A 107129-nucleotide genomic window follows, 5' to 3' on the forward strand; every position below is an offset into this window, starting at 1 on the left:
TAAACAAGGTACAGGCAGCAGGGGGTGAGCAGGGCATGGCCCAGACTGTGGGACCCCCTGTGGCTACCGGCTCCACCGTATAGGATGGGCCGGTCCTGGTAAAACACATCTTTTCCCTCAATCATTAGGTCTTCATGATGTGTAATCTGATTTGTATTTTTTTTTTTAAAGCATTTCCCCCTCAATCATTAGGTCTTCATGACACATAATCTGATTTGGATTTGAAAAAAAAAAATGCTTTAAACTGTCACTCCAATTTCCTTAGGAACATAAGCCAAACATTTGAGGTTCCTATAAAAAAAATATTTTTTTTGCAAATAAAGAATTCTTTCGTGCAAGCAATCTAGTTGGTTTGATTTGAATCTCTACCACATCCTGATTCTAAAAATAAATAATAAAGTTGAAGACATCGTAGCAGAAACAAGTTTTGGAGAGAAAGAAGTATGCTAACAAGCAGCTGCCTGTCCAAATTCACTGCTTAGCATAAAAATTAAAAAAAAAAAAAAGGATGGAGGGGAGCGCGCCGGGGGGAGACAGCTGAGATTCACGCGACTCCGGGAGCTGACACCCCCCGCCTCGCTTCTGTTCCTCCCTCCGGCCTCTCCTCCCCCGCCCTGTGCCTGAGGGGAGATTAGTGAGGGCAGCGGCTTCAGCGCGGGCAGTGCGCATGCGCACACTCCTCCCCCTGTCAAAGGGAGCGAAGTTCGGCGCCGGGCCGCCTTCTCCTGGCTCGCTGCTGCTGTGAGACGTGGCAGTTCGGGAGCGCCCCCCTCCCTCCCCCCCGTCGCGCGCCGCTGCAGTTGCTGCTGCCGCGGAGCTGTGCCCCGGCGCGAGCCGCAGGGGGCTGCGCGCGCCGTTCAGGTACCGCCGGCGCGAGCCTCTGCGGCCGTTCAGAGCCGCTCGGGGGGGATGGGGCTGCCTGAGGGGCGTGCGGTGCCACGGGGGGTGGGGGGAGGAGGGCTGGGGTGCAGCGCCGTGCGAGTGGTGCACGGGGGGAGGACAGCAGTGGCAATGCATCCTCCAGGCAGGCAGAGCACTGGGGTGGAGTCCAGCTGCCAAGGAGGCTCTGGCACCCAGATGTGGGGGTCACACAGTAGGGGTGATGCGCCCAGCTAGTGCAGGGGAGGGGTGCATTCTGGGTAGAGGGGTGCCCCCCCCCACGTGGTGAGGGCATGTTATACTGAAGGCTTTGGGTGGGGGGAGGGAGATCAAAGGAGTTTTAGTCCCTAAAGGAGGATGCTATGAACAGGCCTTCAATTTCACTGTGACTTTGGAGGGGTGGGGGCGGTCTGCAAAAAAATTTTCAACCGGTTCATTGATTAACAAGTCCACCTCTATGAAGGAGCAATCCAGAGGACCCCCCCCCATTATGATTTTCAAGTCTTTTAGGGGCTCTTGTCTCTTATCTCTTCCCGACTCCCCCTTAATTTGCACCCTGCCATTGAATGAGTATAGTGACAGCAAGGTTATAAGGGGGGGGGGTGCTCACAACTAGGGAGAAGCTGGGGGCCTTGAACCTAGATGTGGGAAGCAGGATGGTACATTCAGCACATAGTATAGTCATGGGCTCAAGGGGACATGCATTGGTTACATGCCTCAGAAGTTGTCCCTAACTGAAACAAGCATCTGGGATGATCTAGTTGGGGATGGTTTTGCCTTGAGCAGGGGTTTGGACTAGATAGCCCCCTGAGTTCCCTTCCAGCCCTCATCTTCTATGATGCCAACTGGGTGCATTTTTCCTGATATATTAGGGAGACTTTATGCTTCTACAGCTTCCCACGCAAAGCATCTGCTGAGATCTTTTTGACAGGGTGTGGAAATGCTTTGTTGTAGTGTGGACAGCATTACCTTGTGACCCATGCATTGTTGGTTGCATGCTGATTGTAAGATGCTTGGGGCAGAGATGCCAAGCATGCTGGTGTTTCTTAACAGCCCTTTTGCCTTTGGGGGAGAGCATGGGTTTCTGTTCAGAATGAAACCCTGTACAGGTGGACCCCTGCGGACCTATGTTAATTCAGCATATGCTGATGCACATTTCCAGCACTGGCAGTGCATCCTCCGTGCAGAGGATTGGGGTGCTGGGAGACCTCATTGGGGTCAAAGCACTATGGCAGCAACAGGAGTGGAGTACATCTGACAAGCCCATTTTGTTTTGTTTAAGATGCATAGCCTGGATTACAAGAGAGATCATCTGAATTTAAGTGAAATGGGGTGGTTTAGGTTTGGTTTTGGAGGATGCAAGTTAATATTACAAAAGCAGAGGAAGACAAACTTTTTTTTTTTTAACTGTATGGAGAGTAAAGTTGTTCTTTGTAAGACCCCAGCCCGAGTGACCACCTTAAAATTTCCTCTGTAATCTTCCAGCCTAGTTTTGAACATGTCTCGTTAGAGTCCAGCCTTCCCTATGGGATCAGTTTTATTGACGTTTTGGGTGATGTCTCAAAGCAGTGTTTGTTTTGCGTGTGTGAAATAGGATTATATATGATAAATACAAAGCACAAGTTAAGATGGGGTCAGGTCAGTAAACTGGCTTTATTTTGGTTATGTTTGAGAGTCTTTTTTGTTCTTAGAAGCTCTCTGTTTTAATGTGTGGGGGAAGTTTGACGTGGCAAGATTTTTTTTTTTCCTCCAGTGAGTGAGCTGGGGAGGAAGTAGTTTCCTCAGGATGCTGTCACCGCTACCACAGGTGTCAGCTGCTGAAAATGCCTCGGAGTTGGTGTCTTTTTCTTCCTGTATTCCAACAGTTAAGCTGTATTGCAGGTATTTTAGTCCTGATTGTTAGGCAGTCATTGTAGTGTGGCAAAGCTCATGCTGCCACGTCTTTCTCTCAAGCTGCTGGGGTGGGGGGGTGGGGGGGGTGGACAATGCTCGTAATAACGAAGCACCCTCTAGGCTGCTGCTACTATTTTCTCTTTTATTTCTCAGTCCTATCTCATTGATTAAGAAGCGAAAGCTGAGTCTGTCATCTCACCTGTTTGGAACTGCATAACATATAACCAGAAATGTCTTAAAGAGCTGGGAATTGTGCACAGTGCAGTTCATTTAAGTACATCATCTCAGACTGAAAAAAGACTGAGTTTACCCAGAATATGCACTTACCCAAACTCAGTGTAAACAATGCTCATTAACTGCAGAAGCAGCCAATGTTGTTTCTCAGCTCAGAGCTGCTTTAGAAGCTTTCAAATTGAGGTCTCACCAATTACAGGTACACAGAGCACAGTTGTCTTGGGGAACATATGGGAGACTCACCATTCCTATGCACTGAAGCAGTTTAGACACTTAAGCAATGTTTGTTACACTGCAAGTAATAGCTAATAAATCAGAATTGTGTTATGAAGTTGAGCAAATTGTGCTTAATAATCCAATATGGACATAAGAATACCCTGTATTAAATCATTGTAGCCTGGCATCGTAGGGCAGAACGTAAGGTGTTCTGGGTCATCACTCTGATTTTTTTTTTTTCCCTATCTGAACTAGAGATCAGACTCAAGGTTTTAGACACACTTGCATAATGAGGAGTGCCTCAACTATTGATATCATATTCCCAACCTGAGTTATTTGAAGTCTGACTATTCAGAGGTGCTGAGCAGTCAGCTCTTTCTGACCTCAGTTAAGAATTATGCACACTCAGCACCACTGAAAATCAGTCTCAAGTTGAACACCTAAAACTAGCTTTTTATTATTATAGATAAGGTCAATTTTTAGCCTTCACCCCTCTCGTTCTTCTTTTCTCTTTCAGTCGGGAATAAAGGTCACAGGTTTGTGCAGCACAACTTCAATAGCTGGCCAGTGTTTTCAGGTCTCTTAATGAGAGGTGCTAGGTAAATGCAAATTAGTGTTATGAAATCTAGTGATTTAGCTAAATATTGCACCATATTTGATTTTATAATATTAATATGAAATTATCAGTGGTCATAAAGCATTTTAAGCATAATAACAAAGAAAAGACTTAGCTACAAGGCATTCCTTAATCTTTAGAAGACTGTTAAAAGATTTATTGCAGTGAGATCCAGCACTGAGACATAGTTTCATAGTTTCTAGGGTTGGAAGGGTCCAGAGTAGATCATCTGGTCCGACCCCCCGCCATGGCAGGAAATAATACTGGAGTCAAACGACCCCAGCAAGATGTTCATCCAACCTCCTCTTAAAAACCCCCAGGGTAGGAGCCAGCACCACTTCTCTTGGAAGATGGTTCCAGATCCTAGCCACCCTGACCATGAAGTAGCGCTTCCTGATATCTAGCCTAAACCTACCCTCTGCCAGCTTGTGACCATTATTCCTGGTCACTCCTGGCAGTGGATGGGGGAATAGTGACTCCCCCAATGCCTGCTGATCCCCTCTGACTAGTTTATAACAGGCCACTAGATCCCCCCTCAGCCTTCTCTTTTGGAGGCTGAACAGGTTCAGGTCCCGTAGCCTCTCCTCATAGGGCCTGCCCTGCTGTCCCCGATCATGCGAGTGGCTCTCCTCTGGACCCTCTCGATGCTGTCCGCATCCCTTTTGAAGTGCGGCGCCCAGAACTGGACGCAGTACTCCAGCTGCGGCCTGACCAGTGCTGCATAGAGGGGGAGGATCAGCTCTTTGGACCTGCTTGAGATGCATCTGTGGATGCATGACAAGGTACGGTTGGCCTTCCTGACTGCCTCCCCACACTGCTGGCCCATGTTCATCTTGGAGTCAATTATATAATAAACCTCTATAAAGTAAAAGGGGTAGGAGTGGGAAATACAGACCTATTCACTTGACTTTAGTGCTATTTCAAGTCTTCCAGCAGATATTTGAAGGAAAGAATAATCAATAATATGGAGGTAAACAAAGTATGACAAACTACAATAAGATTTTTATCCAAGGAAGATCATATCTGAGCAATTTGATATCCTTTAGTGACAGGTCAACTGACATCTACAAAAAGGCAATGCAGTGAAGCCAACAGTTTGATACTGTGCCTTATGTAGAAATTATTAGCTGAACTGGAAAGATGGGGGGACTAATTCTATAATAATTAGATGGCTAAGGAGATGGCTAAATGAGAGACTACCAGGGGTGACGATGAAAGGAGAGTTATCAGACTGGAGACAGGTTAGTAATGGAGAGTTCTGATTTTGGGAGTGAGGCCTGTTTTGTTTAACATTTTCATTAGTGACATTGGTATAAGGTAAATTTTACAAAATCTGAAAATGACTCTAAGCTGGGAGGTATTGCTAGTCCAGAGTAGCACTGGGTATTCTACAGGAAGAAATAGATAACCTTTCAGAGTGGACCAATAGAAATAACATGAAGTTTTTAATAGTATGAAATGCTGAGCTGTCCACTTAAGGAGTATTACCAAGAACTGCTCTAAAATGGGGGTCATAAACTGGAGGCATTGAAGGAAGAGAGGGACCTAAGTATACTGCTTAATTTGTAATCTGCTAATCACCAGTGTGATGTGGCCGTGAAAAAGACTTGTTTGAGGGGACATGACAGCAGTCTTCAAATACTTGAGGGGCTGCTATAACCAGAAGGGAAAGCACTTTTCTCTCTTGCTGCAGAGAGGAGGACATGAACCAGTGGCTTGAAATTGCAGCTAAGTAAGTTTAGATTGGATATCCAGAAACACTTCTTTATTGTGAGAATAGTGAGGCAGTGGAATAGACTGCCTAAGGAAGTTGTGGACTTTCCATCGCTGGAGGTATGTTCAAGAAGAGTTTGGACAGCCACTGGTTGGGGTTGATTGTCACATGCCAGCTGGGCACTGTGAGTGTATCAGTTCTATCACAGGCCAGCTGGGCTGTTTGGTTCAGTTTCGGATCGAGGAGGCAAAGTTGGGAGTGAAGGAATGGCAAATTTATTATAGCTTACACGCACACAACAGTTAACAGTAAGATAAATGTGATAAGCAGCTAATGCAGTATTAAGGAGCTAATAGTAAATAATAAAAACAGATAATAACAGATAGATAGATCAATTCTGTCTCAGGCCAGCTGGGCACTGCAAGGTTATCAGCCACTGAGCTGTCCAAAACAACAGATAGACAGACATGGGTTGGCAACTTATTGATGCCTAGGTACGTGTCAAGTGATTCCAGCAAAGTCAGGCATTCCCGATCAACATTGTTAGAGGGATTACTGGGGAAGGTCCCTTGATCAGGATCCGATCCTCACTCACACCAGGAGTCCAGGGTCCGGGCATGGAACAGCAATGACCGTACTGTTCCCTCCTTCCTGCTGTTCACCTGATGCACGCACTTTTTATACCCAGTCTTATGCTAATCTGTTGGCTTTAGAGCCACTCACAATCTTGCCTTATAGCAGTTACCCTGTGGGATTGAAAAGTGTTAAAAATTATCATAAAAGGTTACTACCTAGACTCGGGTTTAATCAATAAGCAAATTACAATGCAGCACCTTTAGGTTTTAAACTGACATTGCTCCGCCTAAGCCCCAACCCCTTTTAGGTTTCATTTGAATATGCTTTCTTGGAATGTGCTCTCCTGACATGTGTTGGGTGTGCCAGGCAGTTGGATCCAGTTTTTTATCGTCAAGGCGGAACCCTCAGCAGAAACCGTTAGGTCAGCTAATCTCGCAGCTACAACTTTGCCTGTGGGGCCCAGTCAGTTCCACAAACAGTTAATTTTATCATTTTGGTTAAACTTATGACAGACAAGTTACATTTGAGGGTTATGAACTTACAAGCTTTATATTAACTAATGTTACCTATTTAGGCAAAATACCAAATACCTCCAAGAAGCACATATTTATTGCATATCAATCCCTCTGGTTCTGGCTGTTGCAGATGATCTAGGCCTATGTTGTGCATAGGTATTTCCCATATGTCTGGGTTTTGCTGGTTGTCTAGGTTTTGCTGCCCCCTCCTCCCCTGGCCCACAGAAACACAGGGCATGTCTACACAAGATGCTACGATGATGTAGTATTGGCAGGCACAAACCATGAGGCCAACACCATATTGCCGTAGCAACAAGCTATGTCACCATATCTTGTCACTATGGTGACGGAGTGTCTAAAAATAACCATGTACCACTGGGACTGAGCGGTACCAAATGGTCAGTGAGGAGCATGTGTAGATGCCCCCCCCCCCCCCCATGCACACACACTTTTTCTGTTAGACGTATCAGGGTGTTTTTAAGTGTTCCCAGAGGCGTTGGGTGTTGGCTACAGTCAAGGCTGGGGACTTAGGGTGTGCTGATTCTCCTGCTGAGAGCAAAGCCAGAGGTTGCTGCCCCTCTGCTTAAGGTCAGACTGATTGCCTTATTTGGGGTCAGGAAGGAATTTTACCTCATGATCAGATTGGTATAGACTCTGGGGGTTTTTTTGTCTTCTCTGTAGTAGGGGGTTGTGGCCCTCTACCTGGGACCTTCTAAGCATATATAGTCAGACCCCAAGTTACTCGGCGGATACATTCCTGAAAAACACCATGTAAGTTGAAACTATGTAACTTGAAGCGTCAATGGAAAACAGGGGGGATAGGGACCTGGGACCAAGATTTGATAACATTATTTCATAGTAAAAGGATATTTAAACACAAAATAATGGAGTGTTTCCTAGCAATTACTGTTGAAGTTTTAGAAGGCTCTTTCCAGAAAAAAAGAAAAGTTAGTCTGAACTTCTTGGTAGGTTGATAGCAGAGTTAGCTTAATAGGGTACAGGGGATCTTGGAGCAATAATGGGCATGGATAATGTAGATGTAGATTCAGGCATTTCATATTCTCAAAGTGGGAAAAATCATTCTTCATATGGGAGGTGGTCAAGTAATCCCATGTTCGGTTGAAACAATTTTTTTAAATGTCTCATGACTATGAAAGAAAGGGATTGACTTCTGCTTCTACTTAAACCTGCCATTTAAAAGGGGACAAAACTGAAATGTCAGGCTAGCACTGTTTTCTCAGCTCCCAATTCTCTTGCTGCATTCAGGAGTTCATCCTGCCTTCCATATGGTAAGAAAAACACAAATCTTGCAAGGTGCTAATGGAGTAAAAGCTGATATCTTTCTTTTGCAGACCCCTAATAAGGACTTTTATTTGGAATGAGAAAACTGTCAATATGAGTCAACCAGGTTATGTTGCGACACCTCCTTATTCCCAATCCCAGCCAGGAATGGGAGGCTTTTCTACAGGACTTGGCCCTCCTACTTCTTCACCTCATTATGGGCATTATGGTGGCCCTAATTCCTTATACTCAGCACCTCAGTCAGGTAAGACAAGATAAGTATTAGATGCATTCAGGGCCTGAATAACGTTTCCACATCACAACTGCATCACATGTTGCGATTGGCACTGATACAGGCTGCTCTATTCAGACTTGATACTGGTTTGCCCCAATGCTTGCAGGTGTAAATAGTGACAAAATATGTGCAAGGCTATAGAAAATCAGGCTTTTTGGGTACTTTCCCATTGCATGTGAATTTAGCTTTGCAGTAAGCAGCACCTGTACTTTGATGCCACATTGAAGAGAGATCCCTAACAGGAAAGGACACAGAAAACATTTCAGTATCTTTTCTGGAAATGGAGTAAGGTATTTCTGAACAAACCATGGAGGGGAGGGTTGTGTTCTCTGCAATGAAACTAGTACTTGATCAAAAAATCTTAAGCAAGATCTAGATATTCGTACACAATTAGTATCTTACTAATTAGGCTTATTGGCTACTAGGGCTGGTTGAGTGGGAGATATAGCCAGTTATCTGGCCCAATAAAAGTCAGTTGCCTCCAATCAGAACGGTAACCTATCTGGCTTTTTACAGGAATGGCAGCAGGATGCTCATTATAACCCAGTGTAATGTACAGGGATCCTGGTTTACTTCTACTTAAACTAAAAATTGGGGATTTTTAAAAAAGTAACCTGCTATGGGACAGAGAGATCCGGGTGATGGGGATCCCCTACCCTCCATAAATGCTGACCTCGTGAAGGAACACCTTGAGAAGCTGGATACCTTCAAGTCAGCTGGCCCTGACAATCTGCACCCCAGGGTACTCAAGGAGCTGGCAAGCGTCATAGCCCAGCCCCTGGCACGGATCTTTGAAAACTCCTGGCGCTCTGGTGTAGTGCCCGAAGACTGGAAGAAGGCCAACGTGGTGCCGATCTTCAAGAAAGGGAGGAGAGTGGATCCGGCGAACTACAGGCCCATTAGCCTGACTTCTATCCTGGGGAAGATCTTAGAAAAGTTTATTAAGGAGGCCATCCTTGATGGACTGGCCCAGGCTAACATTCTAAGGGATAGCCAGCATCGGTTTGTTGCGGGTAGGTCTTGTTTGACCAATCTCATTTCCTTCTATGACCAGGTGACCTATCACCTGGACAAGGGAGAAAAGATTGATGTCATATATCTTGACTTCAAAAAAGCCTTTGATCTGGTATCCCATGATCACCTCTTGGCCAAACTGACCAGTTGTGGCCTTGGCTCCACCACGATCCGCTGGCTGGGAAACTGGCTCCATGGTCGGACCCAGAGGGTTGTAATTGATGGCAGTCACTCATCGTGGTGCACTGTGACCAGTGGGGTCCCTCAAGGCTCTGTCTTGGGACCCATCCTGTTCAACATCTTCATTAATGATGTGGACATTGGAGTCAGGAGTGGACTGGCCAAGTTCGCCAATGACACCAAACTTTGGGGCAAAGCATCCACGCCAGAAGATAGACGGGTGATCCAGGCTGACCTGGACAAGCTCAGCAAATGGGCGGACGAGAACCTGATGGTGTTTAACACCGAAAAATGCAAGGTTCTCCACCTTGGGAGGAAAAACCTGCAGCATCCTTATAGGCTCGGCAGTGCTACGTTGGATAGCACTACAGAAGAAAGAGACTTGGGGGTCGTCATTGACCACAAGATGAACATGAGCCTGCAATGCGATGCTGCAGCTAGTAAAGCGACCAAAACGCTGGCTTGGATCCATAGATGCTTCTCCAGCAAATCCCGGGACATCATTCTCCCCTTTTACTCGGCCTTGGTGAGGCCGCAGCTGGAGTACTGCGTGCAGTTTTGGGCTCCACAATTCAAAAAGGATGTGGAGAAGCTTTAGAGAGTCCAGAGGAGAGCCACGCGCATAATCAGGGGTCAGGAAAACAGATCTTACGATGACAGGCTGAGAGCCATGGGACTCTTTAGCCTGGAAAAGCGCAGGCTCAGGGGTGATCTGATGGCCACCTACCAGTTTATCAGGGGTGACCACCAGGATCTGGGGGAACGTTTGTTCACCAGAGCGCCCCAAGGGATGACGAGGTCGAATGGTCACAAACTCCTGCAAGACCGTTTCAGGCTGGACATAAGGAAGAATTTCTTTACTGTCCAAGCCCCCAAGGTCTGGAACAGTCTGCCAGCGGAGGTGGTTCAAGCACCTACATTGAACACCTTCAGGAGTAAATTGGATGCTTATCTTGCTGGGATCCTATGACCCCAGCTGACTTCCTGCCCTTTGGGCAGGGGGCTGGACTCGATGATCTCCCGAGGTCCCTTCCAGCCCTAATGTCTGTGAAATCTATGAAATCCACATTTTTCCATGATTAAAATGAAACACCACTAATATGTATTAGTCATGTTTCATTTTAATCACTGAAAAACGTGGATTTTAGATTACTTTTTCTAAACCAAAAATTGGGGATTTTTTTTTAAGTCAGAGAAAACCAGGATCCCTGGTAATATACCTACTGAGCAAACTGTAGCTGATGCTCTTCAGCTAAAGCAGAGCAATGATTTGCTTTGGTGACTATACTGACATTTTAAATGTCAAAAATGCAAAATTGAAAAGAGATTGCTGACCTCCTGTTTCAGATTTCTTTAGAAGAGATGTATATGATGGCTGCTGCAAGGAAGTGGCCAAAGATTTATAAAAACAAAAGTAAATAGTCTGAGCCTTTATTCATATCAGAGTAATATCAGCAATGTCAACAGAATATAGACAAAAGTATTGGGGCAATAGACTAATAAAACAGTAAGACTTAGAAAGGGAGGAAGAAAACTAAACATGATGCCACAGAAATCAGTTGAATGAACATTAAGATCATAGGAAAGTAGGGCTGGAAGGGACCATATAGAGTTATCTGGCCCAGCTGCCTGCTCAAGGTAGGATCAGCCTGGTTAAACCATCCCAACCAAGTGTGTGTGGTCTCCTACAGCCATTCAGTTTCTCCTGGGAGATTCACTGCTCTTCCAGAAACCACGAGTTACAGATGTTCAGACTTTTTCTCTCACAGTAAAAATCGCTACTCTGGGAGAAAAATTACGCTGGGAACGACCAAGATTAAATCACTCCTGGAAGAGTTTCTTCTGGGAGAGTGAATGTCTGCTCTGATGCGCTCTTGAAAACTTTCAATGATGGAGATTATACCATTTTTCTAGATAGCCTGTTCCACAATGCTTGACCACCCTCACAGTCAGAGTTCCTCCTAATTTCTAACCTAAATTTACCTTTTTGCAGCTTGAGACCATTGCTCCTAGTCCTGTACTCTAGGGCCACAGGGAAAAGCCTATTTCCATCCTCTCTGTAATTGCCCTTTAGGTATTTGAAGACTTCTATCAAATCTACCCCTCTCCCAGTTTTTTCTTCTCCTGACTAGCCCTAGCTAGTCCTAAATAGTGCTAAAGGGTGCTTCTCCTAAATAGCCCTAGCTCTTTCAGTTTTTCCTCGCAACTTGCTTCCCAGGCCCCTAATCATTTTTGCTTCTCAGTGCTAGACTCTTTCTAAACTTTCTTTCCAAATTTCCTGTGCTGCCTACATCCTTCTTGAAGTGGGGCCCAAAATTGGACACAGGTGAGGTCTCACCAGTGCTAAATGGAGTGGAAGATTAATTTCCCTTGATTTGCAAGTGACACGCCTCTTAATAGAGCTCAGTATGCTGTTGGTCTTTTTGCAACAAGAGAACACTTTTGGCTCATTCAACTTATAATCTGTTTCAGTGGTGCCCTTTGGCCAGATCTGGCTCACAGTACTGTCTCACTTGGTCCATGGGGTTCCCCATAGGTCTAGAAATTTAGTGGTTGGGGAGCGGTGGCAATTGCTCCATTACTGCCACAAGCTCTGGACCTGTGGGGAGCCCTGGGCCCTGTGTGGTGGATTCAGCCTTCAACCCAGCATGTAGGGCTGGGCAGGGGTGGTGCCAGGCCTGCAGGGCTCAACCATGGTCTGGGGAGCTGGGAGAGGTGTGGTGCCAGGCCTCTGGGACCCAATCCTGGAAGGAGGGGGTGGTGCCAGGTCCCTAGAGCCCAATCCTTGTGTGCAGAGCTGGGAGAGGTGGTTCCAGGCCCCAGGCCCAGTCCAGCCTGCAGGTAGGTCCTGTGGTACTCATCTGGCCGGTGGGCCAAAAGTTTGAGCATTGCTAGTCTACTGTAATCCCCAGTAGACCAGCACTTTTCTCCAGTACTTCAGCCTAGCCACTCATTTCCCAGTCTCTATTTGCGCATGCAGTTTTTCTGTCCCAAGTACAGGACTTTGCATTTGTTCTTGTTGAATCTCATTTGATTGATTGCAGACCATTTCTCCAGTGTATTCAAATCATTCTGGATCTTGTAAAGGTAAAGAGATAGTAAAGGTGTCAGAACTGTACAAATCAGAGCAAGTAGATTATTAATAAATACTTTTGCAGGTAAAGAGGTTTACAAGATTACAAAATCCTGTTAGTCTTTACATTTTCTCAGATATTGGACAGGAATAAATCCATAGAAACTAAATACAAAGTCATTTTCTTTTCCATTTTTTTTTTCTTTTTATAATCTGTGTGCATTTTCAGTTGCCATGAAATGAGTGGAAGGAACCAATTTGGTGTATTGTTAGGAGACCAGGCTTTCTATAAAATCTTACATCAGGGCTGAGTTAACCTGATTTACTGGCTTTAAGCTAGAAATGTGTGCAGTTTTTTGGTCAGAATATTCAGAAATGATAGTACTAGATTTGGTAGATGTATATATTTTTCACATTAAAAAAGCTAAGTTAAAGGCAAAGATAAATAAGTTGAGAAACACACATTTGAAAGCTATTTGTATTGTTCATTTTAACTTAAGTTGTAGTATCTTTCTACAAATCAGTCAGCTTTCTGAGTTTCTCTGTATTTAGGAATCCCCTATTTTGGATTTTCATAATGAGGAGGTATTTTCATAATGAGCCTGTTGCAAGTTTTCAAACGCTTTTGAGATGCAACACTCTGAGGGGGAAAAAAAAGAATATTTTCTTAAAAGAAGAATGCTTGTCATTAAAATGCCTAATGGGAAGGCTTGAAATTACCAATCATGCTTTTGGTTTAAAAAAAAAATCAAAGGGTTTTCTCTACACTAGGTTGAAAGCTCTCTTTCTGAACTCATGCATTTTCCCTTTCTAGCTTCTTTTCCCCTTCATTTTTCCTCTTCTCCTTCCCACTGTCATTTCTTTTCCTCCCTGTATTGTCTATCTTGCTTTTGCTTCCTCCTCCCCTTTTCATATTCCCCTTTCTTCCACCTTTTTGTTCCTAATCAATGTTCTAGGTAGTTGTTGCATCTACACGAGACACTTACTGCACAGTTGACTAACTGCACAGTAAACATCTCAGCCTCTACATATGCGCTCCCATTGGGGTGCACAAAACTAATAAACTCCCCAGCAGGATAGAACTTTTAAATAAAAGTAGTACCCTGCTGCCGAGTTTATTTTCATGCTCAGCAGTACATGTGTAAACGCCAACTGGGCTGGCTGGGGCACAAACGTGTGGGGGCTGCCTGCCAGTTAGCCCTGCACTGAAGCACCCTTGTGCCCTGACTAGCTCCTCCACAGCACATTGAGCCTAGTCAGAGCAGCACTGGGCTGATAGGCTGGCCTCTGTGGTCCCCTGCCAGCCAGGGTTGCTGGCTTAATATGCTACGGTCTGAACTCATGTGTACACTATGTGCCTGGTAGCAGTAAACTGGAGGGCAATATGCTCTATAACTTATTGCTGCACATTAATGGCACGTGTAGACATGCCCAGTAAATACAAACTGGGATCCCTGCAAGCTGAGGCAGATGTAGGAAAAAATGGGAGGATGAGAAGGCACAAGTAGCAGCTCAGCACCATTAAATGTTTTGGGTGACTTCCTATTGCTCTCTCTGAATTCATCCAGTCTTAGCTACTACTGTGGAAAACTTAATGCTAGTGCTCAACGAATTCCCATTTAAAGTAGGGTTTTGTGGTAATATGTAATGGTTCTGTGGTAATGTAATAGATATAATGTATTTGTGTGCTATTTATTTTGTAGGTATGTTGAAATCAACTGTGCCTTCTGGATCTTCTGCTCCTGTTGGATCCCCACCTCCTGGCATCCACCTGTATAATCAGACCAATCTCCAGAATGGGCCCAGTACACCAGGGCATCAGCAACACAGGTGACTTTACATATGAACCACGTTAATTATTTAATTCTTTCACTTGCCTTTTTCATAGTGGATGCATATCTTCCAATTATTCTAATCCAGCCAGTTTGGAAACTGTTTAGGTCACGGCTATCCAATTGCGCCATGGCATATGCCCCTGTCATGGGCCTGCTGTTGCACCATGCCAGTGCCCTCCTGCCATACTGCAGTCCAATGCATGGGTTCCCCAGGTCTCCTGAGCCCCCTGGTCTCAAGCTTCCTGAGCCCTGTAGGTTGGTTAAGAAGCAGGGAGCCCAGAGAGTGTGGCAGCAGCAGCAAGGGACCAGTGAAAGGAGTGGTGCTTGGCCTGGGAGCTCAGAGGCAGGTTAACCCCTCAAATGCAGACTCCAGGTCACTAGTTGGCCAGCCCTGGTTTTAATGATAAGTGGAGCTGATTTGAAAATGGAGCTGATTTGGGAATGTTTGGGCTGTGATTTTTATTGGAAAATGCCTGCTCATTGAAGCAGAAATATTTCAGCAAAAAGTATCAGTATTTCCCCTTCCTTCTTGTTGGAAAGGTTTCTTAGGTCCAGAATTGATTTCTGATCAAAATGTAAGGGAAAAGGAGACAAACCTCTCTCCCTGTTACACCCCACTGCACCCCACGCCAACCTGCCTGACTAGCTAAAAGCTTAGTGGCTGGGGATTTCATTGTCCTTTTCCTGTTAGATGCAGAGCAGGGACTTGCATCTTTGTTGGTCATGTCAACTAGATGACTGCTTTAACCACTAGAGTGTTAAGTCAGTTTCATATTCTCTGGCACAATTAATACTTTTATTTCTTCAAGTGTAAGAGCTTCCACAGGATAGAACAAGGGAGATTGACTGACTGAATTACCTGGCAATTGGGGCATTCCTTTGAGGTATAAGAGACCACATTGTGAATCTATTCTTTGAATCAGGTAGAACTGAGGGTTGTCAATCAGATGAAAATACATCTAGAAGAACAAGTATAGCTGTATCATAATAAAAATAAATCATTCAATATGCACTTTAGGGTCACCTCCAGGTGAGCGCAGATATGTGGGTAGTGCCACCAGAGCTGACCTGAGCAGGGTGCAGGCTCTGGGACAAATCAGCCCCTGTGGGGCCCTGCCCCTGCCCTGGACCTGAAGAAGCTGCCTCTGCCATCAGCAGCAGCATTGGCGTTGGGGAGGGGTAGCTCTGCGCCACCGCTGCTCCTCCCCCCAAGGATGGTCCTGGGTGCCACAGACCTGTCTGTGGTGCCACATACCACACACACAGGCATTCCCTGCACTGCTACTTTGCAGCATGGGGGAGCGGGTTTGACCCTGGGAGATCTTGGGTTCAAAAAACCCCATGCCTTAAAGTGGGGTGGTGCATGTGGCAGCAGTGCATGCCACCCAAAACTGGAGCCTACCCTGCTGGAGCGATGCTCCGGCTGTCGACCATGCTTCCAGCTTCAGGAGTGATGCAGCTGCAGCTCCCTGAGGACCCCAGGTAATGCTTTGCTGGGCCCAGCCTCCCCTACCCCACCCAAGGTAACCTGCCTCACACCAGATGGCATGTGGCACAGGCATTCCCCAGGGACAAGTGCTCAGGGAAACAGACATCTGCGCTTGTGTGGACACAGCCTAGGAGGCAGTTAGTGCTGTGAAACTTGTATGTTTCTTGGATGACTGAAGACAGTTGGCTTTTGTCCTTTTTCTCACTATACCTACGAAGTGGGTACAACAGCCTGTTCATTGTATCCTGCAAGTCCCCCTGCACTTAAGTCACTTGTCATGACTTAAAGCTTCTCAGAAAACCAAGTCAAAGAAGGAAGTAAACCAGTAGGGGAAAAGACATAAGCATGAAGGAGACCTTCAGTCCTGAAGTACTCTCTTGTGGGGTTTTTTTTTCTGGTAACCATGTCCTAGAATCCCTTTCATAAGTGTATCAAACTGCATCTAATGACAACATAATGTTGTGATATTTACTTTGGCTGAACCTACATAGCAGTTCAGTGTTGTAAATAAGGTTTCCAGTGGTGATTAAGTTCCACTGCACTAATGAGAGTGAGTCTGTAGTCTAAACACACAAGTAGTTGGATGGTAATGGGAAAAAAGTGAGATGAAGTGACTTAGATGCCTGCCAGATATGCAGGTAAAGGTGCAGTGGGCTCTCTTGCACGATCCACACCATTGCATTTCCTGCCATGCCACATGTGTGTGATCGTGGCATTAAACATCAGATCCTATCATGCCTTATTGCTGATGTAAGGGGAGCTTGGGAGCACAATCCCAGACTCCCCCTGCATTGGCAAGTAGCAGGCTCCTGTAGTTGGGAGTCCCATCAGCCGGCAGGGCTCCCAGCTGAGGAGGCACACCATTAGCTGATGGTGCACCCCTGCAGCTGGGAACCCCATCAGCAGTGGGCTCCTAGTCATGAGGGTGCATCTGGCCACATGTTCAATTAGTGGTGTGATAGGAACCAGCTACAAAGTCACTTCACATTTTTTGTGGAATAACTTATTCCTTTTTTTATGATACCATTAATTACTTTAATGTGTGGCTGGGTTACAGCTCAGAGTGTGATTAACTGGTTAATCACATTGTAAGTATAATGTGTGGCAGGGGTCCTAGTGGCACCTAATAAGTCAGTGGCAATACTGGAGACTTTTATTCTTTGACTTTCAGTTCATTACCTTGCTATCATATGCTGTCTTTATCTCATATACTGCTTATGTTCAGGTTAGAAAGAACTGGTATTCAAAGTTAGGAAGTGCCTAGAACAAAATTGTAAAGAAAATTAATGGCAATTTACATGCAGGAAAAGAAAAGTTGCTTTATGTTCAGAGATGGAACATAGGTACAGCACCATAGAAGACCTCCTGCAAGCAGTGGTCAAAAAGACAGTTATTCAGAAAGAAAACCAAGCGAATTAAGGGGTGTTGGTCAGGTTGGATGTATCCTCTCTTCCCCTCTTCTGTGTCATCCACTTGTGCTTTATCTCTGCCCAACTTCAAAGCCTCCTCACTTCCAGATTATTTGAACTCTGACACACATGCAAAATACCACCTATTGCATTCCCCATATAGGCTCTTCCTCCTCCTCCTACATGCAGGGAAGGTTGGACAGCCTCTCCTCATTATTTCCCCCTTCCCACAGGAATTCCTCTGTTAACCGGAAAGGAGTATTTTTCATTCATTCCCAGCTGAGTGGGGAATGGATTCCACTCCCAAGAGTGGAAAAGACATGAGAACTCTGGACTGGTCCGATCATAAGAGTTTTTTCTAAACTGCATGAGCAAAAGCTTAAAGGTAAAGCCCTAACAGTTTTTTGCTTCAGCTGAGTAACTGTGTGAGCAAATGAACATTTGCCATTTCCACATGCCCCCAGTTTTCTTTCTTAATGATCTGGATCTTCTTTTAACATAGAAGATATCATCTTTGATCAAAATCTGAGGAGATTCCTTTGGCAGTTTGGCTTCTTATTGATGGTTTAAATGGCATGTGAATTATGGTTGTCTGAAATGGTTTCTTAAGCAATATAAATGTGATTTTTCTCCTCAGGTTTCAAGGTCCTTCACCTGGCAGCAGTGTACCACCTTCCTATCCTCCCTACAGTCATCAGTCACAGCCACCATATGCAAATACTGCATCCCCTTCATCCACAGCCCAACTGGCTAATCAGCTTGGCACCATGCAGATAAATAGCTATGGTACTTGTCCATGTTTGTCTGTTAGCATGTTGAGTCAGCAATTTTGATTTTCTTTTTGTTTCACTTTACTAATAATAACCTCTGCCTTGAGCACTATTCAGATTCTTAAACTCCAGTCTCACCCCACTGTTGAAGTTGTTTACAGATAAAATTATTTTATACCACTCAGGAGAGGAAGTTTTCAAAGTGCTGAAGAAAATGGTAAAACTCCCACTGACTGTAGTGGAAGCAGAGTTAGACTAGTCTGAACAGGTTTGATTCTTGAAAGTACAGTTTGCTAAACATTTCTTGTGTTGGATGCATGCAGTGGCTGTATCCAGATGAGTGTGGCCGGGTACTATGTGGCACCACATACTGCACATTCAGCTGTTCTCTGCGCTGCAAGGGAAGAAGGGGGGTGGGGAGGGCTTTGACCAGGGATCAAGGGATATGCAAGGGTAAAAAAAAAAAAACGTGCACAAAAAACGTGGAGTGCCACATGCCAGCCAGGCTCCGAGTGGCAGGATTGCTGCTGCTGTTGCAGCCCCAGGAGATGCACAGGACTCCAGGTAAGGGTGCTGGGGCCAGCCCTGTTTGGGCCTCAGCCTCCCCTACCCCACCTGAGGTAACCTGATGCTCACCAGAGGGTGCATAGCCAGACATTCCCCAGGGATAACTAGAAGTGGCACAAGGTGTCTCACTGCTAGTTGTCCCTGGGGAACCAACTGTCCACACTCTTGTGGCTATGGCTAATATTGTATTGTATATTAAATTTAAAAAGTATGATTAGTATGAAATTTTTATTTTTTCCAGTGAATGTTGAAATTTTTTTTAAGACTGCTTCCTAAAAACAGTATTTCATCTTGAAAATAACACTAAAAAGAGGTGCTCCCTGGGTGTTTTTAATGTTATATCTGCTTATATTAGAGTGTATTATGTCTTTATTCTCATTAACACTGCAGAATGAATGCAGCTGAGAAGAGTAAGCTGAATTTTGTACTTGCTTGCATATTCTCATAAGAATACCATTTTCAGGGCTAAATTGTGCCCTCAGTTACAGCTGTGCAACCACAGAAAAGACTATGAAGTTATACAAATGTTACAAGAATCATATGGAAGAAGATTGCCCAATTATAATAAAGAATGGTATTTAGTCTGCAATACATTTTGCCACTAATAGTGATTTGAGAATAAAATAGTTCAGGTTGATTTCAATCCCAGGGAGTTTGTAATGCTGGTGACTAGTGAGGAAAAAACATTTTATTTAACAAGGAAAGCTACCCAAACTCAAACTGAAGTTATTGGGACTTTTGGCCTTTTTTTGCAGATATTTTTTAGAATTGATCCTAAATCTTCTTTGATGTATTATGGATTAATAATGGGCTTGTACAATGGAGTAGTATATCAGTAGGGAAAACTTAGCTTCCTGTGGTGAAATTGAGCTATATCTTTCTTTAAAAAACCTGAAACTGAGAATAAGTAGTGTAGACTTGAATTTTATGGTGCAGACAAAGTAATCAGAGGCTAAAATGTCTATGCTATCTAGAGGATAGACAACAGTATCTAGAGGATATACTTTATAGACAACCTCCTAGAGTCAGAGTGTCAAGTTCAGGGCTGTCTTCCAAATTCCAGTATCTCCCTTCTGCTTGTGCTGGGGCAGAAGGGAGACATTATGCCTGAAGAAGGGTGATTGTGCCTGAAAGCTTGCAAATAACATCAGAGCAATCTTAGTTTTCAAAAATGCTTTTGGGCATCCCAATCCAGACAGCTTTAAGGGCTTATTTTGTTTTGGAGCCTGTGGGCACTCAACATTATTGTAAAAATCAGGCCTCAGGGTATAACCTTGGGCATGTAAAATCAGTTTTGATTAAAGCTTAATTTCTTATGTTTTTTTAACCTGTAAGATGTCATTTGTAGTGTAGCTAAGTATTTTTTTAAATGTTTTTTTTTTCAAGGCAAAACTGTCACATTTCATTACAATGTTCTAATACAAGCTGCAACTGTATTAGAAGACAGTGATATTAAATAATGTTAGTAAGCCATCATTGATGTGTAATGTAATACCTTTGCACAGGTCCTGGTGCTTCTCCAAGCTCTCGCATGCCCTCTGGACCTCCAGCATCTTTTCAAGGTCCACCACTGCCACCAACACAGCCAAAAATGGCCATACCACCAGGGGCTCAGATTCCTCCAACACCAGCAAATAATCTGAATGGAATTTGTACTCCGCCTTCATTGCCTCCACTGGCCATGCAAGATGGGATCCCTGGATCTGGCCCTCCAAATGCCAATTTACAGCAACTTCCAGGACAACCCCCAGGGCCTGGGTATCACCCTCAGCATGGTAAGTATGGAAGTTTGGTGTATTATTTATTTTTAAAAGGAAGCATTCCTTCCTTCCACCATACCCAGCCAAACACCCATTAGAATTGCTGCAATGAATTGGGTTTTACTGATTTGAAACTAAGTGTCATTATTTTCTTTTGGCATACAAGGCTTGATCTAACTTCTGTTGATGCCAGAGGAAAGCCTTCCATAGATTTCCTAGACAATTAGAGTGTGACTCTTGGCATGGGAAGGGAGAGGGGTGGAGAGGCAGAGATTCTGTCTAATACACTGTGAAGAAAGGAGAAGCTAAATCCTTTGGGATACTTAAGTCATGAACGAAATGAGTTGATAGGAAGGGGATGAAGAAGGGGATGGCATTCTACAGACTGCTTCTTACTAATGCTCCAGAAAGAAACAGAGTGTTCCCTCTCCCTGCACTGACTGCCGGCAGCAGCTTTTGCAAATTGTCTTTTGTGGTGTTGAAAATTATGAATAAGTGCTAATGCAATCCTCTGTTCTGCCAGGTGCAGGTAGGTTCATCTCTGCCTTTTTTCTGGCTCTTTAGTTTTCAAGCCAACTAGGACCTGTGTTCCTTAACAGCAAGACCTTGTGTACTAACAAGTCCATCTAGGTCATGGAAGACCCTACGGACCAGACCATAGTGTATAGTGGCCCATGCATTTTGTTGTCTCTGGGTGTACCATGCCTACCTTGAAGCTTATCTTTGAAGTAATAAACAGTAGGCACAGAAATTCAGGTACATTTATCTGCACTTACAAAATTGTATCCATAAAAATAGAAGCCCAGATTAGGGCCCAGTGCAAAATCAGACAAATCATATTAAACAACTAAGAAACCCATGCCGCATGCTTTCTTTTAAAAATATAAAATAAAATAAAAGGGCCAAAATCTATTGATTTCACTGGGACTTTGATGGAAAAGGCAGATGTCAGACATCTGATAGAACCCTGAAAACTTTGTGTTGCATTGATGAAAATTTGTCAATGACTTTTTTTGTAATGCTGCAGTGAACTATGGCCCTCAGATGGCAGGATCTCAGCTCTCTTATCCTGGTGCTTTTCCTGGTGGTCCAGGCCAACTTGCAGGTCCACAGCAGAAGAAGCTTGATCCTGATTCCATTCCAAGCCCAGTAAGTAATATGGGACTTCTAGCAGTGAACTGCTTTTCATAAAAACATTTTGTGCTGGCAAAAATTGTAAAAGTTAACGTTTCTTCTTTTATTTCACTGTCACTTGTTGATCATTTTTCTTTTTGTTTAAAAATGATTTATAGGATATATTTATAATCATGTGGAATTCTCTATCTGGAGGAAAATCTTGTCTGTAGGGTATAATGTAACAGCAGTGTGCAGCCTTAGTACTATTTTTTTCAGCATATCATTCAGTCTTTCTTAATGTGATAATATTACACAATGTGTTTCCCTTTGGGAAATACCTGATCAATACCTAGGGCTTCATCCACATTATTTCTACTTGAAAAGCCAACAAATAACCATCTCTTGTTTCTCCAGAAAGATCTACTTTAGGTCTCTAATAGGGCTGTGCGAAACAGCTACGTTTCGTTTCGGTTTCAGAGGACAGTGATTCGTTTCACTGTTTCGGATCACTGTTCTGTTTCGATTTGGCTGAATCTGTTTGGAGTTTCAATGCTGTGTTGGCGCTGATTTGCATTGGCCAGGGAGAGACTGGCACAGCTGGCGGCTGCAAGTTCTTCCATGGCTCCTCCGGCTGTGCCTGCCTCTTCCTAGGTGGGGGGAGCCGTGGGAGAAGCCCCCATGGCTGCCCTGCCTGGCCCCATCTTGCACCCGGTCCCAGCTTCCTGATACTTTAAAAAAAAAAAAAAAAAAAAGGCCCACAATGACTGGCTGCAGCAGTGGCCATCAGGGCCTCTGAGGGCTTGTAGCAGAGTCCCCTTGCGCAGCGTGGAACAGTTGGGGGCAGTGGGGATCACCCCCCCCACCTGGCACCCACATGGTAGCTGCCCCATGGTGCAGATGCAGTGTGGCTCAGCAGGGTGCTGAACACTGTCTGGGATCTGGGGCCACTGGAACTGAGCAGTGCAGGGCTCCTGCTGAGAGGTGGAGCCTCCCCAGCTCCCAGACAGCACTCGACGCCCTGCCAAGCAGCACTGCACCCATGCGATGGGACAGCTGTGGTATGGGTGCCAAGCGGGGAGGAGTGATCCCCGTGCTGTGCAGGGCGGCTCTGCCATGTGCCCTCAGAGGCCCCAATGCCGCTGCTGCAGCCGGTGAATGCGGGGTTTTTTTGTTTTGTTGGTTTTTTTTTTAAAGTGCTGAGAGGCTGAGGCTGGGCAGGGCAGCCATGGGATGGCTTCTCCCGTGGCTCCCCCAGCTGTGCCTGCCTCTGGCCCAGATGTGGGAAGCTGCGCGAGAAGCCCCCATGGCTGCCCTTCCTGGCCCCATCCCCTGCCTGGCCCCAGCCTCCCAACTTTTTAAAAGGAGGGCTGCGGGGCTGTGCCGGACTCTTCCCAGAGGGTGCCTCCGAAACATATGAAACCTTTCTGAAACATTTTGGATGGTTTTGGAGCCTCCCGTTCCATTTCAGTTTCAGTGTTTCGTGGTGAAACGCCTCCGAAATGAAACAGCTGCTGAAATTTCGCACAGCCCTAGTATCTAACCCTTTATTGAATCTGGTTCTGTTTTTATGATGTTATTTTTAGAATTTATGCAATATTTAGATGCCTAAATAAAAAAATAGTCCTGGAAACTTTTGTTCAGCTGCTGCTGAATCCTGGAGGCTTCTGATTCTTAGTTCACATTCTTCTTTGACTTTAAAGTTCCTGAGGCTCTTACTGTTGCATTTGTGTGCCTGCCCCAGATTGCCTTAGTCTTGATGGGGCTGAGCAGCCTAGTGCTTCACTCAGGCCTAAGCCCATAATGGTTCCAGAAACTAGGCTGTGACTATGCTTACCTGTCTCTGCTGCCAGAATATGTGCACAAGATACTCTCAAGGTTCTATAGACTTCCACTCAGCAGCTGGGCTGGCAGAGTATGGTGTGCACCCTGGGAAAGCACCGACTGCTAAAGGCACTGACATACTTGAATGATTTAATTTAGCTGCTGCATGGTGGCAAAAACCATACCCTGCTTGGCAGAGGTTGGTTAAATCATTGGTGTAGAGTTGCAGGTCTGGCCATTACAGAGGTGCTTTGCCTGCAGAACTTCAAGCTTACACTTAGTAAAGCAGGCCAAAGCCAAAATATGTGTCTACTTTAATCTTCTGAGGGGCTCTCTCTGGTGGGATGTACTTAACACGCAGCTGGGGGAGGGTGATGGGGAGAATGTGGTGGTGGTGATACATCCCCTTCTATGTAATAGTCTAGCAGTTAGAACATTTGCTTAGGAAGTGGGCAGCCAACACTTCCACTGCTTCCTAAAAACTTCCCTAATCACCAGGTTGATGACTTCTGTAGGAGTGAGCATTATATGCACTTCCTCTTGATGCTGAACTACTAAGGAGAGAAGAACTCAAGGTTCATTAGGCAGAGAGAGTATGACTAGCCTAGTGGTGAGGGCACTTGCTTAAGTGTCATTCCCTGTTCCCACAACTAATTATGTATTTTATCCAATGGCTGTTTAATACTAAATACAGAAATAATGCTGGAAAAATGTTCTCTATTTTCTATAAAAACCCAATTTCCCTTCATTTGAGGTGATGTTCAGGCTAAGTAACTGAAGTAGCTGAAATGCATGCTTAGAAATACATTTGCTCATATAACTCGCAAATGTAGGTATTGCCTTAATGGATTATTTTTAAGCATCTCACCATTTGATACTATATTTTCATGAAGGAAGATAAAATATTCAGTCACATTAACAAAAATAAAAAATCCCTGGTATAAAAGCATGTTCTGATGTCTTGTTTCAATTACCATAGTAGAATAAACAGCGTCGACTTAGAAAGTACTGTTCAAAGAGGTTAAAGGGTTTATTTTAGCAGCACAGTTAGGATCAGAATGACATGTTTAAAAGAGACATTGACCCAGATCATTCCTGTAAAGGGCAAAAGAGCTCATTCAAAATGAGAAGTATCACCATGTGCATGTTTTCTTGTGTTTTATGTGATCAAGTTGAATAGGTTTTGCCAGTTAAATTTTACTTTTTCTGCACAGCCAGTGTTGATTATATTTTCTTCCAAATGTTAACGGTTGGTCTGTGCTCTAACAACATCTCTGGAAAGCAACATCTGTGCTTTGTCAAAAACTAGTTCCAAGAATAATGATATGCATAGGTCAGTTAACTGTTGAGCACCATCTGAATGTATTTTCCACATAGCCTAGTCTGTAAATAGCTCACAATCATCTCTTTTTTACAGTAAATAATTTTTTCCTTGGTGCAAAGAGCTAGCAGTAGGTATGTAAGCCAAGACGGAGGAGAAATCTCCAAGGAACCCCACTGCATACCAAAAGGCAATACATAAAAATTACATGAAGAGCAGATATGACATTTAAGTGTAACATTTCTGTTTTAATTAGTCTAGGAAAGGGTTCAAATGCTACTTGCCCAAGATGGTTATTATTTTTTTTCTCAGTATTACAATATTTTTTGGATAGCAATTAATAGGTTCCTTACTAACTTTGTTTTTTGGGTTTTTTGTCTCTGTGGCTTCTGGCTGACAGTCTTTGTAAATCCTTCATCTATTAGTAAATGATAGGTGCAGTCTTAGCTGCTGTAAACCAGGTTTAAACATGTGTACAGCTGTCCACAGAGAGTTTCCCCTATGTAATGAAATCTGTTCAGTGCTTTGCATTTAATTTTAAACTAGTGGAGCTTTGTGTTTTAGATAGGGCTTAAGAAGCAAATGGTTGCTTACCTTTGCTGCCTTCTTAGGAATTAACTTAACGCAGCCTGACAAGCTGACTCTGAAGAATGATAGTGCTGAATGCCACAGGGCTGCTTTCAAAAGTTCTACACCATTGTACCTGACTGGTAACACTGAAAGGTAGCACAGCCAGGAAGAGAATATTAACTGATGGATTATTCATACACTTGGTTATGAGGTGTACTGGCTGGCAACATTGTTTTGCAGATGCAAAGATAACCCTGAGTCCCAGTTGTCACCCCTAGGTTGATCTGGAGGGGCTGAGATGATCAGATCCAGAATTGGGAGTTTGTTTGTATGCAACTGTAGATTTTAAACCTGTGTACTTTGTTCATAAGTATTGCACTTGTGCAACTGGCTAACCTGTCTCCTAACACTGTCTTCCAAGCCATTAGCTTCTGGTGTTTTGAGATTTATACAGATTGGTCCTACAGTGAGTCCTGCATATAGAGTGCTTACAAGCAACCACGCTTATAGAACAGTAGTTTACATGTTCAGATATGTGCGCAGATTTCTGAGTGTGGATGTCTTGGAAACCTGTGTGTTGTATCTACATATTAGAAAGACTGTTTCTGTGCATATCTGTGTAGATCGTGTTAATTGGTTGTGCATACTACTAAACTTTTTATGAAAATATAGCTTTCCCTTTCTCATGTTGTTCTTTGCTGCTTGTTCCTCAGATTCAGGTAATTGAAAATGACAAGGCTTCTAGAGGAGGTCAAACTTATGCTACAAATATCAGAGGTCAAGTTCCTCCTCTCGTCACCACGGATTGTGTGGTGCAAGATCAAGGTAACTCTGTGTGCCATTACTTGGTCTTTTTACTAGATGAAAATGTATCTTTTCATTATGCTTAAACTTGGAATTCTGTAACTAGGAACCAAAACACAAATGCATAGACTTCCAGAAATACTGACAGTCCTGTGTCTTCCATTAATTTCAGTGGAATTCGGATGTGCAACACTTCTAAAAATTAAATATACAGTATTTTTTCATGCCATAAATGAAAGAAAAGTCTATAATGTTGCTTTAATGGTTTATTTTCCTTTGCACCAGTTCATCTATATGTGTTTGTGAAACATAACTAGCTTTCCTTTTTAAGCCATTAGTTAAAGTAGTTAACTGTTAGAAATGCAGGATGAAAAAGAAACGATGATACTAAACGTAGTAATTTGGAACAATGTGCTTACCATTACCCTATTTCCATGGCAGTGTTGCTAACAACAAAATCATCCAAGTGAGAGAAATGCAGGCTTGCAACATGGGAGTACTCCTTTTACTCAACTGCATTGACCCCGCAAATACTTCAGTGTATGGCTAGCTTTATGAGCCTGAATATTTTCATTAGCTTCGTTATTTTTCAGCTTCAGTTTTTAACTGCATACGGATAAGTGTTTGCAGGATTGTGGCTTTTCTGTAATAGTTTAAGGCTTTCTTTTCCTGACAGTCTGAGCATCCCACAGCATAGGTGGTTGAAATGCTCATCACTTCTCAGGATTAGGATCTTACTATTGTCAGTCCTTGAGCAAAAAAACCTCAACATTCAGAGCAGAAACATTTGTGACCTCCAAAGAGAATCCTTCATGTACTGATGAATTTACCCAAGGTGAGGTCTCTTCAATAGCACATTCAAAAATGTCATTAAAGGAATAACAATCTTGGTTGCTTGCAAATGTTAAAAAAACTAAAACCTGTGCTTTACCAAACTTACTTCAACCTGGCTCTGCAGCCTCTGTAAAGATAAGGAACTTCAGTGGCACTTTTTGGCACTTTTTAGCTAAAGCTGATTTCATCAGCTGATTTCATCAGCTATTAGGTAAAAGTGCCAAAAAAGCTCCACTAAAGTGGCTTATCTTTACAGATATCAGGGGAGCCAGGCTGAAGTAATGCACTGCCTCTTCTCGATGTGCATTGGCTCAGTGCAGGATCCTGCTGAGTTTAAAGTGCAGTTTTTGTTTCTTTTGGGGTTTTCTTTATGTTTGCAAGCACCCATTGAGTCTTAAAATCCACAGTTAAACTTGCACGTTAGTTCATATTACTTAAATTACTAGTAAGAATTGCATATCCTAAAAACACTGCATTTATATGGGGTTGGCTGACTATTTTCCATGTGACAAAGGGCTTGTCAAAGATGATCTAATGTAGCTTCCATGGAACTCCTGGAACTCAGTTTTTCAGCTACAAGAATGAAACATTAAAAATACAGAGATGGTATTTTTCTGTGTCTAATTTTGAAATAAAATATTTGAATGACCTCATAATAACTTTAGACAAAATTCTTAATTAAAAAACTCTCTTCAACTTCCCCTGCCATTTTAAGAGCTTGGCATTTAAGATATGCATATGGAGAGGAAAAATAGAGCAAACATGAAATTTTAAAGGCATCCGTGCTGAAATTTTAAATGCCCCCCCCCCCCCCCCCCACACACACACACACACACACACACACACACACAAAAATTGCTTTCTGGGTTAACTTTCTGCTTGCTTGTATAACTCCATTTCCATCCTGGCATCTGCAGACTGCCGTGCCTTGTGCTTGTGTATCTCAACTTCTATGTCCATGTTTAACTTAAGACTTGAAACTATAAATCTCTTTACGTAGATTAAGTTTGTGATACTGTTTAGATAGACCTCTATTTCTTTTTGTTTTGGATGAACTCTGGAGAAGTTTTGGTGTAAATACTTCTGTCTATTCCAACGATTGAAGGCAAGGAGCTTTGAACAAAAACATTTTAAAGAAGAAACCAAGAATTAAAGTTGTGGGCAGAGATTTTTAAAAGGGTGATTAGGAAGTTAAATGCCCAGCCCTCCTTGACTTTTAGTGGCTGTCTGTGCTGTACCATACAGTCCCAGGTAGAGATACCTGTGCTAGCCAGGGGTGGCAGAAGCAGTATAACCACATTAGTGCAGTTCTCCACAGGGTAAATTTAACTCACGCTTTGCTAATGTGCTGTAATTCTTCCAGTACCCAGCCAGCTTGAGTAGCTTTACACACCATTGCATTTTGTAATGTAGACATACCTTTGGGATATAGAAGTCTAGCTTCCAAGGTCCTTTTAAGTTCTCTGATAATAAGTAAGGTGGAAGTGGGAAGAAACTCACTTAGACAAAGAATCTCTTGTTAGGGTATATACATTATGAATCATCTATCACTTACGTTCATGTTGTCATTATCAAGTTTTGGCTTTGTCTTTTTTTTGTTGCCTGTTTTAGGCAATGCCAGCCCTCGTTACATCCGATGTACAACATACTGCTTTCCAGCCTCTTCGGATATGGCCAAACAGGCTCGGATTCCACTCGCAGCTATTGTCACGCCTTTTGCTATTGTTCCACCAAATGAGGTGAGGAGTAATTAGCTGTCATCTACTTCATGATAGTTTAATATAGTTTGTTGTTGCAGTTTGGTGACTAGAAAAACTGTCTACACAAGTAATTTTGTAAGACAGTCTGCACTTTAGCCAGGGTGTAGCTTTGTGGAAATGCCAGTGAAAGAATAGGCTAGCCATAAAATATCTGTCCTCTCTCTCTGCCTTCCACTGCCATAAGTCACTTTAAATTCCAGAGTATTTTACTTTTTGTGGTTCAGGACTAGCCCAGTTTGCAACAACCCACAGCTGTATTTGCAGGGGAAGTTCCTAAAAAGCATGGGCAGACTCCAGGAAATTCTGCTGCTAAAATCTAGGAAGTCTCTTCTGATCCTACATGTACTACTGTTTTCAGATGCTTATAACTTGGCCAAAGTTGGATGGATTTTTATGGGCGGGGCAAGAGACATTTTTCCAAATCCTAAATGCACCCAGCCAAAGCATGAGAGAACTAAAGCTTTTAAAAAGGATTCTTCTGGAAAAAAATAATATATTTTTCCCTAGCCTCTTTCGTAGAAAATGGCCGAACTCTTTTGACAAAAAATTTCCAAAAAAAAAAAATCGCACATGTCCAGCATGGGAAATATTAGCCCTTGGCAAAGAGTTAGTAAAATAAAAAAGTGTTTACAGTGAGGAAATGCTAGCAGTCTTACTGGTAGGCAGTACCACCAGCCTTGTATATACCACCTCATATGTTGCTGCTATAATATGTAGCTCTGTTCTTAAGATCACAATGATGAAAAAGATCTTTATGTGGGGGGAAAAAAGCTGTACAATGTCAAACAGTAATAACTAATCTGCCCATAATATTTGTTTTAATTTATTTTATTTATTAACATTGAAGCTATGGGTTTTTGGATGAGGGACTCTTCTCTTGTAAACTGACTATTTTAAACAGTTTTTCTTTTAGATGGCCTCTTTGACCAAATTCAAGTGTTAAGTGAGACTTGAGATTCACATACACTTGAGTCTTCAAGTCTCCTAATAAGCTATTTATGACTGGAGCTAATGGTTTTAAGCACAAAATGTTTTTAGAGCAGGAACAGGCAAAATACGGCATGAGGCAGATGTGCGGCCCACTAGACGCTTTAAATTGGCCCACGGGTACCCACCAGTGAATTGTATTCCGCCCAGCCCTTCCATCCACAAGAGTGGGAGTGAAGCACCCATGTATACACCCTCCCCCCAGCTGTGCCTCACTCCCACCCTCTTGGGTGGAAGGGCTGCAGCTGCCCCAGGGTGGGGGGACTTGCTTGGCTTCCCCAGAATCCCACTAATTTTGGGCAGCAGATGGGGAAGCGGCAGAGATTGAGGGGGAAGGAGAGGGGGAGCTGCAGCTGGGCGGGGGCAGGCAGCCCAGGGGAAGCAGCAGGAGCACTGAGCTCAGCTGGGCAGGATGGGTGTGTGAGGGAGGGTGGGGAGGTGGACCCCCACACACTCCCCCACATGATGTACAGTCCCTACATGGTGTGCAGTCCCCTGTGGGCGGCAGCAGCAGACATGGGCTCTCGTGCCCCATGCAGGCACTGGTACTCGGTGTTACTCAGCTCCGTCCAGTGCTGCATGTGGGGGCAAGGAGCATAGCCTGCCCCACCTGCCTCTACCGTGGGAGCTGCAAGCATGCGGCACAAATCCCCTGCAATAGAGGTGGGCCAGATGGGCTGTGCTCCTTGCCCCTATGTGCAGCACTCTTTAGGTCACTTAATGAGTTTAGGTGAGCTGTGGAGGGCCACATTGGTAGCCTTGACCCTTGCCCTGCTCCGTGGTGACCATATTGGGACCAGAAGTCCCACCCGCTGACCTCTGACGTTTGCCACCAGAAGTCCCTCTGGTTGCCCCCAGAAATACTTAAGTATTTCCCAAAATAATTGGCTGCCTCTGTTTTAGAGTATTCAGTATGTCATAGGAGTTCCCTTACATGCGTTTCAGCAGCATTTTGGATGATGACTTGCATTGCAGGATTGAGCACACAGTGAGACTCCATACTCTGATAAATTGGAGCTAGCTTGTTGTCTAGTCTTACTAAGATATGTTGATTATTAGACAAGTGAAGGGGAAACTGGTTTTAACTAGTCATTGTAATTTCTGTACTTCAACAGTTTGTCTAATGTTTTGCCGTTTCTAAAACAGTTCACACTAACAATAAAGGAAATTCAGTCCTGGCTTCTTGAGAAAATATTATGAAGGTTCAGTGAACTGTGGCTGTAAAATGCCTATGAAATATATGAAATGCCTGTAGATATCTGTGTGACTAGGACTAGCTAAAGAATCTAGAAACCCTAGGAGAGCTAAATTATTACTCTTTACTAGACCAATGACACAATTGGCATTTGGTCTCCTAATGCCAGATATATATTTTGCATTATGATCACATGAAGAACTTTAGAAAATATGTGTGTTGTATGAACCAAATAGATGGTGATGAATGGATCTTGCATATATCAACTCTCTCTCTGCAGTGTTAATAAAATAATACTTGAAAAGTCATGAGCATAGATTAGGTTCACTCAAGCAGCGATAGGCTTATGAATGCTGCATAAGTATACATTTCAGTTAGCATGCATTGGGCTTTAAGAACCATTTATTGTTGAAATTAACCTGTTACAAATTGCATGTGTATATATATCTGCCTTCTTAATGGTCTTTCCTGACATTGCATCTCATTGCCCATGGCATTAGGTTTAAAAGCTGCTAGGGAATTTGAAGCAATCTTGTCTTGTGACCAGTTTCCATGTTAGGTGAGTTTCCAGTGCAGTCTTTAAAGATAGGACCCACTGCTGCTTACCAGATTCTAGAAGAGACTGGTATCTAGAGTAGGGATTTTGATTTTATTATGCTGTATTATGGAATAAATTGTTTTACCAAGCAATTCAATCCATCCCAACTGGAGTTGTCTATAAAATGCTCCCCTTAATCTTTAATGCCCCTGGCTACAGATTCTCAACAAGTTGAGCTGCTGCATCTGGTTAGTGTAAGGTGGCAGCAGCAGAGAGCCCTGGAGAGATTCTTCTGCCCCCAGCTCTAGGGGGCAGAAATCTGATAGCTTGATTTCTTCTAACTTGCCTTGTTTTTATTTCCCTGAAGTCAATAGGGGCATGTGCAGTGTCGCTTAAAACTTTCCCTGAAAGTTTCTATTCCCTGTGGAATAGATAGGAGATGCCCTTCCACCCTGGCCTCCCTTCTTCCCTCACCATGTAGGAGGCTCTGAATCGGCACCAAGCTGCTGGGAAGGAGGGAGGAATGGAGTCTTTCCTCCCTTCCTAGTTCCTCCTCCTTTTTCCCCATATCATTTCTGAAAGAGAGAAGTCCTTCAAGGTGTTAACTTTTTAAATTGTACTGGGATATGTGCAGAGCCAAGGGAGTGGTAGTGTGGTTGCCATCCACTTCTTTGATCTGCTGATAATTACCGAAGCTGGCTTAAACTGGCCTGTGTGCCAGGTAGATTCTAAGGTTCTGTGAGCCTCCCTTCCCCAGTGCTGTCATCCCTCACACCCTAAATCAGCTGGGTTGTGTCCGTTGATATCTGGAAACTTTTCTGATATTTTTGGGATTATGGCTTCAGCATTCAAAATCTAACACATTCCTTACATACAGACAAAAGGAGAACTGTCATTTTGGGGGCTGCAGGAGCTTGTTTCCCCTCTCCTGGTGGTATAGGGCAGTGGTTCTCAACCTTTTTTGTAAACATCAATGGCCGGTCCCAACCCAGTGCCCCTCACTCCTGAACCACTGCCTTCCACCCTCATGCCCGAGTCCACAGTTGTAGGGGGCAGGGAAAGGTGTGGGGGGGCCCCCCCAAGCAGCCTCTCACAGGCTGGAACTTTGCCAGCCTGCAAGGGAAAAGCCACGTTTTCCCACATTTTTCTCCTTTAAAAGAGAATCATTTTTTAAAGTTGTTCATGGTCCTTTCATATATTCTTGCAACCCACTTTTGGGTCATGACCCATGGGTTGAGAAATGTTGGCATAGGGCACTAGAGAGAGAGGTGCCGGAAGATATATGTAGACTAGAAAGCTTTGTTCTAGTCTCAGTGATAGCTTTGCACAGCCCTAAAAAGCTTCAGTAGCTGATTCAATTCAGAGGCGATTCAGCAACTGAATTTCCGAGTCCAAATAGAATTGGGAAACCAATTAAAAAGTCTCAAATGAATCAGAAGCCTCCAAATTGATTTGGAAAAGATTAGGCGCCGCTTTGGAGATTCGGCCATAGAGTAAACAGGCAGCAGTCCTCACTACACTGGACACTGCTGCCTCCAGCTGGTTCGTCTGTTGTGGTGGGCGGAGAGGGTAGGAAAGGGGCATGGGGGAGGGAGGGAATGTGGCTGGGACTTGGACAAGCTGCCCAGCCGGGGTGGGGGGCCCTGGACTTGGGGAGGGAGCGTGGGATGTGGGCGCGGCAGTGCTGGGAGCAGGGTCTATGCCCTGTTGCCACTTGCCTAGCCAGGCCAGGAGTGGGGAGGGGGGTGTGATGCAGGCACGGCTCGCTCCGGGTGGAAGTGGGCAAGCGGCAGCAGGGCATAGCCCTCACTCCTAGTCCCTCCCTCCCCCCTCCGCCCACCACAACAGACTTACCAGCTAGAGACATCTGTGTCCAGCGTGGTGAGGACTGCTGTCTGTTTAGTCTATGGTCAGATCGCTGAAGCGGCGCCAAATCTTGAGATCCGATTCGGCCAAATTGGGACAGTGATTTGAATCTCCGAATCGGGCTAATCCGAAGCAGATAATGCTGCTTCACACAGGCCTAGTAGCTAGCTTTCTGTTAAATGCTGTTGTCTGCCTTGGCAAAAGGAACGTCAGCTTCTATGCATGCGTAAGAAGAGAGATGTTAGTTTTTATTAAGCACTGAGCAATGTTTGGAGATGTGGAATGTTTGCAGATGGGTTTGGGCTCCACCTTCATAGAACAGAATGTAAAACAAAAGGTTTTGAGGGTGTGTTTAAAATAGGGGCTGGGGGAAAGCTGGCAGGACCTGAGGCATATGTAAGTTTGTTGGGGACATTTATAGTACAATGGTATTTATGTATCCAGTAAAAGTGGAATGCAAATAACCAATAAACTAATACAGGAGTAGGACAAAAACCCATGGGTAGTTTCTCTCAACTAATTTGGATGTCAAATGAAGAAGTTAAATGAGAACAGGGACTTACTTAAGAATAAAAACCATAAAAACACAAATGAAAGAAGTTTAGGAGAAAAAATAAATAGAATGCATTGCAGTGAACATCTGACAATGATGGAATTTGATAGAATTAATAGAATAGAGTTGTAGAGAGAAGTAGGTCTGGAAGGGACTGCTAGAGGTCATCTAGTCTAACACCCTGCCTGAGGCAGGACCATCCCTATCCAAACCAGTGCGTATAAACCATAATCTAAACTCTACATAAGACTACCATCAACCCTGACACAACATAGACCTAACACACTAACCTGCCACAGGTAAAGCAGGTAAACAAACAAACAAAACCCTATCTAAAGGATACATAAAAACCGTAGGATAAAAATTTGAAGTAGAGAAGAGCACAACTAGATTTTGAAGAAGACAAAACCCAAGCTGTCAGAATATAAAAATACTATTGCACTAATGGCCTCCAGATCATTAAAAGGAAGTTAAATGCACAGTGTTCAGTAGGGCTGAACATGCCACCAAATTCAGTCAAACAACAAATACCCATCCACATGTAAAACTCTTAAAATAGTACAATGGGATGGTTTTTAGAGAAATGATTTCTCAGTACTTAAATAAATCTTTCCTAGAGAAAACAACAGATTCCTTAAATAGATTCTGTGAAAGAATCAGTCCGCTAAATCATCAGGACTGAAAGGGAGTAATTAGAGAAGTAAAATGCTGCTGAGCAGCCCAGGCTACAAACACATGATAGCTTTGTCTCAGAATATACCATTTATTCAGGACAAAGTGTGATTGTTCAGACATTTATTCCCATTGTCCTGGGATAAATGAGGTAAGGGACTAAGCTTTGTCTCAGAATATACCATTTTATTAAGGAGAAAGTGTGATTTGTTCAGACATTTATTCCCATTGTTTTGGGATTAATGGGGTAAGTAGTACTAACAGTTTGTCCCAGGACATCTGAACAGTTATCTTGGGTTTCTATTATTGAATTAATGGCAGAAAAGTAGCAGACCATTGATTTACTGACTGAACCCTGATTAGAAGGGTGAGGTGTGTACATGCCAATCCCAGGATATTTCTGTTCCAGAACAAAAGTAGACACAACTTGTCCAGGGACAAATGCAATGTGTATTCATAGCCTAAATTACTTACTTGCCTTAGTCTTTACCTCTAAGAAGGTAGGGGATATTCCTATCCTGTAGTGTTCTTTTCTGGTAAGTGACAGAATGTTATGTAACTGGAGAAAATGGATAATTTGGAATACAACACATTACTAAACCCAGAATTCCTCCTGGGATTATGAAGGAGCTCAAGCAAGAAGTAGTTGAGGTGCCAATATAAAATTATGCACTCTTTTTTTTTAAAAATTGGACTCTGGTCCAGAGAAATAAAGGGCTGGAAATGTTCTACTTATATTTCAAAGTGCCTGTAGTAGATTTAGGTAATCCTAGATCAGCAAGCCTTCCATCTGCACCTTGAAAATCGATTGAAATAAAAATCAAAAAGGGCATAACACTTTTTTCCTTTATCCAAAAAGCTACTACTATACTATCTTATTTATTATTCCTCGAACAAAACTGTTCTTCACCTTTAATATCCTGATTTGGATGATCTATGGAAAGTATTTGTTACACTTTTTAAAGAAAATGGTATCGTTGTTTGTCAGGATTTATTTTTAGTCAGCCACTGTTTTAGCAACAGGCTATAAAAATAAACTTCTCTTTCACAGTTATCATCATAAACCAGGCCCTACATGAGTTTGTTTTGGAGATATATGAATGTTTCCAGAGCCTGGATAGACCATGTGATCTGTTTTTTAACATCTAATACAACTTGCTACTAATATTTTAGATTGACAGTCTTTTACATTTTTAAAAGCAAATATCATGCAATGCCAAAAAATAGGTATAGTGTTAAGTGCTTACAAAGATAAAGGTGTTTTGGCTTTGTATTTAGTTATCACCTAGTAACTGGTGTACGCTGTTTTACAGTAGCACTTCAGTATAACGTGACTTGTATACAAATGGATAAATAATTCATTTATATTTGGCTTCTAATTTTCTTTCTCGGAAAACAGAAAATCCTCAGGGTATTAGAAATGATGGCCATGAAGTAACTTTATATGAAGCTAGTTCTCTTAGAAAATGAAAATGAAAGCTGGTGAACTACTTCAGTTAGGTAAATTTTCAGAAGAATAGCTGGTATGCAGTTTTGTTGACCTGTTGGGAGAGTTAGAAAGGATTAATAAATCAGCTTTGAGCCATCTGAATAAATACCTTAGAAATGACCACTACTTCAGTCCTACGGAACTAGAAGAATTTTGGAATCAAGTGCGTTGTATCTTAATAACAAAGCTTATAGTAAAGGTAAGCAATATATTGCAAATGTCATTCCAATAAGTCAAAAGCAAACTAATGTAATAACCACAATTATTTTAAACAGCAGAATAAAATAATACAACTTGCTCCTTTTTTCCCTTATCTCTCCATCCCATTTTTTCAGTTTGAAATGGGCCTGTTTCTCCTATTTGTTTCAAACATTAATAACTCCTAGTTCTTCAATAGTACTCTTCATCCATACATCTCAAATTTAACTGGTAGGCTTAAAACCTAGGCCAACTTCAACTTTTTAGGTTCATGTCATGTAAACAATATTGTCTTCCTTTTTTTCCCTAAACTTTTGGCAAAAAAACTTTTGGAAAGCAGCCCACCTCAAGCCATGCCATTCAGTCCTGGCAGTATCATTCTTTTTTGTAACACATCATTGTGGGAAGTGTGTTTGTTGGTTAGGTTTGATGAAGTGACCAGGTTTCTTAGATTGTTTTTTCTCTCACTGCTCTCGTACCTTTCAGCCAGAGGCCTTAAGAAAATGAATTTCACACCTCTTGGTACAGTCTTCCAGGCCCTTTTTAGAATATGACAAGACCTCTGTTGTTACTCTGGAAAGTGAAGAAACAGAATTCTATGGAGGGAATATTCTGTTGGTCTTCCCAGCGAATGAATTCCTAACCTCTCTGTCCTTGAGAGGCTTGGCATTTTCATGAGTAATGTTTTGTCTAATTTGTATGATTGAAGTCAAAGGGAATTACAATTTAAGGGTTTACTCGTATATGATATACAAAGCTAAAATCATACTTCATAGTATGAGATGGAATAGATGGGGTTCACACAACCAACAAATTAAGTTGTGCACGCTACCAGGAAGCTTTTGTTTATATCAAAAGATAACAATGTGCTAAAGAAAATCCTCAGGGACTGAATGGAAGGCCGTCTGAAATTCTGTCCAGCTATCTCAGTCAATTTATTTTGAAATGTCATACCCTTTTCACATTGGCTTACAACTGGCTTACAACACCAGTTGGGCTTGGAACATGATATCATTAAGAGACCTCTCCCCATACCCCTTGCTATTGAGACTCTCATGCTAGCTTCTGGGTATTTCCGGCTGTTGAGAGCATTTTGTTCTTCTGTTATGTGCAGACTTTAATTCTGGTTTATTCAAGATCTCCATCATTTGACTCCATATTAAGATAGCAGTTATGCAGAAAGTCCCCTTCTCAGTTACGTTAATGAAAGCTTCCTCTTCTGACATTTAGATTCTAGCACAAAAGGCAGAAGCTATGAACCATGGACATTTGTTCATCCCCATCTTCCCTTGTTAAAATCAGGATCTGGTATACTAGCTGAGCCATGAACATTTCAGATTCCCATTAGGGTTACCTGACTCTTCAAAGAAGTACTGTATTTCCTTGATTTATAAGATGATCATGAATATAAAATAACCCCCAAATAATTCGATACTATATATGGAAAATTTATAAATTTGTTTTAATTTTCCAGGAATAGAATCTAATTATTGGAGGTTTGCCTTGAATTTACCCCCCTCTCATTGCTACAGCAGGGAAAATAAATCTGGGAAGGGGTTCAGGTGATTTCCTTGCCATCTGCCCCCCTCCAGGTTCTTCCGCTTGCAGTCTCTTCTCTCTCTCCTTACTGTTAGACCCTGCTGTCCCTGAGCATGTGAAAGTGAGGGGCAAATTTCAAAACTGAATTTGAAATAAACATGTCTGTAGTAATATGTGTATAGACAAATTACTGTGGGTACCTACAGACTTAGAATCCAGAATTGATGCATTTTGCCTTTTGAAACTGGTGCAAGTTTGAGCACAGGTACTCCATAAACACACTCCTAAGCACCACTTTTTTGTTCCTGCTTGTATATAGTACAAACTGAGCACGTCTACATGTGGCAATTTGCTGCACAGTAACCAAAATTACTGTGCAGTATGGGTATGCATCTACAGGTGCATGCCTGTACTGTGCAGTAAACGTGGTGACTTACACCAACTTGAGCATAAATTTGATACCTTTTGGCTAGCTCTGGGTAGCTTTCCACTTAGCATGCAGGGTTTTTTGATTGCCCTTCTGAGATGTGCTGTTGTTGTTTGTCCTTCAAATTCGAAGATGACCATGACATCACTCGTTGGTTTGGTTTGTGCTGTGAGCACGTGAGTAGCTGATCAGGCCAATTTGTGCTTTGAACTGTCTGTGATGCACTGAGCAAGAGATGCCACTGGTACCATGGTGCCACTTCGGTATCTTTCTGAGGTACCATGCTCTACTCTCACATAAAGCCTCAGTGCCTCACCCAGGATTCTGTAATTGCAGCTCTGGAGATTATACACTTAAAGTTCAGTTTTATACCATCTAAACTAAATCTGTTACTTAGTCCCCTGGCATGTTACATTTAAGGAACCGTTTGTTAATCTTGCTTTAAATAGTAACCCGGCCACATGTGCGGGTCAATTTAGGGTATGATAATGCGGCAAACAAGTCACTTGAGTTATTAATCTAAAGGGGTTTTATTATCAGTCTTCCACCTCCTAAATTCAGAAAAATCATAGTAAATTGTAATAATCTGTGAATATCTCTTAAAACAAGAGAAAGAGAGATCCCTAATTGTATCATTTAATCCAAAGGCATATTCTCATCTGTTCCCAGCTCTGTAAATTCATAGCTCTCTTTTAAGAATAGCTTATTTTTGTCTTAAATGTATAAAGTAATTTATGTCTGTCCAAAGTCATAGGAAGACTCCAGTATTTTAATAGTGTGGTCCCATAGTTTCTCTCTCTCTCTCTTTACAAGTTTGGGACACTGTTATGATACTAGTTTGGAAAACATCAACTATACTTTCTAAATAGAATAACAGTTAGAATTCCAGACGTAACTAATTCTATGAATTTGAAGGGGGGGATTACTCTATAAATTGAAGATATTGCACTCAAAGTTCCTTCTATTAATCAAAATGGTTTGGGGTGGTGAATCCTATCACAGTCTAAGTAATTGTAACCATGCAGAAGAAAGAATGAAGTAAAAGTTATAGTAAGTGCAACCACTTAGTAACCTGTTGACTTTTGTACATACTTTGTTTTCCAAGAAAGATCTCATTCTGATATATTTTTTTTTAAAGATATGATCTATTCCTTATAGTAGTTGTTGGAATATCCTTTGTACATGAGAATTTTCCTGTGTTGACTGCCCATTACTATCCTGAAATGGAATAAGATTCTTTCCTTCTTCACTTGCCAAAGTTGATCATAGCAACAACAGTAAATTTATGCACAGCAAACTCTGACATTAAGCCTTAAGGGATGTTACAGTTTCTAAGGGAATTTAATACACTGTGAGTAGAGTGTTGAACACTCTTTTACTAGGATCAGAATGGGAAGTTTTATAATTCATTTACAAAACTGTAACCATGCTTCCCTTACTTTCTTTGTAGGTATACATATTATATTATTTGTCATTTCTTATTGCAATATAATACTTTGATGACAGTTTACTAGCTGGGGGGGAGGGGGAGTCCTCCCATTTTACTGGATTTTTCCTTAATGTTACGTACACTTCTGAAAACATTTAATTAGTTAACACATTTGTAAAAGCCCTCTGTAATAGTTATGCTGGACTGTCAGATATTCGAGTGTCAGACTGCATTTAGGGCCAGTTCATAGCTGGCACTATATTTGCCCTGCAAAAGAGTAAGGATCAATAAACCCCCTGTGCCTGAGAGAGAATCTTATTGCACTTTCTCTCCAGTTGTGGGGAAGTGGGCTATGGCTGCTACACTCTTGTCAAGAGAATGTATGGATCGTGGACTCTCTCGCCAAACTGCTGGCCAGAAGAATTAGAGCAGGGCTCAGCAACCTTTTCGAAGAGATAACATGGCTCCGTTTGATGTCATCCAGCACTTCTGACCCAGCCATTACCACTGCTTCTTCCCAGTGCCAAATTGCTGCCACCGTGTATGCAGCCTGACCATCACTGAATATCACAGAATCCCCCTGCCATAGAAAGGCCACTTAATTGCCCCATCACCAAAATTCTGATGGTATCTGGGCTTGACAGACTGGATGAAATTTGCTTGGCAGGCCAGATCCGCCCCATGGACCATAGATTGCCTACTGCTGTATTAAAGGAAGATTCCATACCAGGTGAAGGCAACACAAATTATTTCCCTGGCTCCAGAATAAAAGATGAGCAAAGGTTTTGTGACTGTGATGGTTTCTGTCCAGGACTCCTGCAGTGTTTTCTAGCTGCACACTGCCCCTCCCTGGTGGTAATGAGCAAAGGCTCAGTTTAACTTGGTAAGCTGTGACGAAGGAGAAAAGTAGCTGATAAAATATTTTGGATGTTTGCAGAGCAGCTGGCATGGTGAGGCGTCTGATCCTGTTTGGGATGCAACTATCAGAACAATAAAAATAATAAAAAGAATCAATGTGATGTGGTGCATTACTGAAAGCCAGTTTTGCTCAACAAAAAAAATAAGTTTCCACTTTTCATAAGAAGATCTTCTCTTTTAAAATATATTATTATTAATTTTTTGGTATCGGAGATGAGTATATTCTGTATTGCTTTTTGCACAATTTTTTCTAAATGTTTTTGTTTTCCTTAGTTTTCAGTGATAGTTGTCAGCAGTCATTTCTGGCTGTTTCTGCAACTCACCTTATGCAGAATGAATCTTCTTCACTACCCTCACAGTTTTCTTTTAAATTCAGTGGAGTGGAAGTCCAATACCAGCAGCCTTCATTTTCAAATTAAATAGGGCTCCAAAGCAGGCAAAATGACTTTTCTGTTTTAGTGTCTCACTTCTGTTTTACTTTGTTTCTTTCTCTCTTCTTTACATCCTGCTACAGCTAATAAAATGTTCTCTGGCATGAATAGTTAATCAGTGAAAGGAAGTTCCTCCAACAAAATCTCAGTAGTTCCTCATAATGAGAAAAGCAAATCCAAAAAGGTATTGTTTAGGGTTTGAAACAGGAAATGGGGGAAAAATCATCCATTTATCAGTCCTTTGCCATAATTCTTGGACTAGTGATTTCTTCTGACTAAAAAATCCTAGATATCTTTAGAAAAAGGAAAAGATACACCTGATGTCTAAAGTGTGCCCGTAACCCACCAACTAACTGCAATGGGAAATTCAAGTTCAGTTTTTGTTTTTGCTGGAAAGGTATTAATGATTTTTACAGCACTTTCCTGGTGTGGCATCTAATCCAGGTGAAGTGGAATTCCTGTAACCAGGTTCCACTTAAATTTATTTGCTAATTTAAATCCCCCCTCCCCCCACCTGAAACCTAGAGCAGCCACACTCCACAAGCACCATTGGAGTATTGCTTGAGTGGCTATGCTGGGGGTATTCCACAACACATTAGAAATGGCAGCAGCTGTGTTTGTGGTTTATAAGAGAATTGATTTGCTTGTATATCCATTATGTTTGCACACGTATTGATCAAACTGCTGTTTCAAATTGTGTAGTTACTCCTTTTTCTATGACTGCCAAAAACATGATAAATTTATGAGAGAATGGACTGACATGGATACACACAGGCAGTACACAAATGGAACTTCAGTTTAGTTAAGGATAAATTAACAGTAATGTTAGTTGAAGCCCAGATTTGGGACTGTTCTTCAGAAAAGTTACGTGCAGAGTAGTCTGCATAAAATAAAAATGATAGAGGAGTGCCTACCCTAACTACATTCTCTTCTCTCAAGCTGTTCGTTACTAAAACACATGCATATCATGTCAGCTGTATGCTAAATGAAGGTCAGCCTAGAAATAAAATTAATCAAAATTTTACCCCTCTATAACTCAGATTTATTTTATTCTGAAATGCCTGTAGCTAATAAGCTGCAATTCATCCCTTTAATTATTACTCCTCACTTCTGTATACAATCATCCTAAAGGCTGCCTCTTTTATTTTGTCTTGTTTTTATTATAATATATTGTTGGCATTGTGGTGCAGTGTTTGAGCCCCAGCCACAGACCAGGTTCCCACTGTGCTAGGTACTGTGCAAACACAGAACAAAAGAGGCCCTGCTTGAGTCTCAGTTGTTTAGAAGTGCTGACATTTTGGGAGACTGCTGTTCAGCACTGTTTCTTGACTATCATCTTGCATTCCAATTTCACGCTCCTACTTATATCATCAGTTAATCCTGACTGCTGACCTTCACTTGAGATACAGCATGTCAGTACATCCAAATAACAGTCAGCACTTCAAAGCAGAGTAGTTGGAGAGACCTTCTTTGTTAATGCTTAGTGTTTCTCATTTGGAGTCCACAATCAAAATAATTTGTAGTGGTTTTCCCTAGTGCCTGTACTGAGCATTTGATCTTTTACCCCATTCAACAAAGTGATCTAGGTACAAAAACAATCCCTTGTCTTATTTTTCCAATAGAAAAAAATGGTTCAATACTAATACAAACCATACCATATTAAATTTTGTTTATCAGTTTAAAATATATCAGAAGAGGCAATACTTTAAATTGTCCTTTTGGTGTACTCTGTATCTTCACTAAAGTATCTATCTAGTTTAAGGACAATCTTACAGTCCATCATATTAAATGGAGTTTTGGCTGTGTGAAAGTTGTAGATTTGGCCTTTTTTCCTGCAAAAGTCTGATTATAGTAATAAGTAGCAAGAGTCCTGCAGGCTTCAGTAGGCATTGGATCAGGCCCGTGAACTGCTTTGAGTTGCCAAGCTGAGATTGTCCCATTCTGAGCACTAATCTAAAATAGGCCAAATCAGTTCTGACTTCTATAGGAATTTTGCTGGAAGGGCTGCAGAGTAAGGCCCAATAATGACACCACAAAATGATATCCTTGGTGCTTGAATATGCACTATTAAAGCAGCTCAAACCTATGAATAATATGTGGACAGCTTAACTGTTTCCATTAGTAAATAGCTGTACAGGGCTATGTGTAGAAGAACAGTTGCAAAACATGTATGCGGTTCCAGAAGTTATATTTAATTGAACCTGAAAACACACAGTTAGACGTTTTAAAGTTTTAGTTGTAATGAAATAATTTTGTCCTTTCTACTAATTAATTATGGATTTCAAGTTGGAAACTTGTATTTTTCCAACTTTTCTTCAGTGAGCAATCTTTATTTTTGACTTTTCTGGAACGTTAGTGTTGGTGCACATCCAATTAAACATCCAAATCTTAGTGTGTGGCATGTGGCAGATTGGGGGGGGGAGGGGGCAGGCAATCCTGCAGCATGAAGGGCAGGAAGCAGAAAGCAGAGCAGCAGATCAGGAAGAAGAGGATTGGAATGACACTTGAGGAAAGCATAGGGCAGGGGTGGGCAAAATGCAGCCCATGGACTGGATATGGCCTGCCAGGCCATTCTATCTGGCCCATGAGGCCCCTAAAAAATTTAGAAAATGAATATTTATCTGCCCCTGGCTGCCTGCCATGTGACCCTCAATGGCTTGCCAAAACTCAGTAAGCGTCCCTCTGCCCAAAATAATTGCCCACCCCTGGCATAGAGCAACAAACATTGGCCCCCACTGAATTCAACTAACTTCCACTGATTTAAACTAACTTAGCCTAGCAGTCTAGAAGTAGCAAAGTTAAGTACAAACAGTCAAAAAGCCTGAGGCTGAATCAGTTAATTCTTCACAGCTTAGTCTAAGATGTATAGATTGAACAGATAAACAAGTGAACAGACATTCACTTCTGATTTTGGAATTACAGCTACATGATTGCAGTGTTCCAGGCCAGAAGCTGGGGTGCACTAGAGCATGCCTCCCTGCTCAGAGCAGACAGCTTGGGTCAAAACTAGTGCACCCACCTGTGTTTGTGTGGGAGGGAGAGGGCGGGGCAGAGGGAGGGGGGGCTGGGTTGTGAGGAAGATGCAAAGCATCCTGGGATGCTGGGGGACTGAGTTAACTTGAACCTGGAGGTGATCAGAGACAGTTCAACAAACTGATTTACCCTAAATCAGTTAAGTCTGATACTATATCTACCCAGGTTTATCTTAAGTTAGTTTTGACCATTTTGAAAGTGGCTTATGTGCTCTGAACTTTTGTTGTGTTACAGATTTGAACCCATTTCCAGTTACTGGTTTATGTGTAATTTCTGTCCCTAGCCCCAGAACAGGTGAATGTTAGTGTGGTTCCCCATAATAAACTCTGGGGCTAGCTGCAGCCTTTGCTCTGGAAGGAGGTGCTATTTCAGAGCTTTTTCCGCATAAACAAACTTTCTATGGTTCGCATACTTGTGTGTGTTGGTGTCCTGAAAAAATGGTTTCTGGATCGTAATGCTTATTTTGCTATGCTAATTAGTGTTTCTTTGTTTACGTTGGGTTAAGGAACAGCTAGAAAACCCACCATGAACGGGGTAAACAGAACAAGGCAGATGCAGACACTGAGCTATTCACTTATTTGGCTTGAAGCACAAGACTCTCCCTCCACCTTTCCCCTTCCCCCAGCAAAACCTGTGCCTGCAAAGTAGCCTAGGTTGTGTTCCTTTTACTTCTTGGATGATATGCAATGGCAGTTTCCTTCAGTATTCTAATTCTCTCTCTCCTTTTCTCTTTCTTGTATGCATATGCCTCTTTCGTAGATTTTTTCCATGAAGTTTGACTGCTAAAGTACAGTGAAAGTCCCAGTAGCATCATCATGATTTAACAATCCATGACCCTAATCCAGCAATAATTTCAATGATACAGGGAGCCCTGGGTAGTGGATGAGGTCTGAGTTTTTAGCAATAAATGGCCTAACCATGGTGAGTGTAGTAATTCAGTGTGCTGCATCTAAGGAGTGAAGCTTTACAATACTTTTTGTAACAATGTGAGAGAATCAGATTTTGGAGCTGTGCCACCAGCATATCTAGGGCTGTTTAATATTTTCACTGATCCCCATGAGACATTCTTAACAGAAATATTTCCAAAATAAAGGTCTTGATATCCAGCCACATTTGGACTAGTGGTGGATTAAGTTGAGTTTTAATGGATCAGCTGATCCAGGCTTTGCACTACAAAGAGGCCGCCCCTCAGGTTCTAGGGGAGGGTGAGTTTGCACTAGTCTGGCACAGTTCATCTATATCTGCCTTTAGCTATCCGTTTCCACTTTGACATAATCAGGACCATAAGCTTCAGCCCCTTTCTGCCCATCTGCCTTCCGACTACCTGAGTAGGATCCCGCGTTTATGATTATTCCAATCCAAGCCAAGGTTAGGTTGCCAAACGCTAGTTTTGATTGTTGCTATTGACGTTTTTGTTTTATTTTGTATTGTCGTGGTACCCAAAGGTCCACACTCACGATTTAGGGTCTACTGTAATAGGTGCATTGGTGATACAGTCTCTAAGTTAGGGAGAGGTATAGGTGACTCATAAATACCTGCTTTAATACAGGGCATCATTGCATAATACCACTGTTAGCTTTATAATTTGTATTGTGGTAGGATCGGTTGACTTGGAAGTGTTTAATTTTTTTAACAAGAGTCAGCAGGTGAAAACACTAACATAAAGTGGGGTTATTTCAACCTGTTAGACACATGACTATATTGAAAAGCAGACTGATGTGACATCAGTAAGACGCCTGGGTCCAGGAGGAACTGTGTAGACCATGGGAGACCTTACCAAGGTTACCGACCAGGTCATAGTATATGCCTGATACTGGAGAAATCCATAATTTTCGTGACGGGACACACAAAGGGGGAAAAGAAGAGGAAGAATGTAGCACCTAGAGTCAGCCCTGTCATGGTAGTAGGGTACTGCTGAGACCCACCAATGTGCTGGTGGGCACAAGAAATATATTTTATTGCAGGCTGGGGAAAATATTTGACTTGTGGAGGCACACTTTGTTTACTGTACTGACTTCTGTAGTGTTTCTGGTGCAGGATTTGCATTGTTGCAGACAAAAGCAGGATAAAATGTAAGAAAAAGACCACAGTAAGAAGGACTTCTGCAAGGGAAGACAGGAGCTGGATTAGAAACATAATGGCATGCTGAACTGTATGTGGAGACTCCAACTAAGAACAGATCCCTTTTGTGCTAGGCTAGAATCCAAATAGGCAAGACAGAAAAAGGGGCGGGGGAAAGGACATAACACAGAAGCAAAGTGGTGGCTTGCAAATGTAATAGAGGTTACATGGCTTATTTTAATAATTGACATTTTGTTGGGAGAAGATTAATTAGAGAAAGAAGGGACACTGAATGAGTAAAAGAGGAAAAATGCAGGTAAAATGAGGAAGAAGTGAAATGACTGAAGACTGACATGGGAGGGAGCTGAAGTAAACGGGCTGCTAGGAGGCAAAGAATGTTCAGAGCAAAAAATTTTAGAGAGCAGCTGGCCACTACTAACATGTTAAAAATCCAAACTCTGCCGCACAATCCCTACTAGTTTTTGCAAACTCGGTAAAGCTTGTGAAGTTTTAAAGCCTTTGTAAAAGAATGGAGATGTTTCTGAATATTTACTAATCATCTGATTCAGTTGCAAAATTATTAAAAATACATCTTTTGTGTTTGTAAGGATGAATCAGATTCTTCCCTCCGTGTAAATCCATAATAACTCCAGTGGCTTTGGCACATCATAATGGCTCCCTAAGGTCTCTTTACCACTGTGAATAGGGTTTTTTCTCAAGCTGTTCAGTTGATGACGGCAAGGTATGGAACAGGATGTGAATTTGGTGATCACAGTCTTATTAATAAAAGTTACAGGCTATAATATACAGGAGGCCACTAATTTACATAAACATAAATTGGGAATAACACCATTTTTATTAGTGTTTAAGTGATTTAAGGAGGAAGATAACATTGGTCTAGTAATTGCTTAGTTGCTTGATTAGCACTTCAGACCTTATCTTGTTCTACTCCTTTTTAAGGATGTTTTTGGCCACTGGCTACCTTGGAAGCCTGAGCAAGTCCTTTTGTTTACAGTACTGTCTGGTACACAGTGGCTGCATCTACACATGCACTTTAATGCACAGTAGCTTATTGTACTGCACATTAAATCATCACATAAAAAATTTTGACTTTGCACCAATGCGCAATAAAACAGGCTACTGGGCATTAAGCGTCACTTAAAAACCATGCATATTAAGGCAGCCTAATGCTTTAGTACCTCATATTAGAGGCACTAAATTTAATGTGCATCAGAAAAAGTGCCTTAATACACATGTAGATGTTTATTAGTGACACCTACAAAAGTAGAGCACGTTAAATATGGGTTTCATATACAGCATTACTTTTTGGGTTTTGGTAGTGTTTGTTTTTTTGAATATGCATCAATATGTACATGCTATTGTTGTGTAGTACATGCAGATGAATTTGTTATTGCATTCAACCTATATATAGCCTTACAAAATCAGCATTAAAGCATACCAGCCCAGACACACAAGTTTCTATTCCGCCTTATTATAGTGGTGGTTTTTTAAAATGTATAGGTTTTCACTCCCTGATCTAAAATAAATGCTTGACCTAGGTGGGTAAGTCAAATTTCAAGTCTGTGGTGGTAGTGTCTGCATCTGTTAGCTTTAAGAACCTCATTTTTCACTGCCCATAGTGCTTTGATAGTTGTGGCATAACAGTACTGTTCAATCTGGATTTACTCTCCAAGTCACTAACTGTTATCAGGCATCATTAATTACTAATGTAACTAGTTAAAATGGAGAAAACTAATATATGTTGTAATGAGATTCAGATTTCAATGTAAGAAAGATAGATGTTTGTATTTAGGACTCCTAAATATTTATATTCTGAGGGATATTTATTCTGTATTAGATACAAAAGTTATGATGATGTGGGGCATAAATAATAATGCCTGTTCTGTTAGAAATGTATGCCTTCCTCTAAGTTTATTAAACAGGAAAGAGGAAGAGGTGGGTGGGGGAGGTGGAGAGGGATGGAGTCTGACTTTGTAGTATGATATTAGTGGAGTTTTTCCATTTCTGTAGTGTAAATCAGAGCAGAATTAGGTTCAGAGAATGTTAACAGCAATGAGTAACCTAGGCCATATTCAGTAAAGATTTAAGCATGTTTAACTTTCTGCAAAGTGCGTAGCCTCAATGACTTGACGAGGAGTCTTGGATGCATACATGAAGTTATACATATGCTAGCCTTGGGCTGCTGTGTTTCCAAACCTACAATAATAGAGCTGGGCTGTTTTGTTGACCCCCTGCCTTCTTTTTAGTTGCTTTGGGGGAAGAAAGTAAAATTTCCACTCCAAATATGAGAAAAGAAGAAAGAGCCTGGTAATGGTTTACTCTTTTGTTTTTACTGTCTCCAAGAAAATAATTTATTAAATATGTAGAAGGAAGATTTGCGAGACTGAGAGACAGTATGCTGTTCTAGCATTGATTTTAGTGAGGACTTTTCATGTTTCATATTTAGATCTTGTTTTCTTTAGGCCATTTGATATTTATTTTGTTGTTTCCATTTAATGTTGTGAAGTAATAGTCTTATAGATGATGTATTATATTTGGGGTTAGATGAATGATTTAATCGGTATTCAAAAAAAAGAGTGAAGTCTGATATGTATTGGATCTGGCTACACAGTCTGGTTATAGTAACTATGTATTAGGTGTAGCAAAGGTTTTATGGTGTAATTGACACAATCTAACATGCCTTATTAAAACAGCACCACAGAATGACCAATGGAAAATTGGCAATTAATACAGAAAGTCCAAAAATTTTGAAACTTTATTTGTAAAGCACATGCAACTGTTGCGCATACTTTAGAGCTAAGGAAGCCATGTCTGAGTAATTGGCCCTGAGAATTTTCTGGCTGACATTATTGTTTAAATTGAGTTTAACTCTGCTTTTGTATGCAAATACAAAATACAGTAAAATAACAGTTGTGCACTGGAGCAAAAAGAAACATTTATAACTTGTAGTAAAATCTGATGATACATGTAAAATCTTTGGCAAAAATTTTAAACCTCATGGGAGAAATGAAGTAGTAAAATGATTGTCTCCATAAAGCTATAAACAAACAATAAAGTATGTTGTAAATAATGGATACTAGCAAGAAAAAGGGGGTTGTAAGTTCCACACAAAGTCTCTTATACAGTAATAAAAGATAAAAGTACATCAGCAGTCCATCTGAAATATGTCTATTCTTTATGAAGAGGCAGCATAATTTTTTATATAAAGCTGTAGTGAATTTACTAGTAGAGATCTAAAACTTTTCACATGCTTCACTGTTTGGTGAGTTGTGTGATCCTACCATGCTTGGATTTATTCTTTTGGTTCATGAAATGTGACATAGGGAGAGGAGCAGGGAGGACAGGAAGGGAATAGAAAACTGAAAAGCTTATTTGTGCACAATAAGATATTACAAATAATTGAACGTCACACTTGCATTGATTTGCAGGTCTCAGATATACAAACCCATAAACTAATTGCAGAATCGTTCAATTACTGGAGCACTATTACTGAGGGAGACATCTGAAAAGTGTCTCCAGTTAGTTTTGATTTTGAGAGAGGCTGTAATCAAGCCTGCTCAGTATAATTAAACTGATGAGATTTTGAGATATTGTATTTGTTTGCCTCTTGTCTTTTCCTTCGTTTAACGTTAATGTTTTCTGAATCTTGCACTATGTCTAGTGACCCTGAGGACAGGCTTGAAAGCTAGTGCTTCAAGTATGTAAGCTTTGGCACCATTTGTAAAAAGAGCAAGATATGATAGCAAGAAAAAGATCACACCTAGGAGAAATCCATGATTTCCTTAGTAATGCTGTGGTAGGAAACTACACGTAGTGGGCTTGAATAGACTGATTTCTTGACAAAAAGACAACCTGCTCCAGGAGAGCAGAATACTGGACCTATGAAGCTCTATGCTCATGAATTGTAGGTGATCTTTAGGTGTGGGGCTTGAACAAAGATCAGCACACTTCTACTACCCTCCTATATTGGGCCTGCTCCCTTCTACCTGTGTTGTGTCCTATAGCACTTCCTATAGCCTCAGGCTGGACTAGGTTTTGTGTCAGGGCCTTGTAAGAGTCCCTTGTTCCTGGGAGTTGTCTCCAAAACTCCAACGACTTGAAATTCAGTGAAGCAGACAACAAGGATGTAAAGTACCAACCAATCAACAGTTTAGCATAGACCCTTGTTGAAAAGTTATATGCCTACCCCTCTACAGGAGTGTTCTCATATTCTTTCAGTTTATGGTTTAAGCACATTAACCAGAGCCTGGCAGTGAAGCTTATACTGATGCTGCATCTGCTCTGTGGACAAATGGAGAGATGTGTATGGACGCATACATCTGGAGCCATTTCAAAAAGGGAAACATTTCAAAAGGGCAGCTGTTATATTTTAATTATTATGGATGGACAAACCAGGAATCATAACTGTAGCTAACCTGCTCCATCTTTAACTATGCTTCATCCACAGTTAAAGTTGGAGGTTTGCTGCAGTTGTTTGGTTCCTGATTTATTGGAATGTAACAAAGGCATGTAACAATTGCTACCCTTTTGAAATGAACATTTGTTACAGCCCTTTTAAGACTGCTCCAAATGTATGCGTGTCCATACCCAGAAGCGGCAATTTGGCATGTTTAACAAAAAGTTAAACTAATCAGGTATGGTTTGGACCTTTGCACTCTGCGCCTTCTTCTTTGGGGTATCACAGTGCCTCTTCTTAGGCCTCTTGGGGACCTGAGGCCTGAGGAAGGGTACTTGTGATATCCCAAAACTTGCCTATGTCTATCCCAACCAAGTAATTGGCCCAGTAAAGATTTCACACACAAGAATTCTTGCTAGTCTCATATCTTCTAAGCTGATTATAAAACTTAGTAGTCTGGAAAAAAATACAGTAGTTGAGAATGGACTCTAGGCAGGCAGGTGAAACACGTGGGATCAACATTACAAATGTTGACTTTTACTGTTGCTGAACAGTTGTAAGGTTTTTTTTATCTGATATAGACAAGCATGAAAACATATGTTTAACTCTGTCCCTGTTTGAAGTTCCATTGGAGCTCAAGGGAATTCAGGATATTGCTCGAGTGCATACTTAAATTGGGGTTGCTTTTCATAAGTGGTCCCCATGTGAAGTCATCTTTTCTTTCTTTTTACAACCCACAATTTCCTGTTTAGGGCTATAGGTTTGCAAAGAGTAACTATAACAGTGTGTGTAAATGACCAGCCTTCCTTACCTCCACTGAGGAAGAGCTTGCATTCTTCTTCGTAAAATATTCCTCGGTAGCAATATTGGGTCAAAAATGAGTAGCTGCAACACAAACCAGTTCTCTCTTTTTCAGCTAAACTTGGAAGGCTTCACCAGCCCTGCTTAAAAGACATCTGGTAGAAATGTCAAAGAACAGTTCACCCTGCTGTAGCCCATCTTGAATCCCTAGCTCTTTGAGAACTTCAGGATGCCATTGCTCTTGGCAAAATAGACGAACCTCAGAATTTGGGTAAACCCTGAATGATGTTCAGCATAGGAAGAATAATTCTTAATATGAGAGCTGAGGTGCACAATGATCTTTTAAGGCTGCTTTTTAGGCTTAAAGTTTAGCAGTGCTTTTTACAACTTTGATTATTTTCTGTTTCATTTAGACCCCTCTTTACGTTGTTAACCACGGGGAGACTGGGCCAATCCGATGCAATAGATGCAAAGCCTATATGTGTCCCTTCATGCAATTTATTGAAGGGGGAAGAAAGTATCAATGTGGATTTTGCAGCTGTGTAAATGATGGTAAGTGGTAAAGATTAACATTTGTTTGAATGAATTTACCATACAAACTAAGAAGGAAATTACATCTCTGTTTTCTTGTTAAAACAACTTGGAGTGAAGCACTAGTCCCACTGAAATGAACAGAGATTTTTACCAAAACTCAGTGGAGCCAATATTTATTCTCTAAGACTGTTTGACATGTTATTCACTACAGTCCAAATCCTGTCCTCTGAATCCACATGAATAAAGACTGAATGGAGCCTAGGATAAGGCCCTACAGCTGTGACAGTTTTTACTAGCTGACTTCACGCCCCTTGAATTTCCTATCAGCAGAAAAAATAGCAGGAAACATAACCAGGCAATTCTGAAGATTCCTTCTACTTGGCTATTTAATGTTAGGAAAAATAAAGTGCAGCAGAGGTTTTCTGTTGAGCCCTCCACTTTGTGTCCTCTTGAGGTAAAACTTTCCTCTGTCATTTTAAGCTGAGTGTAATAGATCTTAAACTGGTACTTAGAAGATAGAAAGGTACAACAGTGGAAACATGCTCTGTAATGTTGTGAATGTGAAAATGTAAAAATATTGGGCTCATTTCTTTTTCTTTTGGCCATTTTGACCCATTGCGGTAAAACTATGAGAGAGGTTGGGAATCACACCACAGTCCTAACTGCTTTTTCAGCTGCGGGCTAGATGCAGGGTTGATATGCAGGCTGGATCTGGTTCACAAAATCAGTGTGTGGACTCAGTCTAGCATGGGGTGAGCATCCAGGTACAGTCTAGGATGTGACCCCAGCTTTGTATGCTGAATGAATCCCCAGATTTGTGTGCGCCAGAACAGGCCCATCATCCCAGCTCCATATGTGCTGGAATGGACCTGCTGCACCAGATTCCAGCCCAGCATGCACCAGATTGGGCCCACCACCCCAGTCATGTGTGTGCCTGGTTGGGCCTGCCATCTAAGCCCTGTACACCAGTCCGATTTACCGTGTATGTAAAGTCATGTCATCTGGCCATGGAGCTTGAAAATTTGGTGGTGAAGGAGCAGGAACATTAATTGCTACTGTTCCCATGTCAGCAATTTTCCAGACCTGTGGTGGGCCAGATTTCTTGTCTACATGGGCTGGATCTGGCCTGTGGGCCAGAAGTTGAGTGTCACGGAGTTAGAGAATTCATTCAATTTGGAATGAATTTGAAGATAGCTGAGTCAGCACAGTGGCCCTAAACCACTTCCTTCCCAGTCCACAGGGAATAGAAAGTATTCCCAATGAAAAGGGCAATGTCCAGAAATGTCTGTGCTCTCTAGCTCTTCTGTTGACTAGACTAGTCCCTTGAGACTATGAACAAAGGAAGGCAAGGTTGGCTCTTGACACTGCCATAAGTAGCTACCAGCCAGTGGCAGAATAAGGAAAGAACAAAGGTGTTATAAAACAACTTTTTCCTTCAACCCAACTCTGTTCCTGTATGAAATAGCTAGAGCAAAGAATTGAGCCCTACATTTATCATGCAATATAACCATAACTAGATGATGTATTACTGACATTCCATCATATGATGAGTCTCCGATTAAATACATGTGACAATAAGTGAGATGCACTTAGTAGGATTCTCTCAGAGAAATGGCTTATGAAAGAAAATATACAGACAGTTTTAAAAAAATGTATTGTAGCAAAATACAGCTGTGCCAAATAATGAAATCCAGCTTCATCAAAAGTTTATTTTTAAAAATGCTTTGTCAACATAGCATATATATTGTGCTCTGTGTCTAGCTGCTAGTTAGAATTCAACTTCAAGTAAAAATAAACTTCTTTAAAAATGCCCAAATGCCCACCAAAGACCAAATATTTAGAACGGCATCACAGTAGTTATGTCGACAACCATGGATTTAATGGTTGAAGTACCTATTAATCTTGCTGTGACAAGTGTTGGTTTTCACAGAAGATACCATGCCATATTTGTTCAAGTGTGCTGCATGTGACTCATAAGTATTCTTGTGCTTTTGGCTGAATCCCAAGTCTTTGCTAGAACTAGCCTTTCTAGACACTTGTATCAAGTTGGAGTTCCTCAGCTGGATCACAGTGGTATACTGCTTTCCCTAATACAGTAATCTTTTCAGCTCTGAAATATGAACCTTGAAAAACTCAGGCTAACTGTTTTTTTTGGCCTGAGGTTCAACCTCTTGAGCAAAGTATAGCAAACAGCAAGCTTCATAGTTTGTCAGGTTAAATTCTCTTGAACATAAACCTTTATTGTTAGAAACAATGCAAATATAGGATTTGACCAGTGATTTCAGTTTAAATCATTCTTTGTACTCCTAAGGTATCTTTCATCTAAGAATCTCAAAGTATTTTCATGAACTTTAGCTGGGTCTCAAATCCCCCCCTGCAGGGCAGGTGAATATTATCCCCATTTTACAAGCAAGGAAAACTGATGTATAAAACAGTTTAAAGTAAAGGAAGTAACTAGCAAAGAAGGAAACAAAAAACACAAGTTTGGTGTCTTTTCCTACCTCCTGCTCTATTAAAGATAGTGACTGCATTTAAACTATAGTCTGGCAAACCATATAACTTCTTACAGTTCAGTTGCTAAGATAGTGCACTTCTAGTTAAGCCTTGTGTCAGTGGGGGCTTTGCTGTGCAGTAGCCCAGGATTTGTGAACCTTTTGGAACTACCCCCTATATAGTGGGACCTGTGGGTGAAGCAGGGCTGGCTGAAAGATAGGTATAACTGGTGGCTATGGGCATTTATATATGGGCTCTAGGAGTGGAGGTGGGGAGCACCTTAATTAGAGCAGCTTTGAGAGGCTTTAATAAAGTACCCGGAGCATCTTAAAGTACTGCCATTTTTAAGTGTGGGGACATATATGCAAGACACTGGAGTCTGCTGGAGCACAATAATTACTTGATTGATCAAGTCTGCTGCAACGCTTTGTAATTACAACATGTTGGAGCAGCCTCACTGCTTGTGTGTAGGTGTCCTATGAAATGGGTGGCTCTGACACAGCACAGTGCTGCAGATTGTGTTGGTGCTGCTTTCTGTAACTGGGAATACTGTAGCTTCAAGCTTGCAGCAATGTAGTGGTTTTGTTATCACTGTGTATATTTTAGGGAGAGCAGGTTCCTGTCCACAACATACATGGAACCAGCCTTTACCAGTTCCAACTGCTTGGGGCAGTGTATCTATAGAAGATCCCATGCTTGTGACTGGACTTATCCTATTGAGTAGGAGCTCCCACCTATCAGAATTTAGAAAATGCCTTTTTTCTTTTAAAAAAACCGCTCTGCCATGTGCTGTTTCCATGAACATTTCGTTGCTCAGCCATTTGCCACATTTTCCTTGAACATAAAAATAGGAGCTCATATTAGTTCATCTGTATGTATTTAAAAATAAAGCAAAACAAAAAGACCTGATTCTATGTTTTTCTGTAGTTCCTCCATTCTTTTTTCAACATCTGGACCACGTTGGCAGAAGAGTGGACCATTATGAGAGGCCAGAGTTATCTCTAGGATCTTATGAATTTGTTGCTACCTTGGATTACTGCAGAGTAAGTATTCCCAGAATGCAAACTTGTTTACAAAGTTTATAGCCAAATGAGCAGGATCCTTAAATACCTACATCAGAATAAGAATGTTTGCAGTTTTAAGTACCAGAAGTTCAGAGGTTCCTGGACATTTTCAAAGTTGTAGATAGAGGCATAAAATATAAGTTAAACCTATTTCCTGTACAGTTTTGATCATTAGTATTGTTGCTCGTTGTTTCTGTTATGGTCATTCCATTAAGATTGTCAGATAAGAGTTATAAGCACTACAGCAAAGAGCACAAAGCACTATGGCTCAGCCAGGCTTTAACTTGGTTGTAGCAACTATATGACACTGTTGTAGAGGCTATAGTTGAGATTTTTCACAGGGTGTCATGTATTAGCCACATCTTACATTTATTTTCAAGGCAGATATATATCTAAATCCTCTACCGTGGAAGCTTCAGCCTGGAAATTTGATGCAACTGTTTGACTGTATGCTTATGTAGCAGTATAAATTAACTAAATCATTTAAACGTTTAACCCTGGATGAAACAAGGTTACAGTTTGCAATCATTTTGCTACGATTGCATTATTACAGGAATATGCAAGTGGAACAGTTTCCATCATTTGCTATAGGTATAATTTCTATTCCCTTTTTATATAGTATTTATATCCTGCTTATACTGTTAATTCTTATGTTATGAAGTCATAAAGGGCTTCATCCAAAGTCCATTGAAATCAATTAAAGTCCTTTAAGACCTTAAACTACAGATGGAGTCAAGGGAGAATTCATAAGGAGGATTCCCTGCATAGCTTTAACAGTTTGACATGTTTTTATTATTATTAAAATGAAACAAAATACTTATGCCTGACTTAGCTATGAACTTCACGTTTGAAATAAACTACTTCCAGCCACAAAATCTTAATGCAACAGGTTCAAACACACCCTTTACAGTTCTCAGGTTCATGAATAGAGTTTTTGTCTGGATGTGAATGATCCTGGGGCAATTTTGGTAAGAGCAATGGTGGGTCTGATGCTCCTGTTTCCTCCACATGTGTATGCATGCAGGCTGCTGTGCAATACATAATCTGCCTGGCTGTCTCCCTACCACAGAGGTAACTACAAATTTTCAGCTTTTCTTTAACAGGTATTTAGGTTTTGGGTTGCAGGGATCCCTGCAAGTAACTGCAGACATGCTTTTGTTTGCAGCTACTTACACATACAGTTTAGATAATGTAAAAGGTAAGCACCTCATTGTAATTTCCAATCAAGTACCTAGACACCTTACATTACTTAAATTATATCTACAGAAATGTAGGGAAAGAACTGAAAATGTGCCCTCAGGATGAATTGCACATTTGTAAAGCACTGTGCATACCATCCTGTCTTCTTATAAGGAGAGATCAGCAATGGCTGATGAAACTCATTATTTGTTACTTTGAAACGTAGCCAAAAAATGTAATATAAATTTGACCCAGAAAAGCGTTGATTAAAATAAAAAGCAGCTGCATGTTGTCGAGACTCTTGTGCAAAACCAAAACCACGTACATGTTGTTTCATTTTCATGCTTTTCACCCTCTTAATGAGACTTATACAGTTAATTTGGCAAAGCTATTTCCGTAAAGTAGCAGGCCAATATTTGAATGCCAGGTAGTCTAGTATTTGATCATGCTTCCTGTTAATATTTTCGGCTAAGCAGTGATGAGGTAGTGTTTCCACTACTCCTACAATGTATATATTGGCTTATATAAAATTGCAGTTGAGAATTATTTTAATAGGAACCCCAGGCCTGTATGGAGTTCTGTGTAGTTTGACCACTGTGAGATGGTAGGATCCTGTTGAATCATGAGGGCTTAGGGCAGGACCTGCCTCATGTTTCTCATGGCAAGCCAGGATCAGGACTAAACAAAAAATTGTGGGTTGTTTAAGAGCATGGGACTAGAAGGCATTGCATCTTAACAATCCATTTCATGTATGTATCAATCTCTATTTTAAAAGTAGTTAGGAATGTTGCCCCGAGACACCTACTGTTGGAAGGCTATGTAACACTCTTAAGGTTAGGGATAATTTTCTCATTTCTAGCCCTGTGCTCTTGTGCTACTTCTCCCTTTTAGTAATATCTCTACCCACTTCACAGTTCCTTTAGTAATCCTCAGCCTGTTCAGCTTTGCTAACAATTTCTTGGGCTCACTATATCAGATGTCCAGATAAATGACACCTGCCAGATTACTTTTGTTTAGAACAGGGCTGTCCAACTGGTCTTGTCTATGATGTGGTTATCCAGCCAGCAGTTGAGGTGATGTTGTGCAGAGAAGCCTGCAATCTTCATGAACTAGTTCTGGGTAATGAGCTCTACTTATTCGCCCAAGCATTGCCCTTGTAAAGACAGTAGTGCTGTTCCAGTTCTGGAGCTGTACTGTCTAAAGTTAACTTAAGTGCCTCAAGTGTGTGACAGACTGAGGAGCTGTGTGTAAGATTGGAAGGAAGTGGCCTTTGCATGTGGTGTTGTAGAGCCAGGTCAGGGGATATGGGCTGCAGAGCTATGCAGAAAGCCATGGGGAAGTGAGTTTTTGGATTGTATGTGAGTTTAAGGGGGAATGTGAGCTGTGGGAAGGCCCATCAGTTGAAGAATACAGTGGAGGAAGAAAGGCATGTCTCAGCATTTAGAGTTGGTGTAGCTTGCTGGATGTGAATGCTAAATATGGGTTAGTTGGAATGTAACATGGTCGGGGGGGGTAGTGGGTGAGAGTCGAGTATGAAACCGGAAATGTGGGATGTTGGTTGTAGGACACTGATTTGAGGGATGCTGGGATTTAGGGCATCACCTAGGAATAAAATTGATGAGCAGAGCCCATGGCAGAGAGGCTGAGGTGATACAGAACATTATCCCTTTGGCCTTAGGGCAGTGGGAAGATGCAGCTTAGCTTATGTAAGGAAGTGGTGAAGGGCCTTGGTGCTGGTACTGGTATTTCCCACTGTGTGAAGTGTTTAAGCCATTGAGCATGACCTTCTTTGTTCTAGAGTCTAATCATGCTTGGGAGACCCCCTCTCCCCCAAAGCAGTACATGAAACTATCCTCCCATTACATGTAGTGTGGAAAAAATATAATGTTACAAAGAAGTTCTTGTAGTAACTATTTTATAGAAGAACTGCCATTGTTGCAGCAGATCTGCCATGGCTCTAATGTTACAAAGAGCTTGAGTGTATGAAAGCTCATTTTTTGTAGTGCTATCAGGCCTCATATAGCACTAAAAAAGTAGTATGTGTCTAAGGCCCCAGTATGATTCTGCAGGGTCATGACTGCACTCAATGTCCACTGAGAATTTGTTTCTAGATCAGTAACATGGTTGCTATGATTTTAGAAAGGCTGCATCTTACTACTAGTGAGGTTAACAAACTTGGCAGGCTGATTAGTAGATCCTATGCTAGGGTCCTATAGCTAGGTCCCTGATAAAAAGCCCACTGAAATCAGAGAACTTTTTCATTAACTCCACTGGAATCTAGGTTGGACTTCATGTCTGGCACAAGCTACTTTAGATGCATTTGGCTGTAATCAAGACTTAAATAAAAATATAGTGCAGGATCCTCAGCTGGTGTTTATCAGCGCAGCTCCATCAAAGTAATTTGAGCTGTACTGGATTTATCACAAGTGAAAAACTGGCCCATCAACTTTGTAAACTTAATTTGTCTATTGAAGGCACCCATTAATTTTTTTTCAAAATACATTTTGTTGCTTCTGTAACATGATGCTTTGTGATGCAAGCATGTTCAGGTATTTTTATGTCTTTGTCACAAAGCTTAATTTAATTAGGAGCCCTGGTAAGTAGGTTTCTTAATGCTACTGTAATGTTGTTATAAATGTGGAATCAATATTAATCTGGATTTATTTCAAGATTTGTTTAAATCAATCAGTTTGGGAACATAGGTTCTCAGGGGGAATATCAGACTAATGATTTCTGGGAAGCTAAGTAAGTTATTTGATACTTTGTTCTTGATACAAGTCAGTAAAGTTTAATTCTTTTCTAAATCTGATATAAGAACAAAACTAAAAAATCATTTCTATTGAGCTTATCAAACGATGAGGATGAACAGCTACAGAAAATGTTAACAAGTAACAGCTGCATTGTATTACTTTACTTCTCCTAAGCAGATATGGCTAAAGTACAACTTCCCATTTCTGCCATATATAATGTCAGAAATTAGCCAAGGTCCTTTTATAAACAAACATGAGTGTTTTGGGATTCACACAAGGGAAATATTTGATGCACATTTTTGTAAGTAAGATCCAGATACTGAAATCAGAATAGCTTTGGAAGCTATGACCTGGTTTGACTCTATTGGAGTTAAGTCTTGGAGAATACCATAAGTGAAAGGAGAATCTACAGAGAAGTTTTAAATTTAGAGTAAAACGTGTTGGGGCAAGAGGGCTAGGTATCTTAAAAGATTGGTAAAGAGCAAGTGGAGTCTTATCATCTCTAGCTTGTTGTTTCAAATATAACCCAGCATCTCTTAAGCAATGGCTATAGAACATTCATTCTGGAATATAACATATTAGGCAAGTGTCCACTTCACTGAAAAAACCCTCCACATTTGACTTCCATTAATAATTATTTCAAGTCTTAGCAAGGAGCTAAAGATGGAATAGTCACAGAAACTGACCTTTGCCCCTTAGCAGCAACTCTTAGCAGTGTTTGTCACCAATCTGAGGAGTACTTGTGAAATGTTATGAAGACTGTTACTGCGGGTAATGCTGCGTTTGATAAAGAGATTGTGGAGTCTCCATCATTAAAGATTTTAAGAACAGGGTTGTCGAACACTCGGATTTAGACAAGGATTGATCCTGCCTTTGGTTGGGGTTTGGATTGGTGATCTTGTGAGACCTCTTCCAGCCCTGTTTTTCTACTGTTCTTTGATTCTCTGATCTGTGAATAAAGGACTTCATTTTCTTAGGCTCTTAAACTAGCATGTTTCATTAAGCATTATGTTTGCTTCTAAGAAAAACATAAGTAAATGTTGCATGCAGATACTTGGCATAGCTTAATGCAGTATGTACATGTTTTTGTTACATTATGAACAAAAAATAATATGTAATAAGTTATACCCAAGGTATCAGTACCAAGCCAACAGGTTACTGAATACCTAATCTTTGTTTATGCATAGGTATTACAAGCTGAAGTTTTTTACTGGTGTTGTAGAAAATCAGCTTATTTGTAAAAGTGCCATTCTTTCAGCTATTATAAGTGCAGTTGTCAAACTGTGTAATTGTTACTATTTAGTATTAGCAGCATCTGTAAAAACCACCAAACAATTACTTTACTTTAGTTGCCTGATTGTGCCAACTGTGGATTTTGTTGAACTTAGTGTGTTATCATCTCATTTTCCTCTGTGCATTTGTATGATGATTCTTTTCCATAGAACAACAAACCTCCAAATCCACCAGCCTATATCTTCATGATTGATGTATCATACAGTAACATAAAGAGTGGCCTTGTGAAACTAATCTGTGATGAGCTGAAGACTCTGCTGGATAAACTACCAAGGTAAGGAGACCTCAGTGTGCTTTGCCTAAATTTTCACATAACAGTAAGTTTCTTATTAATCAGAGGGAACAAAAAATCTTCAGAAATTGACTAAGTTGTAATACCAGGACAATTTCTTACAAGCAGAACAGAACTATATGTTTATCATTGTTGTAAGTTCTAAAAAGTCTCACTGGCCTCCAGCTTTTTAAAATTTGTGATGGAAAAAAGAGCAGTTTGCTAATTAAGGGTGTGGGAGTTTCTTAGACTTTCTTATCCCTTTCTCACACTAAGCTGTCATAGCATTTCCAACTGAATGCCAAACCCTTTTTATTATGTTTACTCCCTATACAGCGATCATCATTTGGAACAGTTTTGTTCATAAAACTCCACAGTGAATCTTTATTTTACCAGAGCAGACAATCTAGAAATTCAAGTCTCTTTGTAAAGCTACAACACGGCATCCAAGTGCCAAATATGTTTGGCTTCTTTTCTTTAATTAGTGAATGCTTTAAACCCACCATCTGAAATTTCTTGTTATCATTCAGTATTTTCTGTGTTATTCACTTCTGCATCTGGGACAGAAGTTCAATAAAAAGATTTAACCTAAACCAGTTAAGTCTGATACTACATTCATCGAGATTATCTTAAACCAGTTTCAGCCACTTTGGTTGCATCCAGACAAGCATGGACGTGTGTTTCCCTGGGCACAAGTAGCAGTAGCACACCTTGTGCCACTGCTACTTATCCCCAGAGAGCACCTGTGCCACACATTCTGGCACGTTTCATGTTACCCCAGGTGGGATAGGAGAGGCCTGGGCCAGCAACTGTGCTAGCTCCAGCAGCCTTACTTGGGGTCCTGGGAGCCTCCCAGGACTGCAGCTGTGGCAGGAAGCCTGGCTGGCAGCCAGAACATGGCTCTGGCTGGCCAGGCTCTGGTTTTGGGCAGTGCACACTGCAGCCACATGCACTGCCCCGCTTTTTTTCCACATGGTGGTTTTTTGTTTTCTTTTTTTACCCTGGGATCTCCTGGGGTCAACGCCCCCCTTCCCCCTACCCCACCCCTGCACTGCAAAGTAGTAATGCGGGGAATCCCTGCATGTGCGGTATGTGGCAATGCAGAAGGGTCTGCAGTGCCACGCACAGTACATCCACACTTGTCTGGACGTGGCCTTTGAAAGCAGTTTACGTGCACTGAACTTCTATTGTGTTGAATTGGTTTTCAATCACCTATACTGGTTTATGTGCAATTTCTGTCACTAGCCGTGAGGACAAAATAAGTTAGTCAGGGAACAAACTTATAAGGAAACAGTACTTTATTTCATTGTCACTTCTGGGTGCTAATGAAGTGATTATTATAATTCAGTTTTGTAATATATATTAATTTGAATAGCTTCTTTTGTAATAAATTATATATAGCTACATACTCAAGTTGAGAACGTAAGAGTCCAAGATATGTTTTAAAGTCAGACCAAAGGAGAGGATACAGTTATGAAGTAAGCAAAGCAGAAAGGAGCAAAGTGGAGAGAGACAGGGTCCTTGAGCTAGTTTGGGGCAGAAAGCATTTTGAATGTTTTCATCCATACTTCATTGTTGGAGCTCAGGGCAGAGGTAATTCCAGTACAGGTTTGGGGACTTCTTTTGTAAAAACAATTCTCTAAATAATATTATTTTCTAAAAGATAGAAGATTTTATGGAATTAAAAGTGTATTACAAATAGAAAAGTTTTGTATCAGTTGGAATACACCTGAAGATGATAGAAAGCATGAATGTAGTAATAAAAAAACTTAGGAGTTTGCATGAAAGGAATTAAGAAAAATATGATCTGTTTATGAAAGCCATAATACAAACTACACATACATGTACATTACAGAGAAAACATACACAACTCCCACCTCCAGCAGCATTTTATCAGTATAAAGACTTGTGCTAGATCATCTTAGTGCCGGATCAGAGTCTAAGATTATAGTTCATGGGGGAGGTGGAACCCCAAAACCCCACCAACACTTCAGTTTAATCAAGGTATACTTTTTTCTGTAATCTGTCGTTGGCCAAGTGGGCAATCTCTACATTAAAAGAATGAATGGACAAACTTACTGGATAATAGTTCCAGAAACGCACAAAATCCCATGACAGAATACTTTAACCATCCTGGACACTCCATCACTGACCTTAGCATAGCTGTTCTTAAACAACAGAGCTCTAAAAACCTACCTGAAAGCAGACTTGCAGAAGAAGAAATCATCCACAAACTGGATTGTGTTAAGCATAGTCTCAACAGAGACTATAAATTCTTGTCCTCTTACCAGGGCTAGCTGCTAACTCTGGCTGCTTACACCTATGTCTCTCAGTGTGTTAGCTGCCTTGTTTATTCTTACAGATTTATTCAACCTGCTTTTTGCCTCTCAGCAGTGCTCCCTGCTCCTATTCCTTTCGTCTGTATTTAAATTCTTTTCTACTAAAAGCCCTTTCTTTCTGCAAAGCCAGTCATGGCATCTGATGAAGTAGGATGTCTACAAAAGCTCATGGCTCTCTGAACGAGTTAGTTTCCAAGTTGCCATTCTGCCCTTTTAATTTGTACCTTAATAAATTTTTGCAAGGGAAATAGTGTCCTCATTGTACATAACAGACAAACTTCCAAATTTGCTGGGACATTTTATTCTGATGCTCTGGAACATATTTCACTGTATCTTTGCACTCCACTGCTGTAGAAGGGAATTTTTGCAAAAAGATGGATGACACTCATAAAGGACATTAAATGCCAGCAGACATTGCCCTTCCCTTGTTAAAATGATAATTATTACAAGCTTTTATAGAGGTACCGAGTAGTTTTCTCCTAGACTTCATAATAATGAACAGTGTTTTGTTGGTATTCTGAAGTGTAGGGGTAGGAGCTGCATGTTTGGTCCTGCAGACATGGAATTAATTCTGTATCTAGGTCTCCAGCAACCCAGTTCGCATGCAGGGAGAAGTTTGGTAAAATAAGGTAATAAGCCAGATGAAGACCTTTGGAGCTAAGGGCTTATACCAGACAGACTCAGTGGTAGCCAGAAAAAGGGATGAATTAGACTAATATAGGGGTAGGTTACCAAGAAGTCTCAAGAGGAAGGCAGCCTGTATAGCAGGTTAAAATATCTATAGTAATGATATACCAAGTTGTATAGACTTATCAGGCCCTTTTGCTTTCAGCTTATTTGAAACTTTGGGGGCAACATTTTCAAATTTGTGGGTTGCTTAAATTGTCTCCTAACATTGAACTTTCCTGAATTTGTACTTATGTTAGGTATCCAAACATAATTTTAGGTGCTTAATTTGAAAACATTAAGTTAATTTATATCTGTTTGAGTTAAAATTCCTACCATGAAGAACTATATATTTGAGCCATGCTGGCTGCCATCTTCTACATCCATGGCTAATCTTTAGAATTGTGATAGAGGAAACTGTGTCTTGCAAAATTCAGTAATAAGGGGCCAAATTCAATGAAGAGGGGCATCTGATGGAACTGTCCCAGAATACATTCAGCTGAATGATGTTGTGATTAATTAGCTGATATGAGAATATCTCTTCAAAGTAGTAAAGTAATATGTAAGTGCAGCATATTATTATGACCGTGGTCTTGTCAAGACAATGAACAATAGAATAACTTTCCTGGTAGTCACATTAGCAATACAATAGTAAGGTCTGAGTGACAGGGGAGGATTAGACCCTTCAATCCAGAATTGATTTATCTATCAGGATGCACTCAATAGTGTTATTCTAAATATTTCTTAATGGAGCATATACAATACAGAATATGAATCCCTCTTAGATCAGAGGAGTTCTTTTATAATCCAGCTGTGTTCCCATGAAACAGGAATGACAGATGAGCATTCTAGAGTGACATGCTAATTACTGATTGGGGACAAGAAAAATGATTTTTTGCAAGTTTTAAGTGAACCTTGTGAATTGCCTGTGACAATTCATCTTTAAAATAACTTAAACAGCTACATCTGATCAGAAATATTCTTGAGTGCTTTAATGTAGTTATATTTTTCCCTGTTGATTGACCCTCTGAAAAATTAGGGATGCTTTAATGTTCAGTGAGTTTACTCATACCATTTCACCTTCTTGTATTGAGTTTTGAGGTTGAATGGAAAAGTGTGGATCATCCTAAGAAAAGATATTCCAAGCTAGAGTGACTTCCCTTCACATTGGGTTATGCCAGCAAAAAATTTAGCCTAGAAATGCACACTAGTAAGTATTCAGTGAAAAGATAAAAGATAAATGCCTTTTTATAAAATCTATTAGATAAGAAATTGCTGCTCCACATAGTTTTAATTTACCTAGTCACTCTGTTTACAGATATATTTGGAGCAATTATTATATACATGGCTGAGACCAATACAAGGAAACCTACAGTGCCCATCACCAGGGTTATATATGTATCCAAGGGCAAAATTGTATTCCCAACTGTAGACTGGAAAAGTATGATAATCAAAGAAATATTTTTTTTTAAATCCTGCAAGTACAGTGCTTCACATCTCTGCTTCAGTCTCATCTTTGCATTAAAAGATCCCTTTTTTTTTTTTAATTTAAAAAAAACACAAGCCTCCAACTGTGAGTAGTCAGGTTGCAATTGTAGTAGTAAGGGTTAACTCTTTTACTAAAGAGTAATATCATCCACAGGAAGTGGTTGGTTGACCATTAGAGGTTAGTTGTTACAATAAAGGCTTAATGAGGACACTGCCTCTTACAAATGCAGAGAAAAAGCAATATGCTGTAGTGATAGAAGCATTAACTAATCATTTTTCTGGGCAAAAGAAATGTGATTTATGAACAAGCTAGATTCAATCTCTGTAAACAGGAGCCTTCAGAATCTGTGGACAGATTCATCACATCTTTGTATACACTGGGGCTTCATGATACAGAGCTCTCCAAAAATTACAGTTGGACCCTGATTTAATGCTCCAGAAGGCTATCAGACAGGCTCACCAGTCAGAGCTAGTTAAACAGCAATGAAGAGAAATCGGGAGCAATTCTCAGTTCTGTCAGGCATTAATTAATATGGATGCAATGAACATTGTAAAGAAACTACAACTAAATACAAATAGAATTGACAGGCACAACACATACAGGGAGTGGTCCCACCAGCATCCACAGCAGCACACAAGTGGAAAAGGAGGCCAGTGCCACAAGTGTGGACAGACTCTAGGACATAGTCATGCTCAGTGTCCTGCTACATAAAAGATGAGTTGGCCACGTAAAAAGAAAGGTCACTATGCTTCAGTTTATCACTTCACCACCAGAGTCTGTGAAGTCACAGAACAGGATGCAGAGGATTGCACAATACTTTTAGATGAAGTTACAGAGACTTCATCAGATCCAGGAGTCTGGATGACAGAAATTGAGCTCAATGGACAGCCAATGCCATTTAAAATTAGATATAGGAACAGCAGTCTCAGCTATCCCCAATTCTTACTACTGCCTATGTACAGATGGGATTCTCCTTACCCCTACTAAATAGCTACAGGGACCAGGTGACACTACCCTCAAAGTACTGGGATCCTTTAATGCAAAGATGACACTGAAGCAGAAATGTGTAGACCAGGAAGTCTGTGTGATTGGTAATCTTGCTGTGCCTTTACTTGGTTTACTGGCTATACAGGCACTGCAACTTGTCCATTGAGTAGATGAAATAGTAGACAAGAAGTCCTTGGAGCAGTACTCCAAATACCCATTGTTCTTTTTCCGGTCTGGGAAAAATGTCCAGTGAATATCAGATACGCCTGAAAGCCGATGCCATTCCATATACATTAACTACTTCAAGGCGGGTATCTTTGCCATGAATGGACAAAGTTAAAGAAGAGTTTACATACATGGAGAAAATGGGAGTATTTACAAGGATTGAAGAATTACGCCTTGGTGTTCTGGGATGGTGGTTGGGCCAAAACCCAACGGTAAGATTAGGAGATGTGTTGACCCTACACAGCTGAACGAGTATGTGTACAGAGAAAGACACATTCTTCCTTCCATGGAATGCACCTTGGCTTAACTTGCAGGAGCCAAAATTTTCACAAAATTGGATGCTTGGGCGGGGTTCTGGCAGATTCCTTTAGCCATTGAATCATCCAAACTAACAATTTTTATTACTCTATTTGGATACTACCAGTTTAAATGGCTACCTTTTGGAATCTCATCAGCTCCAGAATTCTTTCAGGTTCAGAAGTTAGAGACATTGGATGGCCTAAAAGGTGATCTTTGCCACACTGATGGTATTTTGATTTTTTTTGGGACCATCAAGGCACAACGTGATGATGTAAGAGTGAATGCAATACTCAGAAAACTCCAAGAACCTTGGAGTTACAACTAATGAAAAGTGCACCTTTGCTACTTCACAGTTCATGTTTGTGGGACATTGGATTATACCACACAGAATCCAGTAGGTTCATCAAAAGTTGGACCCAAAGATGTCGCTGAATTATGCAGATTTTTAGGGCTGGCCACATACTTGGGCCATTTTGTGCCAAACTTGGCAACAATAACAAAGCCTTTTGAGAGACCTCTTAAGTGACAAGAACATATGGCTCTGGGGACCACTACAGCAGTCAGCCTTCAACGAGATCAAATCTATACTCAGTTCCTCCCTGATACTGGCTCAATATGATTCAACATGAGAAACCTGTATTACAGCAGACACTTCATCTTATGGGCTTGGAGGAGTGTTACAAGAATGTCAGAGTGCAGACTGTTGGACCCCTATTGCTTTTGTGTCAATAGCACGTGCTCCATCCCAGAATATATTACAAATAGAAATAATATATTACTAATGAATGACTATTAATTAATTACTATTAATAATATATTTAAATATATTACAAATAGAAAAAGAAGCACCAGCAGTTATATGGACATGTGAGTGATTCAGAACTCTCCTCGTGGGCCTGACTTTTGCTTTACAAACTGATTACAAGCCACTTGCATCTCTGTTAGGAGACAAACCTCATGATGAACTTCCATGAAGAATCCAGAGATTATCATAGAATTATAGACGTAGGGTCGGAAGGGACCTTATAGATCTTCAAGTCCAACCCCCTGCCTGGGTGGGAGAAAAGACTGGACTCAAATGAGTCCAGCCAGGTAGTCATCAAACCTCTTCTTAAAGATCCCCAGGGTAGGAGCCAGCACCACTTTCCTAGGAAGCTGGTTCCAGCTCCTAGCTGCCCTAACTGTGAAGTAGTTCTTGCAGATGTCTAATCTCAATCTACTCTCTAATAACTTGTGTCCAATGTTCCTTATCATGCCAGGGGGCGCTAGGGGAAACAGTGTCTCCCCTAAACCCTCTGGTCCCCCCTAGTGAGTTTATAGATGGTCACCAGGTCCCCCCTCAGCCTTCTCTTGTGAAGGCTGAACAGGTTTAGGTCCCGCAGTCTTTCAGTGTACGGTCTGCCCTGTAGTCCCCGGATCATGCGGGTGGCCGTCCTCTGGACCCTTTCAATGTTGTCCACATCCCTTCTGAAATGGGGCGCACAGAACTGGACACAGTACTCCAGCTGTGGCCTGACCAGTGTCGCATAGAGGGGGAGGATCACCTCCCTGGCTGTACTTGAGACGCACCTGTGATGCACGACAAGGTCCGGTTAGCCCTGCCAACCGTGACCTCGCATTGTCGGCCCATGTTCATCTTGGAGTCAGTAATGACTCCAAGATCCCTTTATGCCTCCATGCTCTCAAGAAGGGAGTTTCCCATTCTAAGTGTGCTGCTGGTTTCTACTGCCTAAGTGCAGCACCCTGCACTTGTCAGTATTGAAACGCATCTTGTTTATGTCAGCCCACTCCTGTAACCTATCCAGGTCTTGTTGCAGTCTTTCCCTCCCTACTAGCATGCTCACCTCACCCCAAATTTTGGTATCATCAGGGAATTTAAACAGGTTGCAATTCACCCCATCGTCCAAATCGCTGATGAAGAAATTGGACAGCGCAGGCCCCAGGACCGAGCCCTGGGGGATTCCGCTGCCCCTTTCCCCCAGGTCGAATATGACCCGTCCACCACCACCCTTTGAGTTACCACCTTTCAGCCAATCTGCAATCCATCTGACTGTGTAGGCATCAATGCCATGGTCACCTAGTGTTTTAATGAGGATGGTGTGGGAGACGGTGTCAAAGGCCTTGCTGAAGTCTAGAAAGACTACGTCCACGGCAACACCTGCATCCATTGCCTTTGTGACCTGATCATAAAAGGCAATCAGGCTGGTCTGACATGACCTGCCCCTAATGAAACCGTGCTGGTTGCCCTTGAGCATCATCCCTGAAGCCGGCCCATCACAGATGTGCTCCTTGAGGATCTTCTCAAAGAGTTTCCCAAGGATAGAGGCAAGACGGACAGGCCTATAGTTGCCCGGGTCCTCTCTCTTCCCTTTTTTGAAGATGGGGACCACGTTAGCTATCTTCCAGTCATCCAGCACCTGGCCAGAGCACCACCTGCAATAAAGCCGTGCCAAGGGCCCTGCAATAACCCCAGCTAGCTCCCTCAACACCTTGGGGTGGAGAGCATCTGGACCCGCTGACTTGAAGATGTCCAGCCCCTCTAGAAGCTCTCTAACCCGGTCCTCCCCGATCTGAGGTCTGGAGGCGTTCCGCTCGAGTCCATCTGGCATCACAGCGGGGAAGTCCCAGTCCCTGCACAAGAAAACGGACATGAAGAATTGGTTAAAGAGTTCCGCTTTCTCCTCGGCGCAACCACCATTATGCCTCAGAATGCTGAAATTCACCTACAATATAGTACGCATCCTGAGAATAGAGTTACAGACAGCTGCTATTCTTTCTAGGGCACCATTACAGACTCCACTGTCTCCAGAAAAACTCTGCCAGGAGCGAGGTATCGCTATTTATGTGTCACCTGGTCATAGAAGGAAATGAGATTGGTCAGGCAACACCTAACCGCAACAAACCCGTGCTGGCTATCCCTCAGGATGTTGCCATTAGCCAGCTTGTCAGGAATGGTCTGTTTGATAATTTTTTCCAAAATCTTCCCAGGGATTGAGGTCAAGCTGATTAGCCTGTAGTTTCCTGGATCTACTTTCCTCCCTTTCTTAAAGATAGGCACTACATTGGCCTTCTTCCAATCTTCAGGTACTTCACCTGAGCACCAGGAGTTCTCAGATATCCTTGCCAGTTGCTGGGCTATGATGCTTGCCAGCTCCTTAAGTACTCTGGGGTGCAATCTGTCAGAACCAGCTGACTTGAAAGTGTCCAGCCTCTCAATTTGTTCCTTTACAAGGTCTACACTGATGTTGAGTATAAATTCACCCTCACCCTGGCTGTCCCTCATCATGTTAGGCAGAGTGGTCCATTTGGGTTGATAAAAAACTGACGCAAAGTACCCATTAACCAAGTTGGCTTTTTCCTGGGTGTCGGTTGTCAGTTTTCCCATTTGGTTTAGCAGGGGTCCAATGTTGCCCTTGCTTTTTTTCCAACTCTCCACATAATCTGAAAAAGGACTTTTTATTGTCCATTATACGTGTAGCCAGTTGGAATTCAGTTGTAGCCTTGGCTTTCCTGGTTTGTTCCCTACAGGTACGGACCAGTGCAGAATACTCCTCCTTAGTAGTGAGTCCTGTCTTCCATCCTTTATAAGCCTCTCTCTTTAGCCATAGGAGGTCCACGAGTTCCCTGCTGATCCAAGGGGGTTGCTGTGCACTCTTGCTACTTTTCTTCTGAGATGGGATGACCATCCCTTGTGCTTTCAGGATCACTCCCTTAAGGAACAGCCACTCATCTTGGATTCCCCTCTCTGTCAAGTCTTGGCCCCTTAGGGACTCGACAGTATGCCTCCTGAGCTTATCAAAGTCAGCTTTCCTAAAGTCGAGGACTTCTTCATTGCTGACTGACTTACCAGCTTTGTGATGGATAGTAAAAGTGATTAGCTCATAGTCACTGTCTCCCAGCTTTCTTTTGATTCTTAGGTCACTGACTAGATCATCCCTTTTGGCCAGTATCAGGTCCAGCAGCGCTTTACCTCTTGTTGGCCTGACTTCTTGAATCAGGTAGAGCTCATCCACACTCGTGAGGAAGCTTTGTGACCATTTGGATTTGGTCAAGTGCTTTTCCCATGAGATGTCTGGATAGTTGAAGTCTTCCATGACAGCCGTGTACCAAGAGCATGCAGCCTCTGCCAGTTCCCTGGTGAATTCCTAGTCAAGCTCTTGTTCCTGATTAGGAGGTCTGTAGTCTCCTGTGCCACATTCTCCACATATTTTAACCTAGAGGGTCTCCAGTTGTCCTCCATGGGTGCCAATGTCAGCTTGCAAGTGTCAGCTTTGCATGGAAAAGCTTCAGAAGTGTTTGAAGCAAGGAGGATTTTGCCCTTGTACACTGGGCCAGCACAAAATGAAGGCCTTTCCAAGGTCCCCATGAGGGTACTTTCCACCCAACCTGTGTGTGGGCATCACTAGTTTTCAGACTGTGGAGACCTACACCTGGAGAACCATACTCAGCCAAATGAAATGATTTCTCTCTCTCTGCTCGTGGAGAGGCCGGACAGTCCCTTCCTGGCCAAAGATGTTCAGTTGCAAATTAACATTTAAAGTTTAAAATGGTGGCATGCTTCAGTTTGGTGCTTTAAAACTGAGTGCCAGGTTTGTGGATTGTGAAGATAAGCAGGTTTTAAAATGCACAGGTTTAATACTTAAATGTTAATAATCATGTTTTAGTTGATTAGAACATGACAAACTTACATTAATGGCTGGAAAACCCATTGTGAGTGATTACCTTTCGATTAACCTTTGTAAATTAGTGAATCAATTTGAGTTAAAATGAGGAATGTGCAAAATCTACTTATTGTATCTTGACGGATACATTTTACTTTAAATGTGTTGATTGCCTCATAATTTCTGCTCTCTGTGGTAAGTAATTTGTTTTAAAAGGTGAATAAAATGGCTCTAGTTTTTATCATTCACCTTATTTTGGAAACTGTATGTACTGAAAAGATGCAAATAGACAAAGCAGCATGAGTTGGATTCATCAAGTCATGAAATAAGCAGAAGATATACCATACCCGCCCAACAGAATGACTGTTTCCCATAGCCATCAGTCGCTACATTTATGGATCTGTTCCAAATAAAACACATTTCCCAACTAGTTGGGTCTCAGTGTACTGTCTTCAATTTTCTGATTTAGAGAATATTTGTCCTTTAGATGAGATGCATACCTGTTGGGATAGATATTTAAAAAAAATGTTTGCAGCTGTTAAACTGTATTTACTAGACATAAAGTCAAGATTGTATTTACTAGACATAAGGTTAAGATTAGGTCATTTCCTCTAAATGTTTGTTGTTTGCTTTCTGGTCTACAGCACAGATATAATCTAAAAGCATCCTCCCATTTGAAAGAACTCTTTTTTTATTGCCAAGCCAGTGTTTCAAGATTATTTCCAGTTGTTTTGTTTTTTGTTTTTTTACAGAGAAGAGCAAGAAGAGGCCTCACCTATTCGAGTTGGTTTCGTTACTTATAACAAAGTCCTCCATTTCTTTAATGTAAAGAGCAACCTAGCACAGCCTCAGATGATGGTAGTATCAGATGTTGGAGAAGTCTTCGTTCCATTATTGGATGGCTTCCTTGTCAACTTTCAGGAATCACGATCTGTCATTAGCAAGTAAGGAATACATGATACATAGAATCATAAAATCATAGAAAATCAGGGTTGGAAGGGACCTCAGGAGATCATCTATTCCAACTCCCTGCTCAAAGCAGGACCATTCCCAACTACATCATCCCAGCCAAAGCTTTGTCTGGCTGGGTCTTAAAAACTGTCAAGGATGGAAATCCCACAACCTCTCTGGGTAACCTATTCCAGTGCTAACTACCCTCATAGTGAGAAAATTCTTCATGATATCTAACCTACACTTCCCTTGCTGCAATTTGAGACCATTGTTCCTTGTTTTATAATCTGACACCACTGAGAACAGTCTAGCTACATCTTCTTTGGGACCCCACTTCAGGTCATTGAAGGCTGCTGTTAAATCCCTTCTGTCTTCCCTTTTCTAGACTAAATAAGCCCAGTTCCCTCAGCCTCTCCTCAGAAGTCACGTGCCCCAGCCCCCTCACCATTTTGTTGCCCTCTACTGGACTCTGTCAAATTTGTCCACATCCTTTCTGTAGGGGGGACCAAAACTGGACACAGTACTCCAGATGTGGCCTCACTGGTGCTGAATTAGAGGGGAATAATCTAATCACTTCCCTTGATCTGCTGGCAACACTCCTACCAATACAGCCCAGTATGCTGTTAGCCTTCTTGGCAACAAGGACACACTGTTGGCTCATGTTCAGCTTATTGTCTGCCATAACCCCCAGGTCCTTTTCTGCAGAGCTACTGCCCAACCAGTTGGCCCCCAGCCTGTACCAGTGCATGGGATTGTTCCGTCCTAAGTGCAGGACTTTGCACTTGTCTTTGTTGAACCTTATGAGATTCCTTTTGGCCCAATCCTCCAATTTGTCTAGGTCTCTCTGAATCCTAGCCCTACCCTCCCATGTATCTACTACTCCCCCAGCTTGATGTCATTTGCAAGCTTGCTGAGGGTGCACTTTATCCCATCTTCCAAGTTGTTGATGAAGACATTGAACAAAACCAGCCCCAGGACCGATCCCTGGGGCAGTCCACTTGATATTGGCTGCCAACTAAACATCAAGCCATTGATTATTACCCTCTAAGCCTGATGCTTTAGCCAGTTTTCTGTCCACCTTACAGTCCATTCATTCAGCCTGTACTTCCTTAGCTTGTCTGTTAGAATGTTGTGGGAGTCCATATCAAAAGCCTTGCCAAAATCAAGGTATACCCTATCCACTCGTCTCCCCACATCTGAAGAGCCAATCGTCTCATCATACAAGGCGATCAGGTTGGTCAGGCATGACTTGCCCTTGGTAAATCCATGCTGACTGCTCCTTATCACCTTCTTCTTCTCCAAGTGCTTAGAAATGGATTTCTTGAGGATCTGCTACCCTTCACATCCTTTGCTAGCATACTTGAATACTAATTGAATGTGAATGTTCTTCATTATGGCTTGCAACAAATCATGATTTCTCCAACGCATGAACCAGTAATCTCGTAATTGGAGACATCGCTATCTTCAAATAAGCTCTTTTATATGAATCTTGGGAACCAGCAACCAGTTAGAAAGCTCTTTCCTAGTTTTTCAGTTCTGAGACAAAACACCAAGTGGATGTTTCTTATACAATAAAGGGAAGACGGGTGGAAATATTGTGTAGCACTTTGCACATGTAACATCCATGCAACATGCTGAGACATGGGCTTGTAATTCAAAACCCCTTAAAGAATACAGTTTACTCCCAAAATTTTAGACAATATGTATGTTTTAATTTCAGTGTTGTATGCTCCTTAGCATAGGTCTTTTTTAATTACTTAAATATAAAAACATGAACGTTGTGAAATTTAACTCACAGTGTTTTATACTGCCTAGACACAACTGCTAGCTAGCATCATTGAAATTCCTTTAAAAAATTTTTTTTTAATTTCATTTAAAGTAAATTCTTGTGTGAATAGGCTTAGTATGTTACAGATTTTTAGGATTATCAAAAGTACTCTAACTAGATGGAACACTGATCCTTTTCCTCTTTCACAGCTTGTTGGACCAGATTCCAGAGATGTTTGCAGACACTAATGAGAGTGAGACTGTCTTTGCTCCTGTTATCCTGGCTGGCATGGAAGCACTGAAGGTTAGAATGTTCCTCTGTCTAAGAGAACAAAGTCTTTATTAGGGCAGGTTTTGATAAGCTGCATAAATTGTTTTCTAAAGACTGTGCCAAGTTCTCCTGCAAATTACAGTGGGAAACGAGAAGAAACCGTTGATAGTTTCCAGTACATCCATTCCATTATTCTAGCAGCACCTTTGAACCACTGTAGTCACTGATGTGCCTAACATCTGTTTTTAGATTTTGCTTACTGAAGGAAAACACAGATCTTGTTGCCTGTTCTAAGTCAATTTGATGCTTCAGGGAAGGCAGGATCAGGATTTTTTCTCTCTGATTGTTAAGCAGCAGTGAGGTTTATTTAATTCCAATAATTTACGGGGTACTCTGGGCAATCGCTGTCACCTAACCTTGGTGATTGTACTGCATGTTAGAGGCATCATTGCAGTGTCTAGTAGTCCTCTCCAAAACTCAGCTTCTGCCTACTTTCTTTTCCATATAGAATTGTATCCCGTCTGACTTCTGTAGCCATGCAATGGGTAGCTAGTTTTTCCCCTTAATCAAATGTTCACAGCCTGAATATAGATGTATATTCGCTGATCAAAATGTACCCCGAGTGCATCCCCATGTGCCTGGAACATCCCTGCTGAAGTGCCCAAATTTCTATGGAACACTGCCAGTTTAAAAAAAATGCCATCCCACTGCACTGTAACATCTACAGCAGCAGAGAGCAGCAACTGGTGGTTTAAAATACAGTTTGATTGCCTGTGAGATTTATGTTAGTAAGATACAAAACTTCCAGCTTGATAATATGGTTGTATTAAAAATCTAGAGGATTTCCCAACTTTTTCTTTAAATAGATGTTGTTTTGTATCATTATGTATGTGTAACAGAAGATGCCTGTAACGTAAATTCATTCGTCTGTTAGGTCCTGTTATTCTGATACTGCTTAACTTTGCTTTTGCAAAAATGGAAATTGCCACAATTGTACAAATTCCTTTGACATTATGCAAAAACAAACAACATGGCCAAGATACCAACCTGTGAAAAATAGTTGCCTAGTAGCAGCTGAGCTTCAGAAAGATTTTAAATTGGAACAGGACACATTCACATGAGAATCATTCCAGTCTAAAAACAACAAAATAAGTAACATACAGATGATTTGGGATGAATTTTGAATCCATATTTTTTAAAACTATTTAACATACATTCAGCTTAGAACAACTTCAACCAAAAGTGACTCTAAAGTAAAAAGTTTTTCTAATTAATAATGTAATAAGTAGGTACATGATATTAAAGATGTTCCTCTTAACATTCTGCTAAAAAACATTAATTCTGTAAAATACACAGTAACCCAATTTGCATGCATACTCACAGGAATTGCAAATATAAATTGGGTGTACAGTTACACCAATGTGTCTTTTTAAAATGAGGTTCTTTTATCTCTAAACAAACTGCAGTAATAAACGTGACAAAAGACTCCAGTTCCCAGTATCAGTAGAAGGTTGAAAAATTTAATGAATCTTGACTTACCAGTTGTGTAATGGAATGTCTATTAAAAGTAGGGCAGTATTAGGGAAAACTTGTATTTTGTGGCATTGCTTTTGAGAACAGAGGACTTCATTTGGCAGGGTTGGAAGTTGTTGACATATACTAAAGTCTCCTGTAATTTTTTAAATTTTAAGTAAAAAATGGAATCTCCAATATGGCTTTATTACTACATCCCTTGGGGGGAAAAAATCTAATTGTGTGAAGGAGCTGTTCAGTTTAATACTGTAGCATACCTTTGGATATCCCTCCACAGAAATTTTATTGTCTTTTGATATAGAAATATATTTTTTATATTTAAATGTTAATTATATATATTTATTATATTTACATCTAATTTGTATCTACATTATATACACACACACATTATATACACCCACATACAATATATATGTGTGTGTGTATATGTATGTATGTGGGTGGGTGTATATAATATATATACAAATTAGATATAAATACAATTTTATATAAATATAACAGTGCTTTATCTGTTTGAGTTGGATACTTTAGGTTTTTTTAAAACATAGTTATATATATTCTAATGTATCTAGTCTACTTATTTAAATCTTTATTGCTTTCCTTTACATTGATATTACATTAGTGTTTTTATTTAACTCACAAGCATAAAACATGGCATGAGTGAACTCTGGTATACATATTGTTAATTCTTCTTTTGAAACTTTAGATTCTTACGTGGAAATTGCAACACCAGGACCCAACATATCTGTTAGATTAAGCTATTTATGGATATTAAATTCCCAGCGACTTTCTTTTGGGGATTTCAGTGCCATGAAGAGTTCAGTCTCTAAACAGATGGAGTATTTAGCTTATGAGGATTTAGAGAAAGTTTACACTGGCATTTGAGACACTAAAATGTATGAAAATTAGGCTCCACTGTTTATATCAGCAGCAGAATAAAAGGTCATTACTGTGTCTTTGAAACAGGCAGCAGAATGTGCTGGAAAGCTGTTTATCTTCCATTCATCATTGCCGACTGCTGAAGCACCAGGGAAACTGAAAAACAGAGATGACAAAAAACTAGTCAATACAGATAAAGAGAAGGTATTTTCTACTTAGTTTTTAAATTAATTGGAAAGAAAACTGCTATGATTTCTATTCTGTTGAATTTCTTCAGAATCGGTTAAATTTCACTAGTGGCTTGTTGCTTTTATAAAGTTGTTCCCTAAGTGCGTTGCATTGAGAATGAAATAGTGTCGCCCTAATGCTGCCCCTGTGTTCACCAGCAGATGAAACTGCCTCTGTTGACCAGCAGATGAAACCCACCCAGTTGCAAAAGCCACTCAGTTAGCAAAAACCCTTGGCTATGCTGTTGGTTTGGTGCTTTTATTAAAAACTTAGAAAGGGAATCACTGCCTTTTTGTGCTGAGTCAGTAGCAGCTGGCAGTGTTTTTGATCACGCGTGAGAAAGTTGTTTACCTTGGAAGTTGAACTTGGGGCTCATCTTTGCCCAGGGCACACCCCAGCATAATCCTGTTGTGCACAGTGGATCTGAAGCATCCCAAGTCCTGGCTCGATGAAGTCAGGTAGGCTTGGACCTGCAGAAAGTTCCACTTCCCCTTGTGAGGCATATTGCCGAGCAACATACGGAGAATGGACTGAGCACTAACATAAGAAGGCCTCCATATCCTTTTTCTTACTTATGGGAGTAGAGTGCAAGAGCATCATCTCAGGCTTGCTGGGCTATGACACTGGCATCAAGAAGCAGAGCAGTGAAACTGGAGCGTCTGCAGAATACCTTGCAATACCACCTTGCCCACTTGTTGCAAATCATGACTTCTGAAATTCCCTTCATGCTTCCATGACCAGTTTCCAGCCCTGTTTCTCCCTCCATTGCCCCAGACTTGCCCATATCAGCCCGAGTGTCTCTGTCCAATTCTTATGCAGCCACATCTTCCAGCACGACCTCCTCTCCACAAGAGCCATGCAAATGGCATCTGATACAACTGGAGCTATTCCCTACATTGGTTAGTGCAGGTCCTCCCTGTTTCACTCATAAACAATGCATGTATTTAAGTTTTTTCCTCTTCTACCTCTGTAGCTGCCTTTGCCACTAGTGGAGTCCTGGATGTTAGTCTAATGGCTAGAAATGGCTAATAATAGGCATTTTTTAGGTTCATATATGTATGTAAAGATCCAAGAGAAATTACCGTAACTTTTTAAAAATTTTCCACAGACACTTTTCCAGCCCCAGGTAAATTTTTATGAGACTCTGGCTAGAGATTGTGTAGCTAATGGCTGCTGTGTGAATCTGTTCCTGTTCCCGAACCAGTATGTGGATATAGCCTCCATGGGTCTTGTCACAATGTACACAGGAGGAACTCTGTACAAGTACAACAATTTCCAGGTAAGTGCTAAGACATCCCTTGCTGCTCAGAGTAGCAACCAAGAAATTACCATTTTGTTTCCATTTTAAAGATTGGTCTCCAAGCCTATTGTAAAAATAGGCTGGGGAGGATTTATCTTTGCACTCTGTTGAACAGACAGAATGCACATTTGGAAGTCTAGCTCAAGTCAAACACATCTTCTTTCTCTGAAACAAGCTGGCGGCTGTCTTCAACTGAATTCTCTTAAGTCCATTGACCTATTGCTTCATCATCCTCTGATGAACATCGGAGATAGAAATGCTTGTAGCCAAAAGGAAAAAAAGAGAATCTAAGCAGTTGTTCAAAAAGATTTGTGTAATATCTAATTATAACAAGACCAAAAATATTCAGGGCCTAAGTGTGATACCATATAGAGAGAATGCAGAGAGGACCCCCATACAATCCTTAATGACCTTTATTTCCCTACATTGCAGTGAAATTGGTAAGTTTGTGGGTGGAGTTTAGTATTTAATGTGAGATTTTTCTTCTAGTAGACTGCAAGTAGTACATCAAGACTTTTTGCAAAAATATTGAGGTGTCTAGTAATGGACACTGGTGCAGTACCTGTTTTAGACATCCTTCTCAGTCATACTGGGCATATAGCATTCATTATAGGACCTTGTGTAAATCCCAGTAAATGCCTGTTTGAATCTTAAAGTGCCTGAATATCTTCATAAATCTGGTCCCTTTTGAAACTTGTAAGGAGGGCTGAAATAATAAAGGCAGGCTGGTATCACAGCGCTGAAGTTCACTGTCTGTGGCTTTGTAATATTTATAAAATGTGGAATTAGTGAATTACAAAAAAAATCATTTTCGTTGTAACTGTCAGTTTTCTATTGGGTCACTTGGGCATTAGCTGTGCCTCTTCTTCACTCCCTTACTTTAGTGTGCAAACATCACATGTCCTTTCAAAAGGATGCCATACAGTTGCATACAAAGAAGAGGAAGCTTCCTTTTCACTCTGATTTATCTACATATGCATTTTCTGACCAATCAATCAAGAGATTGGGGAAAAAAACAATCCTAGCTGGAACCTTAAAATCCTACACAGCCTACAGCAACTCAGTGGGTGCATCTACGTGTGCAATTAATGCAGCGGAATAAACTGGTACAATTTCAGACACAGTAAACGAATCCCAATGTCACCTACATGTGTTTAAGTGCAGTAAATTACTGCTGCATAGGATAGGACCTGTGTGTGACAGGACTATCCCACACTGGAGTAAATTTAATCTACTGCACCCAAATTGCAGTACATGTGTAAATGGTGACACTACTGTGCAGTAACAAATTAGTCTTTTGTGTAGTAAAGCATACATGTAGGCATGCTTAGTGTTATTCAGTGGAATACCCTACAGGCATGGTTTCAGAGAAGAGGAGTCCTAAAAATCCAAAACTGTAGGAGTGATTGCTGCTGACTGCTGTTTAAATGAGACGTGTCAAACATTGTTGTAGGCTTATTTAAGGAAAAGCAATAGACAACATATAAAAAGGCAAATGTTTCGTATTTAAATATCCATAAACAGACATGAAAGATCTTGGGCCTTTATTTATTTATTTATTTATTTTTTACTGTTTTGCTGCCATCCAGTGGCGGACTTTAGCTTTCTTTGTTCTGCGCTTGTATGTTTTAGGTACATTCCGACAGTCCCCAATTCCTTAGCGATCTTAGGAAGGACGTAGAAAAAAGAACAGGATTTGATGCTATCATGCGGGTTCGCACAAGTACAGGTAATAATACTCTTTTGGAATGAAAATGAATGAGTGCATTTCTCCAGTTTTTGTATCGCAACAATCCTAGCACTCAGATTTTAAATAACAAAAAGTCAGAAGTTTTGTCCATAATATTTTTCTTATGTTTCATGTTTAGAGATAACTGTAGGCAAGCTTCTACAGAAAGTAGAAGAAAATACAGATATGTAGGAATCTGATGTGCAGTTTATTTTGCCTACACAAATACAGATTCTGCTCATTTAGAGAGGTACCTTGGATTTTATGTAAAGCATGTGTGCCAGCTGTAGTCCACACCATTTTGACCATAGTTTGTAAAATCCTTTGCTTAATGAAAACTTGTAGCTTCTGAAAACCTTATTTTTTCAAATTCAAGTATTGCAGGAGCAGCATTAGAGGCAAATACAGATATTCAGATGGGTTCAAACACCTTCATGGCTTTGTAGTTTGGCACCAACTTTGCCTCTTATAGACAACCTTTCTATTCTTCTAGCTCTACTTCCTGAAGGGAAAAGGTTCTTCTGTTGCCACCCCTCCTTTTGGCAGGGAAACCAGAAATGGCATCTGCCATGACTTCTGGGGCCCCCAGATGTTAAGGCCAGAAGTCCTGAGAATGGTGAAACAATTATTTCTTCTCAAACCCAATGAAGCATATTGACCAACGGCAAACAAGCAGTCGCAAAGCCAGGCCACTGTATTAAACCTTTGCAAATACTAATGTCATTTTTTTCACTGTCTGTAGGTTTCAGAGCCACAGACTTTTTTGGTGGCATTTACATGAATAACACAACAGATGTAGAAATGGCAGCAATAGACTGTAACAAAGCAGTAACTGTGGAATTCAAGCATGATGACAAACTGAATGAAGACAGTGGTGCTTTAATTCAGGTGACACCTTTAAATCCATAATGTTTCATTAAACAATGAACTGTTATGAAGTAATAATAAAATAATTTTTGCCCCTGGGATGGGAGTCCCTTGATCCATAGCCGCGTTACTTACATAGTCTTTATGCTACTTTATTAACACCAAAGCAGAGGTGGGCAAAATATGGCCTGTGGGCCAGATCTGGCCTGTGAGGCCACGGGACCCCTAAAAGATTTAGAAAATTAATATTTATCTGTCCTTGGTTCCTGTCGAAAATGACAGGAGCCAGGGGCAGTAGGACCCAGGGGAATTCCTGGCAGGCTCCTGGAACAGCAGGGCCTGCCCAGCCCTGCTAGAAGCCCCAGCAGGGGCTTCTGGCCTGGGACCATGTGGCTCCTCCTGGCTGGACCAGTGTGGGAAACTCAGGGGGAAGGGCAGAGCTCGTGGGCTGGGCAGCACAGAGGTGGCGGTGGCAAACACTGCCTGGTGCAGCAACTGGAGGGCCGCTTTCCTCCGTACCGAGCAGCTGCTTCCATTGTGGCGCGCCGCAATGGGCAAGTCTGGAGCTGGAACGGGGCCCAAGCTAGCAGCAGGGGTGGGTTACAAGCTGGTGCTGAGCATGGGAAAAGCAAACCGTCGCCCGCCCTGTGGCCGGTGCCACACACTGCAGCCACTTGCAGCCCACGTGGGGCTGCCTGTGCCTGCTCAGGACAGCCTCGGGCGGGCTGGGAACAGCTGCAGCAGGAAGCACCGTCCACGGGGCGGGGGATGGGCTGCTTTTCCCTGCGCTCCGTACTAGCTCCTTCCCTGCTGGTGAGCACGGGGTCAGGGCTGCACACTGCCCCCTGCCTGTACCATGGGGCTAGGGTGGCACTGGGAGTGAGCGGGTGCAGGAGTCAGGTGGGAGCATGGGGCCTGCACCAGTGTCCTGGAGCCAGCACCGACGGGGCCCAGAGCAGGGTAGCAGGAGTACAGGGTCCTGGCCGGCAGGGGGCACTCTGTGGAGCTGGGCCAGCTCCCCCTCTCCCTGCTCGTACAGCTCAGCCTGGTTCCGCAGACCCCTGCCAGCCTGCACCCTGCTCTGGGCCCCACCGGTGCTGGCCCTGAGGCATGGGTCCCAAGATGGTGACCGGGGGGAAAGGGCACCTGTCAAGGGGTGGAGCTACCCATGCAGCCCTCAACAGCTTGCCAAAACTGGGTAGGCGGCCCTCCACCCAAAATAATTGCCTGCCCCTGCACTGAAGGATAGGGGCAGGTTTTAATGAATAATAAATAACTACATGTGTATTACTCTTCAGGCACATAACCCTGTGCAGGCAATCATTGCTTAGCTAACTCGTGCTGCTATCCTAGAAAGGCCATTGTGTTAATATTGAGTCAAAATAAAGGGAAGATAAATATAAAAACAATTCAGTGAACCAGGTTATTAGTGACCCTGGCCAGTATGACTTTGAAACCCCCACACAGTGTGGTTCTGAGGATATGGGTAGTAGTACGAGTTGCTTTTGCGTCTGTAAGTTGAGGGTTGTTGCATGGAGGGAGGAGCTCCTAGCTGAGACCATGTATTCTTTCCACTCAACCCTATCCCCTCGCATCTGAGTTAACCTCAGAAGTAGTAGCAGCCTGGTGAGCCCCTATGGGAGGAGTTCTGTGAAGCTAGAGGAAAGTCCATTCTCTGGAATCACAGGGTTCCCTCCCTGTCTGGATCTGTGGATAACTCTGTCCCCAGGAAGGAACAAATAATTAAACATCTAATGGTAGTGACCTTGCTGTCCAAGGCTGAGGCAATCTCTGCTTACACTTTCAGTCCAAAATATATATTCCCAGAAACCTATCAATGAATATTCTGGGAAATTTGGATTTAGATTTTGCTGCCTTACACTTATTAGAGATGTTTGTGAATATCTATTCCTTACGAAAGATGTATCCCAAACAATATCAGATGGTGGGAAATTACCCTTTACTCATTACTTCCTTTAATCACCAAAAGTGTAATAGCTTTTAAGTTTTTAAAGCTAAGCCAGAAAATTACCTAAACTGTTACTCTTGTTCTGATTTACTGTTGTCATGCTCCTAGAAATATTATTCATGACTTAGTAGTTAATTCTTGGGTGAACACAGCCCCATAAAACACAGTTAGCTTTGGTATATATGAAGTCATTTCCTAGAGAGATATGGTATAACATTGACACTGGATATATACAGTACCTGCTCCTTGTACATTTACTTCTCCATTTCAAATGGGTTAAAATGGGAAATGTTCATAAAATGGCTGATCCACACCCAGAAATCTCAATGGGAGTCTCTCAATTTGTTTCAGTGAGCTTTGGATCAGGCCCATAACTATCCAGGCAACGATATAAATAAAATACTATGTGTGAGACTAACATAGTGCAAATAACATGTTGGTGGATAGGAACCGAGAACAGGATTTCCTCTTTTTTGCCATACCAGTTTCCCCAAATATTAGCACTGAATTTAAACAAAATACAATCCCATTACAGTACTATAAATCAAAATAGTTAAAGTTATATAATGCTTAAAAAGAACAATTTAATTCTTCAAGATAATTTTCTGCCTGCTGCTTTTTTTCCTTTGATTCTTTTTCTGCCTTTTCCTTGTTTTTGCCATGTGATGACAGAATCAGGGGAGTATGTTGAGTATTTGTCAGAACGCTTCCTGCCTATTGCATGAAGTACTTTTATTTATATTCACTCATTGAAATATTTTTAACAAACTTTTTTTCAGAAATTAAACAATTAGAGACCTTATGACTTTAAAAAAGTAACTGCTAGTTTTCACTTTTTTTCAAATTGTCATCTGTCTGTGCAGTCATGAAAGTAGTGGACTCTTTAATACTCCAGTTCTAATGGCTTAATTTTACCTTATGAGATGGGTTCATATATACTTGCATGAGAAAATGTGGAAATTATTTGTAGAGCTCACTAGTATCTGGTGAATGCTGCTTGCCTGGCTTCATAGTCCAAATGTATTTTCCATACAAATTATTTGTCTGTTGCATGTTGAAAGTCATCTCTTTATTTTAAACTGTAATTTTGTTAACTCTTGTGCAAACTGGGATATTTTTTATCATTACAGTGTGCTGTGCTTTACACAACCATAAGTGGACAAAGACGACTCCGTATACATAATATTGGCTTAAACTGTAGTTCCCAGTTAGCTGATGTCTACAAGAGCTGTGAGACAGATGCTCTTATAAACTTCTTTGCTAAATCAGGTAAAATCAGGAACTACAGTTTTCTTTGTTTTAGAAAGACATCTTTTCATAGAAGAGAATAGCACTTTACAACTTACTGGTATTACTCTGGTGTGTAATGCACAATACTGGTAACTTCAGTATGGTATATCTGAGATCTCCCAGATCAGAGACTTCTAATCATGTTGGAAATAGAAGATGGTGTGCTGGTTTTCTGAATGAAATGAATATCTATTAAGATCTAGATTCCCAGCAACCAGCTCAGTTCTTTGGAGGCAGCTGTGATTCAAATTCACAATGACAATTGCATGTGTATATACATTAAGGTAAAATATGGCCCTGTACAAACAAAAGGTTTTTGTCTAATCAGTCTGGAGTTGACCTGTTGTTCTTTTTTTAATCGCAGCTTTCAAAGCCATTCTTACCCAGCCATTGAAGACTGTCAGGGAGATTCTGATGAATCAGACTGCTCACATGCTGGCATGTTACAGAAAGAACTGTGCCAGCCCATCTGCAGTAAGCCAGGTGAGATAAGAGTCCAAGGAAAATCTTCCCTGTCTGCGTTTGCACAGGAGATGCCTAATCATCAGTATTGCAACCTTAGCAGTGCCCCAAATGAAAATTCCCGGGCATTGTTTAATTTCCTTTCAGTATTCTGTAAATATGTTTTTTCTTCTTTACTCTTTCATTTTTAAGAACATTGTAAACACATCTTTAAATGAGAAAAAGCTGGAAGTGGTTATACATTACAACTTTATTTTAACAGACTCATGTTTTTAACAAGCCCAACAGCAGGAACCAATTTTTCTCATTATGATGATGCAGCACATTGACTCATTTTCTTATGAACTTCTCTCTCTGTCCCATGAGGCTTGTTTATAATAAGACTGCACTGTAGTTCAATATTGTAGGAATCAGTTGCATTTAAAGGTGGTAAGAACTGAGAAGACTGAAAACCCAATACATTTTTCTTTTTGCTATCTCTGTTGTTAAAACCATGGCAATTATTTTGCCAGTGAAGAAACTGATATATTCAGTGCCCCTGATTCAGAGAAGAATCCTTTTTTGGCCATACTTGAATTTAAAACACAGCTAATCATACCCACATGTCACTTTACATAAGCTTGCTTCTTTCAGTTACATTTTGAAAGTTGTTAACTATATTTTAAATAGAAGCACAGTCTTATTTGACTAGCATATTCATCAAGTAACCTCAGTTTGCTTCTAAATGTACATTTTTCACAGGTGTTCTTTTTGGGGAGGGGGCAGTTTGTCAACAAAGGACCAAAATTTAAAAAAATCCTAATTAATTTTCAAGTTAGAGATAGCTGTACATGTTTGCTCACTCTTAGCACTTTAAAATCTTTCTTGGTTCAGAGACTCCTTCTTCCTTTCATATTCTCCCGTATTCAAAAATGTTATACTCCCACTCTTACATATTCAGAATATCTTTAACGTATGTCTGGGTCAGTCATTCAGGGTAGTTTACCACAGATAGGCTTTAAGTCTCTTTTTGCTGAGTAATAGTTTGATATTTGGCAAAAGTCATTATTGGATACAGAGTTAAATTCTGTAATCTGGTTGGATCTCAGTTCTGGAAACATTAAAATGTAGGTTTTCTGCTTTTTCTCTTTCTTGAAATATAAATTGTTTCCAGGCCTCTCTTTCACTATTAACTAGGTACTTAAGACAGCAGGTATAGCTGATTTCTGTTCAGGATCTTTTTGGCTTAATATTAAAGAGATTTTTGTACATGACACTGAACTTATTAGCAAGTCTGACTATTTCCAGAATGCTACTCCCAGGCTTTTCTCTAGCCTGGTACAGAGGGCTTTTACTGTGTGATGAATGTTGTGTGTTTTCCTTTAGCTGAGGAGAGCATATTATCCAGGTCCCCCACTTCCTGAGTAGGTCCCTTAATCAGTAGGCTGTTACTTAAATGTTGGGTGCCACTACAACAGATTTGGAGTCAGCCATTCATTTTGTCAAAAAAAACCAATGTAGGTGCCCGAGCTCAGGGAGGGACTTTCACCCCATGAATACCAATTGACTAGACGATTTCAGACATGTCTCTCTTCAGGGCTGTTCATTTTCTGTCTCACTGTACTGGCTGTTGTGAATCCCACTGAGGTACCTTACCTTCCCCATTCACTGTATGGGGAACTTAGACACCTAACTTGTAAATTCCACTTCCTGAGTTGGGTACCTAAATGTTATGCTGAGTGTAGATCCTTACGTCCATTTATAGATCTGGGCCCAAGTGATTTGCCCAAGCTCACGCAGGAAGTCTGTGGTGGAGCAGAGAATCCCAGGCAGTGCCCTAACTTTTGGATCATCCTTCCTTCCTCCTTCAGGATAGTAACCATTAACTCAGTTCCAATGGCAGGAGTACAGCACGGCGTATGCAGGAAGGAAACACAGTGGCAACAGAAATATCACTGTGCAAAAACCTAATTAATCTTTTAGGATGTTGTTGTGTGTTCCTTTTTCATTAGATCTTTTTTTTTAATGCCTGCAATTAAAGCCCTGGTATAGGATAAATACTGAACCCTGAGAAAATCAGCTCTTTGTACTTCCATGTCGATTTCCCTTTGTACTAAGCCCTGAGAAAATCAGCTCTTTGTACTTCCATGGCGGTTTTCCTCTCAGAATTCACCAGCCAAAGAAATCATAAATTGGGGGGTGTGGTACAAAGTCCTCATCTAAGTTGTATTAACATTCCATGCACACACAGCTCTTTTGCACACTTTATTTAGCTCTTAAAGTCAGAAGATTGCTAAAAAATTGGCAAATTTAAGACCTCTATTTCTTTGCATCAGAGCAGTTAGTTGTCTGATTGAGCATCACTCAAGAAATAATCCAGGAATAAAATGGTGATTTTGCAAGACATACTTGAGTTTGTGTTTGCATTTGTCTTTCTTCTTTAATGGTTTTGCCCTGTAATGGTAGCTTCAGGATAGCTGTATCACCAGTGTAGTTCAGTGGGGAAGGCACCAGCATGGCAACTCACGGGGAACATAAGCTCTGTGGCTTGCTAGGTCACTTCAAACAAGTCCCTACTTGTGCACCTCAGTTTCCCCATCTGAAAAAGAGGTGATTTTCTCATAACATCTCAGAATTAAAAAACTTTTAAGTTTATATTTCCTTCCTTGAAATAGCATTTAGTTAAAATGCTGGTGTACAACTTACAGTAGTTGTAATTGTTTAAAGCATTTGTTGAGCTTCGGCAGTTCACTGCCCGTTAATGCATGAAGAAAATATTATTGTCAGACACGTTTAGCATTAACTGTCTTGAATATAATTTACAACAGACTTTTATTCTGAGCACTTACCTTGTTTCATACAGTGAGCACGCCAAAAGTCACATGATGTGGCTAACTGTGTCTGAGACTGAGGTAATGCATGTTCCCCCTTTACCTGCTGGACTGTTTCTTGTTCATCTCATTTTTTTCTACAAGTTTCCTTGCAGAACTGGGCACAAAAAATGAAGTAACTTCTGTTTGAGCTTTTCAGGGTTGAATTACTCATTCTAAGTGTTTATTTGCCCTTTGAGGCTTCTTGCAAACAGCTGTTACTAATAGTCCTGAGTTGCCTCTTTGTGACCAGCTGGGGGGTTTGGTGACACGGCAAAGAACTTGGTTTGTTCAGAAGCCGAACATCCAGGTTTCTTGCTAACAGTTGGGATTTAAGAAATAACAACATTTCCTTCTGTGTTTCAGCTCATCCTTCCTGATGCAATGAAGGTGCTGCCAGTATATATGAATTGTTTGTTAAAAAGTTGTGTCCTAGTTGGCAGACCAGAAATTCCAACAGATGAAAGAGCTTACCATAGGCAACTAATCATGTCTATGGATGTAGCCAACACACAGCTGTTTTTCTATCCACAGCTTTTGCCAATTGTAAGTATACACCAGGAGTGTGGAAATGTTAGTTTTAGAACTTTTCAGTCAAACAGAGGCATGTGTTAGATATGCAGCATTTATTTTAAACATCCATGTAAATGCATATGTGCACAGGGTTCCTTGAACAGTAATTAGCTTTTATATTGGTAAGCTAGGTGTTTCTTATCATTGCTGGGTAGTCTCCAACGGATCTACTGATTTTTAAGTTTTTGAAAGTTAGAATGGCTGAAAGAAATACCTACACGAGAACAGTGAAATGGCAATTTATACCCGTCTGTATATACGAGATACACTCACACACTTTGCCTCAAATGTTTAGTTTGCTGAAGATGAGTTGCAGTTACTGTGTGCAGTATCATATTGATAATGGTACTACCTTGTTTGCCAAATGTTATTTCCTTGATTCTTATTCACATGGAAGGATGTTAACTTTAACTTCACTGATTAACTGTTTAATTTGAATTCTAAAAAGTTGCTTAATTAGGGGTAGTGAGAAGTACTGGGTTGACTTTCTGAGAGACTTCAGTTCCACTTAAATAATGAACAGTCAATGTTGGTAGTTCTGTGCTTCAGAAAGAGAATTAGATAATTAACTTCGTGTTTTGATGAAAACTAGAAAATTGATTATAGATTAGGTCTCAGTTATTCCAAGCCAACAGCAGTGCACATACATAAATAAGAATGTTTTGAAGCCTGTGGTGTAGTAGAGATATAAATAACAGCATACCACTGGACTAGAGAATCCTACTCAATGTAAGACAAGCTAGAAAGAATGCAGGTTGATTATCCTAGACTGTAAATTGTGCTCATTGGGAAGGAATTGTTGACATTGAATAATGTAATCTTAAAATTATTTTTTTTTCTTGAGGAGTTACTTTCAACACCTGACTGCATATTAACAAGACAACTTGAAACTTTTTATATGGCACTTACTAAATATAACTGCACTAAACAGACCTAAACTCCCATGTTATTTCTATCTCTCTACAGCACAACACGGATGTAAAAAGTGATGCTTTCCCCACCTCAGTCCGTTGCTCAGAGGAGCGTCTGTCTGAAGGAGGAGTGTTCTTCCTGGCAAATGGCTTAAATATGTTCTTGTGGCTTGGAGTCAGTGCCCCACCTGAGGTTATTCAAGGCATCTTTAATGTACCGTCCTTTGCACATATCAGCACCGAAGCTGTGAGTACATTTGGGGTGAAACTAGAGATACAATGTACTTGAATCCTAAATAAATAGTCATCCTTAATTTGGAAGTGAGTTTCCAGACAAACATGAGTGGAGCTGAAGCATCACCACTTCAATCCTGACTTGAACTAAAACGAGGGATGCATACGATTTGTTTAGATTCCATCTTGTTTCCCTGACCTGGTTATACAGCCTGGGAGCAGAAACAATTGTGGGTGACCAATCATAAAGCAGAAATAAAAAATGAGGGAAGTATGAATTGTTCAGAGCCAACGGACTGAATTTTTCACAGTGCATACTTGTGACTGCATTTGAAAAATGTTCCTGAAATTTGCTAATCAAATCCATTCCAGTGGATGATAGACTCTCCCTGCATTTGGATAGGATAACTTATGAAACAGCCTGCCTGGACACACACTGAAAGCCCACATATCATAGTTTAGCATGACAGAACTAACACAGTCTTCAGCTTATCTTTTAGTGAATGTGATGGTTTTGCATGCAGTTTCCATACACTATTCCCCCATGGTGAGTTTCCCATAAAATACATTTCCAGACAGATGCACATGAAAATGAGTGTACCTGTGGCCATTTCTTTTGTGAAGGTCATTAGTACATTTTCGTTTTTGGAATGAGACCTGTAGAAGCTGGCTTACATCCTTCACAACCTGCCAAAATGATTCTGTAAAGCTTGGGAAAATTAATATTGTCAAAAAAAATACATGACTCGTACTGTTAATCCCTAATATTTGCATCAACTCTTCTACTGGTAGAAGTGTTTTCTCATATGGTCATTCATCACCTTTCATTCTAACAGACACAGCTGCCTGAATTGGACAATCCATATTCTAAGAAGCTCAGATCAATAATGAAGTATATCCAGAGCCAAAAGCCTTACTCCATGAAGGTAGGAGATTAAATTTAAAATGAGTTTAAGATAGACACTAAGTAACTCAGCAAGTCCATGTGGATTCCTCATGCATCAATGCTATTTGTGCATTATTAGATTTGATGGGATATTTTAAGTTGTTTTAATAATCCCACTGTTTCAAAAAGAGCCCTCTGCAAAGGCCCTTGTATCTGCAAGATGCCCCTATTAGCTTCAGTGGGCTCTGGAAATGGAAGGTGGATAGATCCCTTTTTGAATCAGTGTGAGCATCTTCACTTGATTACTTGAAATTAATGTTCTTTGAGCAAGGAATTCCAGATCTCCTGCTGTAGGTAAAATTTTCAAAAGCATTCAGCATTTGTTTGTGGCCATTTTACTATTGATTTAAAGGGAGCAGAATTAGGCAAATGCTGAGCTCTTGTAAAAATCATCCCTGTAGTGATAATGATAGTAAATCTTGCATAATTTATGTCAAGTAATTAAAAATCACTGGTATTTTATTATGCTCTGGCTTTTAAACTGAACACCTAAGCAAGATAATTTAGGGCCAGATTTTTCAAATGGATACTAATGCTGCATCTGTCTTTACTTCTGCATCCATCGATTTGACACTGCTCATACCAAAACAACTAGCCATAAGCATAACAAAAATAATCATCACGGTGAAGGGTCTGCTCTGCTACAGCTAGCAGTGAACATGGCACATCATTTGAATGTTTAACAGCCACAAGGCAAACAATACCCTCAGAATATCTTGAATAATTGCTCTCTCTCCTTCTAGCTAATAATAGTGAAGCAACGAGAACAGCCAGAGATGCTTTTCCGACAATTCCTGGTGGAAGACAAAAGTATTTATGGAGGAGCTTCTTATGTGGACTTCCTGTGTTGTGTCCATAGAGAGATCTGTCAGCTGCTCAACTGAAGGAATTGAATATATTCTGATAAATATCCTTTTTATTAGTAAGAGGGACCTTCTGCTTGGTGACTAAAGTCCAGATCCTTAAAGGTATGCAAGTACATAATTTCTCATCAATTTCAAATACCCTTGAGGATCTGGGCCTAACTCCAAATAGTGTTTTACCAAGCTTTTCCTATGCTACTTTGTACAGTTTCTGATTTCAGACACTAATGCTCACTCTTGGAGTATCAAGTTTACCTATTAATATGTAGACTAGGACATTTTCGCTCAGGTATAAAATCTTTGGGAGGGGCTTTACTGTTCTTTTCAAAAGGGTCTGTTTGTAATTGTGAACTTTCAAACTACCAAGCTTAAAGCTTATGGTTTGCATTTCCTAAATATCAAGATAAATAGATAGTTTAACAGAACGTTAGTGTTCATTATTTGTTATTCATATAAATTGTATGATAACCAAGAAAATACCAGGCAAAAGTCTCCACCATAAAAAAGGTTATTAACCAAACTCCACCAAACACGCTGAGTTTTTCTAACAAAACCAAAACATTTAAATATCAAATTTGCAATAATATTTAAAGTGTTTTTATAGTAGCCTGCTCCTTTCATACTTGTCAGCATATAACAGTGTTAATCATTTGGGACCATTTTCAACACTTGCTTACTAGTAAGTTATAAAATACACATGAAATACTTCATGGTTTCTCTTCTTGACAGGTATGGGGTTATAACTAAACTACTTCTACAAAAGAAAATGAAAACTAATGTCGGTCTCACCTTTCATGTACAAAACAGAGCAAACTGTTCAGGCATGTGACCCTGCTATGGAAAAGCCCTCAAATCCCACTCTGGTCTGCTGATAAATAGCATGGATTTCTCTTCCCTGCAAATTACAGTGCTATCAAAAACAAAGGGTGCTGCACAGAACTACCTCTGTTTTAACCAGGTGCAGATCAGTACTAGGCATGTCTTGTTTTATATAGACTAGCTTTATTCCAGCCCTGATCTGAAAACAACCCACACAAGACTTTGAACTACTTTACAAGAAGGGTTCACTGTGGGACTATACTAATTAAAGTACATCTTGACTTTGCAGAGACTTGATGGGGGATTGACCAGAGCATCCTTTGTGTCAGTGCAGGTCTTGCTATCTTGTGGGGATGGCTGGGCTCAGATTATCCTTTTCCATTGATTTTTTTTTTTTTTTTTTTTTTTAAGATGCCACAGATACCAGTATGTGGCTGGTCCAGGGCACAGAAAAAAGTTTCTGTCTACAGTTGGGCCTGTCCGTTTGGCTGTGCATCATCCTGTGGGGGTATGCATAACCAAGCTTGTATCATAGAATGTACAAGAGAAGGGAAAGGACTGTAGTAAACAGTAATGAGTTATCTTGCTTTTGCTGTATATCTATACTAGTTATAGGCTAGTCTCTTAGGGCGCATCTACACATGACCATACAGTGACGTACTGATGTGCTACATCGCCGTACAGCACGCTGTGGCGACATAGTGATCACCTTCCAAAAGGAAATACTAAAGCACAGCACAATAGCAACATCACCATACAGCGATGTGTAGACGCACTCTTACTGAGCTAAATCATTGCTAGCAGAAGTGGGTACAACTCTCTTGTCTTTGGCACAATAATTAATTTGGCTTAATAAGAACAGGTTTTTATTTGCAATGAAAATGTAGCTGTGCTAATCAAAAATGACAGTCAATGTCCACAACTTAAGAGGAATTTACAATACAAGTTTGAGCTAAATATTTGTCCTGTTGCAGTTTCAGGGACTGTAAGTGTTTAGACAGTTGACACTTTAACCAAAGGTTATATATGCTGCTAAAAGACACATTTCATTACTTTTGTATTTACAATCATCTCTTGAATACACTGTTTTTTTTAGAAGTAAACAAGTGTTTAATTCCTGGTTTTTAATATTGATAAAAGGCAGAATTTAAAAAGCTAGAATCTTTGGAAGGCCTGTTTGCCTCAGATGATGTATTGATTATTTTCCTCATTAAACTGTTAATGCCTTTACAAATTATTAATGTCATGATAAATCTCAACTGCAATACTTGCCTTAAAACAAGGGGTAAATTATTTTTCTTCGCAACTGTTGGAGGAAAGGACACAAGCAGGCTTCAAGTTGTAGAGACATTTCAGATCCCTGCAAAAAATAATGTGCCTTTTAAAAAACGTTAAGTTATCATGGAATTTAGGAAAAGTGTTGTCATTAGATACATGGACAATGATCTGAAGTGCGTTTCTGCTTCCAGTCTTTAACACATAAGGTATTTTTGTTAGTGTGATTACATCATTGTGCATTTTGAGTTCAACCATCTCTTGACCAAGAAGGAGTATTAAAAAAATGTACAAAGAATGAAGTCAAAGCATGAAGTAGAGACGATTTTTCTATTTCTTCATCCAATACTAACAGGTGGGAATTTGTAAAGAGAAATATTTGTTGCTATTTCATGTCTGTGTACATTATGAATTACACCAGCAACTTTTTTTTAAAATGTAAACATGAGTGACTATTAAATATCCTCCTCCTCATTCTCACTGTGTTCAGTGTTTATTCTTAATGTGTGAAATTCTCATTTTAGCATGTAACTACATAATGTGTCAACACAGGGATGAAAAAATGCCTTTATTTCATTAATAAGTACTGCATTTAGTCCAACCGCAACAACAGCTTCAATGTAATGGGAAAGCTTAGTTTCTTTTGGGTTAGTCCAACATGGGAACATGGCCCCCCAAAAGATCAGGTTTAAAATCTGGCAAAGAGTTTTATGTCATTGCCTTCAGGTATCTGATGAGTCATTGTATTGTATTGTACCTGTCTCTAAGGAAAAAGCATGAACTGGGGTGGGCTAGGATTCATGTAAGCTGGATAATTTCTCTGTTGCTTTACTGTATATCTCAATGTTCTGGGTGTGCTGTTTCTCTCATTCCCTGGAAACTCAAAAGTGATGGACCTGGAAGCAGTTTCTTGACTTTATTAAGTAATTTTGCCTAATATTTAAACATTTTCAGAGGCAGAACATTACCTTTATGGTACCACATTTGCTCAAATCTAAAATGACCCTGAATTTAAGAAGACCCCTCCCTCCCCCCCAAATGAGATGTTATACATGGAAAATTTCATAGATTTCATAGACATTAGGGCTGGAAGGGACCTTGGAAGATCAAGTCCAGCCCCCCCACCCGAAGGGCAGGAAGTCAGCTGCGGTCATAGGTTCCCAGCAAGATAAGCATCCAATTTGCTCTTGAAGGTGTTCAATGTAGGTGCTTGAACCACCTCCAACGGCAGGCTGTTTCAGACCTTGGGAGCTCGGACAGTAAAGAAATTCTTCCTTATATCCAGCCTGAACCAGTCTTGCAGGAGTTTATGACTGTTCGACCTTGTCATCCCTTGGGTTGCTCTGGTGAACAAATGTTCCCCCAGATACTGGTGGTCACCCCTGATAAACTTATAGGTGGCCATCAGATCACCCCTGAGCCTATGCTTTTCCAGGCTTTTGTAACTGTTATAATTTTCCATGTATAGAATCTGATTATTGGAGGGTCCTCTTTAATCTGCGCCCCCACCACTGCAAAGAGGTCAGCAGTGGGGAGGCAGATGGTGTGGGGAGGTCAAGCAGCTTGCTCCCTCTGTCCCCTTTCCCCCCCATAGTGTTACTTTGTGCTGGCAGGCTGTGTTCCCATTCTAGCCTGGGGCACTGAGCACAGCCCCAGCCCAGCCCCTGTAGCAGCTGTGTGGGCTGCTCACCACTGCTTGCAGCCAGGCTAGGGTTGTACTCGGTGCCCCAGGCTGCAGTGTGCACAGAGCCTGCCAGCATGGAACAATGGTAAGAGTGGGATAGGAGGAAGTGAGGCAGGTAGGGGACGAGAGGCTGCATGGCAGGAAGATAAGGAAGAGGCTACAGGAGGGAGGTGGGGTGCAGAGCTGGTGGGGGTGGGAAGGCACCAACCCTGTCTAGGGGCTGGAGCCTAAGGCACAGCAGTTGCTTCCCAATTCTGAGACAAGGGGTTTCTTACCAGCTGTTAAATAGGAAGGAAGAGACCTTGTCTTAGAATCAAGTAAATATGGTAATACCAAATTATAACAGAGCCTCACCGTGAGACCGAGTGCAGGGGACTGCTTACATGCATATTGTCAAAGTTCAAACAACATCATACTGAAGCCTCTGTCTTCTCTACAGCAAGCCAGCCATCATCAGGGCTTGAACTCTGGATTTGAGGCCACTCTGATGCCAAGCAGCACGTCTGTGACAACTGATGCATTTCAAAGCGCAGATTTCCTGCTACGTTGTGTTCTCAGTATGCTAAAGCAAAGTGATATATTCACTTCAGGTTCTGCAGGTGGGAAAGCTAGCTCCAGGAAGCAGTGTGCAACTGTGGGATGTCTGTCCACATTCAGTGAAAATTCAGATCGACAATAAATGGACTAGGTCTAGCTGGGTGGGTCTAGCTCAGCCAGATTTCCTCATGACTAGTGTCACCTACTCTATTCCATGCTTCTCAAATGAGAATAAAAAATGTTTCTCATCTCAGCAGGGGTGTTTTGAGGCCCCCTTCTGACAGGAAGAAGGACCAACACATGCCTTGAGAGGCAGCTTTAGTCTCCCTACTTGTGCTATCCATTATTTCAGTCTATCAGCAGACAAAACACTGACTGATGAGGGGACAGGAAAGGGACATGTGCTTTCTGCCAGCATAATCACTCTTTCAGTGGTGGTGGAAACTCCCTCATCCCAACTCTAAACCCAGCTTTCCTACCTGCTCTGCCAATGGAGGGGAGCTGGGACTGTTCAAGCAGCTGTAGTAGAAGGGCTCCCTGACAGCACTGGCAAGGGAAGGGGGTGAAGGACTGGTGCCGATTCCTACAGATCCCCAGTGTTGCAAGTAATTGTACAGGTGTTACACGTAGCACAGTGCTGCCAAAAAGGTACACTTAGAAAATGCAAATATTTTGTATTACTTTTAGTGTCTTTTTAGTGCTCCAAACAGTGTGAACAGCTGTATGCTCACTTTTTGTAGCACTAGTAGGGCATATTTTAATGCTATACATGCAGTGCCTGCCTGGGGCCTGACAGAACCACCACTGGGTTGTGAGCCTATTGCAACCTCAATTTTGGTCCATTTTGAAAAATGCTGTTCGTTTTAGCAAGCGCTCGAGTGTAATAGGCATGAAGTAATGAAAGCTTAATCATTATTGCAGCCTCTGTTCCTCAATCTTTTCTGCGAAGCAAGGGGAGTCTAGCATAATAAAGGGTTGAGATTGGTGAGAATTATATTTAGGAACTAACAGGTGGTCGTAGCCAAGTTTTCCTTCAGAAAAGATGATTTATGTCTGGCAGAAGCCTTATTAATTTACAATTGCTTGCAGAAAGGAGGTGAAGCTTTAATCATGTCTGTTTGACTAGTGAGGCCCATCAAAAGGGCTGTATTAGATGCTCATCTAATACTACTGGCAATTGCCCGTTTAAGAAAGTTCGATAAACTTTCCTCATTCACATTATGAAAAAACTAAATGGCAACTAATTTACAGTTCTTGAACAGGTCAGGCCCACAATGTTAGAAACAGCAGCCTCAAATATGAGCTTGTTTTTAAAAAAAAAACAAAAAAAACCTCTCCTAAAAAAAAAAAAAAAAAAAAAAAAAAATCAAACAACTTACCCTCACAGAGGGATAAGCCAGACCCTCGGCCCTGCCACTGAGCTGCAATGCTTCTGTACTGCACACCTGTGCTTGCTGAAGGGCTTGAAAGCTGTTGCCCTTTTCTCCACCGCTCCCCTCCAGTTGAGGCACCTCCAGTAATTATTGCTTATAAAAAGACAAAGCAGAGTGCGAGGGTCAGAGAGGGTCAGGCTGGGCTACAGTTCTCTCCATCAACAAGCATTGAAAGGATTTTCTACAGCAGTAAAGTTGTAGATTTAAACATCTTTGTTCAATGGGGAAAAAAGTTTGAGCTTACCTGAGAGATCAACTCCAGTCTTCCCAAGCATTGCTGAAGGACAGGTAGACTGTGAGACTAGATGCTTTAATGGAGAGAGCCTGGTCAATGAGCCCTGCCTATGTTGTCTTTTTACCTCTGATTAAAAGTCCCTTTACCATATTATGCGTTTAGCCCTCACTGTCCTGTGATATCAGTTTCCTAGGTTTTAGATACTCTAGTGTATCTGAGTCTGGACAGAACCCAGAAGATTAGGGGGACAGTGGGCATAAAAGATCTCAAGCTTAATCTCTGTTTGCTAAAGGTATTGTTCACCAAATGAAAAAAACGAAGGAACCCTCATTTCTGGTGTGAAAAGTGAGGATCCCTTATCCTTCCCCACATTCAAAATGTTACTCTAATAGCCCTGAGCTCTCTTGTAATAGCACTTCTGTTGTTCAGCTGTAACTAGTCATCTAACAATGACCACCAGGCAGGGCTAGACTGAGAATAGCCAAGTTCAATGATGGCTCTACTATTAGATGTTGGACAAGTCACCTGGCCTTGGTGTCTCTGCTTCCCTTTCAATCTGTCTGCCTATTTAGAGCCAAGATGCTATGCTAGGAATGCTGTTTTTGTGTGCAGGTTTTTAAGACCTGGGTAGACAAAAGCCTTGGCTGGGATGATATAGTTGGAGATGGTCCTGCTTTGAGCAGGGGGGTTGGACTGAATGACTTCCTGAGGTCCCTGCCAACCCTCATTTTCTATTTTTCTATGATTTTCTATGTGTGCACAGAGTGTGTAGCACTATGGGCTCCTAATTTCTTTTAAACTGTGATGCAAGTAATCTCCAAAGGAATTTGGGGCTGAAAAATGCCCAATTTTCACTCCTTTTCCAGTAGGTGGAGGTACCAATCCATTGTACATATACAGAAAGCACACAATTTGTGTTAAAAACTTAATAGAAAAATTCTTGACAGGGTTTTCTATGTTCTACAGGTTTCTTCACAGAATTTCTCACTTAGATATTTGCTTTAGCTTAATGGAAACTATAAAAAGGCACTTGCTGTTCATAAGACTCTATGGGATTTCTCTATTTATGAAACAAGGAATGTAGCCTTATGTCTGATCTGGCACCTGCAAGCATCTGTACTGGAGTCAGTGAGACTACTTAGACTCCAAGTATGTGTGCTGCTGCTAAGCAAACATGTACAACTTGATACAGCGTGATCATAGAAGAAGCAGTTATGGTAGCAATTACAGCACTCATCAGACCTTCAGTTCCTACAACCACCATAATCACTCACTGCCCAGTTTTCCATGTCTGAAATATCAGTTCAATTAATGTTTGAAAAGTACTTGACTATTACCGTTTACTCAGACTTTAAGTGGCATTCTAGTCTGTGGCCTAAGTGACAGTATTATATGAAGTCCTCTAAATAAAGGATTATTCTCTAGCTATGTCTGACTTCCAGATGCTTCTGCAGTACTCCAGCTTAACCAGTCATTGTGCCAGGCTGGTCTTTCCCCCATAATAAAAGGAAGGGACCAGGGAGGTTTTCTCCACCCTAAAAAAATTGTACCTAATCTCATTTTTCTATGCTGCGGTAAGAGATGCTCCCCCATCAGCCAAGTTTTATGGACTCTCTTCCCACCTGTGTGAACATTTTTGGAACGAACTTTTGTCCCTGGTGCAGGGATGTGAAGGACAACATTATTGGGAAGTAGTTTCTCATTGTATCTTGCTACTCCTCTTAGTCTGCAAGCACAAAGAAAAGCCCATTAAGTTACAGCTTCTACGTCAATTTTATAAGCATGACATTCATTTACCTTCTCATCTTGATGCTTGTAGTATAGCTTCTGGGCAGAAGCCTATGGCTGCTGAAGACAAAAAAATCAGTTTTTCAATGTGAAACACCAAGTAAGAAAGGAGCCCCCTTGACAGAATGGGTAATTCTGCTCTGAGCTTGCAGGCAGGGCTTTTCCTCACTGTCAAGAAAGAACAGGGCATGAACCAAAGGTGCTATGGAAACACAGAAAAATAAAGCTGGGAGGGACACCTCAAGAGACCACAACATGCAAAACACCAGCTCAAAGCAGTAGCATCCCAAACAATGTTTGTCTAACTGGCACTTAAAAGTTTCTAATGATAAAAAATTCTACAAACTTTCTGGGGAATTTTTGCAGGACTTGGCCATGCTCATAATTAAAAAGTCCTTCCCAATACTCACTCAAAATTCTCCCTTGTTTCAGTTTAACCCCATCGCTCCCTGACCTTTGGAAAACAATTAATTGACCACCTCTTTATAACAATCATTTTGCATTTGGAGTCCTGTTAAATCTCCCTTCCCATCTTATCCCACTGTGGCTGCAGAAGCAGCTGGGAGCTCCATTTCCCCTTCCACATCATTACTGTGGTAGAGCCACCGAACTGCTTTATTGCCGACCCATGGCTTGCACTAGTGCACCACCCCAGTCCCCAGCTACTTAGAAGTTGAACAGCCCTGCTTTAAAGCAACTGCAATCCTATTTAGCCTGGGTTCATTCACAAAACACGCTGCATATACCTGATTCCATCCTTCATGTCATGAGTGAGCATGTAAAGAATTGTATACCCACGCAGAAAACTAAGAATCACAGAGAATCCTTAGCATCTATCAGTACAATCACGTTGAGCACTTAGTGGTTAATTTCTCAAAGAAGCAAAAGCAAGGGGACAAAACCCAGTCCACCTGTTGGGAACCTAGGTGGACTTAACTGCCTGCTTGTGAGCCTATTCCATCCTAGTCACCTTTCTGAAAGAGCATTGACCTGCTATGCTTGTAACAGGGCTTCATGTTAGCCTTAAGGTCACAGAAAGCAAAGAGCAGGAAGAGGCTCCATCCACCTTTTGCACTGACTGTTTTTCAGGGACTCGAACAGAGTCAAATAGGATGATGCTTCAGTGCTGAAGTCCACTGCAGCATGTGTGCTGTGTAGCATACAAGGGCTGGGCGCAGGGCTACAAGTAAGGAGTGGAGGGGAGGGGAAAGGAGGACCAGGCCAGGCTGGAGCCTGGGCGGTGTGGTCCAGCAGGAAATATCCCCACACTGATAGCAGGGGCCAGAGGAATGACAAAGCTGCATTGCCCAGTCAGAGTCAAGAGAGGAGAAGAAGGGAACAGCCCTGTGTGCCACCAAACCAGGGGGATGGGAGGTGAGGGAGAAGACCCATGCTTTCTGGCTGTAGGAACCAGGTGCAGGACACAGAAGCAGCCATACTCGAGTCTGCCTCCCTGGGACAGGTAAGACTGACCCCTCTCCTTCCTTCTCTCCACTATCCAGTGCTTGAGCCCTCTTCCCCAGCCCCGCACCTCTTGCAACACACCTCAGGGTGCAGGGAGGTTTGGCCCAGGCAGGCACAAAACTTATTTATGCTTCTGCCCAGGACCAGTTCAGCCCGGCAGTCCCAAACTGGGACCTGCACACCCACTGCAAGCTCTGAGATGGGAAAGCCCAGTTAGACCAGCCTTGTCATCAACCTTTGCCAAGTCCCATGCCAGGTGTCCCCAGAAACACAGTGGGGAAGCCCTCATGTGCCGCAGTGCTGCCCCCAACCGGGTCCTCTGCCCAGGTGCCCCAGGTTATACCCAAACCTGGGTGCAAACTGGGGGCACTGCCCACAAGGAATCCTTAGCCCTGCTGTACCGAATCCTAAACCTAGGACCCCAGAGGGTGGCACTCTCACAGTGCCAGCCCTCATCCCACTGCCCCCTGAAACTGCCCAGAGACTGGAGGGCAGGACGAGGGACAATGCCCATCCAGAGAGCTCCCACTGAAGGGGTTGCCCAGGGAGAGGGAAGCAGGCTGCTTTAGTGCCACCTCGCAAGCAACCTCTGGCATAGCTGCCCAAGGGTTCAAGTCATCCTGCCAGTGTCCCAGGCTCTGAACATGCCACTTCATTGAGCCCTGATGATGCTGCTCCATCCCACAGCACCCTATAGTGAGGGCAGGGCTCCACTTGTTCTGTCCTAGAGGAAGTGAGAGCCTTGAGGCTGTTCCTGGGCACATGGCAAACCCATCCCTGAAAGCATCTTTGGATGCAGTCTCACAAGGTGCCTTAACGAGGCTGTCACAAGGTAAAGACTCCTGTTACATCGGTGGCCATAAAAATAACAATGTTATTGCAGCTGGGAAGGGACATGGAACTATTTGCCAAAGACCCCATGCACCAGTACACAGCAATGTCTTTCCATGTCTCTTTAAAACGTTCACAAGAAACACTTTTGTTTTCTTTTTCTTTTCAATTTTCAGCTCAAGAGATCCAGAGCAATAAAACAGGGGTGGCCAAGCTATAACATATGTGCAACAGGCAGCCACTGTATATGGCACGTGAGCCCTGGGCACTCGGGGGGGGGGGAAGGGATGAAGGCAGTGGGGCTGAAGCCTCTGCCCACACAGAGCGGAGAGGTAGTAGGATGCTTCTGTGAGAGAAGTCACTGCCGAGAGCCAGGTTAAGACCTCCCTGGCCCTGCAGCTGCTGCCAAAGTAAGGGCTTTGGATCCTTGCTCATCATATAACACAGCAGTGGTTGCAGAGCCAGGGAAGGATTAATGTGGCTCTTGGTGGTGACATCTCCTCACTGAACAGCATCTTGCCACTGCTCTGCTCTGCACCACCAAATTTGAGCCCCCTCCTTCCCTTCTGGCACCCCAGGGCACAAGCTCTAAGAGGTGTGCCTGTGGGAGGCAGGGATCAGAGTGGCACTAAGGGAGAGCTTCACTTCTGCCAGATCTATCCAAAAAAGTTGGCCACCACTAGTCTAAATGAAACTACCGTGTTGGGATCATCACAGGCAAATATTAGTCCTCAGTGGGTCCATGTCTAATTCGGAAGAGGCATCAAGTGAGCTTACCTAGAAGTCTGCTCTGGATCCAGTATTGCTCATTGTCCTCATTAATGCTTTGTAGGATGGGCTTGAATGCACAGTTAGCACATTTGCAGATGACAAGAAGTTGGGCAGTCACACACACTTTGATAAATTTTTTGAGGATTCAAAATGACCTTGATAAATGGAAAAATGGCTTGAAATTAATTGAATGAAATTTAATCAAGACAAGTGCAGAGCCCCCCACTGAGGACAGAACAATTGCAAGAACAAACACAGACTGGTGAATGACTGGCAAGGCTCCAGTACTGCAGAGAAGGACCAGAGTACTACAATAGACGGTAAATGAATCTGAGCCAACAGCTCTGAAGATGAGCCAAAAGCAGGCTTGAGTTGCAAAAAAGCTAATAGCTTTATTAATATGAACATTGCTTACAAGTCAAGGGAAGGGGTTTCTTCCACTCTATTTAGAACTGGTGAGGCCTCGCTTGGTGTACCCGGTCCAGGTTTGGGTACTACGCAACAAAGATGTGAACAAACTGCAAAGACTCAAGAGAGCAACAAAAATGACTAGATGTCTCAGACAGATGATTAGTGAGGACAGGCTGAAAGAACACAGATTATTAATCTGGAGAAGAGAAAACTGATGGGGAGGGGATGAAGGTTTGAAAAGTCTTCAAACACTAGAAGGGGATTATAAAGAAAATGGAGACAGACATTCTCTGTGCCTGCAGCAGACAGGAAAAGGAGCAAAGGTCTTAAACTGCAGTTAGAGAAATTGAGGTTGATTAGGAGACTGTCTCCCTACAAGGGTGTTTAAGCATTAGAACGTAGACTACGTAGATTGTGGACTCTCCACTTCTGCAAGTTTTTAAGAGCAGGATAGGCGATCACTAGGATGGCTTAGAACAGGGATTGTCAACCAAGGTGGTGTGGCACCATGGGGTACCTTGAGATTCTTTCAAATGTTTCACAGGGTCCCATGCAGTGTTAGCGCCACTAGCTGTGCAAACATGATTCACAAGATAACTCCAACAATTTCAAATATGAATCCACAATGTTAAAAAGCTTCTGCCCTGTTGTGGTCTTCTTTGCAACAGATGAATTGTTCTATTACCTTTTTATAATCAAAAAAAATGTGAAAATTAAAAGCTGGCATTTTGCAACGGGTGCCTTGAGTCTAACACAGTTGAGAACCACTGGCTTAGGCTCCTACCAGATGTGCAGGTAAAGGCACAATAGGATCTGATATGCAATCTACACAATCACGCTTCCTGCCATGCCACACATGCATAGCAGGAGGGGGCATTGTGGGATCAAGCATCAGAATTCATTATGCCTTACTGCTAGTGCAGGGGGAGCCCGGGATCATGATCAGCTGATGGGAACCCCATCCACAGGAGAGCATGGTGCGCCTCTACACTTGTGAGCCCTACCAGCTGCAAGCTCCCAGTCTTGGGGTGCACCTGGCCACACATTTCATTCATGGTGTCATAGGAACCAGCCACAATGCTATTATACATTTTTTTGGAAAATAACTTTGTGGCTTATTCCTTGTTTTATGACACCTTTAATTGCTTTAATGTGTGGCCAGGTTACAACTTAACATGCGATTAACTGGTCCCTTCCAGCCCCTACTTTACTATGTGCTCATCACATCAAGGTGACAGAGAACAGTACCCCATTTCTTTGTAGATCAAAACCACTTCACTGCAAAAACTAGTCACAGAATCAAGCCCTCTCCACAAAGCTAGGAGGGGACAGAGCTGAGACGACCTTGGCTACTTTAATTCTCTCCCTTGTGTGTGTTTACATGATTACATGCTGTTTTTCCACAGCCCCCCTGCCGGATGCAATATACAGAAGAGCGTATTTTTTGGGGAAGGAATAAAATTTTGTAGTAAATAAGACACTTCTCTGCAGGATCTTTGCTTCACTGGTTGCACAAATTCTGTAGGACAAACCAGGCAATTAGAGGAAGGAGTATTATGGGCTAGGCAGTCAAACGCTGGAATTCTGTTTTTTAAGTTTCCATGTCGTGCAGTGCAAATCTCAGCTATGATCCTGCCACTAAGGGCAGAGAGAGGGAGGAAGTCTTACTTTGCTAGACAGCAAAGAAACATAGAATCATAGTTGGAAGGGACCTCAGGAGGTCATGTAATCCAACCCTCTGCTCGAAGCAGGATCATCCAAGCGAAGGTCTTAAAACCTCCAAGTACAGAGAGTCTACAACCTGTCTGGGTAACCTGTTCCACTGTTTTACTACCGTTCTAGTGAGGAAGTTTTTCCTAAATGCTAACCTAAACTTCCCTTGCTGCAACTTGAAACCATTGCTTTTTGTTCTGTCATCTGCCACTGCTAAGAACAGTCCAGCTCTATCCTCTTTGGAACAGCCCTTCAGGTAGTTGAAAGCTGTTATTAAATCCCCCCACACTCTTCTCTTTTCCAGACTAAAGCCCAGTTTCCTCAGCCTCTCTTTAGAAGTCATGTTCCCCAAGCCCCTGTTTTCATTGCCCACCACTGGACTGTTTCCAATTTGTCCATATCCTTCCTGCTGCTGCTTAGCTATTCAGTCCCCACCCTGCCCTGTTCCAACCTCCTACACCAGGTCCCACTCACTGGGCTGCAGAGGTGGGTCCTGCCTGTGCTGGTCCAGCCAGGCTATAGTGCTGTTCTTGCTGTGGGTGGACAGCTATGGGGGGGGGGCACATGCCCCCCCATACCTTCCCCCCCCACACTACATACCCACCTTCTGCACCACAGACCCACCTTCTACCCCTTCTGGGGATGGGGGCAGCAGGCCAGGAGTGAGGGGCACCAGCAGGGCTGGGAGGGTGAAGGGATGTGGGTTGGGAGTGAGGGGCACCAGTAGGACCAGGGGGCTGTTTTTTACTTAAATTTTTTACTGGGTTTGAACTGGCCATCAATGTTTACAAATGGGTCCTGGTGCAAAAAAGGTTGAGGACATTGAGTCACTGATTACTACCCTCCAAGCCTGATGATCCAGCCAATTTTCTATCTACCATACAGTCCATTCATCCAACCCATACTTCATTAGATTGCCTATGAGAATGTTGTAGGAGACTGTATCAAAAGCCTTGCTAAAGTGTATCATGTCCACCGGTCTCCCTGCATCCATCTCATCATACAAGGCAATCAAGCTGGTTAGGCAAGACTTGCCTTTGGTGAATCCACATGAACTGTTCCTAATCATCTTCTTCTCTTCCAAGTGCTTAGAAATGGATTCTTTGAGGATCTGGTCTGTGATTTTACCAGGGACGTAAGGCTGACTGGTCTGTAGTTCCCTGGATCATCCTCCTTTCCTTGCTTAAAGAGGAACACTAAGTTTGTCCTTTTCCAGTCACCCAGGACCTCTCCCAATTGCCATGAGTTTTCAAAGATAATGGCCAGCAGCTCTGCAATCACATGAGCCAACTCCCATTGAGCTTTAGCCTCCTTCCTGATGTCATCTCAGTATGCCTAAGCAATACTCTTACACTCCCCCCTAGTCAGTTGTCCAAATCTCCACTTCTTGCAAGCTTGCACTACATCCCACCCTATGGACTTGTACACATTCAATTTTTCTAAATCGCCCCAAGTCTGTTTTTTCACCACTGCTGCTCACCTCCCCATACTGTGCTTGCTGCCTAGTGCAGTAGTCTGGGAGCTGATTTTGCCTGTGAAGACTGAGGTAAAAAAAAGGCACTGAGTTTGTCAGCCTTTTCCACATCATTTATCACTAGGTTGGCCTCCCCCTTCAGTAAGGGACCCAACACTTTCCCTGATCCTTATCTTGCTGACATGCTTATAGAAATCCTTCTCCATACCCTTCATGTCCTGCAACTCCAATTGAGCTTTAGCCTCCTTCCTCATGTCATCTCAGTATGCCTGAGCAATACTCTTACACTCCTCCCTAGTCAGTTGTCCAAATCTCCACTTCTTGCAAGCTTCCGTAAACTTGATCATCTCATATTCACTGCTACCCAAGGTGCAACCTACTTACTTCTACATTCCCCACCAAATCTTCCCTGTTTGTGAGTGGCAGGTCAAGAAGAACATGGCCCCTAGTTGCCCTCCTAACACCTGTACCAGGAAGCTGTTCCCAATGGTCTCCAAAATCTTCCTGGATTGCCAGTGCACTGCTGTATTGCCCTCCCAGCAGACATCAGGGTGATTAGTCACCCATCAAAAACAGGGCCTGTGATTGGGAAACTTCTGCTACCTGTTTGAAGAAAGCCTCATTCACCTGGCCTGGTGGTCTATAGCAGACACCCACCATGACATCACCCTTGCTGATCTCCTCTCTGACCCTAACTCAGAGACTTTCAACAGGCCTATCTCTAGTTTCATACTGGAGTGGTGGGCTGCCATACCATTCTTTTACATACAGTGCAACCCCTCCTCCTCTTCTTTTCCGTTGGTCTTTCTTGAACAGTTTGTACCCATCGTGACAGTGCTCCAGTCACACGAGCTCCCATATGATGTTATTCCTATCACATCATAGGTGACTGTGCAAGGACTTCCCAGTCTTCCTGCTTGTTTCCCAGCCTCTGTGCATTCATGTTCAGACACCTGTGTAATTAGCCAATTGCCCTTTTTCAGGGAGAATGAGAAGGCCTCCTCTGTTGCCTCCTCCTGCTTGTGCTTCCATCAGGCCACCCACTTCCCTACTTAACTCAGGGCTTTGGTCTCCATCCCCCAACAAACCTAGTTTAAAGCCCTCCTCAAACACTGAACTGTTCCCATCCAGATTCTGTTGGGAACGACCTCTAGAGCAGTTGTTCTCAACCATTTAATATTCAGGGCACTCCTCAGAAAATGCCAGCTTTTGGTTTTCGCTCATTTTTTGACTACAGAAAAATAATAGAGCAATTCTCCTATTTTAAAGAACTCAAAGACCACAAGAGGTCAAAATGCCTTTAAGACATGAATTCCTAGTTGTAATCCCTAGGTTTATCTTGTGAATCATGTTTGCATACCTAATGGTGACGCTGCCTGGCACCCTGCAACACCCACAAAGCACCGCAGGGAGCCACAATCACCGCACTAGTGTTTACAAACTGTTTCACCCAGGCTTTCTTCACTCTAATCCCTTTGGCCCATTCCACTGCCTACCTCCTGCTACTGTACTTCCCCTATCACTCCCCCGCTGCTCCCCACCCAGCCCACTGCAGTTCCTAACCCAAGGATTTCTTACCAGAGGGGCAGACAATTATTTCAGGTGGAGGGCTACTTAGCAAGTTTTTATAAGCTGTCAAGGGCCACATGGATGCGCGCGCGCACACACACACACACACACACACTACCAGTGCAGTCCCATGCTCCACCACCTGGGGATGCAGCC

The 107129-nt window shown here is 41.7% G+C and overlaps 1 protein-coding gene across 1 annotated transcript; it reads left to right on the top strand.

Moving 5' to 3' along the window:
* Nucleotides 1–723: 723 nt before the first annotated feature.
* Nucleotides 724–93543, top strand: SEC24D (SEC24 homolog D, COPII component). The gene is made up of 23 exons (XM_090036643.1): nucleotides 724–861; nucleotides 7996–8189; nucleotides 14190–14316; nucleotides 17857–18005; nucleotides 20062–20331; nucleotides 21344–21465; nucleotides 25858–25969; nucleotides 28394–28521; nucleotides 51510–51648; nucleotides 55051–55166; nucleotides 60559–60683; nucleotides 72100–72291; nucleotides 74276–74369; nucleotides 76836–76952; nucleotides 78085–78255; nucleotides 79909–80005; nucleotides 80748–80893; nucleotides 83972–84110; nucleotides 84496–84614; nucleotides 87809–87988; nucleotides 88982–89173; nucleotides 89997–90086; nucleotides 90850–93543. The coding sequence occupies exons 2-23, from the start codon at nucleotides 8039–8041 to the stop codon at nucleotides 90988–90990; spliced, it is 3117 nt and encodes a 1038-aa protein (XP_089892769.1). The 5' UTR covers nucleotides 724–861; nucleotides 7996–8038; the 3' UTR covers nucleotides 90991–93543.
* Nucleotides 93544–107129: the final 13586 nt, after the last annotated feature.

This window comes from Crocodylus siamensis, chromosome 2, assembly GCF_052110815.1.
Source record: "Crocodylus siamensis isolate JL-2025a chromosome 2, ASM5211081v1, whole genome shotgun sequence".
NCBI classification, from domain to species: Eukaryota; Metazoa; Chordata; order Crocodylia; family Crocodylidae; genus Crocodylus; species Crocodylus siamensis.

What these genes read in the sequence shown, in the direction of transcription:
- SEC24D (XM_090036643.1), top strand. Translation starts at nt 8,039, where the DNA reads ATGAGTCAACCAGGTTATGTTGCGACACCTCCTTATTCCCAATCCCAG. An exon ending in CTGCTGGATAAACTACCAAG is followed by an intron (nt 60,684 to 72,099) that starts GTAAGGAGACCT and finishes GTTTTTTTACAG; the next exon opens with AGAAGAGCAAGAAGAGGCCT. An exon ending in CACATATCAGCACCGAAGCT is followed by an intron (nt 89,174 to 89,996) that starts GTGAGTACATTT and finishes TCATTCTAACAG; the next exon opens with ACACAGCTGCCTGAATTGGA.